Raw genomic sequence first — 139500 nt, forward strand, 5'->3', positions numbered from 1 at the left:
GCTATTGAACCTGGGTTTTGGCCTCACAAGAAAAGGAAAAATAATAAGAGTTCTTTCTTCTACTTCTTACCAGCACAGAAGGTAGGGTACCATTTCAAACTTGAGTAACCTGAATCTTATATGGGGTAACAAAACCACTCATAAGTAATGGAAGAATACAGACTTCCTTACTTCAGTTATTGCCAACCTTTGAGAAAGAAAGAAAGAAAAAAAATGGACAGTTCATCTTGTTTAGCAGTCTACTCTATATACTCTATTAAAAATCTCACTGTTTCTATCCTTTGAAGGGAATCACCTTGTTAGTGCAAAAAGAGTAAATTAAGGTGGAATTTGAAAGATCACTTACTAAACAAGTGAAAAGAAATACAGCAAATAAGATTATACTCAACTACATATAACACTGATATATAATTGAAGATAGTCACTAAACAAAACACCATCATAAAGAATAACAACAATGAAAAAAACCCCTGCTATGTGAGTGTTATTTCTCATGCTCGAGATCCATATAGTTTTTGATATTGTGTTTAGTGGCTTAAAATTTAAACATAAAAGTATATTTAAAATGAGCAATTGCTTCTTCTTTGTAAAATTTTAAGAAATTGAATGAAACTAAGTTAGCTAAAGAATCAAATGTGAAGACGATCTCAGAAAATAATTATTCATCTTCTAAATAAAGTTACTTATAGCATTGTTACTTTAATATATTCTGCTAAATATTATTTCAAAACTGATCAATGCAAAAGGTTCAGTAACACATCATTATCTATCTTCGAAGAATGGGCCTTGTCTTAGGGTTAGCTACATCAAGTAAATTATCTAGTCACTCAGTTATCATAATTCTACAGGAAAGAGAATAAAGAACATATAATATATTGAATAAGAAAACTTCATGAATTTCACACAAATTGGATCTGAGGTTTTCATGAAAAAAACTTAAAATTGCAAATATAAATGCATAACATTAAAGAAAGGAAATGATGAGCCATTTCTAACTGTCTATCAAATAAAAGATAGATTAAATTTATTCATATATATTTCTATATATTAATATATATATATATCACATAAAATAAGAAAAATACTTGCTAAAATCTATGATGGCATGAAGTGGGAGAAATAACTCTAAAATTTTTTCCACATGTCATACTTTGCAAGAAAGAATAGTTAATCAGTAAACAGTAACAACATATAGTTAGCTTAACACCCTGGTTAGCCAGATCATTTTCTTCCAAGGTTCTAAAAAACTATTAAGTGTGCCCTACTCAGTGTGAGTAGAAGATTAATTCTTCTAACTTTACCATTTTTTTAACATTCAATCCCCTTATTAGGTAATTATACCAAATTTATTTTTATTATTCTTAAATTGAATTGCATAATGTGCATGCAGACAAGTCCAAACAATTTTTAATTTACAAATCAGTTACTCAACAATTTTGACTTGAAAAATCAAAAAAGTTTTCCTTAGTAAATAAAGTTTCATTTATCTCTGCTTAAGTCTTCAAAAATTAACCAAATAAAAAATATTTTCAGCGGTTAATATAATGGAGCTAAGGAAAAAATTATCACAAAAACACCCCTCTAAGAACCAACAAAAAGATATGGTATTCAAATCACATAACTGTCACCTTCACTTCAATCATAGCGTTAGAAAAAATTCTCACATTATTTAATTGAATTAAAAATATTTTTGAAGAATTATGAGTAAAGTATTTATCCATCCATAATCACAACCAGTACCTTAAATCAAAAGAATTTCAATGATTTGTAAAATATATTCTTATAAAAATATTTGAAATGAGTTTCAAAAATATTTTCAAAAATATTTGAAAAAAGTTAATTTTTTTAAGCGAGGCAACCCTTGGTTGACCTCACAGATTTCAAGGACCTTGTCATCTTACAATCCCTTATCTTTTTTTATTTTTTATACCTATAGCACCTGGTCTTCCTAGGTGGTCAGCCATCCAAGTACTAACCAGGCCTGACCCTGTTCAGCTTCTGGAGTTCAGACGGGATCAGGCTTGTTCAGGGTAGCATGGCCGTAGACTATTAACAGTTTTAACGTCCTTAAATAACAATTTACTTTTTACCGAATAATAATATTAAATTTAAAATCACATAAAGTAGAATTATTTTTATATTGATTGACTTTTTATTTAAAATTGAAGTTTAAATAAGCAAGTCATAGTATATTAAAAATTACCTCTGTCCAACTAACAAAGCATTGTGACCACCTTGTGCACAAAAATGAGCTGACTGAGAAATAAAATAACTATTATATTAAGAACAACCTAGGAAAACTCAATTTTGACCAACAATGAAAAATTAACTGAAATTCCAAATTGAGGCCAAATTGTATTTATAATTAAAAAGTAGAGTTAAGGAATAAATGGAGAAATATGTGTAGTGAAACTTTTATTTCAGAAGACCAAAGTATCAAGAGCCATTTTTAAATTAAAACGTACAATTACAGAAAAAATTTAACCACCAAAAAAACTAGACATGAGAATTCTTTCTGTGGGGAGCCATGGTTACAGGTAATTCAGAGCCTTACAGACTGGCTCGGTTATTGCTTAACCTGTTTCTGCTCCTAAGGCATTGTCTTTGCCTGCACCTGGAGGGTGCTTATAAGTTGCTGAGGTATGTGGTGAGAACGGCCAGTTCCCGGACACAGAAGATTGATGGCTATTGGGGTAATTGATAGATTCTGTCATGGGACAATTACTTTTGGGAGTTTCAGTGATTTTGTAGTTTCTATGTACAAGTTAAAGATTTACTTTCACTGAAGTAATGCATATTTTTCATTGTTAAACTGCAAGTACTCAAACTGCATATATTGGTGATGAGAAATAAACTCGGGGCTTCAGCATCACTGAAGACCGGCTGCATCAGCAGTCGTGAGAGTGTCTCTTTATTCATTCCCACTCCCCCCTTCAGGTACTGATCGACTTGTGGCGGCTGGCCCATCATATCTTTCCAATGATTAATCTAATTAGAAATGAATGCATAACAGTATCTCTGCTTAAGAATGAAGCAAATATATACCATATGCATTATTTATTCTAAAATACATTAACTGGTAATAAAGCTTTATTAATTACATGTGATTTTCCATCTAATAATTATATTTTAAGTATGTTTTAGAAGTGAAAATTAAAAATTTAACAAAGTACTTTTAATAGGTCATAAGGTATAAAGTACTTCTGCTTTGTACATACTTCAAAACCAAAGATCCTCACTGGTATGAGTGGCAATGTAATGGAAAGTGAGAAGAAGAAAACAAATATTAGAATAAAACTGTAGCTGTTAAAGTATGTGATGTTTCCTTAAAAGTATTATTTTGAAGGTAATTGTTTTTGCTCTTTTGAAAGTTGTCTTTTTCTCATTTATTAATATGAACAAGTAAGCCTTAAAATGATTCAAATTTCTCATTTACATCTCTGCATTTTATACTAGTCCTCAATCTCCTCATTTTTACCCTTATTATAGGTTCCTCATCCCAACCCTTACTCCAATCCATCCTTCATCTTATTCCCACCTCCCACCTCTACCCCATCCTTGACCTCTTCTCAGTGCTTTCCATGCCTCATCCCCACTTCATTCTTCCCTTGCCCTTCCTCCACCCTACTTCATTCTGGAGATCTTTTCCATCTCTTTCCCTCACCCTATTCCTCACTTATTTTCTCTTCCCATCCCATCCTAAACTCATACCCTGTCCCTAATCTCCACCACATCTGTACCCCACCCAATGTTTTTTTGTCATCACCCTTTACCTCAGCCTATTCCTGAGCCTCATTCCAACACCCACTCCATCTTTTTACCTCAACCATCCCAGGCATAACCCCATCTTTGACTCTTCAACTCCACCCCAACACTAATCTTAAACTTGCCGTCAATCTTGACCTTCAAAGAGAAAGATAGAATAAAGACTAATGTGAGGACCGTGAATGCAGCAAAGATATCTATTTTACACTTTTATTAATTAATTAAAATAAAACTCCAAAGTTGTATTTTTTCCAGAATATGTCAAGATATCCCAAATTAGAACATGTATGATATTGGAGCAGATAAGTCAAAATGATTATGTCAAAATGTGGGTGCTTAATTACCATGTATCCCCAAAAGAAATCTTTAGTAGGGAAAACAGACTGGTTTATGCCAGTCTTTCAAATATTATAAAAACATACAAGTGTGATTTCAAGACATTTTCTGTTTTCCTTTTTTAAATTAAATTTATTATGGTGACATTGGTTAATAAAATTATATAGGTTTCAAATTTTAATTTTCAAGCAACATTCAAAAAACTCGCAGATTTTTTTCTTTTTTATATATTATAAAATACCTCTTACCTAAAGGAGTGCTCATGTAAGGCTCTTTGAGTAAATGAATGGATATATATTACCAATTTCTTAATCTGAATGTAAAATATATTGATAAAAAAGATAAAATACGAACTTTGTGAATTTACCTGGAGCATATTTTTGTGATTAAAAAGTAATATTTTAGGAATTTATTTTTAAAGCTGACTCACCTCTAGTAAATTTCATTATCTTATGAAAATAGTATCCATCTAGAAAACAAGTTCTTTATTCTTATACATATATTGGAATAAAATAAAAAATTATCTTTAAAATAAAACTCAATTTAAAAATGCAGTGCCATTTAAAATTATAGTTAATCTAGTACTAAACAGTGTTAGAAATATCAAGTTAATATTGCTGGTTTATCCCCAAAAACCCAACAATTCTGAAGATACTAAAAATTCTTCATAGTTCCTCCAGAAGTATATCTATCTAATCATTCAAAAATAAATACACATAAATTTGGTGATTTTAAAGTTGTAGAATTATAATGACCAAAGTTCATCCTTTAAACCTAACATTTCAGTACTATGTAATAAGAGTTAATGCTAATACATGTGCAGTACTTGGAGGGATTCAAAAGTCTATGAAGAAGAAAAATTAATAAAAACATTATTGACTTGGAAATATTCATTATTGTAAAAATTTGGTATAACAGCTCTACACATGACACCTTCTCAATCCTTTAAAACCATCAAGCTCTTAAACTGTTACAGTTTATTGTAAATATGTCCATTATGTTCTTTTAAGCAGCTTCGTATTTCTCTTTTGCTATATATCTCACCAGTGATTAAAGTAGAAATCCGTCTTTACTTGGAAAATAAAAACAGCTCTTTCCTCCCTGCTCCAAAAAAAATCAGTGAGAGCTGATGCAATGTTTATGGTTTTAGCGTTCAATATGGACTTAAAATTTCCACCTTTCATAAATGAAGCATTTGATTTGGTTTTATTTTCAAAGAAAAGGAAGACAATAAAGTATACTGGTATTGTGAAATACTTAACCATTTTACACTCATGCTGCATTACATTTTTTAAATATTTATTGTCATTAATGATGGCTGTTGTTGAATTCTGTCTCATTTATTATCTACTGTAATATGTTTAAATAGTGTACCATAAAGATGAAATTTTAATGTATATGTGATATGTGTATCTTGGCCCATATTGTATCTTTATTAAAGTGTATTGTGGATTGATGTGATGCATTTATTTATTCAAGGGTTGAATTATCACAACACTAGACTATAAAACTGCTGGTGCTCAGTCTATGAGATTATCCTAAGCTTGAAAAGTTCACAACAGGTATATTGATATATTACGAACTTAAAATTATAACAAAGAGTATTACAGAGGGATATGACCATGTAAAAGCTAAATCACTAAATTAACCTTATTTTTGTAGTAAAATGCACCAAACGTTCATTAGAACTGTTTTCAAAAACAGACAAAAACAAAATTACTTCTACAAATGCTGCTACTTCTATTCCATGGTCATTTGTCCAAGAGTAGTGCCATGATGTGGATATTTTTCAATTTTTGGATCTGTGTGTGTGTGAGTGCTCATAGACTGAGCACCAGCAGTTTTATAGTCTAGTGTTGTGATAAATAAACCCCTGAATAAATAAATTCATCACATCAATCCACAATACACTTTATTTAAAGATACAATATGGGCCAAGATACACATATCACATATACATTAAAATTTCATCTTTATGGTACACTATTTAAACATATTACAGTAGATAATAAATGTGTGTGTGTGTGTGTGTGTGTACGCACACATGTATGAGTCACAGAAACAAGGGAATTTAGGGAGAACTGTATACACTATTAGTAGCACTTGTGTTTAAGCATTGATAGTTTTGACAACAGAATGTATTTTTCTTAACCACCCTAAAAGTATTATTTTATATTTTGCTAGAGAATAATTGCCCCCAAAATTAATTATTCAACTTCCAATATCATTTCATCCGCACCTGTAATATAAACTTGTGATTCTTAACCTTTGCCCCCCCTACTAAGTTGGCAAGCACAGGAATAGAGATTTCAAATGTTGACTTTTGAGTCCCAATCCATTATAAATAAAGATAAAAAGGAGAGCTAATCTCCAGACTTATATGTTGAAAATCTTGACTAGTTATATGTGTTTCATGTGTTTAACTTATATACAACATTTCATCAATAGTTCATTTTTTTCAGAAAGTCAACTCTTTTCTCAAATGCAAACTAAAACACAATAGATATTTGCTACTACAGAATAGAAGTTAATTAGCTCCTCTCTTGTATCTTTAAAACTAAATCTCAACTTCTGGATAATATTGTTTACCTATGTATTTTCAATTTTGTATTTAGACCATATTGAGACTTATATTCTTAGTTATGTAAGTTGAAGTATTAATTGTTATCTTCTTTTTCTTCAAGTAAATTGTGATATTGACTATAACTGATACCATTTTCCTATCATATTTCTGCCACATTACCTTGCTAATATTTTCTGTCTGGTAAAATTAATTGATGGTAAATATCACTGTGTGGTCCTCATTTGGCATATATATTCTAATCCATTGCATTGATGTATAGGGTACACTTAAAAATGTTAATTTTTTCTAACACATTAATTTGCTAAAAAATGTATATATGGCACAATAGTAAAAGGAATATATTTTCTCTTAAGTTCAAGTTTGTCTTTTGCTTTATGTACTTCATTTGTAAATTTAGATTTCAATAAATGGTGTCATCTGCATTCAAATACTGGGTTTTCTTTTTTTTTCTTTGAGAAACACTTTGCTTAGTGTTATAAACATCCTTAATTCAGATATCTTTAATGTATGGCAAATAATAATAAAGTTAATGATTTTAGTGCTTGAAAGTTTAAGCCATAACCCAGAAAAAATAGTCCAGTTATTTAAAAAGACTATCAAGCAAGTTTCATAATACTACTTGAATATTGAGTACTTGATTGTCCAATTTAATTGTATGAAAATAAATCTTATTAAACAATTTTAGGATTTCTGAGAAACACAAATTTCTATTACATACCAGGATTCTTTCATACAAGAGTGTCCAGCTATAACTATTTTTTTTATTTCAGTATACTTTTTTTTTTTACTTTAAAGTGTAACTTAAGTATACTTTAAATAAAAATTTAAATTAAAATTTAATTTAAGTATCAGTTTCAGGTGCACAATATAATAACTTGACATTTATAGAACTTAAAATGTGATCACCATATTAACTCTAGTAGTCATCTGTTACCATGTAAACAGCACAATATAATTGACTATATTTCCCTTCACCTTTTTCACTCATCCCTTACCTCTCTCCCCTCTGGCACCATCAGTTTGATCTCTGTTTCTATGAGTCTGTTTTTATTTTGTTTTGTTTCACTTTACTTTTAGATTCCAAAAGTAAACAAAACCATAAAGATTTCACTTTTCTCCGTCTTACTTATTTCAATTAGCATAATACCTTCTATTTCCATCCATGTTGTCTCAAATGTCAAGATTTTATTCTTTTCATAGTTAAGTAATATGCCATTGATACATAAACCACAATTTCTTTTCTTATTTTTATATTTTATTTTATTTTATTTTCAATTAATTAATTTTTATGGAGACATTGCTTAACGAAATCCAGGAAGTTTCACGTGTACAATTTAACAATAAGGCATATATATTTTTACCCTGTGTGTTCGCCTCCCATAATTAGATTTCTTTTTGTCACCACATATTTGACCCCCTTTATCTCGTCTACCTCCCCCCTCTCCCACAACCCCTACCCTCTGGTAACCACTAGTCTATAGACAATGTCCATGAGTCTCTGTTTGTTTGTCCTGTTCATTCATTACTTTTAGGCTTATATCCCACATATAAGTGATATGTGATTTTCAACTTTTTCTGTCTGGCTTATTTTACTTAGTGTGACTATCGCGCTGTTCATCCATGTTGTCTCAAATGGCAGTATTTCATCTCTTTTTATGGCTGAGTAATATTCCTTTGTATATATGTACCACAGCTTCTTTAGCCAAGCATCTATCATAGGACAGTTTGGTTGCTTCCACGTTCTGGCCACTGTGAATAATGCTGCTATGAACATCGGTGTGCAAATATCTTTTTGAATATGAGTTTTCAAGTCTTTGGGGTAAATACACAGGAGACGGATTGCTGGATCATATGGTAGATCAATTCTTAGCTTTGTGAGGAACCTCCATACTGTTTTCCATTGTGGCTGTACCAATTTGAAGTTCCACCAGCAGTGTATGAGGGTTCCTTTTTCTTCACATCCTTTCCAACATTTCTTATTATTTGTCCTGTTGATTATAGCTATTCTAACAAGTATGAGATGGCATCTCATTGTGGTTTTAATTTGCATTTCCCTAATAGCTAAAGATGTTAAGCATCTGTTCAAAAATTTGTTAGACATTCGTATGTCCTGTAGGGAAAAGTGCCTGTTCAGGTCCTCTGCCCATTTTTTGATTGGATCATTTTTTGTTGTTGTTGTTATTGAGTTGTATGAGTTCTTTGTATATTTTGGATATTAGACCCTTATTGGAGGTGCTGCTTGCAAATATATTTTCCCATTTGGATGGTTGTCTCCTTACCTTGTTGATGGTTTCTTATGCTGAGTAGAAGCTTTTTAATTTGATGATGTCTCATTCATTTATTTCAGCTTTTATTTCCCTTGCCTTTGTGGTCAAATTCATAAAATCTTTGAGTCCAAGTTCCATGAGTTTAGTTTTTATGTTTTCAACTGTGCTTTTTATTGTTTCAGGTCTTACATTCAGGTCCTAAATCCATTCTGAGTTAATTTTTGTGTGTGCTGATAGACAACAGTCTAGTTTCATTTTTTGGCAGGTGGCTTTCCAGTATTCACAGTACCATTTATTGAAGAGGCATTTCTTTCTCCACTGTATGTTTTTGGCTTTTTTTATTGTCAAAAATTATTTTCCCATGTAAGTATAAGTTTACTTCTGCACTTTCAATTCTGTTCCACTGGTCCGTGTGTCTGGTTTACTGCCAATACCATGCCACTTTGATTACTGTCACTTTAAAGTATCATTTGAAGTTAAGCAGAGTGATGCCTTTAGCCTCACTCTTTTTTCTCAGGATGGCTTTGGCAATTCGGGGTCTTTCGTGCTTCCATACAAATCTGATGATTTGTTTGATCTATTTCTTTAAGAAATGCCGATGCAATGTTAATGGGGATTACATTAAATCTGTTTAATGCTTAGGTAATATGGTCATTTTAACTATGTTGATTCTTCCAATCCAAGAATTTAGCATATCTTTTCATTTCTTTGTATCTTCTTTGATTTATTTTAATAGGGTCTACTAGTTTTCATTATATAGGTCCTTCACTTGTTTTGTTAGATTAATTCCAAGGTATTTTATTCTTTTTGTTGCAATTGCAAAAGAAATTGTTTTTGCCACTTCTTTTTCTGACATTTCATTATTAGAATATAGGAATACTAAGGATTTTTGAACATTTATTTTGTATGCAGAAACTTTATTGTATTTGCTTATTGTTTCTAGCAGTGTTCTTGTGGAGTGGTTAGGATTTTCTATATAGAGAATCATGTCATCCATAAATAGTGACAGTTCAACTTTTTTCGTTTCCTATTTGGATGCCTTTTCTGTCTTTCTCTTTTCTGATTGCACTCGCTAGGACCTTCAATGTTATATTGAATAACAGTGGTGATAGTGGACAGCCTTTCCTTGTTCCTGATCTTAGAGAAAAGGTTTTGAGGTTTTCACCATTAAGTATAATGTTGGCTGAGGGTTTGTCATAAATGGCCTTTATTATGTTAAGGTAATTTCTTAGCAATTTTGTTAAGTGTTATGATCATAATTGGATGCTGTATCTTGTCAAAGGCTTTTTCTGCATCTATTGATATGATCATATGATTCTTATTTTTAGTTTGTTTATGTGGTGTATCACATTAATCGATTTCTGTATGTCGAACTATCCCTGTACACCTGGGATGTAGCCCACTCGATCATGGTGTATAATCTTTTTAATATGTTGCTATATTCGGTTTGCTAGTATAGTATTTAGGATTTTTGCACCTGTGGTCATGAGAGATATCTGTCTGTAGTTTTCCTTTTTTGTGTTTTCTTTACCAGGTTTTGGTATCAGAGTAATATTGGCCTCATAAAATGAGTTGGGAAGTATTGCCTTCTTTTCGATCTTTTTTGAAACATTTGAGGAGAATAGGTATTAAACCTTCTTTGAATGTTTGTTAGAATTCACTGGTGAAGCCATCTGGTCCTTGACTTTTACTTTTTGGTATGTTTTTGATGACCGTTTCAATTTCCATACTGCTGATTGGTCTATTTAGATTTTCCAGATCTTCTTGATTCAGCCTATAAAGGTAGTATCATTTTACCTAGTGGTCCATCTCTTCTAGGTTATTAAACTTGATGTTATGTAATTTTTCATATTAATTTTGTATGATCTTTTGTATTTCTGCGGTGTCTGTTGTTATTCCCCTCCTTCATCCCTGATTTATATTTGTCCTTTCTCTTTTTTCTTTAGTGAGTCTAGCCAGGAGTTTGTGAATTTTAATAACTTTTTCAAAGAACCAGCTCTTCATTGCCTTCATTTTTATAATGCTTTTTTGTTTGTTTTCAATTTCTGCTCTAATTTTGATTATGTCTTTCCTTTTGTTCATTCAAGGCTTCATTTGCTCTTTTTTTTCTAGTTTTTAAAGATGAAGTGTTAAGTTGTCTATTTGGGCTCATTCTTGATTTTTTAGAAATAGGACTGTAATGATATGAACATTCCTCTTATGACTGCTTCTGCCATATCTGAAAAGTTTTAATACATTGTACTATCATTATCATTTGTTCTATGTATCTCTTGATCTCTGTTTTGATTTATTTCCTGACCCAGTTATTCTCCAGTAGCATGTTGTTTAATCTCCATGTATTTGTGGTTCTTCCTGCTTTCCTTTTGCAGGTGATTTCTAGTTTCAAAGCATTATGATGAGAGAATATGGTTGGTATCATTTCATCCCTTTTATATTTGTTGAGGCTATCTCTGAGTCCCAGTATGTGGTCAGTCCTTGAGAATGTTCCATGTGCAATAGAGAAGAATGTATAAGCAGCTGTTTTGGAATGGAAGGCTCTGTAAATGTCAATTATGTCCAGTTGGTCTAATATAGCATTTAAGGGTGTTACTTCCTTATTGATTTTCTCTTTGGATGACCTGCCCATATTCAACAATAGGGTATTTAGGTCCTCTACTATGATAGCATTTTGGTCTGTTTCTTCCATTAGTTCTTTTAGTAATGACTTTACATTATTTCGGGGCTCCCTAATTGGGAGCTTAGATATTAATAAGTGTTATGTCTTCTCGGTACATGATTTCCTTTATCATTATGAATTGTCCCTCAGTATCTCTCTCTACCTCTTTTTTTTTTGAAGTCTATTTTGTCTGATATTAGTACTGCTACTCCTGCTTTTGTCTGAATGCCTTTTGCTTGAAATATCATTTTGCACTCTTTCACTTGGAGTCTACATTTGTCTTTGGAGCTGATATGTGTCTCCTAGAGACACATATGGTTGGATTTTGTTTTTTGATCCATTCTGTAATTCTGTGCCTTTTTATTTGTGGGTTCAGTCCATTTATATTTACCATGATTATTGAAATATGAATTTTTCTTATAACATTCTATCTTTTGCTTTCTGGTAGTTCCATGTTGCCATTGAGTCCTTGTCCTTGTGTTTCTGTTCTCTTTATTTTGGTTGGCTCTTGTGGCTTTTCCCTTTGGTTCTTCTTGTTTTATGTTGTATATTTCAGTTCTAAATCTTTGGTGTATAGTTACCATTACAAATACGTAAAGGATAGTTATATATATAATCATTCATTTTCTTCTGCTTGTGCTTTATCTCCATTCCACTTTTCAGATTTGGATCTTTGAATTCCCCCCTTTTCAGTCACTGTTGCCTCAATTTGTCCCTATGTATGCTGAACGTTCATGACTACCTTGCTATAGCAATTCTCTTATTCATGTTTAAGCTTATAATGCCCTGTTCTTAGTAAGGGTTGCACTCCTCTGCTTCTATTTGCCTACTAGTCACTGTACTCCTAATTATGTTTTTTTTTTGGTCATTTTGTTTTAGTTGAGCTGACCACTTTCAGTATTTCCTGTACTTCAGATCTCCTAGTGGAGAATTCCCGCAAGTTTTTTCAGTCTGGAAAGGTCTTAATTTCTCCTTCATATCTAAAGGAGAGCTTAGCTGGATACATTATTCTAGGCTAGTAGTTTCTTTCACCTAATAGTTTGAATATTTGATTCTGCTCCTTTCTGGCTTGTAGGATTTGTGCTGAGAAGTTCAATGATAATCTAATGGGTTTTCCTCTATAAGTTACCGTCTTCTGCTTCTAGGATGCCTTTAGAATTCTGTCTTTGATTTTTGATAGTTTTAATACAATGTGTCTTTGAGAAGGCCTTTTGGGGTTGAGATAATTGAGTGTTCAGGTGACTTCTTGAATTCTGAGCCCCAGCTCATTCCGTAGATTTGGGAAATTCTCATCGACTATTTGTCTGACAATGCTTTCTAGTCCCTGCTCCTTTTCTGTGCCTTTGATAATGGCCATTATTTTTATCTTTCCTCTCCTGATGCTATCAGCTTATTCTTATATTTCTCTTTCAGTATTTTTCATTCTTTGGTTTCTATCTTCTTCCTTCTGATTAATTTCTAGATTTCTGTCTTCGATATCACTTACCCTTTCCTCCATTTGGTTGACTCCATTTCCCAAGCTTGCTATTTCATTTTTCAACTCTTGCACTGTTTTTTTTTTATCTCCAGAAGTTCTATTCTATTCTTTTTGAGGGTTTCAATCTCCTTGTTCCGCTCATATAGGTGTTTTTTCAGTTCCTGAGATTGTGAATATGCCTCATTTCAGAACTCAGTGAGCTTTTTCAGAAGTACCATTCTGAATTCTCTGTCATTTAAGTTGCATATTTCTAAGTCTGAAAGCTTATTTTCTGTAGTTTTTCTCTTTCTTTCTGAGATACCTTGTCACCTTGGTTGCTCATGGTGTTTAATGGACTATTTCTCTGCCTGGGCAGTAATGGAAGTGTATTTTGCTTTTTTTCCAGAAAGTAGATTTATTATATAAATGTCTCTCTTCAATCTGCTACAAAGTAGGTGCTTTGCTTTTGGTTTCCAGTAGGTGGCGTCTAAGCTTCTTGGATCTCTGGTTTATATAAAGTGTTAATAATGCCTTTTTTTTTTCTTGTAGATGTTTAATCACTTTCGCTAACCTCAGTCCCTGTTAGTGTTAGCGACAGTTTCAGTAGCGTTTGCTCAGATTCCCCTGGGGCTGCATGGTGTTCAGTCTCGGATGATGTGGGGGGAGGGGTGTTGTGGTTTGGGTGTTGGGGACTGCAGCTCAGCCTTGGTTTTGTAACCACAGCCAGTAAAATTCAACTCTTGTTTCTCTGCTGTCCTGCTTCTCTGCTCTCTGCCCTGATGACTGAGCCCTGCTGCTGGCTATGTGAAGCTTGGAGCACTCCAAGGCAGGACTGTTCAGGGATGTTGCTGCACCTTCTCTCTTTCCCCTCCTTCTACAGGTAGTTCCGGAAGATGTGAGAGGCAGCTTCTTTATTTCTCCCAATCCACTGCCCAACATTCAGGGTTTTAACCTGTGGTAGCTCTTATGCGCAGATCCCAAGCTCAGACTTGCTGGGTGTTTTTCGTTGAGTTTTAGATGTTCAGCTTATTGTTGTTTCAAGGGGAGAGATCTGGGAACATCTCTCACTCCACCATGTTTCTCCGGACTCCCATACTACAAATTCTTTATCCATTCTTCTATCAATGGACATATAGGTTGCTTCCTAATCCTAGCTATTATAATTAATGTTGCAATGATCATAGATATGCAGATATATTTTTGAATTAGTGTTTTTGTTTTCTTTGGATGAATGACCAGAAGTGGAGTCCGGGTCCTATGGCAGTTCTATTTTTGTTTTTTTGTTTTGTTTTGTTTGTTTGTTTGTTTGTTTGTTTTTGATGAATCTTTATAATGTTTTCCATAGCGGCTGGACCAATTTGCACTTCCACTTGCAATGCTCGAGTGTTTCTTTTCCTCCACATCCTCAGCAACACTTGTTCTTTGTTGACTTTTTTTTTAGGCTAGGCAACCCCTTGTTGACCTCGCAGAGTTCAAGGACCTTGTCAGCTTACAATCTCTTATTTTATTTTATTTTATTTTATTTTATTTTATTTTATTTTATTTTATTTTATTTTTTATACCTACAGCACCTGGTCTTCCTAGGTGGTCTCCCATCCAAGTACTAACCAGGCCTGACCCTGCTTAACTTCCGAGATCAGACGGGATAGGGCTTGTTCAGGATAGCATGTCCATAGATGTTATTTGTTGACTTTTTGATAATAGCCATACTGACTGGTGTGAAGTGGTTTTGATATGCATTTTCCTGATTATTAGTGATTTTAAGCAATTTTTCATATATCTGAGGACCATCTGTATGTGTTCTTTATAAAAATGTCTTTTCATATCCTCTGCCCATTTTTTGTTTGGATTGTTTATTTTTTGTTATTGAGTTATATTGAGTTACAACACATGTAACTGGAAAAAGTGCTTGTATATGGTCTTATAAAGAACATCCATAGCTGAGAAAAATGGACAACGCAATGGAAAAAGTGGGCAAAAACTTTAACAACTCTTCATGAAAAATGATATCCAAATGACCAAATAAAATATGAAATGGTGAACGATTTTATTAGGCATCAGGGGACTGTAAATTAAAACTTGATTGAGATAACACTACACAGAATGGCTAAAATGAGAAAGACGATACCAATTGTTGAAGTTGTTGAGCAACAAGAACCTTCAAACACTACTGGTGAAAGTGTAATTTGGTATATTCACTTTGGAAACTTTTGAAGGCATATCTAGTAAAGTTGAACAAAGGCATGCATTATGATCCAGTAATTCCACTTCTGCCTTCTGGCCAATTTTTATGTGCGTGCTGCAAAAGCAAATGACAGCTATACATGATCTCCCATTGAATTTATTCAGAGGCAATCTGATGGTGTCCTGCTTCATACTCACTAATGCTATACTCCTTTCCTTGCACCCCAGAACCCCCCCTGCTGACATAGAGGCATATGATGCTGTATACATGTACAGCCTAGGATTTCAGGGCAAATAACCTTCCATGGCATGAATCTTTAGTGAATGGGTGCTAGGAACCAATAGATAAACTCTTTTCCCTTTCTTCCCACTGCCAGACTGCCCTGAGACAGTCCATGTAGCCTCTCAAAGATGAGACTTATTTTGAGGTTGAGCAACACAACCAAAATATATAAGGAAACAAAAAAAAGAAAGAAAACTGGTGTTGGCAAAAATATGGAAAAATTGAAACCCTGTACACTGTGGATGAGAATGCAAAATGCTGATTTCACTATGGAAAAACAGTATAAGAGCTTCTCAAAAAATTAAAAATAGAATTACCATATGATCCAAAAATCTCAATCCTGGGCATTTCAACCCAAAAGAATTAAAATCAGGATCTCAAAAAGATATCTACACTCCCATGTTTATTGAAGCATTATTCACAATGACCAAGACATTAAAACAGCCCAAATTGTTCATTGATAGATGGATAAAGAAAACGTGGCATAAACGTGCAATGAAATATCATTCAGCCTTAAAAAAGAAAGAAATATTATTATTCGAAACAACATGGTTGGTCATGGAAGCCATTATGTTGGGGGAAATGTCAGTCACAGAAGGACAAATGCAGCATGATTGCACTTACATGATGTATCTAAAATGGTAAAACTCATAGAAGCAGAGAATAAAATGGTTTTTCTAGGGGATTAATGGGGAGGGAAATTGGGAGTTGTTCATTGGTTATAAAGTTAGTTATACAAGGCACATAAGTTCTAGAGATCTGTTGTACAACATAGTGCCTACAGTTAACAAAACAGTGTTGTGCGCTTAAAAACTTATTAAGAGGACAGATTTTATATTAAGTACTCTTACCACAAATATAAAAAAGCAAGAAATATTTTGAGGTGATGGATACATTTATTACTTTGATTATGTTGATAGTATCATGTATATATACATATGTCCAAACTCATCAACATGTATAAATTAAATATGTGTAATTTTTGTATCTTAAGTATACCTAAATAAAGCTTTAAAAAAACTTAAATGAAAAAGTAGGCCATAAGAAGGAGAGGGTAGTGTGAAAGGATAAGAATTTCTATAACAAATCTCTGGTTAGTTATTTTCTTATTCTTTTTTTTTTTTCTCAGTGGTATCCAATCCTTTTCCACTGGGTATAATCCCAGGGAAGTTTTTCCAAGAAAGGAACAGGCCCACTACCTATTTAAAAAAAAAAAACTGCGTATGTATAGGAAAGGAACACAATGAGAGATATTTTTGGAGTTCCCAGGACATGGGAGTTATTGCTCATAGATTTTTCAGCCTTCAACTAAGTAAGAGCTGCTTACCAATCATTTACAACTAGGGACTACATTACCTGATCCTCCCAGTGACGTCTAGCAAGGATTGAACTTCATCAACATCTAATGATTACCCATCAGGAATCACACAAATCTATGACCCAAGACTTCTTTGCTTCCTGTATGATTTGCTCCATGTGAACATTTCTCCCTCAAAATGTCCCAAAACACCCAGAAACTCAAAGAGAAGAGGGAAGGAGCTATAGATGCCCCCTAAACACATGTACTTTGGATGGATAAAAACCCTCTAAGTTTGTAGACTGGTTAATGACATCTTAGTTACTCATTGTTTAAGAATTCTTTAAAATGGTCTGACAAATAATTGATTCTGACAGTGATCTTTCCAGAATCTTTCATAGTGATTGGGAGTCATGTGATTATTTTTTATGTTATTCCCTTATTAAATGTCCAATGTTTCATTCATAGAGGAAGAATGCCTTTATGGCAAACACATTTGTAAAATAGCCCCAAATAATTTTGCCTCCTAGTATCCACACCCTTGTCTAATCCCTTTCCTTTGAATTGTGTTCAACCTAATGACTTGCTTTTAGTGAATAGAATATGACAGTATGTCACTTCTATGATTAGGTTACACACATCTCTCTAGTACTCTCTGTCTCTCTCTGACACACACTTGTCCTCCTATTTGCTTTGATGATGCAGGTTTTGAGATCCTCTATGAAGAGACATATAGGTCAAGTGACCTAGGGAGGCCTCTGGCCAACAGCCAATGAGGAAGTGAGACTCTCATTCAGACAATCCGCAAGCCACTGAATCTTTCTGACAACCACATAAGTGAGCTTGGAAGTGGACCCTTTTTCAGTAAAGCCTTCAGGTATGACCACAACTCTGGCTGATATTTTCATTGTAGCTTTGTGAGAGACCCTGAAGCAGAGGTCTCAGCTAAGCTGTGCTCAAATTCGTGACCCATGGAAACTGTAAAACAACGAGAGAGAGAGAGAGAGAGAGAGAGAGAGAGAGAGAGAGAGAGAGAGAGTGTTAAGCCACTAAATTTTGAGGTAATTTGTTACACAATACTTAATGCAGTCTTATTCCTGACTTTAGCTTTCCTTTAACAGTTTCTTCCATTTCTTAGAGGCTGAAAATAACCATTCAAACCATTCAATCTGAGCAGTCTGAACTCAGTTATGGAGGCTTCTTTCTTGAAATATTTATCATCTAAGATTAATTTAAAACATCCCACTTTCACCAACCTCCTTTGATCTGGTGGAGTTGTGGATATTTATTATTTTGGTTTGCCAAGTCTGTGCCTTCCTCTTTTAGTAAAAGCACGTCTAGGAATTTAGTTCACCTCTATCAGATGTTGTCAATGATTTTAGAATTGTCAATTAAAAAGGTCTAACATCCCTAGATAATGGATGAATACACAATCCAAGATGGGTGAGTCAGGCACTCTTTCCATGGAATTTTAATTTTGAACAGTGTAAGGGAAATTGTCATTTTTAAAAAAATATTTGTTTGGTTAGTTATTTTCTTATTCTTTTTTTTTCTCAGTGGGATCCAATCCTTTTCCACTGGGTATAATCCTCAGTTCTGTGAGTTTTTATAGGAGGCATGCTCCACCTTCTGCCCCATAAGAGAAAAGATCATCTACTCCCTCTTTCCACACTTTAGCATGAGGATCTATTTAGGCTTGATCAAATAAGAGGCTTCCATATGGGACTTTGAATCTTGAGAGAATGACTGAAAGTCGCATACTTATCATGTGGAGCAATCTTAGCTGTGCTGCTTACCTCTTAGCCTTCACTGGTTCCTGTTCAAATTTCTGATCCTATGTCTCTGGCTTTTCACTTCATTTGGTTAATTGCCTAATATCTTTCAAAATTATGTTATGTTTAAGTTAGCTAAAGTTGATCACAACCATTGCTTACAAAAAAGACTCATAATGGATATCAGCAGATTGCACAAAAATTGAAAATTGCTGGAACACATGCTTTCAGACTGTGGGGCTGGAATCTATTTTGCATTAGTTCCTCCTATTTAGGTTCTTGTTGCTATCTTGGTTCCTGTTTTTGTAAAAGTCTAAGTATTTAGCTTTTCTTTGATTCTATTGTTTGTCTCTGTAGGTTTCCTTTTTGTTTATACTATCCAGAGCTGGGCTTTGGATGGTATAAACAGCCATATTAGTGACTCCAAGAGAGATCAAAGACCAAGAGAGAAGTTGGAATCAGAAAGGAAGAGTAGTTCAGAGAGAGAGGAATGTAGAGATTTTTAAGACTCTTAGCCCTCCAGATACTTCCAGACAGGCCCATTCAAATATCAGGCTATCATTCTTTCCTGCTCAAAGTTGTAGATTTTTACATAAATTACCTAGCAAGGGGAGGTATAAGTTCAACTGAAATAATTTTAGCAACCCAAAGAATCAGTCTCAGTTTGGCTTTTGAAAAGGGTTTTTTTTTGTTTTTCTTTATTTCAGTATGACCATCAAAATACATGAGATTTATTATATGCCCGGTGGTAAATTTGGAAGATTGCACATGTTTGTCCTCTCATATTAAAGTAGTCAGGGTCATCAGAAACCATTTGTAAAGGCTCTTTCCTGGCCATGAATTCTTCTCATACCTGTATACACATCCCTTTGCAATATGATTTTTCCATTCCTTTTATCAAGAGACAGAGACTATTCTCTCATCTTTTGAATCTGATCAGGCCTCATGACTTGTTTTGATGAATAGATTGTGAGGACATGATATATTATATTCAAGCCTGATGTATTATATCCAAGGTCTTGTATCTTCTATTCTCACTTTCTTAGATCCCTGGCACTTCCATGTGAAGGCTTGGGCTAGTAGCTTTAAAGATGGGAAAACATGTAGAAAAAGATACCAGCACCAACTTGTAGATATTAATGAGTCCATCTTAGATCATTCAGCTCCACTCAAGCTGCCAAACAACGGCAGCCATATTAGTGACTCCAAGAGAAGCCAGCAGAAGAATTGCCCAGCTGAATTCCGCCCAAATAGTGACACACAGTTCATGATCAAATAAGATGGTTGCTGTCTAAGCCATTAATTTTTGAGGTTAGGGTGTTACATAATAGGTAGTTGATACACAATACTACCAAATCATCAAATAAGTCTTTATCCTATTAAATTACTATACTGTGATCACAATTATCTTGTCTCCCAGTGCTGTCAGAGGCAATAAAATTAAGTCTGTGTTTTGAGGAGGGATGTGTTCAGATAAAAATTATGAGTTCTATTATTACAGAAGAAGAGAAGAATGGATATTGAAGTTTCTTCAATAGCACTTCAATGTTTTCACTTTATATACTCCGGATAACTCACCCTTCTCATGGCTCAAATTACTAACTATAAGGAGTTGACTCCCAAATGTATACCTATCTCTGAGCTTCAGACTTGTATAATCATTTATTCATGTATTCATTGCATAAATACATACATTATTTAAATATATATATATTTAAATACACACACACACACAAGTTTTTCTTGCTATTGAAAGTAGAGCATTCCTCTGGAACCTTTCATAAGTCGAAATGATAAAAAGAAAAGCAATTACCATTAATTCCTATGGAAAAAAATTTGAGCTTCCCAAACACAAAATCCAATGCACACACAGTATCTTTATTTTATTCATCACATTCAAAATGTTTAATTATATCTAGTTTTATGCTAGCATAACACCCTTACAAGTTCTCTTAGGCTTTTCTGTACCACAATATAAATTGAGATAAAGCACAGATGCTCACAGACACAGTTCAACCCTATGATGGCTTGATGCTGAGATGCTGAGTGTAGTTCCCAGGGAAGGAACCTGGTGATACCATTCTCGCTCCTGGGGTACCTACTGCCTCTATAATGGGTTCCTGCAAAACAAAGGTATAACACTGTTTTTCTTTTTGCCTTTTCTCATGAAAGTGAATATACTCTTCAGATTTTGGGGTTTTTTTTGTGCGTGTGTGTGTGGTTAGTGAAAACAAGTACTAATGTAGGTTTTTCATAAAAGTGAAATGGCATAACACAAACTTTTGAAAAGTGGAGAATCCCTGTACATATATTTTTCCAGGTATATATCCCTGTTGAGGAGCTTGGACTTTATCTTTACAGCAAGAGAAAGTATTTGAAATGTTTCAGGAAAATTAGTAGATATGATCAGAAGATCACCTTGTTTACACTGTGGAGAATGGAATGAAAGTATTGAGGTGTGAGGTAAAGCCAGTAATTGAATTATTCAAACTGGAACACTTTTAATAAGTACTCTGGAGCATTATATAAGAACTTCAACTGTTCTGTAAAATGTGAGATATGGTTACCCTACCCAACTAAGGCCCTGTATGATTCTGCTCCTCCCTGCTTCCTTTGCTGTTATTTATGGTCATGTGACTAGGTTCTGACCAAATGAAAATAAACACAAGCAGTCTGTCTTGTACTTTTGAGAAGTATTCTCAATGTAAAGGCATATACTCTTCTTGTTCCCTTTCTCCTTTCTGCTGATTGGAATGCAGGTATAATGGCTGGAACTGAAGAAGCCATTTTGAACCAGGAAGTGAAAGTACCTGTTGAAAGTGCTGGCACGACCAGTTATAAAGAGACTCAGTTCCTGAAAATCATGGAGTACTATGTCAGCCTAGGCTAATGACATTTACATGAGAAGGAAATGAGTAATAAATCATTACTGATATATAAGATTTTTTGTTACTTATACCTGAAAATAATCAAGACAATAAATGGGAGAAGGAGAAGGCCCCAAAGGATAATGCAATAGCGACCAGTTTGAATTCACAGAAAAAAGGTTTAAAATAGCTATCGTTTTAGTCAGGGTTTTCCAGAGAAACAAACTAGTAGGAAATACACAGGTCAATAGAAAGATATTTATTAAGAAGGATTGGCCCACATGATTATGGAGACTGAAAAATCCCATGATTTACCACTTGCAAGCAGGAAGACCAGAAAAGCTAGTGGTATAGTTCCAGTCCAAACCCTCAGGGGTGAGAACCAGGGTATATATGTCCCAGTCTGAGGTACAAGACCCAATAACCAGGAGCACTGATATCTGAGGGCAAAAGAAGATGGATGTCCCAACTCAAACAGAAAGCAAATTTGCCCTTTCTCTGATTTTTTGTTCTATCCATGCCCTCGATGGATTGGATGACACCCATCTGAGTTGGTGAAACTGATCATCTTTACTCAGTCTACTGAAACAAATGCTGATCTCTTCCAGAAATACCTTCAAAGACATACTCAGAAATAATGTTTTACCAGCTACTTTGGCGTTCCTTAGCCTAGTCAAATTGATATATAAAATTAACTATCACAGTAACTGCAGCAAAGAGGAAGATGAACTGCCTAAGTTCACCTAGATTGATTCAGAATGGAGGCTTTTTTCCCCCAGGGGATAAAATGAAACTATTCGAATGAGGTTAAGTAGTTGAGTTTATTGGCAACAAAGTCATTGAAGAGATGAACCATGAGATCTAGGTTGGTTATAAAAGAAAATGAGACCAGAAGAGGCTAAGAGATAAAAAAAGGAGAGATGTGGTAGCTCTAAAATATGAATATAAAGTCTTTTATATTTTTTCCTTCAAAATTAGAGTCTGCTTCTTCTCATCTTGAGTATGGGCTTTACTTAGTGAATCACTTCTAATGAATAAAATGCATTTGAAGTGACAATTTGTGACATCCAAGATTGAGACCTAAAGGACATTATGGCTTTCTCCTTGCTCTTTCTCATGGATCACTCATTCTGGAGAAAGCTAACTGTCATGCCATGAGAATAATTATGCAACCCTATGGAGAGACTCATGCGGCAAAAAACTGAGGCCTCATACTAATAAGTATATAAATGAGTGAGCCACTCAGAAGTGGATCTGTTGCAGGAAGTTACATCCGAAGGAGGAAATTGGATGCTCAGACAACTTTGTTAGAGGAAGGAGAATTTATTGCCAGCGGAGAGCATGGGGCATTCAACAGACCCAAAGCATGATCTCCACATGGTTAGATTTATTACAGCTTATATACCTCCGTGTTGTCAGCGCAAGGAGTATATAATTCCTTTGTCTGAGGTTTCATATGTGCCTCATGACTCAGGATGGGATGGGGAGCTTCGGGTTGGGGGCTTTTAGGGGGGAGGAATTTCCAGACCACTGGTCTTATAGGTTGTTTGTCTTGCGGCCTTGACGTTATCGGCACTGATATAAGATTCTCAAACAGCAAGATGGGTCATTGAAGCTATAAGTAGGAAGTGACACTTATTAATGCCAGCACCTGCTCAGCGGATTCCTGTCCAAAGATTGAGCCCCAATCATAACATAGCAAGCAGTTTTATACAGTCTTGTTATTCCTACTCAGATACAGAGATAAAGAAAGACATTAGTTGTTTGGCAATCCATGAATCAATAGATGTGAGTTGGAGAGTCCTGGAGGTAGGGGAGGTAGCTATGGGAAAACATGATAGCTGGAGAGTCTTGGAAGGGAGAAAGAGGGCAGTTAGGAATGGGCTTTAACTGGCTGAGTTGGTCATTTTTGCAAGCCCTTTTCTTTGCATTTTTTAGATGCCTCCTCTCTTCTGTTAGATCCTCCAGCCTTTTGATAACTGTACCTCTGGCTTATATATTAACAAGAACCTCGTTAGAGACTTGGTGGGAGAACCACACAGATAAGTTACTTCTGACTTCCTGATCCACAGAAATAATGAGATAATGATTTGTTTTTGGACTACTAAATTTGGGGTAAATTTTTATGTAGCCATAGACAGATAATAGAGACATCAAGGCCTAGAGATCTTTATTAAACCAAAGAAAAGGTGTGGGTTAAAGAATAATAGGAAAAAGAATGTTTGAATTTAAAATTTCAGAGATGAAGTAGTTCTCTTAGTGATAACAAAGTCAAGAGTATGATTATTGTGAGTGGCTGAAGTAGAGTGGGAATAAAAGTTACTAGATATGAGGATATCATGTGTCCACAAGAACACTAAAGTTACTCAGAGTCACAAAATACCATTAGATAAAAGCCCCTATAGAATCCTAGAGTGTCAGTGCTAGAAATGCTTTAGTCTTATAAGTCAACTAATCCAGTTGGACTTGATTAGTTCTCAAAGTGTGGACCAAAGGAAAACTCACAAGAAACAGCTGAGAAACTCGTGTAAAATTCCCTTACATCAGAACTAACAAATAGTAATATGCAGTGCTAGTATCCAGGAATCTTCATTTTATCAAATTGTCCAGGTGACTTTTATGCATGTTAATTTTCAGCACCTCTGGTCTAGTTCAACTCCTTTATTTTATAAGACTTTTCTTTCGAAGGCCAAGAATTATTTTGATTCTAATACTTTGCATTATACAAAACAGCCTTTGTGCCCAAAGCAATCAGTAGCAACCGGTAAATCTATAAAAATAAACAACATTTAAATAATATTTAAATTAAATATTTTCTAAAAAAGAAAATCAAAATTCTATAGATATGATCTGGCTGTGGCCTGACTCTTCTACCAATTTCTGCCCCACTCCTGACTTCCAGTAAGTTTGTTCCCACATTAGGATTTTTGCATTTGTTGTTTCCTCTCCCTGGACCCTTATGTCACTCGAGTCTCAGCTGAAGTGTCTTCCTCTTGCAGAAGTAGTCTCTATTCTCCCAAACTAAAATAAGTCATACCCCAACACACTCACCCTCTGTAGTATTTATCATTATTCAGAATAATATTTTTTCTTATTTTGTTTTCATAATCAAAAATTTATAGTTAAGCTCTACCAGACCAGGGATTGTGTGTTTTGTTCAGTGCTTCATTTCTAACATGTAGAACAATGATATGCTGTGGTGCCCAATGGCAGGAGTCAGAGTAGTCAGACGTGAGTGCAGACAATAAGGGATGGATTATTATTTTTAGAGAATTTAAGATCAATTTTAAAATGAAATAAAATCATTCTGCTTTCTATTATCACCACACACTCTCAATTCTAAGCACTGTCAGTGATAAAATACTCCTCCCCCAGAAAACCTTTTTTTTTTTTTTGGTCTAAGTTCTAAATAAAATTTATGGTACTATTGAGTTTTAATAATATACATGTAACTTTTCAAATAAATGCATTTTAATAACTTATCTTTTAGCAAACATCGTGTGCTTCATGAAAGTTAATTTGGAGAATTCTCAGGTATATAGTAGATCTCCATAAAAAAAAAGGTTGACTAAACTACACACATTCCTTTAGAAGATAAGTTCATAAAGTTTCTAAATTGTTGGAGCTCAGCTTTGATGCAGTTTGTGTCTCCATCTCCCATGGTGCTACATATACCTGCATTTAAAAAGTAGATTAGAAATGAACAATCACAGCACCGTGATTATAAAGAGAAACAGAACCTGGATTACTTCAATTTTGCTATCTTATGTGATCACTTTGTGTTTTTATTTGTGTTTAAAATTTAAAACACAGAAACAGTGCAAAATTCGAGGTGTAATTTTTTTGTTTGGAAGATGTAACTTTTAATTCATACATAAAACATTTTACAGAAGTTGATTTTTTTATGGTGTGAAACTTTAGATGAGGTTATTAATCAGACAGAAAAATATGTACGAACAGCCAGAATTAGCCTTGAGCAATGCAAAGTAAAATTGTTCCTTAAAGATTAAGTCACAGAAATTGTGGATAGAGATTTACTAAACAACAACCACACAGGTAAGGAAATGGATACTTACATGGGCAAAACATTGAAATGTAAAAAAAAAAAAACAGGAGAAAAGACAAAAGATGCTTGGCTGACATCACCAAAAGAGACCAAAAGGGCACTAACTGAATGCCTTGGTCATTTGCACCAAGCAATGGACACTTTTCTAAAGCAGTGGATCGAATAATGTCAAAATTTCCTCTCATTCAGATGTTTTCAGTGATTTTTACAGAAAAACTTCTGAAGTTTTTACCAACTATTATAGAAATCTATGATTAACTTTCTGGTGGAGATATTTTAGTTTAAATTTTCAACTGTGAAAAAACTTGAATGCCTTTGGAGCTGATTCTAAAGAAACAAAGACATAGAAGGTACTGTAACTCATGAAACTTGTGAAATAAGATTTTCGTGATTCTCTTCCAAACTTATTCACAATTTTAAGTTCTTTCCTATATCTGTTGCTTAATATAAAATCAACTTTACTAATATAAAAATTAATAAAGTGTTAATCTATCAACTGTGAACAAAGGAAGATTGACAAATCTACCTATACTATCTATTGAATATATAGAAATACTAGCTTTTCATGAAGTCAATGACAAAGACACAGGTGTTAAAGCTCAAAGCAGAAACTATAATAATATTATTCATTACCACGGTAAAACAATATGTAGACATAAGTTCTATCTCCTTTAAAAATGTATTAATACAACTAGAAAACATCGATCAATTACTTTTTTGTACTGTAGTATTTATTTTCTATTTTAATTTTATATTGGCATGATAGGTAAAGGAGTTCAATAAAAGAAAAAAAAAACTCCATTTCTTTATGGTCTTTATTAGTAAATAATTTCATCATTATTTCTTAAAAAATTTTTATAGAGGAGGAGGCTGTTAAAAATTATCTGCTTTTGGTGTCAAAATACTAGGGATGTTACTGATGCTTTGTATATAGTTCATACTTAAATGTTTATTTAATGAATAAATGAATTACTATTGGGCGCGTTGATGAGCAGATTATGAGCATCTTCTTTCCTTAGAATCATTCACTGGAGGCCTAGGGGAGATTTTGCTGCTTTGAGAATATTGCACCTATCCACAATGTATTTTCTTTACAGCATTAAAATGATCCCTTTAAAAATCTAATGTAGATCATGCCACATCTTTGCTTAAAACCCTCCACTGACTTCCCATTTTATTCAGACTCAAATTCAAAAACTGGTTGTACAAAAAGCCCCTACACAATGTGTTATTTTAGTCCCTCTTAGTTCATCACTCCAGGCACAGTGGCCTTTTTCACTGCTGTTCCTTCTGCATGGAACACTCTTCCCTAAATTCCTCCAGGACTTTTCTCAAATGTCACCTTACCAGAAAACATTTCCCTAACCTATCTAAATCCATATTGTTTTATTCTCCTTCGTAGCATTTGGCACTTTGTAACATTTATTTGTCTCTCTTTTCCTTCTGGAACCGTAAACTCCATGAGGGGAGGCACAATGTTTTGTTCTCTACCTTGAACAAGTGCCTGGCATATAGTAAGCGTTTAGTCACCTAGTCTTAAAATGTATGAACTTGCCTATGTATCGCAGAGGTAACGTTTCCTTTGTGACTATTTATTAAGGCAGCTGGACTTGAGTTTTAAAACCTTATGGGGACAAACTACATATTCTTGAAACAACGAAAATAATGAATACTTCTGCACCTAGCAAAATAGCTATCAACTAGACTATGAAGGCTTTATTAGGGATAGGAACAGTAAACCATAAGGATAAATCATTTTCTTCGGAAGACAGCTGACCAATTGTAGCAGCTTCCTAAAGAAGCTCTGGGAGGGCGGAGAAAGGGCGGGAGCCGGAAGATAAGAGGCGTACCTAGGCGGGGCCGCAGTGAGGGGGAGCCGTGTTGAACTGACTTGTCCTTCTTCACGCTCCGTAGGAAAACTTGGGCGGACAGGGTCGCAGACATGGCGGCCATTAGGGTAAGTAAGAAAAAATTTTAGTTTCTCTGGGTGCAGACAGCATTCTAGTATCTATAGAAGGGAGCCCCAAAGCAAGAGGCGGGGTGGAAGTGGGGTTGTGAGGTAATTGTCAAGGTCAGGGAATCTTAACGTTCAAAGCCTGAAGATATCCGCCTATCCCCTTTAGAGTTTTCTCAGCGTGGGACAGCAGTCTCTCCTAAATCCCCTGGGGTTGACAGTTTATGCAGCAGCATAGTGAAAACTGGAAAACGGCTGGGTGAAAACGGCCGGCTGGCCGATAAGCAGCAGCAGACCTTTGGGTCTTGAGCTGAAACAAAGGAAAGAATCCTGGGCATTTGTTTGGGTTCACTGGGCGGGGCCTCGTGACCCTTTGAAGGACTTGCTTCAAATGTTATTTGGAGTGAAATGACCAGGAAAGAGACATCTCAGTCTCTCTGAAGTGCACAAATTTCTATTAATATTGTTAATCTCCGGGTTTGAATAACAAGCCTAAATTTCTTTTGAATTCTGTATGGGAAAAGGTGCCACGTAAGAGTCTGTGTACGGGAAGTGACTCAGCTGGCTGATAGCAGCAGTTCCCTAGTACGTTTCAATAACAGTAGTAGAGAAATTATATATATATGTATGTATGTATGTAGCGGGGTTTTAAGTATTAAATGCATTGCTTTCAGGAGATACAAACATGAACAAATAAGTTTAGTCAGTGTTTAAGCTGGCTCAGTATCTGTCTTGAGTCGCCATTCTCCATTTCTGCAATTCTGGCTCTCAATTTATTTGAGTTATCACGACACCCTTCTAACTGAACTCTAACCGGCTCTCATGGAATCTGTTTTTCCTTGCACTGCCGGAGTAGTACTTCTCCTAAAATGCAAATCTGACTATGACTCTCCCCTGCTTAAGAATCGTTATTGGCACTCCATTCTTTATCTATCTGTCCTTTGGGGTCAGGTCAGAGTTCTATGTCTAAAACACCTGACCCTGCCTTGGCTTTCCAGCTTTATCTCCTGTCTCTCAGGAACTCTCCTAACATTTGTACTCCAAGCCTTTTACTCTCCTCTTTGGGCCTGAAGTGCCCTTTCAGATCCTCATCTAGGTAGTTCCTATTCATTCATTCATTCATTCATTCATTTAACATTATTGTGTACTGCTTCTTCATATGCTAAGCACAAAATGCATTTCCAAGATAGTTCTCCCAGAAAACCTTGGGCATATTCTTACCATAGCACTTATCACATTGTAAATGATAGACTTTTTACTTGTATATTCTACTCTTCTAAATGACAAGCTAATTGAGGACAGTAATTATGACATTAATTTTTGTATCCTTAGTATCTAGCACAGATATGACATATTAGGAACTCAACAAATTCTACATGAATAAGTAAGTGCCAGACAATGAATATAAAAGAGATTAAATTAAGGAGTGGAGATGCAACATATAACACAAAACGATTGTGCTTCAGAGTGAGGGAAGTGCCTTCTCTCAGGAGCGCACCATAATGTGTTGTCACTAAAGCATAGAGGAGAGAGATTTGAACAATCTTTTGATTTGGCCATTAATTAATCACTGGCAGCTACCATGTATTAAGTGCTTACTACAAGGCCAGCCACTATGCTAAAATATATATGTTATTTCACTTAGTTCTCAAGACAACTTTATGTTGTAGATATTATTATTGCCATTTTACAAATGAAAAACTAAGGTTTGGAGAAGTCAGGTAAATTGTCAAAAGTCATAATGCTAATGAGAGCTGAAGTGATATAAAGAGGTATTAGTGAAGTGGTAGAGGGAAAGCCTAGATTGTAAGGGGTTAAAGAATGGATGAGGGGTGGGAAACTGACATTCATTTAGCACTTACTTTGACCAGCTGCTTTACACATGTTAATTCAGTTTAAATCTCTTGATGACCCTAGGAAATTGGTAGTATCCCCATTTTACATATGAAAAAAACAGGCTTAGAAAAAGTGCTTGCTCTAGGTCTTAAAACAGCTGCTAAGTGGAGAAGCCATATTGGAAACACTGGTATATTTGGCCCTGAAGTCCATGATCTTTCTACCAATCCTTGCTTCCTCTGAAAGGATGGTGTACATTACTCTTTAGAGAAGTGTTGGGGTGAAAGGAAAGAAAGAAATCTTGGGATGGGGGTAGCAAATTCCAGAAAAGGTGTCTTTTCATATAAAAAAAAATCATAAGACTATATGTCAGTTGTATCCCAATGAAACTGGGGAAAAAGGATACCAGAGCAGGTTTGGAAACGAGGAAATATGCCAAAAACTAGTATAGAGGAAAGATAATAATAGTAATCAGAGTTACTATGTTATTGAACATTTACTGTGCTAAGCATTTTGCTAAGCACTTTGTGTGAATTTTCTAATAATGCTTCACAGTGGTCTTATGAGTAGGTACTGTTATTATCAGCATTTTACAGGTAAGGTAATTGAGGCTTAGGAAGGTTGAGTATCTTGCCCATCACACAGTCTGCGGTAGAGCAGGATCTGAAATCACATTATCTGAGTACAGATCAAGGAACTTAAGCTTGAAGAAGCATCTGGGAGGCCAAGGTTCCAAAAAGGTGATATGTGTTAATTTTGAAGCTCCAGGGTTTAATTAAAAGGAGTAAGGTAGAGGGGAGTCCTGAAGGTTGGTAGATAACTCTGAAAAAAGTTTACATACAGCTTGAAATATAGGATCTTGTTGAGCAAATGTGCTGGTGGAGCATTGATATGCAATTAGCCTTGAGGAACAAGAATTGTGCTGCTCTCGCCTACTAACTTTTTTCATCATTGTCCTACTAGGTTTTAGTTAATTTTTACTTTTATTAAATTTTTGGGGGGGTTAACATTGGTTAATAACATAGATTTCAGGTGTACAACTCTGTAATATGATATCTGCATACTCTATTGTGTGTTCACCACCAGAAGTCTAGTCTCCTTCAGTCACCGTGTATTTGACCCCTTTTACCCTCTTCATCTTCCACCCACCTTCCACTTTAGTAACCACCATTCTGTTGTCTGTATCTATGAGTTTGTTTTTTGTTGATTTGTATGTTTGTTTAGTTTGTTCATTTGTTTCTTTTTGTTTCTTCACGTGAGTGAAGTCATACAGTTCTTGTCCTTTTCTGACTTATTTCACTTAGCTTAATAGTCACAAGATCTATCCATGTTGTTGCAAATAGCAATGTTTAATATTTTTTATGGCTGCATAGTATTTCATTTTGTGTGTGAGTGTGTGTGTGTGTATACATATTCTTTATCCAGTCGTCCATTGAAGAGCATTTGTGTTGTTTCCATGTCTTGGCTATTGTGAATAATGCTGCAGCGAACATAGGGGTACCTATACCTTTATGAATAAGTGTTTAAAATTCTGGGGGTAGATACCCAGAAGAGGGATTGCTGGGTCACACTTCACACCTTTTAGAATGGCTATTACCAATAAGATAAGAAATAACAAATGTTGGAGAGAATATGAAGAAAGGGGAGCCCTCACACACTGCTGTTGGAAATGTAAATTGGTGCAGCCAATACAGAAAACAGTTGGTGTTTCCTCAAAAAATTAATACTAGAACTACCATATGATCTTGATGATTTCTTAAATCAGAATGGCTGGAGGACTGGCCTTCATTTAAAAGAATTTGAAAGGATGTACTAGTGTCCAATAAAAACCATATGTCATTAATGCCAGAGGTTGAATGAATTTGAAGGAAATTCGGGTCCTGAAAAAGAATTTGTTTATGATAGAATACTTAATATTGGAATGTGGCTACCATTTGTTGAGCATTTCCTGTGTGTCAGACATTGTACTTAGTTATTGATGTACATTATTCTCGAAAACATTTTTCTAAGGTAGTTTTAGTAGCTCAATGATCAGGAGTAGAATAGTAAGGAAATCAAAGCTGCAATTGGAGGTTGTAGTCAGAGAAAAGCTTGTTGAGTTTATGATTTTAGTTATAACAAGTTCTGGGTAATGGTAAATTCAGGGTGTTCTCATGGAATAGTTAGCCACAGTGGAGTGAATATAAAGGTCTATGTAAGTGAGGTCAAAGAATGGTGAGGCAAGGCTTTGCCCACATGGACATTAAAGTCACTCAGAATTATTGCAGGATTTAGAGTATAGAAAACTTTAACCAGGATCCTTAATCTCTGTGATGAAATAACCAGGAGACAGGTAGATGATAATACTAAAGATGAATAAATGGACGATATGAGCCTCAAAAGAGCAGGATTACTTTTCTTTTTTGTGTCTGTAAACTTATTTTTAATTGAAGTATAGCATAGATACAGTAAAGTGCACAAATTATAAATAGCTTGGTTAATTTTCACAAAATGATCATACTTATTCAAGCACCTAAACTAAAAATAAAAAAAAAAAAACAGGAATATAACCAGCATCCCCAAAACTCTCCCCTTTGTTCATCCATATAGTTATCCTCTACCATAGACTAATGTTTTCTTATTTTTGAATGTTATATAATATAAATAGACTTATGCAGTATTCGTTATGTTTGGCTTCTTTCACCCAATGTTATGTTTCTGACATTCAGCCATTATGCATGCAACATTAGTTCATTCATTCTTATTGCTGAATGATGTTCCAGAAGGTGAATATATCCAATTTTTTTATCCATTCTTTTGATGGCATTTTAATTATTTTCAGTTTTGAGCTATTACAAATAATGCTTCTAAGAACATTCTTGTATATTTCTTTGTGGTACATGTAAGTGCACGTTTCTTTTGAGTATATACCTAGGGGTGGGAACACCAGGTCATAGGACATGCAGCTTTGGTATATACTATCAAGTAGTTTTATAAATTGGTTGTGCCAATTTACATTTCCATTTATGAGGGTTCCAGTTGTTCCACTTTCTCACTAAAAACAAACAAACAAACAAACAAACAGAGGTTTTTACCTAAGGGTGGAGAAGTAGTGGCTTAGAAGCAGCATTGGGAATCTGGAAGAAGACAAAGTCTACCTCTTATACCTGAGACACATTGAATAGCCCCCACTTGAGAGTTACAGGGAAGCAGTGACCTCAGGGGACAGTCGTGTTTCATTTCAGGCAAGGAGAGGGGCGGGTGCATACATGGAATGACTTTTGGAGTTTTGAGGGGTAGCAGGAAGTTTGGTCAGTAGAGAGAAAATACAGAGTACTCTAAGAAATAGAATACAGGAGATGATACGTGGCTGTGGGATGATGTGTTGGGGCTTAGGCCAAGGATGGTGTGGATGGGAAGAAACATGGGCATCATAGGTCTTATAGTTTCAAAATCTTTGTTAATACCAGCTGTGTATTCCTTTGTGTCTACTTTAGTTCTTTACTCTTTCCTCTTCTTTGTTTCATGTGACTGATCCCAGAAAAGAGTTGGAACATAGCAAAGTGAAGTTTGTACTTGGAAAGACTTGTGGTTATCCCCAACAATGCTGTTTTCTCTCAGCATTGTTGAACATCTTTATTTTCGGTGTAACTTTGAAAGTCATCCTTTGAAACCCTTAGCCTATTTAACCATGTTTGGTATAGATTCCAGATTCACTTTAACCCATAAAGTGAAAATGATCTGTGCATTGCCTCCTTCTACAACCATATGACTGAACTGTTCCCCATGATACCATCCTCACAGATGGCTATTAGATGTTTGGTGAACCTCATTGGCTATGAAAATAAAGGATTGCTTGTCACGGATCCTAAAGTTCCCTAATATTGTTTCACATTGGGCTCATGTAAATCGGTGTTTCCTAATCCTAGCTGTTCATTAAAATCATCTAGGGGCTTAAAAAGTACCAATGCCTGAGCCCCACCCCAGATGGTGTATTTTAATGTTTTTCAAACTCACCAGGTGATTCTGAGGTGTTGCTAGGTTTGGAAACCACTAATTTAGGCGGGCTATGTGTGGCTTTTATATGTTATAGAGAACAGAGTATTAGACTTTTCCAGATTATGAGGAACAGAGAATTGTTCAAGTTATCTTAATACTTGAATAATTTAATGGAAGGAAACAGCATTAGGAAGAAAACATAGGAAACTGTCTCACCAGCTAAATAGATCTCAAGAAGAACCATTCAGGATACTATAGTGACTCTGGCAGTTACTATTCTCATGACAACTGTTTCTGCTAACCCATGTGCTTCACATCCAGACTTTTCCTGCAGAGAGAATCTGATTTGTTGCTAGTCACTGATTATTACAGAGTACCCCTCTTGGGCATAAATTGCACATCAAGCCCCTTTATAAGATATCCTGTAGTTGTCCGCCTTTAGCTTAGGTACCAATCCCTAGTCCAGTCAGTTTTGGCCAGTGCATCAGTCCCATACTTCAAAGTATAATGGCTTATATTAAGAATTACAGAAGGGGGCAATATGATTTTCAGGTGCTCTGAGGCTTCCTGGAAGGGGCAGGGCAATAGATGGATACTTCTGAGCTTCATGATCTGTCTGGTACAATTTACTTTTGAGTACTTTTTAGAAGTAATAAAGTTGTTGAAAATATTGTGGACTATTTTTAGAGTTGCTATTAAAAGTTAACTTATTTAGATCTTGTAATTTAAGTTAGGAAATTTGTTCCTCAGATTAAAAAAAAAACACTTTAAGACAACTAGTGTAAGCAGCAATCTGTGAGAGATAGTGAAAGTTGCTGAAGTTGAACATGTTGGGGGAAAAGTGTAACCCATTCGTGTAATCTCCTGAATGAGACCATCTGTTGTATAGACTTAATGGATATTAGTTCTCTAGGCGAAGGCATGAGTTACATATTTAATGTAGATTTGGCCCGATTGTTTTTAGATCTTTATGCTCAGTCATTCTGAAAACTTACCAGGAGCTTCTCATATCACCAAGGTAACTGCTGCTATGTCCCCTACTCAGCCTGGCTCTATAGTTCATCTCATTCATTCATATTCCCAGATTCCTACTTGATATTTTTAGATGCATCAAATCAACATGTTTCAAATTTCTTCATCTTTACCAAATTTAATTTTTTCTGCTGGTTCCTTATTTCACTTAAGAACACTAGCATCTGATCTTGGGATCATCTTAAAGTACCCCCCACATCCAACTTAACAAACTTTGTGGATACCTTATTCTTTCATACATTCTTATTATTTTATACATTTATTCAAAAATCATTTAAATGCCTGTGGTATGCAGGAGATGGTGATAAACATTGGGGATACAAAGATCAACAATATGAACAAGAGGTATATAGAAGAGAAAACACTCAAACTAACAAGCACATGAAGAGATGCTCAAAATAATGATCAGGTAACCACATTTTCAAACAATGAGATAATACTTTATTAAGATAGAAAAAGAATGCTGATTAAGTACACACGTTGATAGGGATATGGGAATATAAGCACTCCCACGCATTACTGGTAGGAGTGTTGACTGGTACAGCCATTATGGAGATCAATCTCATATTATTTAGTGAAATTAAGTATATATACTTGTCCTATGGCCCAGCAATTCTGTTCCTGAGAGTATTTCACAAAGATATACAAGTTGATGAGGGCACTAGTACAAGGATGTTAATTCCAGTGTTATTTATGGTGATGGGGAGTTGGAGGCCATATAGGTGTCCATCACTGACAGTGCATAGGTGAAATGTGAATATACATCATGTAGCCCTATATAGCAGCTAGAAGAAATGGGTTATGTGTGTACTTAGGAACACAGATGGATATAAAAGAATATGTTTTATGAAAAAACGTAAGAAAAAATGATAATTTTAATACACCATTTACTTTTTGAAGAAAGTAATAAAAATGAGATATGTAACAAAATTAAAATTACATGTATACATTACTACAATATGCATTTTGTTAAAACTCAAAAAGACAATCCTTAAATACATTAAAATGGCTACCTATGGACAGAGAATAAAAATGAAATTTGGTGGTTAAAGGAAATCAATTAATGAATCTATTTTTACAAAAGAAGGACAAAGAACAAGACCAAAGTATTGTCCATAAGGAATGAACTCTAGTGGGTGAAACTGACAAGTAAACTGAGTTATATTCAAAATAAAAGATATCTAAAAGTTACTATGGGGAAAAAGAAGCAGTTTAAATGTCTATAGAACATAAGGTTGCTTCATAATTGTTTATTCATTTAATTTGTTCATTTAATTCTTCAACAAGTTTATATTAAGCACCTACCATGGGTTAAAAACGGCTAGTTGCCAAGTGGTGGTAGATTGCATTTTTTGGTTTTAAATATTTGCTCTCTCTTCCTGTAAGACAGGAACTCCCAACCCCCAAGCCACGGACCAATACTGGTCCATGGCCTGTTAAGAATTGGGCTACACAGCAGGAGGTGAGTGGCCGGCGAGTGAGCGAAGCTTTATCTGTATTTGCAGCTGCTTCTCAGCGCTAGCATCGCCACCTCACCTCCACCTCAGATCATCAGGCATTAGATTCTCATAGGAGCACTGATCCCTGCTGCCAAAAGGGTTGGGACTGCTGCCGTAAGAGGATTATATAACCTTGCCTAGATTTCCTGTTCTTTCCCTCTACCACAAAAATGATATATCACAAATAAGGGTTGCTTCTTTAGCCTGAATTCTGGAGTGAGAAGATATGTGTGGAGCAGAGGAGCAGCCAACAATCCATAGCCAACATGTAATGTGAGGTAAAAATAAACTTTGTTGTAAGCTCTTAAAATTTTGGAGGTCATTTGTAACTGCAGCAAAGTTGATTAATACAGAAATATACTAAATATACTAAAATTAATAAAGCAGAGGCCTTTGAGGGGCCCAATGCCTATTTTAGAGAGACATATAAATGTAATTATAATTAGTTCCTTGTAACAGATGCATAATGGTATGCAACAGGAGTTATGGAAGCCTGGGGAAGTCTGGGAACACCTTAGGACATATAAGACCAGTTTGGAAGTATAGGCAGGCATTTAGTCTAAGGTCTGCTATCCCATAGATCTACCCACTGTCTACCATAGGCAGTAGGCAGTGATTCTGTATTTTTGGGGGACTAAACTGAATCTCACAAATAAAGATGGTGAGTTTCAAAATAATGGTATACAAACATAAAACTGCTGTTTGCAAAACAGGTAAATCTGTAATTTATATTTGGCATATTTTGGTACTGATCAGAATATATTTAAAGTGAAGTATTTACCTTAGTCTAATGAAACACAAATCCTTGTGTTTATCATGAAAGAACCAGTAGATGTTAAACAGAACTTAATAATGTAAGCAGAAAAAATACTTTATATCCATTCACTCATCTGAACTAAAATGGAGGGCAAGAAACAGCATAAATAATTGAAAACCAATATTTGCATTTAACTTTGGAAGTATTTTTATATTTATATTTCCGCCTACAGCAAAGCTGAAATTTTGAACCTCAAAATTTTGAGAAAAATTCACAATAGATTTTTACCCTTGCTCTGCTTATTCTCTTTGTTTGGATCTTGCTTATTCTTCATGATCTTCTGTATTTCTTCATATAAATGAAAATAATTTATACTTAATACATTGAATAATTATATTTTACACCTTACCTAGGTTAAAGATGTTAATGTAGTTTTGTTGGTTTAAAAGACCACACCTCACCTAGATATATTTTAACCTCTGAAAACCAAGTTATATGAAGAAGTTGTCTTCTTTATTAAAAGAAAAAGATAATTATATAAGATAACTTTGTGGCTTATATTTTTCAGCTGTATCAGTAAAAATATAAAACAAGAGTTTCTATATTATTCTCAATATAATTGCCATAGGATTGACTATATAAATATAGGATTTTATTAAAGGAATGAAAACTTATGGAAGGTCTGTTTGTAACCCCTTAAATTATTTAATGATGAATAACTATAAAACTGGATTATTTAGCTATTGCTGGTTTATGTCATGGTTAAACAAACAAAATGGAATTATTTATTCTTACCTTTTATTTATTTTTCAAGATTTAGCCATAATAATCTTCCTCTGGGAATAGTTTTCTGGTTATCTCTACCCACTCATTCCAAGTATAATTTATATGTCCTTCAATACTTCTGTCATATTCTTTTAAAAATTCAATATAATTTAATTTTTTAAATTGTTTTTAGTTTTTACTTTTTATTAAATTTATTGAGGTGACATTGGTTAATAAAATCATAGATTTCAAGGGCACAATTCAATAATACATCATATGTATATTGCATTGTGTGTTCACCACCTAGAGTTAAATTCCCTTCTGTCACCATATATTTGACCCCTTTTACCCTTATCTACCTCCCTTCCTACCCCTTTCCTCTGGTAACTACTGAACCATTGTCCATGTTCATGAGTCTGTTTGTCATGTTCATTTGTAATATCCTTTTTTAAGTTTTTATTCTGAGGTAATTATAGATTCACAAGAAGCTGCAGAGGTGCCCTGGACTCTTCACTCAGTTTCTACCAATTGTTACATCTTAAATTATTATAGTACAGTATGGCACTTTGTATGTGTACAGTTCCATGGGACTTTATCCAGCATGTAGATTCCCGTGTCACCACAATCAAGATACAGAACTATTCCATCACTGTTAAGATTTTCCTCATGCTCCCCCTTTATAATCACACCTATCCATTCCTCCACTGTCACGAATACTTGGCAACCACTAATTTATTCTCTATCTCTATATTTTGTCATTTCAAGAATGTTATAGAAATGTTTTAATAATACAGTAGATGGATGACATTTTGAGATGGCTTTTTTTCACTCAACATAATACCGTTGAGATCCATCTGAGTTGTTGCATGTATCAATAATTTCTTTTTTATTCCTGAGTAGTATTCCATGATATGGATATACCATGGTTTGTGTAACCTTATTCACCTGTTGTAGGACATTTTGGTTGTTTCCAACTTACTTAAGCTTTAACATAAAATTTATATAAAATAAAGGTCACCCATTAAAGTGTATAATTCAAAGGATTTTAGTATATTTACACAACTGCGCAACCATCACCATAATCGAATTTTAGACAATTTTTATCCTTCCTAAAAGAAACCTCGTACCCATTAACTGGACTTCCTATCCCCCTCCACCCTCCCTCTACCAGCCTTAGGCAACCAGTTATCTGCTTTCTGTCTCTATTTGCCTGTTATGGACACTTCATGTAGATGGAATCTTGGATTATGTGGCCTTTGTGCCTGGCTTCTTTTATTTAGCACAGTGTTTTCAAGGATCATCCATGGTGTAGTATCTATCATATTTCATTCATTTTCATTGATAAATAATATTCCGTTGTATGGATATACCATATTTTCTTAACCTGTTTGCCATTTGAGGGCCATTAGGATTCTTTCCACTTTTTGAAAATTATCAGTAATGCTTCTATGAAGATTTGTGTACACATTTTTGCGTTTTCATCTCTCAGGTAGAGGTCTGGAGGTGGAATTTCTGGATCATGTGACAAGTCTATTTTTACCTTTTTGAGGAACTGCCAGATTATTTTTCAAAGTGGCTGCAAAATTTCATATTTTTGCCAGCAATGTTTGAGGCACCTAATTTCCCCACATCCTTCCAACACATTTTATTATCTGTCATTTCGTATAGCCAGTCTGTGTGAATAGGTAAATGGTTTGTCATTTTGATTTCGATTCCCATTTCCCTAATGTTGAGCACTCTTTCATGTGCTTATTGGACATTTGTTTATCTTTTTTGGAGAAATACATATTCACATCATTAGCCCATTAAAAAAAACAGGTTATTTGCCTTTTTATTAAGTTGTGTGAGTTTTTAAAATATATCCTTGATACTAGACCTTCATCAGATATATGATTTTCAAATATTTCTGTGGGTTGTCATTTTTACTTTCTTGATAGTGCCCTTTGAAGCAGAAAAGTTTTTCATTTTGATGAAGTTGAATTTATCTGTTCTTTTGTTGCTTGTGGTTTTAGGTGTCACATATAAGAAACTATTGCCTTATCCAGAGTCACAAAGATCTATACCTCTGTGGTCTTTTTTCTCTAAGAGTTTTATAAATTTTGGTCTATGTTTAGGTCCATGATAAATTGTGTGTATATATATGTATTACATATTATTTATATATGTAATATATATATATATATTATGAAGTAGAGAACAGTTTTATTTTCTAGCCTGTGGATATTTGCCAAAAGGACTCTTCATCCCCCCCCCCCCCATTGAATTGTCTTGGCACTTTTATCAAAAACTATCACACTGTCTTCGTTATCGTAGCTTTTTAGTAAGTTTAAAATGGGAAAGTGTGAGTCCTTTAACTTTGCACTTCTTTTTCAGGATTTGACTTTTCTGGATTATATGCATATTTCTGTATGCATATTAGAATCAGCTTTACAATTTTTACCAAAAAGGGCATCTGAGATTTTTATAATGATTGCCTCGAATCTGTAGGTCAATTTGAGGAGTATTGCTATCTTGGCAGTACTAAGTCTTACAATCCACGAATCTTTCCATGTATTTAGGTCTTTAATTTTTTCCACAATATTTTGCAGTTTTCAGTCTAAAAAACTTGCTCTTTTTTAAAAAATTTATTGCTAAGTAATTGATTATTTTTAATGTTATTGTAGATGGAGTCATTTTTGTAATTTCATTTTCAAGTTATTCATTGCCGGCATATAGGAATAAAACATAGTTTTTATATTGATCTGAATTCTTATAACCATGCCGAATTCGTTTATTAGCCCTAATAGTTGAGTGCATACACATACACATGCGTGTACCTTAGAATTCTCTACGTACAAGATCATGTCATGCATAAATAATCTACATGCATTTTATTTCTTTTTATTGTCTAATTTCCCTTACTAGAACCTTCAGTACAATGTTAAGAAGTAGTGACAAGAGATATTCTTTCTGTTCTTGTTCCTGATCATAGGGGAAAGCTTTCAGCCTTTCAGCCTTTCAACTTGAAGTGTGTTATCTGTGGGATTTTTGTGGTTCCCCTTTACCTAGTTAAGACAGTTCTTTTCTATTTCTAGTTTATTGAGTTGTTGTTTTTTTTTTAATCATGGAAGAGTACTGGCATTTGCCAAGTGTGTTTTTTTGTGTGTCCTGATAGTGTTTTTTGTTCATTATTTTATTAATATGGTATATTACATTGATTAATTTTCATATAGTGGACTAACCTTGCATTCTTGCTATATATCCCACTTGGTCAGATGTATAGTACTTTTTATATGTCTATATTCAGTTTCTGTATTCATAAGCAATATTGGTTTGTAGTTTTCTAGTGATATCTTTGTCTGATTTTGGTGCCAGAGAAATACTGGCCCCAGAGAATAAGTGGGGAAATATTGCCTCCTCTGTTACTTTTTGGAATACTTTTTCAAAGATTGGTGTTAATTCTTCTTTAAAGGTAGGTAGAATTTACCCATGGAGCAGTCTATACCTGGCTTTCCTTGTGGGAAGATTTTATTACTAATTCAGTCTCTATACTGGTTATATGTTCAGATTTTCCATGTCTTCTTGAGTTCCTTTTATAATTTGTCCCTTTCTAGGAATTTGTCTATTTCATCTGAGTTTTCTAATTGTTGTTGTACCATAGTTCATATTATTATTTCTATAAAGTCAGGATGTGATGTCCTCACTTTCATTTGAGCCTTTTTTCTCTCTCTCTCTCTCTCTTGGTCATTTATCTAAAGGTTTGTTTTGATGATCATTTCAAAGAAATGGCTTTTGGGTGTGTTGATTTTATGGATTAATTTTCTTTTCTCCATTTCATTTATTTTCATTCTATGTTTACTATTTCCTCCCTTCTGCTTGCTGTGGGGATGTTTGTTTTCCTGTTTTCCTAAGGTAAAAAATTATATATATATATTAGATTATTAATTTCGAGATACTGTTTTTTAGTATAACATGTACGGCTATATGCAAATTTCTTTCTCAGCACTGCTTTCATTTCATCCTTAAGTTCTGGTGTCTTTGTTTTCATTTTCAGTCAACTCAAAGTATTTTCTAATTTTCCTTGTGATTTTTTTTCTTGACCTATCGCCATTTAGGGGTATTCTTTTTATTTTTCAAATATTTCTGTATTTTGAACAACTTTTTGTTGTTCATTTCTAATTTGTACCTGGTGTGGTCAGATAATGTGTAATGTTCCATATACCTTTGATGAGAAGGTGCATTCTGCTATTGTTGAGTGTAGTGTGCTGCGAAAGTTTGTTAAGGTCTATTGTAAGTCTGTTAGATCTACTTGAAAGTCTGTTAGGTCAAATGGGTCCCCAAGGGCTGACCTTTGGATAGGCTGGCAGTGCTCTACCTCGAGTGGGTCCTGGTCCTACAACAGCTACTCTAAACAAGGAACCGAGGACTGGATTGGTCCTCCATTTGAGGCCTCATCCAGGGTGCAGTCAGTTGCCTGTCAGGTAGGCAGGGGATGGAATCTTCTCCGGTTTAAGCTGCTGCCAGAGGACCACCAACATTGTATTACGCTGCTTATCAGTTCTTTTAGGATTAACTCCAGTCATTATCAGATCAGTCCACAGGCTTTACCCTGCACTTGTACACTGATAGTGGACCTTCTCTCTTTCCCCTGGACTTGTCCAGCTCCTTGTTTATGTCTGGTCAGTTCAATTTCCTCAAAATCAGCAGCAGCCTGTGCTTCTGCCTGGATTGTTCTCCCCACTGGGGTGGATAGGAAAGGCACTAGAGTTCCATAATAAGCCAGTGGGGCCCTTTGGATGATGCAGCCCCACATCCTGGGAGTAAATGACACCACCTTAGGTCCCCCAAACCACACGATGTAAATAGCATGCCTCATTAACATCTCCCTGAGGAACATTTACAGCTCCAGCAAAGATGTCCAGCATGTTTGGGCCATTGGTAGGTCCCCCTCATTTGGCCAAGCCACACAGCAACCCACTGTGAGTCAATTCAGTAGTGATGTGTTTTTTGCATATTGGATTGTCCCATGTATGCCTTGGCATAAGGAAGGGTGTGTGATAGAGGACATCTGGGCCAATTCACCCCCAGACAGTATTGTGCTGTCTGCCTCAGTGTCCCAGATATGAAGTAGCTACCCCACAATGGACTTTGATACTTTCTGGTGGAACTTGGCAGCCAGTCCTACCAACTCCACCGATGTATATGGCTAGGCGGAGGTGTGTAGATATTTCAAAGGAGGAGGCAGTTTCGTTGGGTCCTACCCCTCTGGCTGTTCCTGTTGAGTCTTTAATTTTTGGACTATAACTGGACAAGCCTAAGACATACCTGTGAACTCCCCTGGGAGGGACACCTCAATTTCTTCAACTGACTCTGACTCGTTCTGCTGTGGGGTCCCACTTACTAGGGTTCCATTCCTATTGTGCAATTACTTCATGTATGCGAACCCTCATCAGCTTTCTCCTCCACACTCTCGAGAAGCAGCAGGCTAGGTCCTGCAGCTGCTCACTAGTCTATTCTGACACCACAGAATATCCTTATCATTAGCCTGTGTGACTTGCATCTCTCTTTCTAACTTTACTTCTTCCAGAGTTTTCACTCTCTTTTCAACCTGCAACTGTTTAGTAATAGCCTCATGCAGCACCTGTAGGAGAGGCCAACCCACTGTGGCAGCCACAGCCTGAAGCTCCTTCTTTTTTAAAGAACAATACTTCCCTAATTCAGTAGAATCTGTAAGAGGCCCATAGGTGTATTGGGGATGTCCCTCCATTCCATGAGTGGGCCCCAAGAATCTACAAGCCTTGCTACCTCAAATAATACGGACCCAGAGGCCCACGATAGGATTCCCCCCAGCCAATTCCCACCCGGAATTCCCCCCAGCATCAGGATTCCCCTGGTGAATTTGGAATTCCCCTCAGCAAATTCAGGATTTCCCCTGGCAGACTTGGAAGCATCCTTAGCAGAGTTCCCACAGGCATGTTCATACTTGAGGAGGTCACTTCGACTAGGGTATTTTCTGGAACATCCTGCTGACTACGCCAATTGTAATGCAGGAGCTCCAGGCCAGGAACCTGGCCTGGGCCTTGGATATTTAAAAAACAAACAAACAAACAAACAGACGCAAAACAAAACAAAACAAAAAAACACCAGGAGGACCAATGTAGTGAGACATGGTCTTTATTACTCACAATACAGCGAGGCTTCAGCACTTGGTTGGTTGGAGTTGCAGGAAGAGACATCCGGCCAAGAGCAGGCACTGTTATATATGCAAGCAGGAGGTAGGGGGGATTACTTCATCCAGGGGACCAGGAGTCTTCCTCTGTGGATGAGAACAGGATGTGCTGATTAGCTAGCATTCGGGAAGACTGGTAGCATTCCGGAAGACCGGGCCAACCATGTCTTCAAGCAGAGCGGGCAGATAATGTCCCTGAGAATGGCTGAAGGGGCAGATAGTGCCCATGGGAGCTGTGGGAAGTGCCCTTGAGAGCAAGCACAGCCCGGGGAATGCTTTATTCATTGTCCTCCTTGGGACTGCTGACCAAGCAGTCCTCTTTGTCTTCTGTGTATGTGGAGGGGCTATATTTTAATTAGCCTCACATCTACATAGTTTATATTGTTGTTCAAGTGTTCTATTTTCTTGTTGATTTTCTACCTTGTATCTTTGAAAGTAAGATGTTGAACTTTCTATTACCGAATAGTCTGTTTTTCCTCTTTGATTCTGTCGGTTTTTGTTTCATATATTTTGCGGCTCTGTTATTAGGTGCATATATGTTTATCATTGTTTTATATTCCTGATAGATTTTACCCTTTTATCGTTATAATATACCTAATAACGATTTTTATATCAAAGTCAAATTATGGTGGTTATTTGCATGGTGTTACTCTGTCCATGTTTTTACTTCTAACCTAGCTGTATCTTTGAATCTAAAATGTGTTTCCTTTGGATAGCGTATAGTTGGATTTTTTAAAAATAAAAGCTGACAAGCTGCTTTTTCGTTGAATTGTTTAATCCACTCAGATTTAATGTAATTATTGGTACGATTGTATTTATGTTTGCTATTTTGCTTTCGTTTTCTATATCTCCTATCTTTTATATTCTCTTCCTTTATTGCTTCTTCTTGTATTCAGTGGATATTGTATGGTGTGCTACTTTAATTCTTTGATGGTTTATCAATACTTTTAAGTTCTATGTGTTTGCTTTAGGGCATACAACATACATCTTAAGTGACCAGAAACTACTTTGTATTTATACTAATGTAATGCCTGTAAAATGTAGGAACTTTACTATTTTAGAGTTATGTTCCTTACCCTTCTTTTTCTGCTATTTTATTATGTATATCTTTTTATGTTATAACCCCCAAAATACATTATTATGATTATTTACTTTATAATCTAATGTCTTTTAAAGAAGCTAAGAGAGCACAAATGTTTTACAGACAGTATGTGTGATTGGCTGTGTCTGTATACACACATGTATACACAAACATGTACCTCTGCAGATGCACACATATAAATAAAGCACATACTCATATCTTCTTATTTAAACATTTTTGAAATTAAAATTGTTAAAGTGACAATGGTTAATAAAATTAAATAGGTTTCTAGTGTATAGTTCAATAATATCTCATATGTATATTGCATCATTTGTTCATGACCTAAAGTTAAATTTCCTTCCATCACCAAATATTTGACTTCTTTTTACTTCTACTTACCTCCCCGCACTTCCCTCTGATACCAATAATCCACTTTCCATGTCTACGAGTCTGTTTGTTTGTTGCTTTCAGTTTTATATCCCACATAGTGAAATCATATGATTCTCAACTTTTTCTGACTTATTTCACTTAGCACGATAATCTCAAGATCCATCCATGTTGTCGCAAATGGATGTATTTAATCTTTTTTTATGGCTGAGTAATGTTTTGCTGTATATGTGTACATCTTTATCTGATCATCTGTAAAAGAGCACTTCAGTTGTTTCCATGTCTTGGCGACTGTGAATAATGGTGCAATGAACATCGGGATGTATATAACTTTAAGGATAAATATTTACAAATTGTGGGCTTAGATACAGGAACAGGGATTGCTGGGTCATATGGTAATTATATTCTTAATTTTCTGAGAAATCTCTTGTACTGTTTTCCATAGCGGATGTACACATTTTCATTTCTAACAGCAGTGTATGAGGGTTCCTTTTTCCCCACAACCTCTCTAACACTTGTTATTAGTTGTCCTGTTGATCATGGCCATTCAAACAGGTGTGAGGTCCTATCTCATTGTGGATTTGATTTGCATTTCCCTAATGACTTGTGAAGATGAGCATCTTTTCACATGTCTGTTGGCCGTTTGTTTTCTTGGGAGAAGTGTCTGTTCAGGTCCTCTACCCATTTTTTAACTGGATTTTTTTTTTATTGTTGAGTTATGCGAGGTCTTTCTTTATATATTTTAGATAGTAGGCCCTTCTTGGAGGTATCGTTCGCAGATATCTTTTCCCATTCTGTTGGTTGCCTCTTTGTCTTGTGGATGGTTTCTTTTGCTGTGCAGAAGCTTTTTAGTTTGAGGTAGTCCTATTCATTTATTTTTGCTTTTACTTCCCTTGCTTTCGAGGTCAAATTCATAAAATTCTAAGTCCAAGGTCCATAAGTTTTTGTTTTGTTTTGTTTTGTTTTTGCAATTTATTGTTTCAGGTCTTATATTCAGGTCTTTGATCCCCTTTGAGTTAATTTTGGTGTTTGGTGACAGATAGCAGTCTAGTTTCTTTCTACCGTATGTTGCTTTTCAATTTTCCCAGCACCATTTTTTGAAGAAGCATTCCTTTCATCATTGTATGTTTTTGGATCCTTTGTCAAAAGTTATTTGCCCATATATATAGGAGTTTATTTCTGGACTCTAAATTCTGTTCCACTGGTCTTTGTGTCTCTTTTTCTGCCAATACTGTGCTGTTTTGATTATTGACACTTTGTAGTATAATTTGATGTTAGTCAGAGTGATACCTCCTGCTTTGTTCTTTTTCCTTAGGATTGCTTTGTCTATTTAGGGTTTTCTGTGCTTACATACAAATCTGATCATTTTTTTGTTCTGTTTCTTTAAAAAATGGCATTAGGTTTCTGATGGGGATTGCGTTAAATCTGTATAATGCTTTGAGTAATATGGCTATTTTTCATTTGGATAATCTATTTATAGCTGACAGTGGAGTATTTAGGTCTCCTACTATAATTGTGTTTTTGTCAGTTTCTCCCTTTAGTACTGTTAGTAGTTAATTTATATATTTTGTTACTCCCTGATTTAGAGCATAAACATTGATAAGTATTATGTCTCCTTGATGTAATGTCCCCTTTATCATTATGAATTGTCCACATTGTTTTTTCATTACTTTTTTTAATCTCGAAGTCTATTTTGTCAGATAAAAGTATGACTACATCCGCTTTTCTCTGGATGCCATTTGCTTGGAGTATCATTTTCTACCCTTTCATTTTGAGGCTCTGTTTGTCCTTGCAGCTGAAATATGTCTTTTGAAGGGAGCCTATGGTTGGATTTCATTTTTCGATCCAGTCTGTTACTCTATGCCTTTTTATTGGTTAGTCCATTTACATTTAGGGTGATTATTGAAATATGAGGTTTTCCTATAATCATTTTATCTTTTGTTTTCCAGTAACTTAGTGTCTCCTTTGTTTCTTTGTCCTTGCGTTTCTCTGTTATTCTAATTTGGTGGGTTTATTTATTTATTTATTTTTTCTTGTGTTCCTTCCTGTTTTATGTTGTGTCTTCAGTTTTGGATATTTCATGTATGGCTGCCATTAAGTTTATATTAAGAAAAATAATATATACAGTAGCCCTTTTTCTTCTGCATGCACCTTATCTTCATTCCCCTTTGCAGTTTTGGATCTTTGCATTTTTGTTGTCTCAAATTATCCCTATTTATGCTTTACATTCATTTCTAAGTTGTAGTAGCTGTTATCTTTTCTTTTTTAAAGTTTTTTTTTACCTTTAACAATTATGTAATATTTAAACTTATAATACCCTGTTCTTAATAAGAGTTTCACTTTCCTGCTCTGTCTGCCTGTTTGTCATCTTACTTATAGTTATGCTTTTTTTTTGTCTTTTTGTTTCAGGTAGAATGACCTCCTTTAGTATTTTCTGTAGTGCAGGCCTTTATGGTGGAAAATTACCTGAGCTTTTGTATGTCTGAAAAGGTCATTATTTCTCCTTCATATCAAAAAGAGAACTTTGCTGGATATATTATTCTTGGCTGGTGATTTCTTTCAATAGTTTGAATGTTTGGTTCTACTCCCTGCTAGCTTGTAAGGTTTGTGCTGAGAAGTTCGATGATAATCTAATGGGTTTTCCTTTATAGGTTATTGTCTTCTTTTCCCTGGCTGCCTTGAGAATTCTTTCTTTGTCATTAATTTTTGTTAATTTTAATGTAATGTTTCCTGGAGAAGGCCTTCTTAGATTGAGATAATTAGGTCTTCTCTTTGCTTCTTGGATTCTAGGATTTAGTTCTTTTTATAGGTTTTGGAAATTCTCATCAAATAGTTGTTTGGATAGGCTCTGTTTCCTTCACACTCTCTTATCCTTCTGGTATGCCCATTATTCTTATATTGCTTTTCTTGGTGGTGTCAGGTAGTTCTTGCAAAGTTCTTTTATTTTTTTTCCTCTCTCAAATCTCTCTCTTCTTTCTTTTACATCATTTCCAGATTTCTGTCTTTAATATCATTAATTTTTTCCTCCATCTGGTCAGATCTATTTTCTCAGCTTGTTATTTCATTCTTCATCTCTTTTAATGAATTCTTCATCTTCAAAAGTTCTAGTTAGTTCTTTTTTAGTGTTTCAGTCTCCTTGACAAAGTATTCCTGTTTGTCATCGATTTTGTTTCTGAATTCATTGAACTGTCAATTAGAATTTTCTTGCATCTCATTGAATATTTTCAGATGTACAATCTTGAATTCTCTTCATTTAAATCACATATTTGTATATCTTTATTTTTTAGAGATTTTTCATTTTCTTTCTAAGCTGCTTTTTCACCTTGATTGTTCATGGTGTTTGATGAACTGTTTATTCACCTGAGCATTAAAAGAAATGTACTCTGCTTTTTTCTTTAAGAAAATTTATTATGTAGTCATCTCTCTTTAGCGGATTGATAAGATTTTTTTATTATTATTATTTCCAATAGGTGGCACCCAATCCTCCTGTACTACTTAAGCCTGCTGGATCTCAGCTTTGAGGTTAAGGATGCCCTATATTCCTTGGAGATGTACCTATCTCCTCTGTGATCAGGTTGCCTTGTTCCCAGGGCTCCACTCACATGAGAGAATGTAAATGGAATGGGGGTCTGAGCCTCTGAAAATGCCCTGAAGTCCCAGTACTGCCCCCCAACATTCAAATGCGATGCTCTACTGTTTTCTTTGAATCAGCCTGACTGGTGTAGTTTGGGTGAATTAGGAGAGGCCAATGGTGTCAATGGCTTTTTTTCCCAGTAGTACCAGCCCTCAAGCTTTCACTGCCTTGCTTCTGAATTTCCACCCCTGTTACTGGGACCGGTTGTAGTGTGTGTTTCACTTCTGGTTGCTGCAGATAGCCCTGAGGCTCAGTGCTAGCACTTGGAGAGTATGGCGGGAGTTGTCATGCTCTGGGGTGGGAGGCAATTGGCCAGGCTCTGTGACTCAGCTTTTTGCTTGGCATTGGTGTTTGCTGAGGCACAGCTGTCACCACTCTGCATTGGTCTCTGTTGTGCTCACTGCTCTGATCACTGGGCTCTGCCTCATGAAATATGCTGATCACTCATGCAGGACTGTTCAGGTCTTCAGAGTGTGAAAACCACCTCCTAACTTCCCTTTCCTGTGTCTTGCAAGGGGCTTCAGACTGCATTTGCACCACTGATCTCCAGCACCTCCCCACACCCCTCCCTTTCCTCCTCCCTTTCTCACTGGATTCGACCACCTTCGGATACTCTGATGCACAGATCTCTCAGACCTGTCTTGTGAACCAGGCTGGGAGTTATCTGTTGTCTATTGCATTATGATTGGTCAGTTTGTTGTAATTTCAAGCGGACAGATCAGGGGAGATCCCTCAGGCTGCCATGCTTTTGACCTCACTCTGATGCTTCTATTTAAAATGGCTCCCATGTGTAGTATAGAAGTTCTAGCCAGTGTTTTTAAGTGAAAGAAAGCTGTGATATGCCTTAAGAAGGAAATATGTATCCTCAATAAACTTTGTCCATCCATGATTTCTAGTGCTGCTGGCCTTGAGTTCAATGTTGATGAATCAACATATATTAAGTAAGGTATCCTTAAAGAGAAACACATATAAAACAAAGATATGTACTTATCAGTTGATAAAAATGTAACCAGAGGTGTGTAAGAAGTTAACTTTATATTTTCCCTAGGAGCAATGGCTTAGTATTCCTTAAATCAGTGTTCATGGCTATTTTGTGAGATATGACTACTGCAAATAATGAAACTAACTATATTTTGATTACAGAAGCACTTAGAAGGGTTGAGTCTTATGGGTGGTTACCTCATGTTCATCTTTAATCCTATTATTTATAAATTTCTATATAATAGAATTCTGTTCTAGAACATGTTATATTTTGGAGGAAGCCAGTTTTTATCTCTCATTGATTTTAAACAAGTCAATTATAATTTTAAATTGGCAAGCTATTATTTTGAAATTACGAATTATTTTAACTCAAGGTTTTACCTTCTTTGTAAAAACTATAATCATCCCTGCTTAAATTTAATGCTATTTAACTATCAGTCTTATGAGCCTATGAGTTTATAATACCCATTCCCCCCTAATCTGATACTTTTTAAATATCTTATTTGATTTTCTCAGTCATGGGTTGGCAATTTTTTTTTTTCTGTAAAGGCCCAGATAGTAAATATGTCAGACTTTGCAGGACACATGAGGTCACTTATTCTTTGTTCATTTATTTTTATTTTGAAAAGTCTTTAAATAATTTAAAAAATATATTTTTAGCTCAGAGTCTAGGACAGATTTAGCCCAGAGCTATGGTTTGGCAATCCCTATTCTAAATTTTTCAGTGTAGTATACATTCAGCTGCCTTTCTTTAGTTAGGGATGCCTTCTTCATCAGTATAATCTGTGGTTTGAAAAGGCATGAGTGTGCCAAACTGCCTGTTTTCTTTTGATCACATTTTGGCCTTTGTGTTTAGAGGCACTAAGTATGATATTTTTTATTGTCATAGTTCTCACTAGAGTGCTATTGACATCAAATGTATGTGAGAAGAAAAATGAGGAGTAAGCACAGCTGCTTAATATCTTTATTCAGTGATCAGAAGAAATGGGGAGCTAAAATTAATTGCCCATTTACCAATTATAAGCCATTTTCATTAAATCTTTACATGTTCTACATGATAATCATAAAAGGAAGGCTTTCCCATTTTTTTTCAGTTGTATAACTTGTATTGTCCAATGGAACTTTCTTTAATGATGGAAGTATTATATATTTGTGTTCTACAATATGCTGTTGAGCACTTGAAATGGGGCCGGTGTGACTAAAGAACTAAATTAAAATTTTTATTTAAATTTAAATAACCACATGTAGCTAGTAGTTACCATATTGGGCAGCATAATTCTTAAGAGCCCAGATTTAGACAGTATATTCCACAACTGGAATTTAAAAACAAATCAGTATGACTCCTAAACTCATTTTTTTCCCATTATGCCACACTGCCTCATCAATAAAAGTCAAAGAGATGGACTCTGCCTGACTGAATAGAAAATGTAGTGAAGATACTTAGGCATATTTCAAGGTATTTTAACTTTTTAGGCCACAGTTCAGTTAATCAATCTGGACTCTGGAGCACTACATCATAATTAGCAAGCAGTACCTATGAATTTATTCTGTAATCTATATTTATTATTGCACTGTACTCAGAGACCATTAGGGTGATGAAATTTTTTTAGATATTAGCGTAATTTAAAAGTGTTTTAACAGTGAAGTTCAGCCTAGGGAATATAGTCAATAATATTGTAATAACCATGTATAGTGCCAGGTGGGTACTAGACTATGTGGAGGGATCACTTTGTACATTATATAAGTGTCTAACCACTATGCTATACACTTAAAACTAATATAAAATAATATTGAATGTCAACTCTAATTGAAAAATAAAATTAAAAAAATAAAAATTTAAAAATACATACAAATTTCCTCAAGATGGGGCTTAAGTTAATTGATTGATAGCCATTTATTAAGCAGCTTCTAAATTCTAGACATTGGCATAAAAAGACTCCATCCTAAATACCGTGTATTCTACCACCTCTGTGTGTTTGCCTTTTTCAATCTGCCTAGCAGATGATGTGAGTGCAAAAGCATTCAACCATAGTCAGAAGACCTGGACTTTACGTCCCATTGCAATCTCTCACTTAGCTTAAATGACTCTAGCTCACAGAGCCTCAGTTTCCATATCTGTAAAATAAAGGTAGTTTTGTCTTCCTTGGTCACCTCACAGTGGCTTTTGAAATAAATGCACGTGTATATAAAAGGGTTTTATTAATGTGAGAAAATTATATTACCATTATTTTTGCATTTCTCTGCCAGTTGACTTACTTAAGACAGAGCTCAGCTCCAAGTTATCCATGCACAACAATATAATAATCCTTTACATTTTTAGTTTTCTCTTGGTGCTCTATCTAAAAGTGATTTCTTCTTTCCCTGAACTCGTATTACATTGTTTAATTCATTTGTTATGAAGCATGTGTTGCATCATAAATTTCTAGTATTGATTTTTTTCTGTGTAATAAAAGATTACTAGTGCTGATAAAAAAGAAAGAAAAAAAACATTTCTCAGAAACCTACTGACATCTTGCCCAAAGCCTGTTAACCACTACTCATGGCTCCCATTGCATTGTGCATATACCATTCCAACATGCTTCTTTCTTTCCCTGGAATTTAGCACTTGCCCTTTTACCTCAGGGCCTTTGCACAAGCTTCTACACTATTTTTTCTTTCTATCTTTCCCTAGTTACTGCCTATCCCCACTTCAGAAAAAAAGTATAAAAAAATAACAGGTGTTCTCTTAAACCTAGAGAGTAAGGTATAATCTTGTGTTTTATAAATAACTTTTAAATGTTATAACACTTGACATCCTTCAGATAACCACTTCAGAGCTTTATTAACAAAATTTCTCAGATACATGGGAGAACGTCCTTGCTGGCATCAGTTTTAATATGTTTTTCTTATTGATATCTGACAGGTATACAGTGGAAATTTCATTATTCCATTAGTGAATACCAACTTAGTATAAGAAATCAAAAGTGATGTCTGTTGGGAATGCAGGCCTAGATAAATCGTTCTGTGGTGCTAACATGTGCTAGAGGAAGGCTTGAAGGGGGGAAATCGTGAACAAATTTTCTCTGATTAGTATTGAGTCTTCATTTTACCCCATATTTCTGGAACCTTAATCTAAATCAGAGTCATGCTGTTTAGACAGGAAATTGCTCAATTAGGTCCTGTAGCTTTAACGTAAAAAAATATTGAAAAATGTTTTAGAAATGAAATATGGACACTATTAGAGAACACGTAGAATTCTTTGCCCAGCGTTTCTTCCAGTTCTTGCACAATTACATTTAAATGTAAGTCAAAGAGACCACTTTCCTCTGAATGGCCTTTGTTGGTTTCAACAAGCCTCCTTTTCCCTTCTAAAGAATCAAGCTCTTAAAATATTTGTTCCCTGAAAAGCTTTTCATTTTGCCTGTTGAATGGATAATTTGGGGGGAATTATTTTGGAATCTGAGTAAAACTGGAACATTTCTTTCTTAGAACCAGTGATTTTCCTGCATTTTTAATTCAAATCAAGTTATATCTAAAACAAAGTTCACTTTTGGCTTTAGGCTAAGCATGAAACAGGCAATAAAAGAATGCATTGGGAAGGAAAGTTAGAGGCGAAGAATTTGTAGTGGAAGGAAATTGTTTTTGTAAGTAATGTAAATAAAATTTTATTTCAAGATGCAACCTGATTCACCCAGTACTTCAAATCATCCTATACTTTTCTCATAGTATTTATCAGTTTGTGATATACAATATAATTTATTGTGTTGATTGTCTGTCTCTGCTTCACTAGAATGTCAGCTACATGAGAGTAAGAATCTTTGTTTTGCTCACTGATGTATCCTGAACACTGAGACCAGGGTCTGTCACATATTAGTTGCTCAGTCAATATTTGTGAACTGAGTAAATAAATACCGTGATCTATCCCACTTCATCCCTCAAATTTTGTATTCACTTCTTCCTGGTAATTATTATATTGTTATATTTCATATGAAGTATGTAGTTAACTAATTGGTAAAAATAACCATCTAGTAGGAGAAGAGAATTTTAGGAATTATATCCTAGAAATGTTCGAAGAAGTAATTTGGAATGTTTGAGTTTTTAATAAATTTAAGTGAAACCCATAGTGTTCCTGAGATGCCTCCCGAATTTATCAGGAAATGGAGGATGGAGAGCTTTTCAATTAGAAATATATTTTCAATAATCTTTCTCAGATGGGAAAGCTGACAACCATGCCTGCAAGTCTGATGTGTGCATTGATAAGTGTGCATGCAGCCAAAGAAGAGGAATCCAAAAAGCAGCTAGTGAAACCAGAGCAGGTAAGTTGCCTACAAATGTTTGTGAATTTTTTATATAACATAAATATGATGCAAAAGCTATGAGTTTTCTGTTGTTGTTGTTGTTGTTACCACCTCTGTTTATCAAATAAAACTCATGTATACAGACAACAGTTTAGTGGTTATCAGAGGGAAGAAGGGGATTGGGGAGGGTAGTTAAGGATAAAGTAGGTCAAATATATGGTGACAGAAGGAAATTTAACTCTGGGTGGTGAATACACAATGCAATATACATATTCAATATTATTGAATCATATACTTGAAGCCTATGTAATTTTATTAGCCACTGTCACCCCAATAAATTTAATAAAAAAGTCTTTGAAGTATTTGTTAGGCACATTTTATAAGTTGAGAGAAATAGTTATAAGGTGTCTCCAACAGTGTATTATATTTAGTTCAAACATCTAAAATCCTAATTCCAATGAAAAACAATTGTTGATTTTTCTTAATGAATAATTAATGACTAGTATAGGGTCTTAGTACTTCTAAGCAGTCTGATTTTCTTTCTTGAAAGATTTATACAATACACCTGATATTTGGAAGGCTTCGTTTAAGAAATTCATTAAGATCTCAATTTTGAAAGCGATCTTATATATTTTCTAGTTCAGCCTTCTGTATGTTAGTTACTGTAATGCCCTTTACAGTAGGCACACTAAGTGGCCATTTAACTTCTACATGAGTAAAACTGAATAAAGGAACCCAGGGTAGCCCATTCCATTTTCTGTTAGCTCTCTTTTAGTTTGAGGTCCTTCCTTAGGTTAGGTACAAACTTGCGTCATAGTAATTTCTACCCATTAGCCCTGTATCTCTTGCTTCGGTGCCATACAGTAAAATTCTCATTTCTCTTCCACAAAACAACTCTTCAGATATCAGTTATACTTTAGGTAGTTTTGCTTCCTGGATAAGTATATTAGTAGCTTTATCCATTATTTATATGTCATAGCTTTGAGTTCCTTCAATATCATGATCAGTCTCTGACAGACATTCAGGAACTGGTTAACATTTTCTTTAGGTGTAAGTTTTTTGACCTTTGCTCGATAGTCAGATTCTTACTTCTCTTGTTATGTATTTCTAGTGAAGCTGCCTAAGATCGCATTCATTTTTTTAATATATTTTTGTTTTGGGTCTTCACAATCAGCCTTTCTTATAACCTTTGTCCATGACATAATGAATTTTCAGTTCTCTAAAATTCATTAAACATTTTTACATGGGCATCTGCTAAGCTGTGTCTTTTCCCAAACCATACCTGTGTGCATGGACATTTTTTGGACTCAGTTAGAGGTACACTTATGCCTATTTAACTTTCATCTTGTTGATCATGCCAGCCTGTTAATATCTAACTGTGGTTCCAGATTCTGTTTACCATTGTACTTTTTGTCCTTTCTAGCCTTAAATCATCCTTAAAGTTTATCTGCATACTTAGAAATGCATCTTGAGTCAGACAGGTCTGAATCTGAACCTTGACTCCACCACTGATAGTTGGATGACACTGGGCACAATTCTTATTGATGGCATAACTATTCTGTTGTATGAATGTACCATTGTCAAAGATATAATTTCCATATTCTTAATTTAGCATATTTCCAATAATTTTGTTATTATAATAGTGCTTATACATAGATCTGCATGTACATCTATAACTATTTCCATAGAAAAAAATCTCAAGAAATGGAATTATAGGTCAGAATGTATGAAAAATATCAATACGTTGCCAAGCTGACATGCATAAAATTTAACAAAAAATGTTTTCTGAGCTCCTCTTGCATGTGTGTGAGGCACTGTTCTAAGCACCGGGTAAAGTTTTATTAATTTTTATTAGCAGTTTGGGATAAATTCACTTTCCTACGTACTTGCCATCTCTCATTATTTTTCCTCTTTTATTAGTCTTAGAGAGATGATGCTTTTAAGCCTACCTTGATACTCCCATCAAAATCTAGGTAGGAAGTTCAAAATCTAGGTAGGAATATAAACACCATTTGTCCTTAATTTGCAGTTTTTCTGAACTTTAAAATAAATTTGTGCTCCTTATTATATTATGATATACATAGGATTCCTTAATTTTAGTGTTTTCTACAGTAAATTTTAAATAGAATTTAATTGAATTACTTGTTAAAGTTTGTTGCTTGCTTAGTGCTAGGGATTATTCACAAAGTTAAGATCCAATCCTTGAGGAACTTAGAATTTCTGAAGGAATGAAAATGTGATTTGCATGCAGCATTTCCAGGTACTTTTATTTTGTAAAGTGAGTTATGCCTCTGTTTAAATCTATTTTCCATAAAGCCTCTGTTAAACCAAAACACTGTATGAATAAGGTGTTCTGATTAATTAAATCTTCTAGTAAACTTGTAGCTAACCAGAAAGTCGTTTTTAGTTCTACTCTTCTTAAACATCGTTTTAAAAAGTATTAGTATACCCTGCCTTATTAAGTATCATCTAGTGAATATAATTTTATCTCTCCTTATTATAAAACTCTGGAGAGCTGTGGGGTGATTATTTTTTAAACCATGAAATTTGCAGTATTCAGATCTGTAAAGTGACTGGCAATTGGGCTTTGTGTATATATGATTGGCCATGGACATCACTGGATGTTTCTTTAAGTCTTCTATAATGTGAATTTGTGTCATTTTCTTGTTATTTGCTTGTTTTCAGCAAAAAGTAACAGAAAAGAATATCGATCTGAGAGTTCTAGTTACTTTAGTTCAATTTAATATAAATATGGTATTATAGCTTACTGAATCTAATCATAATTTCTAATTGGGTACAAGTTATATTTATACAATAAATGGCATTTAAACTCAGGGCCTCAAATTCACAGTAGAGTTGAAATCTTTTTTTTTCAGCTTTACAGAGATGTATTTGACAAATAAGAATGGTATATATTTATAGTATATAACTTGATGTTTTGACATGAATATACATTATGAAATGATCACCATAATCAAGCTAATAAATATATTTGTCACTTCACATAGTTACCATTTTCTTGTGTGTGTATGAGCACGCGCACGCGTGTGTTACACTTAAGAGCTATCCTCTTAGCAAATTTCAGGTATATAATACAGTATTGTTAACTATGATCACCATGCTGTACATTAGATCTCCAAAACTATTCTTTTTGCATACTCTTTGACCTCCCTATTTCCCCCCAACTCCACCCCACCTGTGGTAACCACTATTCCACTTTCTTCTTCTGAGTCTACTTTAGATTCTGTATATAAGTGAGATTATACAGTATTTCCCTTTCTGTGTCTGTCTCATTTCACTTAGCATAATGTCCTCCAGGCTCATCCATGTTGTCAAAAATGTGAGGATATCCTTTTTAATGGTGAATAATATTTCATTATATGTGCGTTTTTATGTATGTATATATATATATATATATATATACACACACACACACACACATATATGCATACATTTTTTACAGGAAGTCAAGGTTTTATTTCAAATAAACAGATACTATAGCTACAGCTATCACAGAAAACTGAAGGCAGCTAGGATGGAATGCGATCAACTCTCTTTTTACTATGTTGAATTTAAGATGTTTGCCACATCCAAGTAAAAATATCCAGGAGGCAACTGAATAACCTAAATGTGCTCAAACCATACAAAGTAGCTTTAAAATATTCCCATTAATATGAGACAATATAACACCAATGACTGAAACCTGATTTTGGAACCAGACTGCCTGGGCTTGAATGTTTGTGCACCTGTAATCTTGGGCAAGTTAATTATGCCTCAGCTTCTTTATGTGAAATGCACAAAACACTACTTACTGCAAGGTTTTTGAGTAGATTATGTAAAGTGCTTAGAATGCCATACAGCATATTAACTGCTGTGGAAATGTCTACCCTTGGTTGAAACAAAAAAGGTATTCTAGTTCCAAATGATTACAAACACTTATTTTCTGAGTTGTGTTCCATGAAAGGTGGAAGCAAATGTAACTCGCAAACAGGGTGCTTTAAACAATCTGCTTTTAAGTAGCAGGCTCCAAAGGCAAGTTCCTGATCCTTAAAACATAGCTATTTATGATGCAATTATGAGTAATCAGCTTTCCCTGAGCTTAACTTTAATGCAACAGATTCAGTTTCCTAACCAATGACCTATGCTCTTTGTTGCACCGTAAACCACCTCACATCTTTCAGCAAGGAAAAAAAAACACTAAATCTGAATAGTAAAGACATCACACAATGAATTAGGACAGTTAGTTTTCTTTAAATATTTCTTTAAGGGAGGGGACACCTACTCAATTAGAAGCCTTTTATTTCTTTACACCTATCATGACATGAATTCATAGGGAATGGGTTCCAGCAGCTTGGGCCCCTTTCCATTGGTTCTCACACAGTGTTCATCTCTGGGAGGCCCAGGCTGGTGCTTCATTTAAACCCAGATACCTTTCTCTTTGGCTTCCTTCTTTTTTTGATTAGTTTCCTTCACACATTTCAGGAAGCTTTCTCTGCTTTTAAAGTGCTTAATATGCTCAATATGTATGTTAATTATCTTGGCAAGAATCTTGCCCTTAACTTGTTTGTTTACAGCAATTTTAATCACATGCTGAGTAACATTGTAGACTCTTTCAGTTTTGCCATGGTAAGGAACATTTGTGGGGCATTCCTTTTTGAACAGTGCCCATTCCCTTGATGTCTACAACATCACCTTTCTTGTAGATTCATATGTATGTGGTCAAAGGAACAACTCCATGTTTTCTAAAAGGCCTAGAGAACATACAGAGGGTGCCTCTCTTTCCCTTTGTGTTTGTCATTTTGGCAAATTACTGGAAGATGGTGGTTCCAGCCAAAAGGTCATATATACATTTTTAAGCTATGACATTTGCAATATTCACTATTACACACACACACACACACACACACACACACACACACACACACGTTTTCTTTATCCATTCACCCGCTGATGGACATTTAGCTTATTTTTATAATGATGTAATGAACATAGAAATGCAGATATCTCTTTGAGGTTCAGATTTCATTTCCTTTGGATATATTTCCAGAAGTGGTATTGCTGAATCATATAGTAGTTCTATTATTAATTTTTTGAGTAACCTTCATACTGTTTTCCGTAATGGCTATACCAATTTACTTTTTTAGCAATAGTGTGTAAGGGTTTTCTTTTCACCACATCCTTGCCAACACTTGTTATCACTTGTCTTTTTGGTGATAGCCATCCTAACAGGCATGAGGTGATATATCATTGTGGTTTTCATTTGCATTTCCCTGATGATTAATGATGTTGAGCACTTTTTCATATACCTGTTGGCCATTTGTATGTCTTCCTTTGAGAAATGTCTGTTTAGGTCCTTTGACATTTTTTAGTCTAGTTATTTTGTTTGTTGTTGTTGTTGTTGTTGTTGTTGAGTTTTATAAGTTTCTTAAATATTTTAGATGTTAGCTCCTTATCAGTTATGTGGTTTGCAAATGTTTTCTACCATTCCACAGGTTACCTTTTCATTTAGTTGATAGTTTTCTTTGCTGTGCAGAAGCTTTTCAGTTTAATTTAGTCCCAGTTGTTTATTTTTGCTTTTGTTGCTTGTGCTTTTGGGGTCATAGTAAAAAAAAAAAAATTCTAAGACCGATTTCAAGAAGCCTTTGCCCTATGCTTTCTTCTAGTAGTTGTACATTTCAGTTTTTACATTTAAATTTTTAAGCCATTTTGAGCTGATATTTGCATATATGTAAGATGAAGGTTCATTTTCATTCTTCTGCATATGGTTATCCAGTTTTTCAGCACCATTTATCAAAGAGACTATTCTTTCCCCACTATATGTTTTCGGCACCCTTGTCAAAGGTCATTTGACCATAATTGTGTAGATTTATTTCTGTGCAATCTGTTCTGTTCCATTGTTTATACGTCTGTTTTTATGCTGATACCATACTTTTTTGATTACTGTAGCTTTGTAATTTATTTTGAATCAGTAATTGTGGTACCTCCAGCTTTACTCTTCTTGCTCAAGACTTGCTTTGGCTTTTTGAGGTCTTTCATGTTTCCATATGAAGTTTAGGATTTGTTTTCTGTTTTTCTGAAGAATGCTATTAGAATTGTGATACGGATTGCATTGAATCTGTGCATCACTTTGGGTAGTATGACAGTTTAACATATTAATTTTTCAAACCCATGAACATGGGACGTCTCTCCACTTATGTGTCTTTAATTTTCTTCATCATTCACTGTCTTATAATTTTCAGGGTACAAGTCTTTCATTTATTTGATTTTGTTACTATTTTATTCTTTTTATTACAGTTATAAATGAAATCGTTTTTTAATTACTTTTTCAGATGGTTTGTTGTTAGTGTATAGAAATGCTACTGACTTTTTATATCAACTTTGAATCCTACAAACTGATTCATTTATTAGTTCTAACAGTTTTTTTTTTTAAGTCTTTGAATTTTCTACATATAAGATTGTTTCATCTGCAAACAGATAATTTAACTACATCTTTTCTGATTTGGATGCCTTTTATTTCTTTTTCTTCTCTAATTGCTCTGTCTAGGACTTCTAATGCTATAGTGAATAAAAGTTTCAAATGTGAGTATCTTTCCCTTGTACTCTATTTAGAGAAAATGTTTTCAGTTTTTTCCCCCATTAATTATGATGTTAGTTCTAGGATTTTCATATATGTTTGTTTTCTCCTATACCCATTTTATTACAAGCTTTTTTTTCTCATGAATGGATTTTGAATTTTGTCAGATACTTTTTCTGCATCTATTAAAATGATCATGTGGTTTTTCATTCTGTCAATGTGGTATATCACATTGACATATGTATGTTTAACCCTCCTTGCATCCCAAACATAAAGCCCACTTGTTCAAGTTGTATAATCCTTTAAATGCACTGTGGGATTCATTTGCTAGTATTTTATTGAAGATTTTTGCATTTATTTTCATTAGGGATATTAACTTGTGCTTTTCTTTTCCTGTGGTGTCTTGTCCAGCTTTGGTATCAGAATGATACCATCATGAAATGAGTTTGAAAGCATTCCTTCTTCTTCAGTTTTTGGAAGAGTTGAAGAAGGACTGGTACTAATTCTTTTTTGAATGTTTGGTTCACCCATGAAGCCATCTGGTCCTGGTTTCTTTTTGTGTGTGTGCAGGCAGGGGGAGGATAAGGAATGTTGATTACTAATTCATTCTCCTTATTTGTTATTGATCTATTCAGGCTTTCTATTTCTTCCTGATTCGGTCTTGGTAGGTTATATGTTTCTAGGAATCTATCTGTTCTAAGTTATCTAATTTGTTGTCACATTCATGCTCCTAATAGTTTCTTATGATGTTTTTGTTTCTGAAGCATCCATTGTAATGTCTCATCTTTCTTTTCTATTTCATTTAATTTGTCTTCTGTTTTTTATTAATTAGTCAGTCTATCTAAGATTTTGTCGATTTTATCATTTCAGTAAATATTTTTATCATAAACCTTTCAAGTATGCTTTAATACCCATATCTAAGAAGGAAAATACTTAAACGCACTGGTCCTTAACCATTTTGACCTCTTAGAGACTTTGATGAAAACATTGGGTGCTCTTCCTAGAGAAGTACATATACGAAATTTTGTTTGCAATAGACAACAGATAATGTACCTGTTCTTTAAACTGTTAATCTGATTTATGCTGGGGTATAAATGAAGAATCAGTAGATTTTGATATGGGTAGAGGAGAGAATAAGAACACTTCATGATTCATAAAGTGTGGGATTGGGGAGCATAAAGAATAGAGAGGCTGGCAACAAATGGGCAAACATATAAGTAAATAATTTTGTCCATGCTAACACCCACGTATCCACATAGGGAACTCCCTACGTGCTGTGTGCCTGCTTTTTATACATGAAATAAACCTTTAATGTAAAATATGCACCTTCGTCTCTCCTAATTATACATCATTACCAACATGATAAATTTAAAATTCAAGCATTAGTCTGAGGGAAACAATAACTCTTTAAACTGGTATGGACAACAAAGTGTCATCTAATGGTAAAACGGGACCTTTGTGACCATTACTGGTAATTTTTTACTAAACTTACAGTGTCTCATATTTGTTTCTGGTACAAGATCAAATCCAAACACATTAATAATTTTGTTCCCTTTCCGTTGATTTAAACTTGATTCTCCTCAATTATGTCTATACTAAACATAGAAAGGTGCTACACCCTCAAAATAAAAGCAATATGTCTGTGTGTGTGTGTATATATATATATTTTTTGAAGAAAATAAGTGCTTACCTCATATTTTATAGCATTTTTATGCTTTATATTTGTTTTTATTAAATGTTGATTAGAATCAGAATGCTGTTTAATCAATTTATTAAAAATACAAAAATAATAATATGAACAACTATGTACCTGCTATCCAGTTTAAAGAAAAAACAAAATTAAATATGTTTTGTTCTCATCCCATTCCCTATTTATTCAGAGATAACCACTACCCCAAATTTTGATTATTACCCCCTTTTTCAATTTTACCTTATATGTCTATATTGCTAAACAATGTTTTTTTTATTTTGCAAGTGTTTGAGTTATATACATTGATGAAAACATACCTGCATATGATTTTCTACATCTTACCCTTTTTGCTCTGCAAAAACCTTTTTATGTTCAACATTCCTGAAATCTATCCAGATTTACCCATGTAGCTGTAACTTACATATTTTACCTATTTTATAATATGTTATTGTGTGGATATACCCTAATTTAATTATCCATCCTACTGTTAATAGACATTTGAGTTGTTTCCAGATTTTTCCATTAAATTATTGCTATGAACTTTATTGTACATATCTCCAGATGTATAATTATAGTAGTTTCTCTAAATATACTTTGGAATAGAAGTAGGTCATACAGTATTCAGCCTCTTCAAATTTACTATAGTATGCCAAGTTGTTTTTCAGAGTGTATGTACTAATTTACATTTTCACAAGCAGTGTATAAATGTTTAGGTTGCTCCACATTCTTGTCAACACTTGATATTGTCACACTTTAATTTGCCAAACAGGTGGAATTGAAATGCTATCTCATTGTGGTTTTCATTTACATTTTCGTATTATTAATGAAGTTGAACATCATTTTATGTATTTGCCGTTCTGGTGGTTTGTAGAAGTATAACAGTATGCATTTAATTTACAATTTTCTAGTTACTAATTATGTTGAGCATTTTTTTTCACATGATTATTTGCCATTCATGCATCTACTTTGGTGAAGTCTGTTAAAATCTTTGGCTCACCTATTAGGTCATTTTGTTTTATAATTGAACTTTGAGAGTTCTTAATATTTTCTGTATTTTTAACACTATATCAGCTATGTGTTTTGCACTTATTCTCCCAAACTGTGGTTTATTGTTTCCTACTGTATTACTTTTCCATTGATTCTGTAACAACCATGAACTTAGTGACTTTAAAAAACACAAGTTTATAATATTTCAGTTTCTGTAAGTTAGAATTCTGACACTGGTATCACTGGGCTAAAATCAAGATGTTGTCAGGGCTGCATTGCTTTCTGGAGTCTCTCGTGAGAATCTTTTTCCTTCCCTTTTTCAGCTTATAGAGGCTGGACCACATTCCTTGGTTTGTGGCCCACTACCTCCATTTTCAAAGCCAAGAAAAGTAGTGTAAGCCATTCTCACATCACATTACTCTGAGCATTCTTCTGTAGTCACATTTACTCCTGACTCTACCCTTCCACCTCCCTCTTCTACTTTTAATGTCTTATGATTACTCTAATCCAGGAAAATCTACCTATTTTGAGCTCACCTGATTAAGGTTAATTACATATGCAAACTTAATTCCTCTTTGCCATGTAACAACATATTCATGGGTTCCAGTGATTAGGACATGAATGTCTTTGGACGGGGGTCATTATTCTGCATACACCACATTCTCTTAACAGTGTCTGTGAGGAATAGAATATTTTAATTTTGATAAAGTCCAATTTATCAATTTTTGAATTTATGATCACAACTCTGGTGTCATATCTAAGAAATTTTGCCTAACTGAAAGTCACAAATATTTATTCATGTTTTAGTAGGTTTTTTTTTCTTATAGTTAATTGGTTTTTAGTATAGGTACAGAGTTGTGCAACCATTACTACTAAGTTTAGAAAAATGTCATCAGCACAAAAAGAAAGTCCATACTTATTATCACTCACTCTCAATTCCACTCTTCCCAACCCCTGGTAACCACTGATGTATTTTCTTTCTCTACGGATATGCCTATCCTGCACATTTCATATAAGTAGAATCATACAATATGTGGCCTTTCGTGACTGGCTTCTTTCAATTGCCATAATGTTTTCAAGTTTCATCCATGTTATAGAATGTATCAGTACATCATTACCTTTTATTACTGAATAATACTCCATTCTATGGATATAGCAAATTTCTTTATCCCTATATCAGTTGATGGATATTTGGATTTTTTTCACTCTTCAGTTGTTATGACTGATGCTGCTGTGACTTTGGCGTACAGAGTTTTGTTTTGAGATGTGTTTTCATTTCTCTTCAAAGTAGACCTAGGAGTAGAATTTTTAGTCCATATGATAAATCTATCTACAACCTTTTGAGGAACTGCTAGGCTGTTTTCCAAAACAACTGAACCATTTTTCATTCTTACTGGCAATGTATGAAGGTTCCAGTTTCTCCACATCCTTACTAACCATTGTTATCTGTCCTTTTAAAAAATTATATCCAATTTTTGTGGGTATGAAATGATACCTCATTGGAGTTTTGATTTGGATTTCCCTAATAAGTAATGATATCAAGTATATTTTCATATACTTACTGGTAATTTATACATTTTCTTTGGAGAAATGTATATTCAAATTATTTGCCCATTTTTAAATTGGGTAATTAGCCTTTTTTTGTTGAATTGTAGGAGTTCTTACCATATGACCCACAATCCTTGTTCTGATATTTACCCAAAAAACTTGAAAACACCTATCCGCAAAGATATATGCACCCCAATTTTCATTATAGCATTATTCATGGTAGCCAGGTCATTGAAGCAACGGAAGTGTCCAATGATAGAAGATTGAATAAAGAAGATATGGTATGTGTGTGTGTGTGTGTGTGTGTGTGCGCGCACGCGCACGCCAAGTGACATGTCAGAAAGAAAAAGTTGAGAGCCATATGATTTCATTCATATATGGTATATAAAAATGAAAGCAACACATGAACAAGACAAAATCTCATAGACACAGAAAACAGTTTAGTGGTTACCAGAAGAAAAGGGGGAAGAGGATATAGATTAGGATGTAAAGAGGGTCAAATATCTGGTGACAAAAGGAAATTTAACTTTGGGTGTTGAACAAACAAGGCAGTACACATATGGCATATTATTGAATTGTTCATTTGAAACCTCTATGATTTTATTAACCAATGTCTCCCCAATAATTGTAATAAAATAAAATAAAGAGTTCTTTATGTATTCTGTATACAAGTCCTTTATGAGATATATGATTTGCTAGTAATGTCCATGGGTTGTGCTTTTATTAGTGTTGGTGATATCATTTGCAGCAGTTTTTGATTTTGATAAAATCTGATTTATTTATTTTTCTTTTGTTGCTAGTGCTTCCGATGTTCTATATAAGAAACCATTGCTTAACACAAGGTCATGAAAGTTTTATCTTTTCTTCTGAGAGTGTTTTATAGTTTTAGCTGTTACGTTTAGGTCCATGATCCATTTTGAGTTAATTTTTGTCTATGGCATGGGGTAGTGGTTCAGCCTTATTTTTTGGGGTGTGAATATCCAACTGTCCAGTTACCATTTGTAGGAAAAAATGCTATTTCTCAATTGAATTTTATTTATTTTGTTGAGAATGAATTGACCATAAATGTATGGGTTTATGTCTAGACTTACAATTCTATTCCATTTGTCTATATATTTGTCCTTATAACAATACCACAGTATTTTTTGTAATACACTTTGAAATGGCCAAGTATGCGTCCTCCAACTTTGCTCTTCTTTTTGAAGACTGTTTTGACTATTCTGGATCCCTTTACATCCATATGAATTTTAGCATCAAATTATTTTATGAAAAAAAGGCATAGGGTTTGCCCTGAATCTGTGGATCAATTAGGAGAGTATTGCCATTTTAACAATATTTAGCCTTCCAATTCAAGAACATGGGATGTCTTTCCATTTATTTACATCTTCTCTAATTTCATTTAACATTTTTTGTAGTTTTCAGTGTATAAATCTTAATCTTTGTTGAATTTTTCCTAAGTAGTTTTTGATGCTATTGTAAATGGAATTGTTTTCTTAATTTTATTTTCGTATTGTTCATTGCTAGTGTATAATATAATTGATTTTTTATATTGATCCTTTACCCTGAAACCTTGGCAGAACTCATATATTTGTTATAATAGGTTTTTCGTGGATTCCTTAAGATTTTCTATATACAAGATCATCTGTGCATAAAGATAGCTTTACTTATTCTTTTCCAATTTGCTACCTTCTATTTCCATTTCTTGCCTGAATAGACTGACTAGAACCTTCAGAAAAATATTGAGAAAAAAAGTGGAGCGGGTATCCTTTTGTACATTTCCTTATGTAAGGGAGAAAATATTCATTCTTTCACCAATAAATATGATTTGTGTGATGAGAACATGTTCCTTTATCAGTCCCTTGAAATTTCCTAAGACTTTCAGTTCCTGAAATGGCCCAGAGTGCAGTCCATTTTTTATACATTTCCATCTGTGCTAAAGATGTATTTTGCAGTTGTTCAATGCAGTGTCCTATATATATCCATTAGATCAGAGTTGTTGATTACATCATTCTGTACCAGGAGTCAACAGGTTTTCTCTTAAAAAGCCAGGTAGTAAATATTTTAAATGTATGCAACTCTGTCATATCTTCTCAACTGCTATTATAGCACAAAAGCAACTATAGACAGTATATCAGTGAGTGAGCATAGCTGTGAAACTATAAAACGTTTTTTACATAAACAGGCAACTAGCCCATGGGCAGTAGTTTGCCCATCTCTGCTCATTATTGTTAGTTTTTTGTTTTGTTTTGTTTTAATCTGTTTTTGGCCAACCAGTTGCTGAGGAAATAAGTTAAAATTCCCTATATGGTGGTGAATTTGACTATTTCTCTTTGTTTCATATATTTTGAGGATATGTTAATAGATGCATACAAGTTTAAGACTGTAATACCTTTCTAGTTAATTAAACTTTTTTGTCTTTATATAGTAACTTTATCTCTAGTACTGGTTTTTGTCTTAAAATCTATTTTGTCTAATATTATTATAGCTTATAGTAGCTTTATTTTAGTTGATATTTCCCTAATATGCATTTTTCATTTTTTTCCAACCTTTCTAAAGAGTTTAGGAGTTTTTTTATAAATGGCATGTGACAGTATTTTATAAATGCAATCTGATCATCTTTAGCTTTAATCCATTACTCATTTGCATTTATTATAATTATTAATATTTCTGGAATTCTTCCAAGTTGTGTGTTTTTTTTTTAATTTTGTTTTTTTACCTTCATCTGTTGTTCTTTTATTTCCTTTTTATCTTTTTTTTGGATTATTTTTCTCTCTTTATTTTTTCCTACAACAAAGTTCATTTATTATGCTTTTTAGTCATTTTATTTTATTGGTAACTCTAGAAATTTTAACCTGCATTTGTTTCAGCTTTCATCAGTATATTTATCCTTCATCCAAACAATATTGAGAATTTAGAAAATTTTAATTTCTGTCATTTCTTTCAAACTTATACAATATTGATGTGCAGGGATTGAATTCTCTCTCTCTTTTTTTTACTTATTTATTTAAATTAGTTTCAAGTATATAGTACATTGGTTAGTTCCTCCCTTCCCTGGCCCTCCTCCTAACCATCACTTTAATGCTAACTGCATTTGCCATGCCCTGCTCCCCATCCCCATGACTATCAACAACTAATTTGTACTTCTTTAACCCTTCACCCCATTCTCCCAGCCCCCCAACCTCCTTCACCTCTGTCCATCACCAAATTGTCTGCTATATTTGTGAGTCCATTTTTGATTAGTTTGTTCTTTTTGATCTTTAGATTCCACATATAAGTGAAATAATATGGTATTTATCTTTCTCTGTCTGACTTATTTCACTCAGCATCATAACCTCTAGGTCCATCCATGTTGTTGCAAATGGTAGGATTTCATTTTTTTAATGGCTGAATAATATTCCACTGTATATAGGAACCATATTTTTTTATCCAATTATCTATTGATCTGCATTTAGGTTGCTTCCATATCTTGGCTGTTGTAAACTGTGCTGCCATGAATATTGGGGTGCATAGATCTTTATGAATTATTGTTTTGGTTTTCTTTAGATAAATACCCAGAAGTGCAATTGCTGGGTCAAAAGGTATATCCATCTTTAATTTTTTGAGAAACTTCCAGACTGTTTTCCATAGCAGCTGTACCAATTTGCAATCCCACTAGCAATGTATGAGGGTTCCCTTTTCTCCGTATCCTCGCTAACACTTGTTGTTTTTCTGATTTATTGATGATAACTATTCTGACAGGTGTGAGGTGATATCTTATTGTGGTTTTAATTTGCATTTCTCTGATGATTAGCGACCTTCAGCATCTTTTTATATGGCTATTAGCTATCTGTATTTCATCTTTGGAGAAGTATCTGTTCAGGTCTTCTGCCCATTTTTGAAATTGAATTATTTGTTTTTTCTGTTGTTGAGTTGCATAAGTTCCTTATATATTTTGGATATTAACCCTTTATCAAATGTATCATTAGTGAATATCTTCTCCAAAAAAGTTGGACGTCTTTATGTTTTGTTGATGGTTTCCTTTGCTGTATAAAACTTTTTAGTTTGATGTAGTCCCATTTGTTTTTTTTTTTATGTCGTTTCTCTTGCCCGAGGAGATATATCTGAAAAGAAATTCCTGTTATTAATATCAGAGAGTTTACTGCTTAAGTGTTCTTCTAGAAGTTTTATGGTTTCGGGTCTTTCATGTAAGTGTTTAATCCATTTTGAGTCTATTCTTGTATATGGTATAAGAAGGTGATCCAGCTTCTTTTTTTATATTCTTTTTTTTCTTTTTTTTGCATGGATCTGTCCAATTTTCCCAACACCATTTATTGAAGAGAGTGTCTTTACCCCATTGTATATTTTTGCCTCCTTTGTCTTATATTAAGTGAGCATATAGGCGTGAATTTATTTCTGGGATCTCTTTCTGTTCTTTTGATCCATATATCTGTTTTTATGCCAGTACCATGCTGTTTTGATTACTGTATCCCTGTAGTATAGTTTGATATCAGGTAGTGTGATACCTCCAACTTTGTTCTTCATTCTCAAGATTGCCTTGGCTATTTGGCTATTTTTATGGCTCCATATAAATTTTAGGATTATTTATTCTAGTTCTCTGAAAAATGACTGCCTTTGGTATTTTGATAGGGATTGCATTGAATCAATTAATTGCTTTGGGTAGTATGGCCATTTTAACGATGTTGATGCTTCCTACTTATGAACATAGTATATGCTCCCATTGATTCGCAGGTATTTTATACTTTTCGATGCAATCGTAAGTGGGATTGTTCTCTTAATTTCTCTTTCTGAAAGTTCATCATTGGTATATAAAAATGCCACTGATTTCTGAATGTTTATTTTGTAACCTCCTGCATTACTGACTTCATTGATCAATTCTAACCAATTGTGTGTGTGTGTGTGTGTGTGTGTGTGTGTGTGTGTGTAATCTTTAGGATTCTCTATAATATCATGTCTTTGGCAAATAATAAGAGTTTTACTTCTTCCTTTCCCATTTGGATGCTTTTTATTTCTCTTTCTTGTCTTATTGCTGTAGCTAAGACTTCCAATACAGTGTTAAAGAGGAGTGGTGAAAGTGGGCATTTTGTCCTTAAGGAAAATGCTTTTAGCCTTTCCTCATTGAGTATGATGTTAACTGTACGTTTGTCATATGTGGCCTTTATTATGTTGAGATATGTTCTTTCTATTCCCACTTTGCTGAGAGTGTTTATCATAAATGGATGCTGGATATTGTCGAATGCTTTTTCTGCGTCTGTTGATATGATCATATGATTTTTTATCTTTTGATTTGTTAATGTAGTGTATCATTATTTGATTTGCAAATATTGTACCAACCTTGCATCCTAGGAATAAATCCAACTTGATCATGGAGTATGATATATTTAATGTATTGCTGAATTTTGTTTGCTAATATTTTGTTGAGGATTTTTGCATCAATGTTCATAAGAGATATCAACCTTTACTTTTCTTTTTTTTTTAATGTCTTTGGTTTTGGAATCAAGATAATGGTGGCCTCATAAAAGTAGTTAGGGATCCCTCCCTCTTTTTGAAATTTTTGAATAGTTTGAGAAGAATAGGTTTTAATTCTTCTTTGAATGTTTGATGAAATTCACCGATGAAGCCATCTAGTCCAGAACTTTTGTTCTTTTGGAAGGTTTTTGATTACTGATTCTATTTCATTGGTGGTAATGAGTTAGTTCAGATTTTCTGTTTCTACTTGACTCAGGCTTGGGAGATTTAATGTTTCTAGGAACGTGACCATTTCTTCCAGATTTTCCAATTTGTTGGCATATAATTGCTTGTAATATTTTCTTATGATCCATTGTATTTCTGTGGAGTCCGTGGTTATATCTCCTGTTTCATTTCTGATTTTATTTATTTGAGTCCTCTCAATATTTTCCTTGAAGAGTGTGGCTAAAGGTCTGTCAACTTTGTTTATCCTTTCAAAGAACCATCTCTTGGTTTCATTAATCTTTTTTATTGTTTTTCTAGACTCTATTTCATTTGTTTCTGATCCAATCTTTATTATTTCTTTCCTTCTATTCACTTTGAGCTTTGTTTGCTGTTCTTTTTCTCGTTCTTTTAATTGTAAGGTTAGATTGTTTAGTTGAGCTTTCTCTTGTTTCTTGGATAGGCCTGTATAAATGGATTTTCCTCTTAGGACTGCTTTCACTGTGTCGCATAGATTTTGAGTCATTATGTTTTCATTTTCATTTGTCTCTAGGTATCTTTTGATTTCTTCCTTGATCTCATCAATAACCCATTCATTGTTTGGTAGCCTGTTATTTAGCCTCCATGTGCTTGTGTATTTTCCAGTTTTTTTCTTGTATTTGATATCTAGTTTCATACCATTGTGATCAGAGAAGACGATTGATATGATTTCAGTCTTAAATTTATTGAGATTTGATTTGTATCCTAACAAGTAGTCTATCCTTGAAAATGATCCATGTGCATTTGAGAAAAATGTATATTTTGCTGCTTTGGGGTAAAATGCTCTGAAAATATCTATTAAATCCATGTGTTCTAGTGTGTCTTCTAGGCCCATTGTTTCATTGTTGATTCTTTGCCTGGAAGATCTGTCCATAGGTGTCAATGGGGTGTTAACGTCTCCTACTATGAGTGTATTACTATTGATCTCTCCTTTTATGTCAATAATTGCTTTATGTATGTAGGTGCTCCTATGTTGGGTGCATATATGTTTACTAGGCTTATGTCCTCTTGATTTATTGCTCTCTTTATCATTATGTAATGCCTTTTTTGTCTCTTATTATAGACTTTGCTTTAAAGTCTATTTTATTTGATATTAGTAGTGCTACCCTGGCTTTTTTTTTTTTCATTTCCACTTGTATGAAATATCTTTTTCCACTCCTTTTGCTTCAGTCTGTGAGTGTCATTTGATCTGAAGTGGGTCTCTTATAGGCAGCATATGCATGGGTCTTATTTTCTTATCCATTCCACTACCCTATGTCTTTTGACTGGAACATTTAATACATTTACATTTAAAGTGATTACTGATAGGTACGTTATTACTGCCATTTTATTATTCATATTTGTTATTGCTATTTTCTTGTATACCCCTTCTCTTTTTACAGAAGACCCTTTAACATTTCTTGTAATACTGGCTCGTTGGTGATGAATTCCTTAACCTTTTTCCTGTTTAGGAAGCTCTTTTTCTCACCTTCCATTTTAATAGAAAGCCTTTCTGCCTTTCTGGGTAGAGTATTTATGATTGTAGATTCTTTTTTCTTCTTCTTTTTTTTCTTTTTTTTTTCATAACTTTGAATATTTCTTGCCATTCCTTTCTGGCCTGCAAAGTTTCCATTGAAAAGTCAGTAGACATTCTTATGGGGGTACCCTCGTAAATAACTAGCTTCCTTTTTCTTTGCTATTTTTAAGGTTCTCCCTTTGTCTTTGACCTTTGGCGTTTTAATTATGGTATGTCTTGGTATAGGTCTGTTTGAATTCCTCTTGTTTGAGACTCTTTGTGCTTCCTGAATTTGTATGTCTAATTCCTTTGGCAGGTTAGGGAAATTTTCTGTCATTATTTCTCCAAATAGATTCCCAATCCCTTGCTCTCTCTCTTCCTCTTCAGGTATTCCTATGATCCAGATATTTTTAAGCTTCATGTTGTCCCAGAGGTCTCTTCAACTCTCCTTATTTTTTTAATCTTTTTTTTTTCTTTTTATTGTTCCAATTTGGTATATTTTGTTACCTTATCTCCCAATTTGCTGATTTGATCTTCTGCTTCATCCAATCTCTTTTTGAATCCTTCTAGTGTATTCTTGATTTCAGGTATTGTATTCCTCATTTCTGTCTGGTTCTTTTTTTATGATTTGTACGTCCTTTTTTATGCTTGCTATCTCTCTTTTGAGGTTCACATTGTGCTCCTCTGATCTCCCCTTATAACCATTATTTTGAACTCTGTCTCTGGTAGGTTGCTTGCCTCCATTTCATTTAGCTTATTTTCTGGAGTTTTCTCCTCTTCTTTCATTTGTGGCATGTTTCTTTGTTTTTCTCATTTCGTTAGCCTCTCTGTGTTCGTTTCTATGTGTCAGGAATATTTGTTTTGTCTCTCACCCTTGGCCAGATGGCTTAAGAAGAAAGGTGGCCCAGTGGCGCACTCTCCCTGATCACTTATGTCGGAGGCTCTGGATGTGATCTTTGTGTGGGTTGTGTGTGATCTGTTGTCGTCAAGCCTTTATTGTTGTTAGTAGATCAGTGGATGGGATTAATGCTCAGGCTGACTAATTGTGGAAACTGGCTACACCCACAGGGTAAGAGTTTTTGTGTGAGGGTTGATCCCACTGAGTGATTTGCTCTAGCAGGCTTATGTACTTGTTGCAACCACACTTTGTGTGTATCACTAATGGGACTAGTCAGGAGTTGCTCTATTGCGGTCTGGTGCCAGCCTCCAGATGAGTTGCTTTTGTGGCACTTTGGAAGGGCCTCCCCCATAGGCCAAGGTCGGCTGCTGCTTTTAATTGCTCGGGGCTATCCGATGAGAACTACAAGCAATCCGCAGATGCTTGTCGCCTATGCTGGATCTATAGGTAAGTCGGCAAGACAACGCTGTAGGCAGTGGTCAGTTATCCTCACTGTCTCTGACCTATGGCAGTTTAACAGAGGGACCAATATTCCTCAAGGCACTGCCTGTCAGTTGACTGCAAGTCTGTGAAACTGGAAGAGCCTCTGGATGATACGCGTGTTGAGTGGCGCAGGGACCCCGGGGGTCTCCTGGGTCTATTGAGTAAATTTCCCCCCGCCACTGCAATGTCAGTTTACATGCCAACGTTGTCTCTGTGGCTCGCTGTACAAGTTTCCACTTGTAGCAAGGTCATCTGCTGCCCACCTTGAGTCTAAATGCGCAACCCCAGGGCAGGGGCAACTGCCTATCAAAGTTCAGTGGGCACTTTGTGTATTGGATGGGGCAGGAGCTCAAGGAGTCAAGGGCCTTCAGGCCAATACTGACTCCTACAATCCCCTCAAGATATATTGTAACTCGTATAGGTAGCAGCGGTCTGTCTACAACTGTTGTCCTTGAAATTCACTACTGCCTTAGTTAAGGTCTGTTGCCTGTGCTGACTGCAGAACCCCAGAGCCAAGCAGGGCACAAGAGGCTGCTTATCAATGGGCTGCAGGCACTTTGTGGCTTGGGTGAAGTGGGATCTCAAGGAGACAGGGTCCATCTGGCCAACATAGCCTCAGTTTTGCTGCAACTTCTGTGCCTGGGTGTTCCTGCTGTAGTCACAGATCACCGTACAACCAGCTGCCATCTAGGACAGTCCCACAGACCCCTGCTCTCCCTGGACACAATATTGCAACTCTTGCAGGCAGAAAAGGCCTGCCTGCAGCTGATTTCCTTGCAGTGTCTGCCCTGTGCTAGCTAAAGCTTGTTGCCTGTGTAGATTAAGAGTTCAGGGGAGGGAGCAGGCTGTGGCAGTTCACTGACAATGGGCCTCCTGGAGCAGTTTGGGGGTAGAGTGGGGCAGGGTCTCAGAGAGACTTTGACAGTCAGATCAATACAGCCTCAGTCTTGCCACAACTTTCATAACTGTTCATTCCTGCAGAAGATCCAGATCACAGCAAGACCAGCTGCTGTCTGGGACTGGTCCGCAGATCCTCAATATTCACCCAAGTTTGTGTTAGCAACAGTGATCTGCCTGACCCTATCTCGGAAATGCAGCTCACAGAGCTGGCCACCTGCTGGGAATCACAGCAGGGTTTGGCAGCTATCCAGCAACGAAGGCTCCAGGCAATCTGCAGATTGTGTTGGGCAGGCTGATTCTCTCTGACCAGGGCTTCCTAATGGCTCTGTGGGAAGGGTTTGTAGATTTCCCAGTAGGGGGAGCAAACTAAGGCACAATGGTGGCTGACCTTCCAGACCTCGTTCTGGAACCAGGTAATGCAGACTTTCTCAGAATGAATCCCACGCAAGCCTCTGACCCACTGCCAGTGTCCTGAGTATGTCCGCACGTCAGAAAGCCTGTGTGTGGGTCCTTCAAAGGGAGTCTAGGAATTCAGTCTCCTTCCGTCTCACCCAGACGACTAGAATCCCATCTGGTTTCTATAGTCAGGTATTGGAATTTCCTCTTCCCTGTGCGGGAGAGCCCCTACATGAGACAAGGACCCCCCACTTCTTCAGGAGAGCCTCTGCAGCCTCACTCTCCTCAGGGATCCTCCACCACCCGCGGGTGCGGGTTCAGCTAGATTTGTGACTTTGCCCCTCCTACTGGCTTCATTTTAGATGTAGCTCCTTTATATTTTCAGTGTAGGTGTTGTTATCACCGGGACTTCAGGCGATTCTTAATGCTGATTATTTTATAATTTGGTTGTAATTTCCATGCAGACTTTGGAGGAGACAAACCCCGATTTTACCTAGTCCACTATCTTACCCCCTCTCTCCGAATTGATTTCTCTTTTAAAAACACACACACAACATTATTTAATATATTCATTGGTTTAGATTTACCCACATATTTACCACATTTTTTTTTGTTTTGTTTTGTCATTTATTTGTCATTACCGTTAGTAAGTAAGGGGCAGATCCTTTATTTTTTGTTAAATTTATTGAGGTAACATTAGTTAATAAAATTATGTAGGTTTCAAGTGTACAGTTCAATAATACATCATATGTATATTGCATTGTGTGTTCACCACCGAAAGTTAAATTTCCTTGTCACCATACATCTGTTTTATTCAGGTAAATTAGTATATAACATCACATAAGTTTCCGATGTACAATATTATAATTCGAAATCTGCATACACTACAAAATGACCACCAGCAAAAGTCTATTTACTGTCTTTCACCATACACTTGACCCCCCTTTACTCATTTTTCCCATCCCCCTAATCCCTTTTTCTCTGGTAATCACCATTCTGTTGTCCGTATCTATGAATTTTTTGTTGTCATTGTTTTGTTTGTTCATTTGTCCGTTTTAGATTCAACATGAGTGATGTCATATAATATTTGTCTTTCTCCACCTGACATATTTCACTTAGCATAATAGTGTCAAGATCCATCCATGTCGTCAAAAATTGCAAGCTTTTATTCTTTCTTTTTTTTTTTAAATTTATTGCGGTGACATTGGTTAATAAAATTAATATAGATTTTCAAGTGTACAATTCAATAGCACATCATCTGCCTATTGTGTGTTCACCACTCAAAGTCAAATCTTCTGTCACTGTATATTTGACCTCCTTTACCTTTACCTATTTCCCCCTTCCCACCTTTCTCTCTGATAACCACTAAGCTGTAGTCTGTGTCTATGGGTTTTTGTTTGTTGTCTTGTTCAATTGCTGCTTTTAGTTTTATATAGCACATATGAGCGAAATCATTGGTTCTCAACCCTTTCCGTCTGACTTATTTCACTTAGCATGATAATCCCAAGTTCCATCCATGCTGTTGCAAATGGCAGTACTTCATCTTTTCTTTTGGCTGAGTAATATTCCTTTATATGTGTATACATCTTCTTTATCCAATCATCTATCAAAGGGCACTTCAGTTTCCATGTCTTGACCACTGCAAATAATGCTGCAGTGAACATTGGGGTACATGTATGATGTTAATTGTTGATTTGTCATGTACGGCCTTTATTATGTTGATGAACATTCCCTTTCTACCCACTTTGTTGGGAGTTTTTGTCAGAAATGGATATTTTATTTTGTTACATGCTTTTTCTTGTTATTAATGACATTTCTCTTCAGTTTAAATAAGTCCCTTTAACATTTCTTGTAAACCTCTTTTAGTGGTGATGAAAATTTTAGACTTTTGCTAATCTTGAAAACTGAATCTCTCCTTCAATTCTGAATGATAACCTTGCCAAGTAAAGTATTCTTAGGTTGGAGTTTTTCCTTTCAGCACTTTCTGTATGTCATGCCATTCTCTTCTGGCCTGCAAAGTTTCCACTGAAAAATCTGCTGATACCCTTATGTGGTTTTCCTTGTATATAGCAATTTATTTTTCTCTTGCTGCTTTTAACATTCTTTCTTTGTCTTTAATATTTGCCATTTTAACTATAATGTTTCTTAATGTGGATCTCTATGGGTTCATCTTCTTTGGAAATCTTCTGGTTTCCTGGACCCAGACATTTGTTTCATTCCCCAGACTAGGAAAGTTTGCAGCCATTATTTCTTCAAATAACTCCTCTGTGTCTTTCTTGCTCTCTCCTCCTTCCGGGACCCCTGTAATACAAATGTTATTCTTCTTGATGTTGCCCCAAGGGTTGTTTAAGATAGCTTCATGTTTTTAAGTTCTTTTATCTTTCACATGTTCTTTCTGGGTTAGTTTCACTGCTTTGTCTTCCAACTTGCTGATTTGTTCTGTTGCTTCATCCAGTCTGCTATAGAACCCCTCCTGTGTATTTTTTTCAGTTTATTGATTGTAATTTCAGCTCTGTAACTTCTGTTTGGAACTTTCTTATATTTTCTAACTGTCAAAGATCTTTGTTTTTCCATTCTACCACATTCAGTGAACATTTGTATGACCATTATTTTGAGCTCTCTGTTAGGTAGATTGCTTATCTCCATTCCATTAATGTCTTTTTCTGATGTTTTGTCTTGATCTTTGGTTTGGCACCTATCTTTTGTATCCTTATTTTGGCTAACTCTTTGTGTTTGTTCTATGTATCAGGCAAATCAACTATATTTCCTAGTATTGAAGGAGCAGCCTTGCATACAAGATATCACATGGGGCCCAGAAGCATTATCCCCCTGGCCACCAGAGCTAGTCATTCAAGGGTCAACCCCTGTGTAGCTACACTCACCTGCCTATTGTGGCAGGGCTGCAGCTGTGGTTGTGCCATGAGAGTTGCCAGGCCACTCACCTATACTGACTGACACACAGCTGCCGGGATGTGGGGGTCAGTGGGGCTCTCAGCAGGGCACTACTACCAGCACAAGCAGATTAGAAGGAGCGTTCCAAAATGGCATCCACCAGCACTGGCATTAGCATGGTAGTATGAGATCACAAAAATGGTGCCTACCAGTGCCTCCTTCCTTGGAGAAAGAACCAACAGTTTCTTGTCTCTCCAGCATATGCTTTAAGTTTAGTAAGTGAGTTTCTTTCACATATGATCTAGGCAGTTTTTAAAATGATATTTTTGCACTTGGTTCCTGGGTGAGTCTGTGCAAGCCTGTTATGAGTGGGTTTTCTGTTCTCTACAGTTACATGGTTTTCTGGGACATACTCCTCATTGGTTTTCATAGCCAAGGATTTGGGGGATTCATCTCTCCTGTGCAGAATCTAAGGGTCGAGGTACCTGATCTGAAGCACAAACCCCTTGTTCCTTAAGGAAAAGGTCTGTATTTTGAGATCCCTCCCAAGTTCAGATCTCTAGACCTGGAGTGGGAGGTTTTTCATTTTTGTTGTTGTTTGTTTGTTTGTTTTGATGAGACCATGTCTCTGCTTCTCTTATCCATCTCAGTATTGACCTTTTACCCTTTGTGTAGGGGCTCAGTTTCTGGCTTCCGAATAGTCTTTATAAACACCTTACCAGATCATTCCTGCACTTAAGATGATTTAAAAAAATATATATTAGTATTTTTAGTTGTTTTTAACAGGAGGATTGATGAGGATTCTTATTTCTGCCATACTGCTGGAAAAGTAATTCAGCTATTTTTTTGAAGTTGTTTTTTTTTGTTGTTTTTGTTGTTTATTTTGTTTGTTTTTGCCTCTAGCTCCCCATATATACTGCACCACCTCTCCAGTCTAAATACATTGAAGAGCGGCCAGGTAATTTACAAATGGGCTTTGCCTCCATCCGTACTACAACTGGTCATTATATTGGCTTGTGCAAGGTAAGTCAATTCTAATAATTATTTGGTATTAGAGGTTTCTAGTTTGTATTACATACCAATTGTGCCAGTTACCCATTGGCATGTAACAAACTACCCCCAAACTTAGTGGTTTAAACAGTAACCATTTTATTTATATGTCATGATTTTTGTGAATCAGGAATTTAATCAGAGTTTAGACAGGTGATTCTTCTGTTGCATGTGGTGTTGTTGACAGAGGTCACTCAGTGGTATTTATCAGGTGAATGGGCTAATCTAGAGGGTCCAAGATAGCTTCATTTTCATCCCTGGCAACATGTCACAGATGCTAGAAGGTTGAGCTCACCTGGGAATGTTGACCAAAGTACCTCCACATGTCCTCTCAGGGAAGGTGGCTAAATAACTTACATGGGCAGTTCAGGGCTCCTAAAGAAAATGTTATAAGAGGCCTTAGGCAGAACTTCCCAAGCTTCTTACCTATCTTCAAGCGTCCAAGAAAGTCACTTCTTTGGTTAAACCAAGTCATTAAGGCCAACCCCATTTTAAAAGGAGGGAAAATAGATGCCACTTCATAATACGAGTAGCTGCAAAAAAAATTGTGGACATGTTTAATTTACTATACTCCTACTGCATAGATTAAAGTAGTTTAGCAAGCATGTATGTTACTTAGCATGTACAAAACATTGTTTGGCCTTTTATATGAAGGTCTAGAATTACGAATTGTTCCTTATTTGACCAAGCAAAATGTTCACTTTTTTTGTTTACCTCATGAGACCATTTTGAACATAGTCAGCTATTGGGCAACATAGCATTCACCTTATTTTAATACTTAGTCTTCAGTCAGCATTATCCAGCAGCAAAGGGGTAGAATAAGCTGATAGTAATATTGCTGTTTCATTATATCACATCAACAAAGGTTGCCATCAACATCTCCAATGTCAGTGTAATAATGGTAATGCTGGTACCATTGTTTTCATCATTCTGACCTAATAACTACACAGATTTTCTTCAAGTCTAGCTTATCCAGTTGTGAACCTTTATGCTTTTTTTTCTAATTCATTCTTTAATAAAAAATTCTAATGATATGAATTACCAAATCTGTGAACTTCGATCATTCCAGATATATCAAACATCTAATGAACATACGGTGTTATTTTTTTTTAATTTTGCCTGTCAGATAATTCTAATTGTACTAGTTGCACTACATACACGCTCTTAATAGTTTGATCTCTGAGGAAAATATTTTAACTAATTAGGGTCTGAATCATGTCCCTCAGGCTATATGCCAACAGCTGGATGATTCACACTTATGTCTCCTGAGACATAATTTTCCTAGTGTTCTCAAAGTTGTTTTCAATTAGGTAAGTTGTTTCCAAGAGATCCCTAAATTGCTGTTGTTACCGTCACCCAGTTTAAGACTGAAAGAACTTTATGTTCTGTTAATATGATAAAATGAATAGGTTGAAAAAGGGCACTTTCAGATGCATTTTATCTTCAATGTAAACAATGTTTCCTCTCTAATTTTCCTCTAAAAACCTAATATATTCTTTAAAAATCACTTTTGACTCAAATAACATTCTACATTAACCTTAGAATCATGTAGGGTGGATTCAGTTTCTACTCCTACTTCTTAATGATGTGAAATTTTGGTAGCAGTGACCTCTAGTAAAAGTAAATTTCTAAACACAGGTAAGGAAAATTTCCCTAAAGAAGTGACTGGTTTTCTTCCTCAAAAGTTGCATTATTCCCAATCAACTGGTCAATAGGTATTTTATGAAGGTAAAATTTTCTCAAGAGACAATCCCTAAAGAGAAGTAGCTCAGTTGCTATGCTTGCTTGTACACTTGAAACCTTGATGACCAGGATGAACCTCTACATGTCTGATCACCATTAACATATCTGAGACAAAGTTACTAATACCAGGATCTCAATGGCAAAAACTTATTTCTTTCCTTTCTAATATACTCATTTTTATTTTCTTTGCTTTGCTTTGAAAATCTCTTTTGATATTTTTGTCCCATGATTTGCTAGCAGCTAGTTCAGAGAAGCAGACCATATATTTGGATTGTGTTTTCTGGTTCCTTCAATAGGGTACAACATGTCTGTGGGCTATTACTATGGATAAATCATTTCATGCCTTCATTTTTCTTCTGGTGTAATTGAGATAGAACCGATCACTCAATAAATATGTGTAACAATACTTCTTGCATTAAAATAAATTAGTTAGAAACAGGTAAAAGGGAAAAAAATTGGTTTAAAGCTTTATTCCCTCCAATGGGTTCATTTAATCTTGATTTGTAGGGAATTTATGTTCCTATTTAAAAACAAGATGAACATTAGCCTGTGTAAGATGATTTCTATCCTGAGATAAATGTCTCTTTTAAATTATTTTCTCATTTTAATGAACATTTTTTTTTTTAAAAAAAAAGGGAGATGATAAAGAATTTTTCTTTAGGCTTCTTGTTATTGTTTTCTCCACAAATCATTTTGTTGTTGCTGCTGCATCTTTATTGATCAGATGTTGCTTCTTCTAAGCTGAAATGTACCTCTCTTCATGCTTTATTTAAATTCTGTTGATTTTCTAGGCCATTGTAAAATAAGATGATAAATTTTTGTATTCCTGAAATAACTTTTACATGAGCTACTTTGATTATTTTATAGGCATTACCCAGTTTTATGAGGAAAATAGTAAACAAGTATTATCTATGTTGAATAGAATAAAAAGCAAGAAATAAAAAGAAGCTAAGTTCCGCAAGTATCCTCATAGTGAATAAATAGGAAAGCTAGATTTAGTTTTGGGTGTAATGCTAAGTCAACGTTTTAATATAATCTCAGAGATGTGGATGATTAATCTAATTATCAACATCTTCAACAATGCAGATGTCCTTTTTTGCCCCTTTTTGCTTAGGGTGTTTATATCTTTGTGAAAAATGGGATAATGGATACAGTACAATTTGGAAAAGGTAAGTGAGTAAAAACCACTCATTATTAGGAATGTTCTATTGTCTTTTTTACTTGAAAGGTTTAAATGTGAGAAAAATAAACATGGTATGTTAGCTATTATCCTGTTTTATTAAATGAGAAGATATTCTGTGTAGCAACTTATGATAATAACAAAGCAATAGTATATTATTTATTTAGCTATTATTATATGCTAAGGCACTATGATAAGCATTTTAAATAATTTAATTTTATAGCAATTTTTGTTACTGTTGGTATTATAATTATTCTCATTTTACAGATGAAGAAACTGGGATTTAGAAAGATTAAATAGGTTGCCAGGGTCACTTAATAAGCGACAAGCACCTGGATCAAATCGAGATCTGTTTTATATTATATACTCACAAAGCATAAATTAGAAATAAGTTTCCATTGTTCTCAATTAGATTAAATAAGTTTTACTTACTGTTAAAATATATAGTTTTTTTCCTATTGATTGCTGGGAAACACTATACCAATCAGCTACCCTAGAATATTTAAGTTAATGTTGGAAAGCAATTGTATTTAAGTCTTTAGTTTGGTAATGATGTTTGGCAGCAGATATAACTTCCTAATATTAATGGCCTGAGCCAGTAGTCAAAATAAATGTGTATATAGAGGACACAAAGATCAGGTAAAATTTTAAATGTCTCCATGATGTTGATGACCTGTATATGTATTATCATTATTTAATGTATGTAAGAATTAATCCAAATTATATTCCTCATCAATCTTTAGGGATATTTGTCATCAATCTTTAGGGATATTAAATAAGCGATTGCCATTAAATAATTAACTATAATAGAGGAGTGTATTTGTGGACTGCATGGAAACAGAAACGATTTAAATATATTTAAAAAACAAAAACAAAAAACAAAAACAAGAAATCTGTACTCTGCCCACTCTCCATCTACTTTTTGTCTAGGCTCACTTCTCATCCTGATCATTGGTTTTAACCAAGACCAATGGCTACTCTGAGGTTACAAACAGGGTCTAGTGGCTGTATGTATCCCTAACTATTATTTAGAGTTCCCTAAAAAAATATCTATTTCAATTCTTACCAGATCCTACCATTGTTTGAGCAGTTAAGTCCAGAAGCATTTCCATTATAGGAATATAATGCATACGTAATCAAGAATTTACCTTATAGTAATCCATATTAAAGTGTGCACTCTAGCATCATATTTCATTGAAAAGTAGTAACTGCTTGTATTATTAAGAAAACAGATATCAGGAAATCAGCTATGGAAGGAAGATTTTATTTTGGAACCAGTAACTATTTTAACTAGCTTTTTAAGTTGCTGCTCAAGCCATTATTTTGAACAGTGTTTAAATCATCTGCTATTTTCTTAACAAATCTCTAATTTTTTTGCATCATAACTATATAGAATGTCCAGTTGTAGTAAATCATTTATGTTATATTAATTTTTAACTGATTTCTTGAGATGCATATGTTTATCTGAAGAATCCACCACGAGATTTTCTTCCGAAAATTGGAGTGATTACAGTTTCAGGATTGGCAGGCTTGGTTTCAGCAAGAAAAGGTAGAGTTTAAAAAAAATAAATTCTCTCTTTTAATTCCATTGTATTAATGAATTTTACTGTCACGGGAAATCCTTATATCCTTTATTGAATATTATTAGGATAGGTTATGGTAAAATATTTAGATTCTATAGTACAGCATGCTTACTTTTATTAACAACTTTTCGTGTTTTCAAAAATATAGTTATTCCAAAAGATGTTCAACATTATTAGTTATTAGAAATGCAAATGAAAACCACAATGAGATACCATTACACAACTATTAAAATGTCTAAAATTTAAAAGAGTAAACATACCAGGTGTAGTTGAGAATGTAGAGAACTGAAACTTTCGTACACTGCTGGTGGAGATACAAAATGGTAGTTATTATGGAAAATAGTTGGACAACAGTTTGTTTTAAAGTTAAAAATATATTTACCATGAGACCCAGTAATCCTACTTCTGGGTATTTACCCTGGAGAAATGAAAAACCTATACACAAATGTTAATAGCAACTCTATTCATAATAGCCAAAAGCTGGAAATGACCTTAATGTCTTTAACAATAAACTAAAACTGTGGCACATCTGTACAAAGGAATACTACTCAGCAATAAAAGGAGTGAACCATTGACATACGCAATGATCTTGATGAATCTATGTTAAAGAAACCAGTCTTTAAAAGTTACATATTGTATGATTTTGTTTATATGACTTTCTCAAAAAGGCAAAACTATTGTGACAAAGAACAGGTCAGTGGTTCCCAAGAGTTGGGAGTAGGAAGATGTGACTACAAAAGGATAACATGAGATGTTTCTAGGAGCAATAGAACTGTACCATATTCTGATTGTAGTGGTGGTTACATGATTCTATACATATATTAAAATTGGTAGAGTTGTTTACCAAAATGGTTGAATTTCTTGTATGATCATTTAAAAATAAAATTTTAAAAATATATAGCTGGTCCTATTAAAATTGGAATTTATCATTTTGTTTCTCATTTTCTAGATAACTTTTTAAAGGATCTTAAGAGTTTCTAGCTATCAAAAAAAAGATCTTGAGAATTTTACATTAACGTTAAAATGTGTACTAACCACTCAAGCTACTTTTCCCCACTTAGTCATGACAACCCATATTCTAGGGGCTATATTAAGGATTTGAGACACAGATACTGACATCTCAGAAAAATCTGTATTCCTTCTTGGTCTCATCCTGAACAAAATTGCTGGAACTGATATCAACCAACTCAGAATGGAGTTTAGAAAAAAAGACAACTCACTCACTGCTCTCATTTAGCACATGAGAGTCAATATATTAACTTCTTTTCTCCCTCTTTTCACTCTGTATCTCTACCAACTTTGTCCTTCCTTCCCACTATAACACTTGTGTAGAGGGTCCCCAAGACCACCTCCAAGTTTGACAGTTAACTAAGAAGACTCAGGAACTCAGCCTATAGTCATATTCTTGGCTAAAGTTTATATCAGTGAAAGGATGCAAAGTAAAATCAGCAAAGGGAAAAGGCACAAGAGACAAAGCTTAGGGGAAACCAGGCGCCAGCTTCTACGAGTCCTCTCCCAGTAGAGTCATATAAAATGCACTTAAGTCCTCCACTAATGATTTGTGACAATATGGATGAGATATCAACCAAGGAGGCTCATTTGAGACTCAAGTTACCAAGGTTATTTCTGGGGACTGGTCATGTAAGCGCTGTTTGTCTAACATCTACCAAATTTCCATACTTCCAGAAGTAAAGTAATTGTTGAGCATAAACCACATTACTTGCACAAACAGTTTAGGCACAGAGCACCACTCTTATCAATCAGGGAATGTTTTCTATCAGTGTAGGGAACTGCTTACCAGTCAAATTCCCAGATAGCTAAGGGCCAGCTTTGCAAGCAGGCCTTTCTACCAATGGCAGTCTCAGGCATACTATGTTAACTCTTTCTGCACACCATTAAATAACTCTTTTATAAGCATGTAATGAATTGTATATTTTTGCCCATCATCCACCTCTGGTTATGGAAATCTTTGATGCTTAGTTAAGACATTTTTCGAAAGGAATTATCTCACTTTACCTGTAATTATTCAGTTATTATTTCAGCAGGCATTATTACTTCCTCTCCTCAGCCAAGCCCTTGCTAAGCTGATACAGTTTTCTCATAAGTAGCCATTTTGGTTACATTCAACAACTCAGTTCCTAGTCATTGTTCCCAAACTAAATTACATGAGGTTGGAAGTCACAGCTCTGAACCGGTCTGGAATCTGATATCAGATAACTTTGTGGTTGGTTTGCCCAGTCCTTAAAGTAGCTTCAACTCTAGTACACCTAATCAGATACGAAACCTCTGTATATTATAAGAACATTCCAATATTCTAACTCTAGCATATGTATCTCATTTCAATAGACCTTAAACTTCCTATAGCTAACTAATAGCTCCTTATATCCCATTTTTTTTCTAACACCATGAACAACTTATACATTATAAATTTTTTATTAGGAAAAAAATTAAAAACTAAGATTACCATATGTAACAATAAGACTTCAAAGAATCTTGAAGGAAATTGGCCAAAACATATTACTTAATTCTCAGTGAGAAACTCACAATCCACTTATAAGAGAAAATGTTCTTTAGGTCATTCACAGTATCTCCAAATATCAGAGCTAGAATAATGTCGCCCAGTGTTTTTCAAACTGAGGATCTTAACCTATTAGTAGATAGTGAAATAAACATAGTAGATCTCAGGAAGCATTTTATTAAAAATAAAATAGAGAATAGTAAATATGCTGTTTTGTATTCAGTATGGATAAATATCATGAAACATTTCAATGGGGGGAGGGACAGCGGGAGGGAGGGAGGATGAGTGTGTGTGATAGGTCATAGCTCAATGTAAATTTTGTTCTTTAATGTTAATCATAGAAAAGTTTGAAAGTTCTTGGCTTAGTCTAACCCTGTTATGCTACGGATAGAGGTCCAGAGAAAGGAAATCACTCAGTGATATATATATAGTAAATATAGTATATAGTACATAGTAAATATGGCTGTATCTAGAGCCCTTTCCTGGTTATTAGATTAGGGTTATTGAACCCAAATGAAATATAATTTACCGTAAACTGGCCTTTCATGTCAAGTAAGGAAGGGCGAATATAAGTCTTTTTAATATTTAAAATGATACATCAAGGAAAAACCGCCACCTTCCCATTTTAGGAATAGCACAATTAGGGGAGTTTGGCTGAGTCAAGGAAATCTATATCAAGAGATTTCATGTCAGTACAGTCAAGAGCCAAACTATAGATACTAAAGTAATAGTGATCAGGACTAGAGTAAAGGAGCAACCTAGAATATGTTTTAATATACCTATATCTTCTTTCCCAGTACCACAAAATCTAGTCTCTAGCTGAAGAAAAACTAAACTAGAGATTGAAACAGTGTACCTACCACCTCACACAAACTCAGTCTATTGTAGACGAGACTGTAGAAGGCCTCTTTACCAATAAGTTAAACCAGACAGAGAAATTTCTTTCTCTCTCTCTCATTATTTTAACCTTCCCTAAATTGTAAAGTTGCCTGCAAGCATCGCCAGGTTTTTTTCACATTAATCTTTATTGATATATCAGATAGGTACTTCATATTTAAGGATTATAAGGGCTGTTCCAGAGAATAAAAGTACTTATCCCAATTAAAAATTCCATCATCTAATTGCTCAAATCATATTTACAGAGTCTAGGTACCCAGACAAGACTTTAAAGTACATATGGTTTTGAACCAACAGTCTGTTGGAACTAGGCTGTGTTTTTAGAGTGATGGGTTTCAAACTATTCTGCACAACCTAGGGTTCCATTAAATCGTGTAGGGGGGTATGGGGAAAAGGGAAAAACCATACAGGCCGGGCTCAATACTGGGCTTCCTTCCCACAAGCTAACCAGAGTAGCTTCAGATTTATAGGTTTTACATGAAATTCCTAGCGAGACTCTATTTGTAAGATTTTTTTGAAGAGCATTTTGTGTCAAAAAAAGTTTGAAAGTGACCCTTCGTGCTTAGTTAAGACACTTTTAAAAGCAAATTAACTCACATTACTTGAAATTATTAAATTATTTTATATTCTAAATCAATAACATGAAGGAGTACCTTTTAAGTCTTTAGCCGTTTACTCAGTTGGATCTTTTATCTTCCTTAACACTTAATCAAAAAAGGATATATAAAGAAAGTCCATTTCAGTTTAACATGGTTTAGGACATGAAAAAGTGCCTAGTTTTAAAAAAGAAGAAATTATCAATCCCCTTTGTATCGGTAATTATCCTATTAGATTGAGAATACTTTTCTTAAATTGGATGTTACAACTCAGAGGTATTAATTGTATTGTGACCCTTAAGGACATTTTAGCTACCATCTTGATTGGTAGTATTATCCGAAAAGTAATTTAGCATAAGGTGAAGGCTTAAAGGGGAACAAAGAGAGTATTAAAATTATAAAAGCATCAAGTTTCTGGTAGCATCAGTTAAGAGTTTAATTGTTTAAATTTTATAGGTTCTAGACTTAAGAAAATTACTTATCCACTGGGACTGGCCACTTTAGGAGCAACTGTTTGTTACCCAGTTCAGTCAGTAATAATTGCAAAGGTAAGTTCTTTTTAAACAATAGTTAAATTTCATTATTTGTTTAAATTCTCAGTGTAATAATGTTGAAATGTTATACAGCACCTGCAAAATTTAATTTTCTGAGAAATATAGTTAGTAACAACTCATACGTGGGCAAAATCACATTAGCATCTCAGCATGCTAAATGCCATTCCTATCTATATGATCATCACAAAAATAGGATGAATTTGTTTAAATATAATTCAACAATATAAATGCCACATTGACGATTAAGATTAGAGAGACTTAATTAGAATTTATGGGACTAAATATCGCTGTATTGTAGAACTACATAAAATTCAATTTTTTTCCCCATTTTTTTAATGAAGTTTATTGGGGTAACATTGGTTAATACAATTATATAATTTTCAGGTGTACATTATAATTTGACATCTGTATATTATATAGTGTGTTTATCACCCTAAGTCCAGTTTCCTTCAGCTACCATATATTTGATCCCCTTTAACCATTTTACCCTCGCCCTCCCCCCCCCTATATTTAACTCCTTTAACTGTCTACCTACCCACTCCTCCCCCATCCCCTACACTCAGATAACCACTAGTCTATAGTCCAGATCCATGAGTCTCTGATTGTCCTGTTCATTTGTTGCTTTTAGGTTTCTATCCCATGTATAAATGATAGCACGTGATTTTCACCTTTTTCAATCTGGCTTATTTCACTTAGCATGATTATCTTGAGGTCCCTTCATGTTTTCACAAATGGCAGTATTTCATCTCTTCTTATAACTGAGTAATATTCCATTGGGTATATGTGCCACAGCTTCTTTAGCCAATCATCTATCGTTGGACACTTCAGTTGCTTGCATGTCTTTGCCACTGTGAATAGTGCTGTTATGAACATTGGTGTGCAAATATCTTTTCGGATATGGGTTTTCAAGTCTTTGGGGTAAATACCCAGTAGAGGGATTGCTGGATCATATGGTAGATCAATTCTTAGCTTTTGTTTATTTGTTTGTTTTTGAGGAAACTGCTTTCCATAGTGACTGTACCAATTTGCAGTCCCACCACCAGTGTATGAGGGTTCCTTTTTCTCTGCATCCTCTCCAACATTTGTTATTACTTGTCCTAGTAATTATAGCTATTCTAACTAGTGTGAGATGGTATCTCATTGTGGTTTTGATTTGCATTTCCCTAATAGCTAGCAATGTTGAGCATCTTTTCAAATATTTGTTGGCCATTTGTATGTCCTCTAGGGAGAAGTGTCCAGGTCCTCTGCCCATTTTTTTCATTAGAGCATTTGGTGGTGGTGGTGGTGGTGGTGGTGGTGGTTGTTGTTGAGTTGTATGAGTTCTTTATATATTTTAGACACTAGGCCCTTATAGAGATGTTACTTGCAAATATATTTTCCCATTTGGATGATTGTCTCTTTACCTTGTTGACAATTTCTTTCGCTGAGCAGAAGCTTTTTAGTTTGAGGTAGTTCCATTCATTTATTTTAGCTTTTACTTCCTTTGCTTTTGAGGTCAAATTCATAAAATCATCTTTAAGTCCAAGGTCCTTTAGTTTAGTTCCTATGTTTTTTTATATGCTTTTTGATGTTTCAGATCTTATATTCAGGTCCTTAATCTATTTTGACTTAATTTTGGTGTGTGGTGATAGACAATAGTGTAGTTTCATTTTGCAGGTGACTTTCCAGTTTTTCTAGCACCATTTATTGAAGAAGCTTTCCTTTCTCCACTGTACATTTTTGGCTTTTTTGTCAAAAATTATTTTCCCGTATAATAATGGGTTTACTTCTGGACTCTCGATTCTATTCCACTGGTCCGTGTGTCTCTTTTGTTGCTATTACCATGCCATTTGATTATTGTCGCTTTGTAGTTTAATGTGAAGTCAGGGAGAGTGATGCCTCCAGCTTTGTTCTTTTTTCTCAGAATGACTTTGGCAATTCAGGGTCTTTTGTGCTTCCATACAAATCTGATGATTTTTTGTTCTATTTCTTTAAAAATAGCCTATGGGATTTTGATGGGGATTGCATTAAATCTGTATAATGCTTTAGGTAATATGGTCATTTTAACTATGTTGATTCTTCCAATCTAAGAACACAGAATATTTTTCCATGTCTTTGTATCTTCTTCGATTTCTTTTAATAGGGTCTTCTGGTTTTCATTATATAGGTCCTTCACATATTTCGTTAAATTTATTCCTAGGTATTTTATTCTTTTTGTTGCAAATATAAAAGGAATTATTTTTTTCCACTTCTTTTTCTGACTCTTTATTATTAGAGTATAGGAGTGCTATGGATTTTCGAATGTTGATTTTGTATCCAGAGACTTTACTGTATTTGCTTATTGTTTCTAGTAGTGTTCTTGTGGAGTGTTTAGGCTTTTCTATAGAGAGAATCATATCATCCAAATATAGTGACAGTTTGACTTCTTTGTTTCCTATTTGGATGCCTTTTATATCTTTCTATTGTCTGATTGCACTTGCTAGAACCTCCAATGTTATCTTGAATAACAGTGGCGATAGCGGACAGCCTTGCCTTGTTCCTGATCTTAGAAGAAAGATTTTTAGTGTTTCACCATTAAGTATAATGTTGGCTGAGAGTTTGTCATTCATGGCCTTTATTATCTTGAGGTACTTCTATACCGATTTTGTGAAGTGTTTTGATCATAAATGGATGGCTGTATCTTGTCGGAGGCTTTTTCAGCCTCTATTGATATGATCTAATGATTCTTATTTTTTAATTTATTTATGTGATGTATCACATGAATTGATTTGCATATGTTGAACCATTCCTGTGCCCCTGGAATGAATCCCACTTGATTGTGATGTATAGTCTTCTTAATATGTTGCCATATTCAATGTGCTAGTGTCTTATTTAAGATTTTTGCATCTGTGTACTCGAGAGATATTGGTCTACAGTTTTCTTATTTTGATATCAGAATAATATTGGCCTTATAAAATGAGTTGGGAAGTATTGCCTCCTCTTAGATTTTTTGGAAGAGTTTAAAGAGATTAGGTATTAAATCTTCTTTGAACGTTTGGTAGAATGCACTGGTGAAGCCATCTGGTCCTGGACTTTTAGTTTTTGCTATGTTTTTGATGATTGTTTCAATTTTATACTGCTGATCAGCCTATTTAGGTTTTCCAGTTCTTCTTGATTCAGTCTAGGATGGTTGTATTTTTTTAAGTATTAGTCCATTTCTTCTAGGCTATTACATTTGGTGTTATAGACTTTTTCATAGTGTTCTTGTATGATCCTTTGTGTTTCCGCGATATCAGTTATAATTTCCCCTCTTTCATCCCTGCTTTTGTTTATTTGTCTTTTCTCTTTTTTCTTTATTGAGTCTAGCCAGGAGTTTGTCAATTTTGCTAACCTTCTCAAAGAACCAGCTCTTTGTTGCATTTATTTTTTATATTGTTTTTTTTGTTTGTTTTCAATTTCATTTATTTCTACTCTAATTTTGATTATTTATTTCCTTCTGCTGACTTAGGCTTCATTTGTTCTTCCTTTTTTGTTTTTGTTTTTGTTTTGTTTTTAAGATGAAGAGTTAAGTTGTTTATTTGGGCTCATTCCTGTTTTTGGAGATAGGCCTATAATGATATAAACTTTCCTCTTATGACCACTTTTGCCATGTCCCAAAAGTTTTGATATGTTATACTATCATTATCATTCATTTATAGGTCATCTCTTGATCTCTTTTTTTATTTCTTCTCTGACCCAGTTATTCTTCAGTAGCATATTGTTAAATCTCCATGTATTTGTGGTTCTTCCTGATTTCTTTTTGTAGTTGATCTCTAGTTTTAAAGCATAATGATCAGAGAATATGATTGGTATGATTTCAACCCTCTTATATTTATTGAGCCTATTTCTGTGTTCCTGTATGTGGTCATTCCTTGAGAATGTTCCATGGGCACTAGAGAAGAATGTATAAGCAGCTGTCTTGGGATGGAAAGCTCTGTAAATGTCTATTATGTCCAGTTGGTCTAATGTGGCATTTAAGGATGTTATTTCCTTATTGATTTTCTGTTCGGATGAACTGTCCATATCCGACAGTGGCTTATTTAGGTCCCCTACTATGATAGTGTTTTCATCTGTTTCTCCCTTTGGTTCTGTTAGTAATTGCTTTACATATTTCGGGGCTCCATGATTCAGAGTATAGGTATTAATAAGTGTTATGTCTTCTTGGTGCAAGATTCTCTTTATTATTATGAAGTGTCCCTCAGAATCTTTCTTTACCTTTTTTATTTTGAAGTCTATTTCGTCCAATAGTAGTACAGGTGCTCCCACTTTTCTCTGAATGCCATTTGCTTGACATATCATTTTCCACCCTTTCACTTTGAGTCTATATTTGTCTTTGGAGCTGAGTTGTGTCTCCTGGAGGCAGCATATGCTTGGGTTATTTTTTAATCCATTCTGCAACTCTTTGCCTTTTTATTGGTGAGTTCAGTCCATTTACATTTAGGGTGATTATTGAAATATAATCACCCTAAATGTAGTGAGGTCTTCTTACAGCCATTTTATCTTTTGCTTTCTGGTAGCTCATTGTTTCCATTGCTTCCAATCCTTGTGTTTCTGGGTCTTTTTGTTTGTTTGCTTGTTTGTTTTTTGTGTGTGGGTTTTTTTTCCTGGTGCTTGTTTTATGTTATGTTCTTCAGTTCTGAATCTTTGGTGTGTGGTTACTGTTATGAATATGTAAAGGATACATATATATATATACACATATATGTGTGTGTGTATACATATATGTGTATATATATCTATATCTATATATATATATATATATATATATATATATAGATATATATACAGACACACACACACATACATACAGTTGTCCATTTTCTTCTGTGTGTGCCATATCTCCATTCTCCTTTGCAAATTTGGATCTTCGAATCCTCTTTTCATTCAATGTTATCTCAGTTTGTCTCTATATATACTGAACGTTCATTACTATCTTGTTATAATGATTCCCTTCTTATTATTTAAGCTTATAATGCCCTGTTCTTAGTAAGGGTTGCACTCCTCTGCTTCTGTTTGCCTGAAAGTCACTTTACTCCTAATTATGTATTTTTTTTGTCATTTTGTTTTAGGTGAACTGACCCCTTTCAGTATTTCCTGTAGTGCAGGCCTCGTAGTGGAGAATTTCCTCAATTTTTGGAAGTTTGGAAAGATCTTAATTTCTCCTTAATATCTAAAGGAGAGGTTAGCTGGATACATTATTCTAAGCTGTTAGTTCCTTTCACTTAATAGTTTAAACATTTGATTTGATTACTCTCTCTATCCTCAGTCTCAGTCGCTGTCAATGTTAGTGACGTTTTCGGTAGCGTTCACTCAGATTTCCCTGGTGCTCCGCGGTATTCTGTCTCAGAGGGTATGGGGAGAGGGCCCCTCTAGGTTGGGGTTTGGGGGCTGCAGCTCAACCTCAGTATTGCAACCATGGCTGGTAAAAATTAACTGTTGTTTTTCTCCCATCTCACTTCTCTGCCTCTGCCCTGATAACTGGGCCCAATTGCAGGCTGGCCACGGGGAGCTCACAGCTTTCCCAGGCAGGACCATTCAGGGAACTTGCCGCTCCTTATTCCCTCCCCCTCCTCCTATAGGTAGCTGTGGTGGCTGCGAGAGGCAGCTTCTTCATTTCTCCCAGTCCATCTCCTGACACCCAGGGTTCTGATCTGTACTATCTCTTATGCGCAAATCCCACGCTCAGATTTGCTGGTGTGTAGTTTGAGTGCTTTTTGTTGAGTGTTAAATGTTCAGCTTATTGTTGTTTCAAGGGGAGAGACCTGGGGACATCTCTCACTCCACCATGTTTCCAAAGATCATCCTCAATTTTTAATTAATGGAAAATTACACCTGCGGTAGCTATCAGAAGATTAACATAATGCAAGAAATGGTCATTTTAGTTTAGTTTAGTTTAGTTTAGTTTTAGTCTCAAGTATACAGTACATTGGTTAGACATTTATATAGCTTATGAAATGATCTTCGTAATTGCTCTTTCTTTCCTCTGGCTCTCTACCTCACCATTACATTACTGCTGACTTCATTCCCTATTCTGTGCTACCCATCCCCGTTACCATCTATCAACTCCTAATTTGTATTTCTTTAACCCTTTTCCCCTTTCTCCCAGACCCCTAACTTCCTTCCCCTCTGGCTGTCACCAGATTGTTCTCTATATTTGTGTGTCTGTTTTTGATTAGTTCTTTTTGTTTCTTAAATTCCACACATAAGTGAGATCATATGATGTTTACCTTTCTCTGTCTGACTTATTTCATCAGCATAACCTCCAGGTCCATCCATGTTATTGTAAATGGTAGGAAGGAAAGAGCCATTTGATAGGTACTGAGATAAGATAATGGAGGCTTCTGAAAGTTAAAAAAATACAGACACATACACAAACTCAGTTTTGAAACCATCTGGAACTAAGTAATACTTCTCATGAAAATCTGTATTATAGTTGTTTCATGATATTCTTGTGAGCTTACCTACAAATCCAGATATTCTCCTAATAATTTGAATAGCTTGTGTCAGTATTTTATTTCGAACACATGTTTGGATTGAGAAGCAGAGCTTTGAGATATGCAGTTTTTTCTTTCTTTCCTTTTTCCCTTAATTACCAACATTTAACATTTTCTCCTCACTCTTGAAGCAGTGTGCAGTGTTACCAGAAGGACTTTCTGTACTTGTATTATCATTACTGCATCTCTTCAATTATGGATGCAGACAAAACTGCCTATTTAGTATTTTGAGAATGTTAAGGATATAGCGTCCTATGTAGTTTGTAATGTAATCAAATTATAAAAAGCTTATACCAAAGGAAAAGGGCATTATTCGTTAAATGTATTTATACTTGAGGTAATTGGTGGATAAAATGATTCATTTATTTTTAAGTCTTTCTTAAAATGTATGTAGGAATTAGACACTTAAATTCATATAATGTTAGTGCTGAAAGAAACCTTCGAGGTCATTACATTCAACTTCCTCATCTTCTCATTAGGAAACTGTAACCCAGAGAAGCTTCACAGTAACTGATTCGTCTAGGATTCTGTTTAGTTCAGGTTTCGTACTTCCTGTCCATTTCTCTTCCCAGTGCCTGATGCTACCTTTGATTCTTTTTGTTTGTTTAAAGTAATGACTTCATGTTTTCTATAAAATTAATAACTACCCATCCTTAAATAATCTACAGATTACAGAAAGTGTAGGGAAAAAAAAAACAACTAACCACCTGAAATTTTTCCTTTCAGGAGAACATCAGTGTTAACATTTGATAGAATGTTATTCTAGACATTTCTCCATGCCTGCATAGAGGGAAAAATAGATGGGTGAATGGGCAGATACAATTTCATAAGAACAGGATCATAGTATAGTATGGATCTTATTTTTAATTAAAAAAAGTATTTAATTTTACTTTGATAGAAGGAAGATTTAAAAATTATTGATATTTAAATAAGACTTTCTGTGATAAAAGAGATATTAATATGAGCTCCTAAAAGTCCTTCTATGGTTAATTCATGATTGCTACTTAAATTTTTAGAGTTGAGACCCTTGCTTTTCCTTTAACTGTTTTATAACATTGTCATCTGTAACATTTGGTAGATTCCAATGTATATGATATATTAGATATATGTTATATATTAAATATAGATATTAGTATATATTACATATAAATGTGTGTGTGTTTATATATGTACACACATATATATGTATATCATGGGTTCTTAACCTAAGATCTATAATGTACTTCAGAGAATTTGTGACTCCCCTGTCCGAAACTATATGAAAAATTATATGTATATAATAGAAGGCTTTTAATTTGATATTATCAGGACCAATTAATCAAAAATGTTACAGTAGGAAGTTCTTTAAAAATCATAAATATATGCCCTAAATATTTTATTTCAAATTAAAACAATGTATGTTCATTGTTCTCTTTTTCAAAGTAGGACTTCTATGAGTATGGGTCTCCTCGCTGAAAGTCCATAGCATCTTTTTTATACTTAGCTATTTTTGTAATATGTCTTCTACTCTTTCCAGTTTAGGTTTTTTTTTTTAAATAGAATGAGCACTTAAAAACATTTTCTGAATAATATGAGTGGAATCCTTTTAGATTTTTATTATTTTTCCTAGCCTTTTATGGTTGTCTTGCCCAAGTTTAATTTGACAGCAGTTGTTTTTAGTAATTCACTTTTGAGTCTTTACAAAGTATTTAATTTAATTTCTTAGACATAACAATTATCTTCATACTTATATTCCATGCTATTATGTTGCATTTAAATTGTTTATAGTAAAACTAATGTAGAGACTTGGAGACAAATACAACTTATTCTTGGTAAGCACAGAAATCACTTAAGGAAAGAGTACTTAGGCATATTGGAAAGTATCTACTAGCAATGAATATTCAGCATTCTAGAAACATCATTCATTATAATTTTTAAAAATATCCTTAGTTAATCAGACAAGTCTCTTAAAAGGATGTCAGGTGAAATTTCCCATATACACCCTTCCCCCACACATGCATCATCTCCTCCATTATCAGCATCCCCTACGAGAGTGGTACATTTTGTTACAATTGATGAACCTACATTGACATATCATTATCACCGTAAGCCCACAGATTACATTAAGATTAACTCTTGATGTTGTACTAACTATACATTTTTTAGCCTTTTATGTGAAGCAAATAATTTTTTGTATAAGATTTAGAAAATGTGTTATACTATCTAGAAATTTATATCATTACTATTGATTCTGACCCGGATGTTAATATAAAATACCTGAGCTAAATTTTTTAAGTATTTGTTATTTTAACTTTTAAAAATAGGTCATTTGACTCACTTTTTGTTTCAATTAGGTAACGGGGAAAAAAGCATATGCTACAAGCCAGCAAATTTATGAAACTGTTAAATCACTGTGGACAAAAAACAACAAAAAAGAGTCACTTCCTGAACCTAAAGAAAAAACTAAGGTAGAATTTAAATGGGCCAAAAAGGTAGACATTGAGTTTTGTTTGGGTGAGTGTTGGCTTATAATGGGAGTCCTAGATAGAGGTTTAGGATAGAACGAAAAAAAGATAAAGGGACATAATACCTTTGCATGCTATAATTTTATGAGATATTTTATCATTTTAGTAAAATAATTTACTTATGAGGGAAAAATTCTTTTTGTAAACAGCTAGGAAGCTCTGCTGAAATAGAAATACCTGCAAAAACAACTTACAATCTGAAACAATCAGTGGCTTTGCCAACAGAACTCAACTCTGAAACAAAAACCAAATCAGACTCCACCTCAGGTTTGTTTGGATAATTCAATTTTTGTTTTCATTATTTTCTTAGATAATTCTATACTATTATAGTTATTAGTGTGAACTTATGAGTTTTCTTCATAAATGTTTTGTCTTTTTTATATTCGTAGTCTGTATATCTTTTTAGATTATGAGGTACTCAGGTACTTGGGACTTTCTCTAATTGTGACATAGCTCATAATATAGATCTTTGCTTATAGGGGTATAGAGTAGCACTCAGGTTAGGTGAGTGAAGCATTTAATATCACTTTATAAATGTAAGCTTTTTATTCAGGTGGAGAAAGATGTGCCTTTCTGGATTCTGTCAATTTACAGGCTATGAATCACATCTACATAGATGAAATATCAGCTTTTCATTTCTTGTGCTGCCTACCCCTATCAGTCTTAGTTTCCACTATCCATTTTATTTAATTTAAATACTGGGAGAACGTTCAACATCAAACAGTGAAAACAGCACCAATTATAATACTAATAACTTTACTAGTAATTAGATATTGTCAATTAATACTAGTAATTAGATATTGTCAATTAATACTTCGGGGGACCAAATGGTAACAATTATACTTTCTAGGTAAATACTACAGTGTTTTCCTGTGATCAAAAAGAAGGTATCAGAGTGTTTAATATCATTTCAGTATGTATTCACATAAACTCATCAGTCACTGGCTTACATAGGTTTGTCTATTTGCGCCATATGCATGGTACTATCCATTAAGTTGTCTTACTGCAAAAGAAATAGGGCCAAATCAGAGGTAAAGAATTAGGAAATTATGATAATATTTCATTAGCAGGTGTCCTTTATTGAGCATCTCCTCTGTGGTGCAAAGAGCTGTTAATATGTTATTCAATCCTCACCCAAAAAGAAAAAAAAAACCTGGTGTGTATGTAATTATAATCATTTCATGATGAAGAGACTGAGACTCAGGGAACTTAAGTAATTTGCCAAAAATCATACAGCTTGTGAGTAGCAGAGTTATGTTTATAGATTAGAGCTTCCTGACACCAAAGTCCAAGCTCTTCCCGTTGTATATAGATTATCTAATTTCAAACCAGAGTTCAGTATCTAATATCAGCCTCCTCCTCTCTCAATCTTTTAAAAGCTGTTACTGAGTAACAAAACTGATTTGAGTTTTACTCCTTTCCTCTGTCACCTCTCTTTTTTTAATTAAGATAAATTATACAGTGTTTACACTTTCTCTGAGTAATCCACAGTTGACCACATTTCCACAATTCTATAATATACCCATTTTTATAAATGCCTGTCAATTCCAGAGGATCTTTGTGGAGATCGAACATGTCAGAGCTTAACAATGGGACCAAACCATCCCTAGCCAATGTCTTTTCTTCATATACTGGATTCTGGAATGCTTTACCTGCCTGACATGGGTAATGTGGTATATGAAAAGCATTCTGAGGAGACATAGAGAGGAGAGAGATATGCCAGCAACTATTTATCTTTATCACATATCATTCAGATTTGATTACACAGTAAACTCTTAGGATTCACCATTTCTATCATTCTGCATTTCACATGTAGTCCCAAAGGTCCAAGATATGAGAACAGTAGTGCTTTTGAACACAGATTTTATATCTGAATCTGAGATTCAACATTTACTAATTCTGTTACTTGGAACAAGTTATCTAATACCTCAAGTCTCCTCATCTATAACATGGGGACCATAATAGTATTCTTCTCACAGTGTTGTTGTGAGGATGAAATGCAATATTGCCTGTAAAGCACAAAGTACAATGTCAAATACATACTTCTCAAGTGTTAGAAGATATCATTATCATTTGCCTAGAGAAATTAGCCATTTTGCCAATAAGCAAATTTATTTTCATCGAGTACACATTAGAAACGTGTTACTTAGCTAGGGATCCTAGCCATGGCCACCATTTATCACTATACAGAATATACTGGGCAAACTATCAAACTGTATACCATGGCTCTGAATATGAGTTTAATTGTTCTTTATCATCCATATGCATTTATGATGAAAATTATTACTTTGGAAATCACAAACTTAGAAATTTGGTGACATGGACTGCTTCAAAATCTGATGACAGTAGAATGAAATCTCTCACAGTCTCGCAGGATTAATGTCCCTCTAAATCAGAGGTTGGCAAACTCTAGCCCTTGTGCCAGATCTGGCTCACCATCTACTTTTTTGGAAGACAATGATACACATTCATTTATGTATTATCTGACTGCTTTTGCACTACAATGGCAGAATTGAGTGCTGTGATGGAGACCTTTTGGTTCACAAAGTTGAAAATATTTACTCCCTGACCCTTTGCAGAAAAAGTTTGCTGATTCCTGTTTTAGAGGAGTGAGATGTGCCATACATACATGACTTATCTTCCCCTCATGATATTTGCCAGGTTTTTTTATGGATCAGGAGACTAAGTAGCCAGTCTCAAAACCCTTGAAGGGCAACACCGAATTTCCTACAATCTTTTAGTGCAAGGATGACAGAAACTCACCAGACTCAATCAGAAACTTGGGAATGCCATTCCTGAAGAAAAAGTAGGAACCAGAAGTTGGCTGACATATACTAAAACTGCAACTCAGCTCAGTGCCTGATTGGATTGAGATGATAAGCACTTCGCCCTTCCTAAAAGAGGAAAAGGTCCATCTGTGGTAGAAGATATTATGTGGAGCTTCTTCAGTTCTTTTATACAGTGTCCACCATACAAGCAAACAAAATACTAGCCATGTGAAGAGGCAGGAAAATGTGACTAACAATCAAAAAAAGAAAATAATGACAGACCCACAGGTGATCTAAATATTGAAGTTAAGCAAAAAAGGACTTTAAAGTAACTGTGATTAATATCTTAAATAGAAAACATGATGAACAAAATGGGTGAAAAAATGGAAAATTTCACAGAAAATTGGATTCTTAAAAAATCAAGTGGATATTCTAGATGTGAAAAAAATATAGTATCTGAAATTAAGAACTCATCTGTTGGTTTTAACAGCAGACTGTGTATATAAGAGGGGACAGAAGTAATGAACTCAAATACAGGTAAACAGAAAATAGCCAAACTAAAGCACAGAAAGAAAAAAAAATAGAAAGGATAGAACAAAATATGAGACTATACTTGACAGTGACTAGTACCTTTAAGTGTTTCAATTACTGAGAAGCTTAATGCTGGATATCACCCCAATCTTATACAAAATAAACAAAAATAGAATTTCTAACAATTTTAACTTCACTCAGCAACTTATTACTGATCTGTCCCATTTTTTCTGATAACTAACATGCTTGAAATATGAAAGATAATGTGCAAAGTAAATTATCATTGAAAAGATATCACCTAATGTCTATTTGAGACAATAATTCATTGCCGTTTTTGTAATTTTAAACATCTTTATTCCTTTCCTGTTATAACACCAGCCTTTTAAAAAGTCTGCTAAAAAATTAAACATAAAATGTTTTTTTTTATTAGAGATTAAAATTTTGATAAAGTACAAAGATAAGCATTTTAATGATTAGGGAGGGGATTGAGATTCAAGAGGAGTTTTATGGCAGCTTATCCTTTAGGAGAATAGAATCCTTAATGAGCTCAAAGGATGAGAAAATTTCGAAGAGGAAAGATATAATCTTTAATTACTTGGGAAAGTATGAGATGAATTTTTTTTAAGAAGGCAGATGTCAAATGACCTAGGCTAAGTGGTTCTAAATCAGAGAGATACACATCACAATTCTTGAGGGTTTTTTTTTCCTTCTAAAACTCATTCTACTTAAGAATTATAAATCAGAATCTCCAGAGATGAGGCCTCTAAGCAGGTAATTATAGGAAAAGATCCATTGGAAATTCTAAATGCATATTCCTCTATTTAATAATTTCTTGCATAAGCTGTGGGTAAATTCAAAATTTGAAGCCTTTCAACAAATTCTGAGAGGTGAAGATCTAACGAGTTAAAGGGGGCGTTTCAAATTGCAGTGAACTGAATCTTTGACCAGTCTTTGGACAAGAATTTAAATTAAAGAAGTGAGTAGAAATGTTACAAAACTTAGTTGTGGACATTGTTAAACAAATTTGACACATTTAGACTTATATAAAATAATTATTTGTCACATGCTAACTATATAGTATGTCTGATAAAGAACACTATTTAATAGTACCAGTTTCACTTGTACTGAGCAAAGGCTGCCACCAGGTAGCAATAAAGATATATTTGAGAAAGGAGCAGTTAGAATCACTGTTTCTTAACCTTTTTATATATATGAACCCCTTCTCAGAATGTTTTTAAATGCATAAAATAAAGCACATAGTAACATATGAGCTTCCTTAAATGTATTGAACAATAATATCTAACACGATCTAATAAGTCCATAGTTTTGAAATATTAGTAAGTATAAATATTTCAAGATAACTAAAACTATTTTGAGATATGAATATATCTGTGACTTTTATTAGTGACAAAGTCTAAGGTACCGTTAATACAATTGTGGTTTATTGCCTACATTTATTATTGAGGAAAATGCTCATTTTCAGTCAGAGGTTAATGAAAATAAAAACAAATCTACCCCATCCAAGTTTATAGATCACGTAAATTTTATCCACAGACCTACTAAGGTTAAGAATCTGTGTCCCATGGAAAACCATATTAGTGTCATGGGTAGTGATTACTGATGGTCTGGTTGTTTTAAATATATTTGGTGGTGAGGATACATAAAGGTATTTCACACTTTATAAATAGGAAATATTTCTGGAAAGATAGATATAAAATAAATTATTGTATGTGAATCTATTTCTCTTCTTTGTTTTCATCATAAAACTGGAAATTAAATTCCTCTATGAAAAAAAGATGCATCTCCCAAATATAATAAGACCATTTTAAAATGAATCAGAGTTTGAAAAACATATTTAAAATAAAAACAAATTTCTGAAAAATGTTTTGTCTTATGTCACATGGTAAATATAAAAATAATTGTTTATTGCCTACTTAACATGCACAGGTATTACATGCAGAATTTTGTGCACATTATTATATTGAATACTAAAAATAATTACATGACATTGTTAGCACTCTAATTCCCCATTTTACAGAAGAGCTAGTGTTATTGTGTTGGGGTCAGATAAACCTGAATTCAGTCCCGGGTCCACCACTTATAAGCTGAGTGCCATTGGTCAACATGTTTAATCTCTCTAAATTAAAATGTCCTTATCTGTAAGCAAAGATAATATAAAAATATCATCTATCTAATGGTGGTTTTGTGAGATAGCACATGAAAATAATATAGCATCTTCCCTGGCACACGGTCGGCTTATCAAGATCACTATTGATCCACATATTGCCAAATCCAGGAATCCATTCTCGATCTTCATCTTATGTAGTCCATCAGTAACTTTTAACACAGGTGATTACTCCCTCCTCCTTGAAACAATCTCTTCACTTGGCCTGTGGGATACTACTTGCTCTTGGTTTTATTACTACACTAACTGGCTATTACTTCTCAGTCTTCTCTGCTAATCTTCTAATGTTTCTCCTAATCTTCTTAACTTCAAAAAGTTGGAGTATCCAAAGGGTTCATTCCTTAGACCTCTTCTCTCTTACCCTAGATTATCTCATATAGTCCCATAGTTTTAAATGCCATATATAGGTTAGGAATGCAAAATTTAGAAACCAGCCCAGACCTCTCCTGAACTCTATAGATTCACATTTCTAGCTGATTACTCAAAATTTTTGTACTCAGATGTTTATTGAGTAATTCAAATTTAATACAGCCAAAACTTAACACTTCATTTGTTTTTTCCCAAACATGCTTATGCTTCCCTGTCTCAGTAAATGTCAACTCCATTCTTGAAGTTTCTCAAGTTAAAGAGAAACTAAAGCTAACATAAAGTTCTCATAGAACATGTTCAATCCATTTAAGAAATCCTGTCTATTCTAACTTCAAAAATTATGCATAATCCAGTCCCTTTTCACTGCCTTTATTGCTACTGCCCTAATTAAAGCCATCAGCATCTTTCTCCTGGAGTACTGCAATAGCTTTCTAACTGGTCTCCCTACTTTCAGCCTTGTTCCTCTATAGTCTCTTCTTTCCATAGCCAAGAGTGATCTTTTAAAAACATATTATGTCACTCCTCTGTTCAAAACTGCCCAGTAGCTCCTCATCTCACTTAAAATTAAAACAAACAAACAAAACATTACTATGTTCCTTCATGGCCTAGCATTCCATTGTTTTCTGATCATGTCTCATCACTCTCACTGCACCCAACATCCCCATATCTTGCCTACTCTTTCCAGCCATATTGGCCATTTTATGATTCCTTAAACATGCCTCAGGTCCATTACACTTGTTTTCTTCTCTTCCTATAAGGCATTTCCCTCAGATATCTACAGGGCTCACCCCCTTACCTCTTTCAGTTTTTTTGTTCAAATATCACTTTTCTAGAAGGCTTACCCTGGTCACCCTATTTAAATTTGCAAACTACCCAAACACTCCATATGCTTCTCCCTGTTCTATTTTCCTGCATTGCGCTTACCACCATCTGATATATCTTTTACTTAATTTATTGTCTTTCTCATCCAACTTGAATGTTAGGCCCATGTTGGCAGAGATTTCTGTCTTTTCTTTTCCACCGCCGTAGTCCAAATACCAACAATAAATTTGTTGAATGAATGACTAATTTTTTTTCATTTTAATACTTTATCAGGTGCTTCACTGTTTGTGCCTGACCTCAAGTTCATGGATCACGGGCAGTCCCATCCAGAAGATATAGATATGTACAGCACTAGAAGCTGAAAGAGTCTACATAGAGAACTACAAGATATGTGAAGTTGCAAATGATGACAAAAAAATCATGTGATTAACTGCAATGCATAGAGTATAACTTAAAGCAGGTTTTTCCCTTACATCTTCTCATGTGTACTTTGACCAATCACATAAGTGATTAAAACACAAACAGAGAATATAATTCAAAAATATTAAATTGTTGGTGAAGAGATAGAGATAGTAGTATGAAGGTACAGCTAAATTAGAATGATGTATGAAAGGATTTGTTCCCTATCCCCATACCTGCCCTTTTTCATTTCCTAGAATTGGAATAAAATATCCATATTTTATGATACTTGGGCTTGGCTTTGTCTCTGTTTCATTAATGTTAACTCCTCTTAAATGTCCCAGAACACCTCTAACTATTAAATAGAGGACCACGTGCTCCATGGGACCTTTAATGCTGCTTGGCAGACCTTATACTGGTTCCTAGGTGATTTCCTATCCTGTTCCCCAGGAGAGGTATTACAGACCTTTTATTCTCAAGCCTCCTATACCTGCCAAAGATGACTGTGTCTTCTATTACATAGAGGGGGAAAAATAAGTTATTAAACACGACCATTTACAACTTCTTCCCATCTGCCTTCTAGACTTACCTCTTTTCAGCCATGCCATCCCCTTTTTCTAAGACCAATGCTTCTACTCAGGTTCCTGATCTCATTCATTCCCATCTTTTCCAATATCATATCATATCTGGTTTAATCTTCCTCTTTTCATCTTTTTACTCATTTCTTTTCCTCAACCTCTAAATGGCTTCTAATTTTTTTTATCCCAAAACAATAGTAACAAAAATCTTTTCCTAATCCTTCCTCTTCCTCTCAAACTATCTTTCCTTTCTCCTTCCTATGATTGTCATACTTTATAAAAAGTAATTAACATCACTGTCTTTTTTTCTCTCTTTCAGTTCCTGACTTATGATACCCTGGCCTTTATACCTACTTGAATTTTATATAATTATTGACTCTTGACCACTCCCTTCTTTAAACTCAGTCCTTGCTTTGCTCTGTTATTCCTGCTTCTCTTGTTATTCTTCATTCTTCCCTTGCTCCGACTCCCTTAAGTGCTGAGGCTCCTAAGGTTGTATTCCTTCCTCAGATTTTATTCCTAGTCTTTTCTCATTCTGTATGCTCTCTCATTTTCAATCAACAACTTCACTGTCTTTGGCCACCATTTATATCTTTATTACTTATATGCCCAGCTCCCATGTTTCTCTAGAGCTATAAACCTATCTATTAATTATTTATTAGTCGTAGCCATCTTACATCCCATAGATATCCGCAATGTCAGTATTTCAAAAACTAAATTAATATCTACCTATCTCCTTATTTCTGTTTCTCAGATCTATCCTACCTTCTCTAATCTTTGTTCTCATTGGAGTCTTTATCATCACTTTCCCGGATTATTACAGTAGCCTTCTGGTTAATCTGCCTACCATCAGTCTTGCTTTCTGTTACTTTAGAATGTGTTCTGCTTGCAAGTAACAGTAGATCAGTTAACAGTAGCTTAAATAAGAGTCTGTTTAAAGTTTGAATAGGCACTATAGGGTTGGTAGTGTAGCTCATTGGTGCCATCAGGGACCTAGACTTTTTCTGTTTCTACTCTGGTCTTTCACGTGTTGATTGTCACTTCATGCTCACAGAATGGTTGCTGTACCTCCGGGTAATATATACACATTCAAAACAGGAAGAGGGATTAGGACAAACTATATACCAGCTGTTTATGACCCTCATTTTTCAGAAAAATAAATGCCTTTTTAGAACGTCTTTCAGAAAATTTCTGTCTATAGTTTTATTTTTTTTAGGCAAGGCTATCCTTGGTTGACCTCACAGATTGCAAGGACCTTGTCCCTTGTCAACTTGCAATCCCTTATTTTTTTACGCCTGCAGCACCTGGTCTTCCTAGGTGATCTCCCATCCAAGTACTAACCAGGCCTGACCCTGCTTAGCTTCTGAGATCAGACAGGATTGGGCTTGTTCAGGGAAGCATGGCCGTAGACTGTATCATGATTAGAGTTTGTCATATAGCCACACTTAGCTCAAGGAAGATTGGAAAGCAAAGGGTAAAGAGTTTGGAATGGGTGTCGAGTCTGAGCTAATTTACAGTGTCTGCTACTCTATTCTTCCAACTTATGTCTCATATTATTATGACATAGTTGTCTTTCTAACAACTATTATGGATAGTTGTCTTTCTGAATCTTCATTGGTTCATCATTGCCTACAAGAATCAAATCAAGACTCTTTAGTATGACATACAAGGCCCTTCATATATGATACCCACTCAACTTTATTCCTATCTTCCCTCTCCCCACAATCATACCGTCAATGTATGTTATATTTTATAACATACCACATGCTTCTTGAACATGCTGGGCTCTTTTCTGCCTTTTTTCTCTGCCTATAATGGCATCTCCTCTTGGAATTTTTTTTGTTTTATCCTGTTTCATATACCAACATCCTCATCCTTCAAACCCAATTCCAGTGTCGCCATTCTCAATTCTCCAAGGTAGGATTTAGATGTCTCTCTTCTACATTCCCATACATTTGATGGCCCATACAATTTATTATAAAACTAAAACTAGTATTTTTTTTGACAGACAAGGCACCTTTTGGGTTTGACTGAATCATCTTTGTATTGCTTTCATGCCCAAGAATACCTGGTACATAGGAATTCACATGTTCTACAATGCTGGTTGTAAAACAAGATACAAAAATAATTATAATTCTCACAGAAAGGATATAATCACAAATATAGTGGTATACTATATTTGTCAAGAAGGCAGTGGTACTTGAGCTGCTCAAGTTGGGGAAGCAGTCACATACCAGTTTTTCATAAATGAGCTCTTCAAAGTTTAGCTTCAGTATTTTAAATGATTTTTTGTGCCTCAGATCTGTTTATAACCAACACATCCATATTTCATCAAGTATAAGACACATTATTTACCTCTAAGAAAAAAGTACTGCCAGATTATTTATCCCAATTTCAGATATGAAGTTTAAAATGTGAAAATATAAACATCTTAAATTTAGTGAGATATGGTAGATAAAAAATAAATATCCTAAAGCCAAGTATAAGTGAGTTTTGAATTAAGGGCTCTGCTACAATCTATTATATTACTTTGGATAATGGAAGTTGACTGTCTGCAAAATATATTTCAAAATAAAAGATATGCTTAAACCAGAATTTGATCACTAGCTCTATTGTACAACACAATGTCAAACTGCTGTTGGACTCAGGTGACACGGAAATGTTGGAGTCTATGTTAAGACAAGTTGTGATGAGTTCTCTTTCACTCTTCCCTTGCCATGTCCATGAGTTCTTCTCTGTTAAACCTGAACAGATGCCAGCCCTCCTCAGAGGAAAGGTCTAAAGGCCCTCGATGAGTGTAGTAGTCAACAGAAGCCTGGTTCCAAATGACAACAAGAAAATGCATGCATTTACATTGGCTTCTGATGGCTATCTGTTTAAAAATAGAGATTACTTTTACTTGAAAGTATAGTCTTCATTAGCACATTTATTTCATTGGAGTTCTATATGCAAAGTACTGTAAAGCTGTAAAAAGGAAAAAATCCTACTGTTTAGTTATCAAACTCCCTTTCTTTAAAAGTCCAAAACTGGTTTGTAAAGTCCACTCATTGGTTTTTCTATAATTACAATTCACTTTTTTTTCTTTATTCTACAGAAAAAGTTTACCTAAAATTTTCCTATGTGTTTCCAAAAGACAAAAGGATTTTGTTTTTGTACTATGCCCATATTCATATGATTGACCTATTTTATGAGTAAAATCACCTTCTAATTTCCTTCTTGATTATTTCTGCTATATAGCAAAAAGCTGTATAGTATGGTTATGGATTATATAGAAATCAATGTTTAAATATATCTCAAATATAACCAATATTAATATCTGATTTGAAAATTCAGTTTGATTAGAATACAAAATTTAAATATATTTTGAGATTATGTTCAGATAGTGAGTAAATCATCTAATTTATGCCCTGTTAAATAATACTTGATTAAGAAAGGATAACACATAGAATACTAATGCTAAAAAAAAAAGAATGCCAATACCAATTGTAATACATACCTGACTGAGTGCCTTCAACATTTCAGCTCCAATACCTAGACTTTTTAAATAGATAATGTAAAATGAAAAAAGTACAAGTTGAAAAATTCCACTCAACAAGTTATTTGCTTTAGTTTTAAAAAAATGAAATGTAAAACCCTATGTCTAGTTATACAGTCTTTTTAAAATGTATTTTTATTTTAATAATTTATTCATTTTTCAATTACAGTTGACATATAATATGTATTCTTAATACCCTTGTGTTGACATTAAACTCATGAATGTTTTTCCTATCTCTTTTTCCCAATTGGAATGTGGTTCCAAAGGCGTTGGAAAATATTTTATATTTAGCTTAAATATTAAGGAAGAAGAAACAAGTCTCCGTCACTATCATCTTATCACAGGATATATTTCTTATTCATTTCTAGATAAACGAACCCAAAATGTAAAAGCATTGTTTAAAGGTAGAAGTATAACTATGATAGCTAGGCTTATTCAAGCTTGGTGGGAACTAATAAAATCTTTTTTTAAATCTGTAATTGAGTCTTTACTATATGCAAGGATAATTAGGACAGTGATCAGGCTCATTAAATAGAAACGATTTACATATACTAACTTATACACCACATTTATACTAAAACAGTATCTCCTCTCCTTAATTTATAAAGAATAACACTATAAGTGTAGCTTGACCTTGGTAAGCTTATGTGACATAAAAGTCCTTTAAGTAAAGTAACTTGTCAATCCAGGAGTCATATGTAAAGTAATACATGACAAATCCAATGGTCACTTTGCCTAGGAAGAGAGAAGAGAGGGTTAGTGCTTTGAATCTTAGAATATTTTTTCCTCTGAAATGGAATATCTTTGGTGTTTTTTTAACTATTAAAGTAGTAAAAGCTCAGTGGACAAAATCGTAAGCAATACAGAAATGTTTACATGGATGAACCTCGAGATAATCATGCTAAGCAAAATAAGCCAGACAGAAAAAGTTGAAAATCACATGATATCACTTATATGTGGAATCTAAACCTAAAAACAAACGTGTCTACGGCCGTACTCCCCTGAATAAGCCTGATCCCATCTGATCTCGGAAGCTAAGCAGGGTCAGGCCTCTTAGTACTTGGATGGGAGACCACCTAGGAAGATCAGGTGCTGTAGGCATAAAAAATTAAAAAGAAAAATAAGAGATTGTAAGCTGACAAGGTCCTTAGAATCTGTGGGATCAACCAAGGGTTGCGTCGCCTAAAAAATAAAAATAAAAATGGACAGTGCAAATATACAGAGACTCGTGGACATGGACAATAGACTAGTGGTTACTAGAGGATGTGGGGGAGAGGAGAAGGGAGAGGTAGACAGGATAAAAGAGGTCAAATATGTGATGACAAATCTAACTATGAGAGGTGAACACACAATGTAAATATGTATATGCCTTACATTAAAATGTATAATTGGAACACAATTTCATCAACCAATGTCACCATAAAAACATAATTAATTTAAAAAAATGCTGTAGAAGGCTTAAGTCCCATGTAATACAACCTTTAAGAATAAGCCATCTTTTAACAGTGTGAAATATATTCTTTCAAAATTTATTCTATGCATATACAAACATAAATACCACACATTCTTTTTCAACAAACAAAATGGTATTTATTAACACTCCTCTGCGTAATAATAATTATATCCTATAAAACTATTTTGTTTTCAGAGTAGAGAAAGCATACTCCAGATTAAATTGGAGGAAGGGGATTTATTTTATCTGTTTTTTGTTGATTGTGTACTTGTGTAATCAGGCAGTAGAAAAGAGGATCATCCCCAAAGCCATCCCTGAGTAAATCTGAAATATTAGTTCACATGCAATATGTTAGAAAGTTTACAGTAGAGAGAAGGAAGGTGATTGAGTAGGTAGAAGCAGGAATTCATCTTTTCATGTGTACCAGAATTGTACTGGTAAAAACCATCTGAAGTGAATATTTTGGAGCTCTAGAGTTGATTTGAACACTTGCAACTTCCAGAGTACAGGTTGGCTGATAAATTGCAGTTTATTTTAGTAAAATTCAGCCATCAGCCCAGTAACACCTTCCAAAGCTTCCACTCCCTACCTCAAGGCAGGCAGCTGTGGAGACCAACCTGATTTTCTAGAGTGGTTTGCTAGAACCAGGGTAGGCAATAAGAAACTCACACTAGAAATATTGAAGTTTTGTTCTCTGATTATGGATCGCTGCTCTCAACACTGACATGAGAACTTGGAGGTCGGCTACCATTTTTCCAACCTCTACCAACTAAAGCAGTTTCCAAGAGATCTAAAGGAGTTGCACCTGTTTTGTTAGACCTTCAAAAACAACCATGTGTACAGGAGAATCTAGAAAGCCATCTTGCTTGACCAGGGAGAGACACAGACTTAGACTAGGCCTCAGAACATATTAAACATTCAACTCAGGCTGATCTTTGACACAAAGACACCCTATAGCAATAAAAAAAGCCACCTCTGGAGAAAAGAGAATTCGATTTCCAGAGTTAACATATTGTAAGTTTCAAATGTCCAGTTTTTAACAAAATTATGAGAGATACAGAGAAATTGGAAAGTATGGCCCATTCAAAGGAACGAAGTAACAGAACGCACCTGAGGAAGTCCATGTCAGATTTACTACACAAAGACTTTAAAACGACTGTCTTAAAGGTGCTCAAAGAGCTAATGGAAGACAAGCATAAAAACAGGAAAAATATGTATGAACAAAATAAGAATATCGGTACATAAATAGAAATTATAAAATGAACCCTTACCAAAATATTCTAAAGCTGAAAAGTATAATAACAAATGAAAAATGCAATATAGAGGTTCAAAAATAGAATTTAGCAAATAGAATAAAGAATCAGTGAACTTAAAAGATAAGACACTGGAAATTATCAATTGAGGAACAAAAAGAAAAAGATGAAAAGTAAACAGCCTCAGGGATCTGTGGAACACCATCAAGTGGACCAACATACACATGGGACTCTCAGAAGGAAAGAGAGAAAAAGGGGGAAAATATTTTTTAAAAAATAATGGCTTCCCAAATTTGATGCAATACATGCATCTAGAAATCCAAGAAGCTCAAAAAATACCAAGTAGAATAAGCCCAAAAAGATAAAAACCAAGACACATTATAATCAAACTGCTGAAACCCAAAGACAAAGCAAAAATCTTGAAAGCAGCAAGAAAGACGTAACTCATCACGTGCAATGGATCCTCGATAGGATTATCGTCCAATTTCTCATCAGAAACCTTGGAGGCCAGAAGGTAGTGGGTTGATATATTCAAAGTGCTGAGGGGAGGGAGAACCTGTCAACTAAGAATTCTGTATACACCAAAACTGTCCTTCAAAAATGAGGATGAAATTAAGACATCCTCATATGCCTCCTCTCTTAAAAAACCTAAGGGAGTTCATTTTCACTAGACCTGCCCTGCATAAAAATACTAAAAGGAGGCCTTCAGGTTGAGATTAAAAGATGCTAGATAGTAACTCGAAGTCACATAAAGAAATAAAAGTAAAGGTACCCAGTTAGAGCTTAATGCGTGGACAACTATAATAACTAATTTTAATTTTTATTTTATTAATGTAGGTTATTGGACACACAATATATAAAGATGTAATCTGACATCAATAATTCAAAAGGGGAGAAATGGGGATGTGTAGTTTTTTGTATGCTATTGAAGTTATGCTGATATAAATTGAAATTAGATTGGTACAACTTTAGAATGTTAAATGTAATCCCCATGATAACCACAAATAAAATGTCTATAAAATATATACATAAGGGAATGAGAAGGGAATCAAAATATTTCACTATAAAAATCAACACAAAATAAGTTAGCAATGGAGGAAATAGACAAAAAAAGCTGTATGGCACATAGAAAACGAATAGCAAAATGGCATAAGTCCCTCATCAATAATTACTTAAAGTGTAAATGGATTAAATGCTCTAAGTAAAGGCAGAGATTAGCAGAATGGATTAAAAAACACATGATCCAACTTATGCTATATAAGAGACTCACGTTAAATTAAAAAGAAAAAAAGTCAAATGATGGAAAAAATATTTCATGCAAATAGTAACCAAAAGAGAGCTCAAGTGGCTATATCAATATCAGACAAAATATACTTTAAGTAAAATACTGTTATAAGAGACAAAGGACATTATGTAAAGAAAAGGTTCTGTTCACCAAGATGAAACATTTACAAACATTAATACACCAAACAACAGCTCCAAAATATATGAAGCATATATACATATATTTGAATTTGACAGGATGAAGATAGAGTCACCTCTACAATAAAAGTAGGAAACTTCAATACTGCAATTTGAATAATATATTGAACAGCTGGACAGAAGAAAAACAATAGGTTGTTTAACAACTCTATAGATCAATTGGGCCTACCAGAAATATACAACTCTGCCTAACAACATAATACACATATTTTCAAATGCACATGGAACATTCTCTGGGATAGATCATATCTTAAGCCAGAAAGAAAGTTTTAATAAATTTTAAAAGACTGAAATACAAAGTATCTTTTCCAATCACAATAGAATGAAACTAGAAATCAACACCAGAAGAAAACTAAGAAATTCACAAATATAATTCACTCTTAAACAACCAATGGGTCAAAGAAGAATTCATAAGAGAAATTAGAAAACACAAGATGCATGAAAATGAAAACATAACCTATAAAATTTATGAAATGCAGTGAAAGCTATTCTCAGGTGGAAGCTTATAGCTGCAAAAGTCTACATTAAAAAAAAGTAAAAAAAAAAACTCAAGAAATAACCTAATCTTACCCCTTAAGGAACTAGAAAAAGGAGCAAACAGCCCAAAGCTAGCAGAAGGAAGGTAATAGTAAAGATAGAATATAAACAAAATAGAGGATAGAAATACAATAGAGAAAAAAAATCAATGAAACCAAATGTTGATTCTTTGAAAAGATCAACAAATTGACAGACTGGGAAAGATGTAAAAGAGAAGATGCAAATAATTAAAATTAAAAAAATGAAACAACACTACTACTGACCTTATAGACATAAAAAGGATTATAAGTAAATACTATAAATTGTACACTAACAAATTAGATAACCTAGAAGAAATAAACAAATTCTTTGGAACTTATAAATTACCTAAACTAATTCAATTAGAAATAAAATCTGAGCAGACCTGTAACAAGTAAAGAGTTTGAATGAGTAATCAAAAATCTTCCAACAAAGAAAAGTCAGAGACCACCAAATGATTTTACTGGGGAAGTCTAACAAACATTTAAAGAAGAATAACAGCAATCCTCAAATTCTTCCCCCAAAAAATTGAAGAGAAGGTAACATTTCCTAACTAATTCTATGAAGTCAGAGTTCTAACACCAAGGACAAAGACACTGTAAGGATCAAATTACAGAACAATACTCCTTATTAATATAGAGGCAAAAATCCTCAACAAAGTATTAGTAAATTGAACCTAATATCACATTAAAAGGATCATTCACCATGATTAAGAGTGATTTATCCTAGGAATAAAAGGATGGTTCAACATAAGAAAATCAATCAATATAATACATCTGATTAACAGAACAAAGGGAGAAAAATCTTGTGACCAACTCAGTTAATGCAGAAAAGCCATCTGACAAAACACCTTGCCATGATAAAAGTCCTCAGAAACCTAGGTATAGAGGGAAATTCCTTAACATGATAATGTGTTCATAGAAAAAAAAACAGTTAACTTCATACAAGACAAGGATGTCTGCTTTCACCACTGATTTTCAACATTGAACTAAAAGTTATAGCTAAAGCTATTAGACAAGAAAAAGAAATACAAGCCGTCCAAATTAGAAAGAGAGGGGAAAAAAAGATGTCTATTCATGCATGACATGATCCTATAGAGAAAATCCCAAAGAATCCAAAAGAAAGCTACTAGAGCTAATAAGTGAATTCAGCAAAGAGTAGGCTACAAGATCAACAAACAAAAATCAAGTTTATTTTCCATACAACAGCACAGAACAAACCAAAAAGTAAATTAAGAAAACAATTCCATTCACGATAGCCCCTAAAATAATTAAATACCTAGCAATAAATCTAACCAGGGAAGTGAAACACTTGCATACTTAAAACAATAAAACATTGCTAAAATAAATTAAAGAAAACTTAAATCAAAAGACCTCTTGTGTTCATAGGCAAGATTTAATATTGTTAAGACGTCAGTACTACCTAGAGTGATCTGAAGATTCAGTGCAATGCCTAGCAAAATTCCAACATCCCTTTTTAAAGAAGTAGTAAAGCTGATCCTCAAATTCATTTGGAATTCCAAGTGTATAATTTTATATGTTTTAATCATCTTAGTTTTCATATTTCCTGCCTAAAACATTGTAGTTTATTATAAAACGCTAGCTTATTCTATTAATATTTCTGGCTATCAAAAATGTAATAAATATCTTGAAAATAGCTTGTCATTTTTTCTTTTCTTCATTTTATCCTATCAAGGTACTATCAACATATTGAGAATTAAAATTTTACTTTCTTTGACCAATTACACTTCCCATTCTACATTGTGAAATTAGTTAAAGTCTACTGCAGTTGTAAAGATTTAAGTTCTTAAATGAAAATTTCATACTAAAAATGGGAAAATACAATATAGTGGAGCACTGACAAAGCTATCAAACTTATGTCCTGTACATGTAGATATTATTAATGGTGTTATCTTTGTGTGCCAAGGACAGCAACTTCCACATATCTAGGTTTAATAGTACTATGTGCATACATTATGCGAGTTTCTTTTCTAAGTCTGAAAATACCATAAAACATCTTACCCATTGCTGTTAACTTCACTGCATATAGCTTATTTTCACAGACAGCCAATTCCTGTCAAGTAGAAAATAAAAACTTTTAGTTTATGGTTTAGTAATGAATTCTTAAGATAATAATCATGAATTTTTATTGAGTATTTATTAACATATGATGTCCTGGGCAGTATTAAGGGTGAGTCAGACTTAACCTTAGTCTTCTAGAAACTTAAAATCCAAAATAGCAGATGGAACAAAAGACTATATAGAGAGATAAGATTAATGTTGATAACTCACTCATATTAAAGTCAGTTATCCAGGTAACTAGCCTTCAATGCAACCAGAAATGAGAAAGCAAAGCCAAAGAGGTTTCTGAGCATTCAAGGTAGTTGTCACAAAGTCTATGTATTACAAATCTCATAGACTTCACAAAAAAGTCTGTCATGTTGCCTGTAAGATGTTTTTCCTAGTTTGTACTTTATTTGACTTTTTACCATATTATTTTTTACACATTCAAATTAATTATGCTTTGTATCTCATGCTTTGAAAAACATCTATTTCAGATTATCAAAATAGTCACTATCGCTCTCTTCTAATTTTTTTAATTTTATTTTTCCAGTTTTATTGAGATATAATTGACATATAACATGGTATTAATCCAAGGTGTACAATATGATGATTCGATATATGTATATATTGGGAAATGATTGCAATAAGTTTAGTTAACAGCAATCATCTCATATAGTTGTAATTTTTTTCTCGCAATGAGAACTTTTAAGGTCTCTCAGCAACTTCCCAACATACAATACAGTGTCATTAACTATAGTCACACTGTACATTAGATCCCCAGAACTGGAATTTTTTATCTTTTGACCACCTTTACCCATCTCCCCCGCCGACACCTGCGACTTTGGGCAAACACCAGTCTATCTTAAGATAAATTAATAATTTATTAATTACATTTTTTGGCATAAGAAGTGAGGTAAGATTTCACTTTTATCTTTTTCTCTCAATTACACCAACACCATTTATTGAATAACACATCTTTTATTAACTGTTGACATGAAATGTCTCCTTTATTATATACATCATCTTACGTAAAATAACTTTTGAACTCTCCATTCTGTTCCATTGATCTATCTCTACATCTATGGTCATAAATTACCATAGTATTTTAATTACAGTTCTATAATATCTGGTAGGGATTATCTCCCCTCACCACTTTTCTTTGCAGAATTTTTCTAGAAATCATGTTTATTCTTCCATGAAAAATTTGGGGATATTGACTAGAATTTCATTATGTTCATAATGGATAAAAAACTTTTACAGTATATAAAGAAGATGGTAAGGGCCAGGCATTTAGAAGATTGGTAAGAAATTTGGATTTTATATCTCAATGCAACCAGAGCCCAATGGAGTTTTGAGCATTTGGGCTGCTAGGTAGAAGATCATCTTCCCTAAGACACTGTAAATTTCTTGAGGGGAGCAACTATAATAATCCTTGTATCCTCTATAGTAGTTAGTACATGGGCTTCCCCTAATATGTACTCAATGTTTGTATAATGAACAAAAATCAGATATTAATAATACACAGCACTTACCTGTGGATCATCAATGGTCCAAAACCACACTTTGAGAACCACCAAAATAAAAGACTTTAAATGGAAAGTCTGGTAAGCAAGAAGTTATGGCTGTCTAGCTATGAAATGACGAGATCCCCAAATAATGTTGTGGTGTGGAGATTATGAATGGGATAAAACGGGTGCATACAGAGGGTACTTGGAAGAATTTTAGTGGTAGGACAGTAAATAAAACCTGCAAAATACTCAGCTAAGAAGTGAATTATTATGATGGTAAACTCTCATAAATTCCCTTGCGTCAACATCACTAGCTATTAGGGAAATGCAAAGCAAAACCACAATGAGATGTCTCACACCTGTTAGAATAGCTATAATCAACAGGGCAAGTAATGACAAATAATGTAGAGGATATAGAGAAAAAGGAACCCTCATACATTGCTGGTGGGACTGCAAATTGGTATGGCCACTATGAAAAACAGTGTGGAGGTTCCTCAAAAAAAACTGAGAATTGATCTACCATATAATCCAGCAATCCTTCTACCAGATAGTCACCCCAAAGACTTGAAAACCCATATCCGAAAAGATATTTGCACACCGATGTTCATAGCAGCACTATTCACAGTGGCAAGGACGTGCAAGCAACTGAAGTTTCCTATGATAGATGATTAGCTAAAGAAGCTGTGGCACATATATACAATGGAATATTACTCGTTCATAAGAAAAGATTAAATACTTCCATTTGTGGCAACCTGGATGGACTTCAAGATAATCACGCTAAGTGAAATCAGCCAGACAGAAAAAGTTGAAAATCACATCATACAGTGACACATGGACATGGACTATAGACTAGCGGATACCAGAAGGTAGGAGGTATAAGAGGAGGAGGGAGGTAGATGGAAGTAGATGGGATAAAGGGGGTCAAATATGTGGTGACAGAAAGAAATCTAACTATGGGAAGTGAACACACAGTGTAAATATATATATATATATATATATATATATATATATATGCCTTACTGTTAAAGTGTACAGCTAAAACTTATTGAATTTAGTTAACCAATGTCACCATAATAAATAAATAAATAGATAGATAAATAAATAGATAGATAGATAGATAGATAGATAAGTTGAAAAAATTCCCTTGCAGAGAGAACATTTTGCAAACTTAGCAATGAACATTAATTAGAATAAATGGACATATATGTATTAGAGAACATAAAGCTCAAAGTTGATTAATCATTACATTCATGTCTATTATGCAAAATAATAAATTTAGCTTTTCTACTATTTTTTATTGTAAATATTCATTAAAATTATTCCAAGAAATGTATGGTGTTAATTCAGGAACTTGAGGCATATTCAAAAGTAAGTGTGGTCAGGAACTTCACAGATATAGGTTCAATTAAAGTGAGAGGGTCTAATAATGTATTTTTCCCTTGGTAATAGCAATGGGCACAGTTTGGAAAGAGAAGAAAGTAAGTTTTCTGGATAGAGAGATTCACTATCATTCAATAAATTTATTAATTACCACTCAGATATCAGATACTAAGCTACAAAAACTCTTTAAAATTATTTTCTACTTGGAAAATGTACTTCTGGAATAATTAACATGTTGGTCATAGGATTTTTTTTTATAGAAAGCAGCAACTGGGGTGTATTTATTTATTTCTGGGCCTGGCAGGCTGGGAGCAGAAAACAGACAAAGGTACTGGGACATGTAAGCCTGTTATGGCCTGGAGTTTGGCTGCCTGGGTAGTAACTGTGAACAGGTGTACCAGGATACATAGAGACTGGAGTGATCCTCCCAGAACTTAAAGATGTGCACTTGAGGCATGGAAGTAACACAAGTGTTGGACTTGGCACACATGTAGTAGAAGGGTTATAGAGGGAGTGTGAGATGGATGTCCCGGTGGTGGGGTGACCCATGGAGCAGGGTGTGTTAAAATACCTTAGAGCCAGGAGTAATTTGGGTTGTGGCATGTTAAGACATGTTAGGCCCTGGTTGTTTGTTAACTGAGAAGCTAAATGCCAATGACTGGGAGAACAGAAAGGCCAGAGGGTCAGAAGGATCCATGAAGACAAGATTACAGACAGGATCAGCCCTGGGAGAGACTGAAGAGTACGAGGTGACTCTTACAGCGAGGAGATGCAGGGAGAGGTCTGGTGTTCTTATTCAGGCGTACATAGTCAGCTGCAGCCACTCCTGGATGTTCAACTGAATTTGTCCACTGCCATCTTTGCCAAGAGATTTGAAGACATGGAACATGGTGTCCATCCTGACCAGGCAGCTGATGAATCTATATTCTATCCCTCATCAAAGTAATGTTGGATGATCATGTTGTAGAGTCACTAATTTACATGGAACTCTGCTGCCTCAAATGTCCCTGGGAGTTCATTACTACCAATGATCTCTGAACAGTTAACATCAAACTGTTTATATAAGGCCTGCCACTTGTTCATGTTGTTCTACAAATACTTGAATTCCTCAAAACGCAGCTTGCCTTTCCTGTCACTATCCATCATGGCCACCATGCTGCGACATGTGCCAGTGCCAAAACCATCAATCTTCAGATCAGGGTGTCTGGTCATGACCTTGTTGAGAATGTTGTTGAATTATGCACATGGACCTCCATGTCGTCTCCAGCCAGCTGGGCAAAGAGCCTCTGGAACTGCTGGACCCCCTTACCCCCATTCGCCTCAATGTTGGAGTAATGGGTGTTGTGGGGACAGTTCCACCATCACCACCGCCACCTCCAGCTCAATTGATCAGGCCTCTGATCATGTTTCCCAGGCCCCCGCCTCCTCTGCCCCCGCCACTGCTGCCCTTCAAGAACACGTTAATTAAGAACATATTTCCGACTCCAGATTCTGTCTTTCACACGTCTGCCTGCTGGTCTGCTTACATACGCTGCTGCCAGTGGGCATAGTATTTTGATTGATAATCCAATCATGCAGATTAATGCCAGTTGGAAAAATGATGTGAGAACTTGCAGGGATAGAATAGAATGGAAGGCATAGAAGGATAAATAACTCAGTAATAACAGATCTATAATGGCACCTAGCATTGTTTCAACAAAATGAATTGCACTGGAAAACTTTTTATTTTGTCTTTGTCTATTAAAACACACTCTCTGATAAAAGATACAGAAACCTTGTCTGATTTTAATATATAACATACATTATATACTTCATATATGTAAATATTTTCAGCCATATATTTTCTCCATCAAAAATCTAAGCTACTGCTTTTATATGGAATTATTTGGGTTGTGCATCACATAAATGATTGTCTTGAGTGCTGCAGAACTTAAACTCAGTGATTGTGGCTATTAGGTTTTCCCCTTTACTGGACTGGAATGATTTTAGGAAAACCATTAAAATAAACTCTTAAATGAGAAATTTTTAACCCACCTCCTTGGACTCCTAGAGTCTGTCTATAGATGGGCTTCAGGAGTCAAAGAACTGTCTGAAATTGTATGAAAAATTTGTTGTGAATTAATATTGTTTTCTGGGCAGTCAGTCATTAACTTCTACAAGTAGGTGTGGTCTTAAAACAACAGGATTCCCTACCTTAAAATCTTAACCATTAATACCTGAAATTTTATCACTGACAGGCCAATAATTTGAGTTAAGCTTTCCTGTTCTCTAAGATCTTCTTTTAAAGTTAAAATTTCCAGGGAGGCGGGAGGAGAGACAATACATTAGGCCCCCCTGAAATGTGCTCGAATTGGTTCCCCATGACTTTTTGAAATTCCTAGTATGTCATACAATTTATATAATCATTTTGTGTGATTGGATCATTATGGTAATCTTTTTATATAGATAGTACTATGTTCTTGATTTTAGATGTGGGAATTGAAGCTTAGAAAGGTCAAGTAAGTTCCAGAAAGTTGTTTACACAGGTCATAATTAGCAGAGCTAGGATTCAAACCTACCCTATGTGTTCTTTACCCTAAGCCCTAAACTAATGCCATGAAGCTCCATGGAATAAGGAAAAAGAAGCTTACTTTAATTAGGCGCAGGATTTCTGAGCGGTCTTCAGCTTCTGCAGGTATTATTCAGATAAACATCATGCTTGGTAGCCGACTGCCTGATTGCTTCTCGCCTAGTTGGCTCAGGCCTGAATGACTTGTGTCTGACTGGGTTGGGCCTGATTGACTTGTACCTGATTGGTTTGGGTCTGGTTGCCTCATGACTACTTCACTCATGCCTGGTTGGCTTGGGCCTGGTTGCTTCATACTTGGTTGAGTCATGCTGATTGGCTCATGACCGATCACCTCATACCTGGCTAGATTGGACCCAGTTGCCATGTGTCAGGTTGCCACATGACTGTTTGGCTTGGGCCTGGTTGGTTCAGGCCTATTTGGCTTATGTCCAGTTGTCTCATGCCTGACTGGCTTGGGCTTGGTTGCCATGTGCCTGATTGGTTTGTGTCAGGTAGATTTGTGCTTGATTGAATCATGTTTAGTTCCTTTATACCAAGTAAGCCCGTGCCTATCTGGCTCATGTCTGGTTGGTTCATTTCTGATAAGCTTGATTGGTTCATGCTTGATTGGCTCATGCCTGGTTGGTTCATACCCAGTTGTTTTATGCCTGGTTTACTGAAGATTGGTTGGCCAAGGACTGGTTGGCAGATGACTGATTGGCTGATGACTAAGTGTCTTGATGAAACAGGAACCATTAACTACAGTGCTGTGGTAGGAGGCTGTAGCATGTTTCTGTTTTTTCTCAACTAGATTTGTACTTTGAGAAACCCCTCTGTCAAGATGAGAATGGGAATAATAAAGAAGGGATACCTAAAGATTATTGATGCTTCCAATTTGCTGGAATTGACTACATCAGCAATCACAGCTATAGGCTTGGCCAGATTTCAGGTTGTCATCAGGCCTCCCACTGCCAACAGCCTGGAAGTGAGTTCAAGAAGAAAATGACCCTGGGGGAGTATGACTGCCTCACCTCCTTGCATAGTCACTGTGTCATAGTGGTAAAGTCACAATGCTCGTATCTACATGCTTAAATGTTCCCCTGTGTGGTGAGGGAGGGGCAAAGCAGGGCCCGCATGACTACTACTTTATTTCCACCTCTTCAAGAGCTTAAAGAGAGTGAAGCAAAAAGTTAGAAGGAGTCTCAGAGTTTATGCTTGGCACTCACTCTAAGTTCCAGCTTTCTTAAACAACCAATTCTAAGATACTTGCCCTAATTCTTTTTACTTTCCCACATCCCAGTGCTGAAATAATTCACTTCCTATTTATGCCCTGACTTCCACTTATGACCTCTTTCTCATAATAATAAAAATTAGAATTCTTAAAATGGTTGTCCTAATGAGGTACTCAAGTCCCTAATAGAACAAGATATTTTTTATACATAATTAAGAATAACTGTGGTTACTATTTATTGAGTTCTTTTATGACCTAGGCTCAGTGAGAAGCACTTTATATTTTCTTATTCAATCCCATAGCAACCAGACTGCCCCTAATTCTGAGAAAACTGGTTCAAAAGTCCCCTAACAAAGGAATATTTATAAGAAAAAAAAAGCATCATTAAGACTTTATATGAAGCAGGGATACAAGAGGCTTACTACCTACTGGAAACCAAAAGAAAAATGCTTTCTTAGTGATAGGCTAAAGAGAGACCTTTATATAATCAATCTTCTTTCTGGAAAAAATGCATAATGCACTTCCATTAATACCCAGGCAGAGAAGTAGTCCATTAAACACCATGAACAACCAAGGTGCCAAGGCATCTCAGAAAGAAAGAGAAAAATCTCCAGAAAATAAGTTTAAAGACATAGAAATATGCGACTTAAATGATAGAGAATTCAGGATGGTACTTCTGAAAAAACTCAGTGAGATTCAAAATAATTCATATCAATAATTCCAGGAATTGAGAAATCAACTAGATCAGCAGAATGAGTTTTTTTTTAGTAAGGAGATTGAAACCCTCAGAAGACAAAGAAAGAATTTTCAGGGCAGCCAGAGAAAATAAGACAGTAACCTATAAAGGAAAACACATCAGATTATCATCAGATTTCTCAGCATAAACCTTATAAGCGAGAAAGGAATGGAATCAAATATTCAAACTATTAAATGAAAGGAACTACCAGCCAAGAATAATGTATTCAGCAAAATTCTCTTTTAGATATGAAGAAAAAATAAAAACCTTTCCAGACATACAAAAATTGAAGGAATTCTCCAATACAATGCCTGCATTACAAGAAATACTGAAAAGGGTCAGCTTACCTAAAACAAAATGACAAAAAAAAAATACATAACTAGAAGTAAGGTGACTAGCAGGCAGATAGAAGCAGAAGAGCACAACCCTTATTAAGAACAGGGCATCGTAAGCTTAAACAAGAAGAAGAGATTTGCTATTACAAGATAGTAATGAATGTTCAGCATACATAAGGACAAATTGAGACAACAATAACAGAAAAGGAGAGGATTCAAAGATCCAAATTCATAAAAGGGAATGAAGATAAGGCACACGCAGAAGAAAAGGCGCTACTATATACATAAATATTCCCTACATGTTCGTAATGATAACCTACATGCCAAAAATTGAGAACTAAAGTATACAACATAAAACTAGGACCAGAGGGAAAATTCACAAAACCCAACCGAATTAAAAACAAACAAACAAACAAAATGCAAGGACAAGAAAACAATGTAAACACCTATCAACCAGAATACAAAAGATAAAATGGCTATAGGAAAAACTCATTTTAATAATCACCCTAAATGTAAACAGACTGAACTCACCAATTAAAAGTCACAGAGTTGCAGATTAGATCAACAAACACAACTCAATCATATGCTGCCTTCAAGAGATACATCTCAGCTGCAAGGACAACTATCAACTCAAAGTGAAAGGGTGGAAAATGATAATCTGAGCAAACCGCATCCAGAGAAAAGCTGGTGTAGCCATACTTATATCTGATGAAAGAGACATCAACATAAAAAGGATAAAGAGACAATGATGGAAACTTCATAATGATAAAAGAGACCATACATCAAAAATACCTAACACTTATTAATATCTATGCTCCCAACCAGAGAGTACCAAAATATATAAAGCAACTACTAACAGAACTAAAAGGAGAAATTGACAAAGACACAATTATAGTAAGGGATCTACTATATCTCACTGTCAGCTATGGATCAATAATCCAAACAGAAAAACAATGAGAAAATATCATCCTTAAATGACACATTAGACCATTTGGACATAACTGGCATTCAAGGAGCCTTTCATCACAAAACGACAGCTTATACATTCTTCTCTAGTATATGTAGACCATTCTCAAGTTTAGGCCATATGTTGAGACACAAAACCTGCTAAAGATAACTCAAAAAAGGAAAACTACAGACCAATAGCTCTCATGAGTACAGATACAAAAATCCTAAATAAATACTAGCAAATCGAATACAACAATGCATTAAGAAGACTGCACTGTGATCAAGCAGCCTTCATCATCCTAGGGGCAGGAACTGTTTAACATATGCAAATTGATCAATGTGATACACCACATAAACGAAATAAAGAATAAGAATCATATGATCATATGATGCAGAAAAAGCCTTTGACGAGATACAGCACCCATTTATGACATATTAAAACACTTAATAAAATAGGTATAGAAGAAAAGTACCTCAACATAATAAAGTCTATATATGACAAACCCTTGGATAACACTATACTTAATGCTGAAAAACTAAAAACCTTTCCTCTAAGATTAGGAACAAGACAAGGCTGTCCACTATCACCACTCTTATTCAATATAATATTGGTAGTTCTAGTGAGTGCAATCAGGCAAGAGAAAGAAATAAAAGGCATTCAAATAGGAAATGAAGAAGTCAAACTGTTACTATTTGTGGATGATACGATTCTCTATATAGAAAATGCAAGGACTCCACTAAAAAAAATTATAAGAATAAACAAATACAGTACAATTTCAAGATACAAAATCAATGTTCAAAACACCATAGTGTTGCTGTACTTTAATAATCAATTTTCAGAAAAAAGGAAACGAATTAAAAAGAAAAAAACAATTCCTTTTGCAATTACAACAAAAATAATAAAATTCCTAGGAATAAACCTAATGAAACCTGTGAAGGATCTATACAATGAAAACTATAAGACCCTATTAAAAGAAATTGAAGAAGACACAAATAAATGGAAAGATATCACGTTTTCTTGTATTGAAAGAATCAACATAGTTAAAATGACCTTATTACTTAAAGCATTATACAGATTTTATGCAATTCCCATCAAAACTCCAATGGTGTTTTTTTTAAAAAAAAAAAAATAGAACAAAAAAAAATCACCAAATTTGTATAGAAAACAAAAGATCCTGAATAGCCAACGCCATCCTGAGAAAAAAGAATAAAGCTGAAAGTATCACTCTGTCTGACTTCAAATTATCCTATAAAGCAATAATAATCAAAATGGCATGGCATTGGCATAAAAAGATACATAGACCAGTGGAACAGAATTGAGAGTCCATAAGTAAACCCCTGTTTATATGGGCAAATAATTTTCAACAAAGGAGCCAAAAACATACAATGGAGAAAGGAAAGCCTCTTCGATGGTGCTGAGAAAACTGGAAATGGTGTTGAGAAAACTGGAAAGATACATGCAATAGAATGAAACTAGAGTATTGTCTATCACTGAACACCAAAACTAACTCCAAATGGATCAAGGACCTGAATAGAATACCTGAAACAATTAATTGCATAAAAGAAAACATAGGTACTAAACTCATGGACCTTGGACTTAGAGAGGATTTTATGAATTTGAACTCAAAGGCAAGGGAAGTAAAAGCAAAAATAAATGAATGGGAATATCAAACTAAAAAGCTTCTGCAATGCAAAAGAAATAATCCACAAGACAAAGAGGCAACCATCCAATTGGGAGAATATATTTGCAAACTATGCCTCTGATAAGGGCCTAATATCTAGAATGTATGAAGAACCCAGACAACTCAATAACAACAAAAAACAAACATTCCAATTCAAAAATGGGCAGGGAACTTGAACAGACACTTCTTCCAAGAAGACATACAAATGGCCAACAGATATTATGTTACCATAAGATCCAGCAATCTCTCTTCTGGATATTTAACCAAAAAACCTGAAAATAATTATCTGAAAAGATATATGCATTCCTATGTTGATAGCATCATTATCCATGGTGGCCAGGACATGGAAGCAACCAAAGTGTCTTATGATAGATGATTGGATAAAGAGGTGATACATATATGCAATGGAATATTACTCAGCTATAAGAAGAGATGAAATAGTGCCATTTGCAACAACATGAATGAATCTTAAGGTTAATCATGCTAAGCAAAATAAGTCAGACAGAAAAAGTTGAAAACCACATAATATCATTCATATGTGGGATATAAATCTAAAAGCAATAAACATGACAGAGACTCATGGACATGGACACTGGGTTAGTGGTTACCAGAGGGAAGGTGTAAGGGGGAGGTAGGTAGGAGTAAGGGAATCAAATATTTGGTGATGGAAGGAAACCTAACTATGGGTGGTAAACACACAATGCTATATGTATGTTTGTATGTATGTATGTGTGTCTTAAAGTGTCCATCTGTCTGCTTACATTACCTATCTATTCTTGCATGTTGTCCACTTCTTCCATTAGAAGCTGTAGCATATTAATCACAATTATTTGAAATTCTCAGTGTGATAATTCTAAAATCTCTGCTATATCCGAGTCTGGTTCTGATGCTTAGTTCGTCTTTCAGGTATTTTTTTCTCCTGCCTTCTTGCATGCCTTGTGATTTTTTTGTTGAAAACCAGAAATGATTTATCAGATAGAAGGAGCTAAAGTACATAGAGCCTTCATGTGAGGTATTATGTTTATCTGGAGTTAGGCTGTATTTACTATTTGCTGTGGTTGTGGTGTCGGTGGTTAAAATGTACTCAAGTGTCCTCATTTGTGCCTCCCCTATTGTCTTTGGATTTTCCTAGAGACTCTTTAAACAGAGTCTGTCTTGTAGCTCTCTTAGTTGCAATCCACTATTATTATACCACAGCCCTGTTGATGTCACAGTAAGTTATTGAAGAGGGGAAGAGTTCTTAATCTTGTGATTAGATCTCACTTTGTTAGTTGGCCTGAATCCTTGGGCTGTGACCTACATAGTCGTTTCTTAATGTTTTGCACCCCTTATAGCTGAAAAAAGGAAGACTAGAAGGGGATGGAGTTGTCTAATTGCTCTTCTCTAAGTTAGATAAGGCTGTGGTAAAGTAAGTAGTTTCCCTAGAAGGCAGCTTTTGTTACTGAGAACAGAATACTCTTGGCATTTCAAACTGTTTTTTTTTTTCTGGTCATAATTCAATATGGTTACTTTCCCCCTCCTCTGCCCAAAGAATGAGGGATTTTCCTCTAATTTTTGCCATGAGAACCTAATGGGGCTCCTGTAGGTAAAATTAACATAAGTGTGACCGCCCCCACACCCTGCAATACTTGGACCTAGGGTTTTTTAACTCTCAAGCTGATCCATGTTCAGCCTCCAGCAATTATTTAATCACCATTTAAGTGTCCCTACCAGTTACTGGCTCCACTAGCTTCTGTTCTAGGTAAGCTGATCTGGACTATCATTCTCCATGTTCACCTGCCTCTCCAGTTTTGGGGCAGTGACTTGCTCTGTGACCTAAGTTCTCTGATTAGTCTAAGAAAAATCACTGGTCTTCAGTTTGCTCAATATTTTCCCTGTTATAAGGATGACAGTGACAACTTCCAAGCTCTTCACATGTTAGATTTAAAACCAACAGGTGTTTCTGGTCAAGATGGTAGAGTAGGTGGACATTGTGCTTGCCTCCTTCCGTGACCACATTAAAATTACAGCTAAATAATAGAACATCAACCTGGAGAACCATCTGAAGTCTAGATGAACAAAAGTCTTATAACTAAGGATATAAAGGAGAAGTCACGTAGACACTGGCAGGAGGGACAGAGACCCAAATCAGCCCGGCCCCAGGTCAACATGCGGTGGTTGAGAATCAGGAGGGGTATCTTTGCTACAGAGGTTCCCCCTAAGGAGCAAGGGGTCCCAGCCCCAAACTGGGCTTCCCAGCTTGGAGCACCAGCGCTAGGAAGTAGAGCTCCCATACCAGCTGACTGTGAAAATCAGCAAGGATTCTATCCTTCTGGGTAAGACAGAAGGCTTCTAGAAACCAAAGCATCCTCTTAAAGGGCCTGCACACAGACTCACTTCCAGGCATTCATCTTGGGCTTGAGGCGCCAGAGATATACAGAGAAAGAGTGAGTTGTGTGGCTTTAGGGTGAGGGCTGGAGGGACAGCCACCATTGTCCTTGTGTTGAGCCCTCCTCCTATGCAGCCAGCAGGCAGGCACCACCTTTTCTGTGTTGAGTACTCTTCCTACACAACCAAATCTGAATCTGCACTGACCTGGTAAACTCCACTTGTTCCCTGATGACTCCCTGGGACCCCACTCCACCCAAATTACACACTACATAAGGCTCTTTCAGCAGTGGGGAGCTGAGTTGGCCTGAACTACAGTCTTTCTTGGACAACTCTCTAGGGTCTGCAGGCCTCAGGCACATAGCAGCTGGCTTTGGTGTACTCTGTGACTTTTGCTGAGCAGCACCAGGCTCACCATTTTTGTTAAATTTAAATCTGCATCAACTTGATGAATACCACTCGCCCTACTCTGGTAACTCCCTGAGACCTCCCTCACCCAACTTGAGTACTCCCTTTGGCTCTTTCAGCAACTGAGCCTTATAGGCAACTGGCAGGCAATGGCAGGCCTAAGGGTGATCTGGGCCTTTTGCTGAGCTTCCTCAGGCCAGGTATTGGTTGCAGCTTGCCTAGGTTCACAGCATGGCCTCTCCCATATGCCTCCAGGTGCAGCACAAACAGTGACCAAATGCTAATTGCTTTTTAGCCCCTACCAGGTAGCCCCTGGGCTGGTCACAGGCAGCAGCTGATCTTGGCCTGCTGGGGAGCCCCTTCCAAAAGGCACCAGAACCAGCACATCCAGTGGTCAGCTTTGGATCACAACAGAGCACCACCTGATTAGCCCCACAAGCAGCACACCCAAAGGGTGGTCTCAGCAGGAATCAGAGCCCACTGGGGTGAATCCCATTCCATGGGATCAGCCCCTACATAGCACTAGTACACTATGGTCATGTTAATCTTCATGACCAGTCAGCCTGAGGGCCAATCCTATCTCGTGATGTACAACCAGCAATGAAATCTCAACTATAACAGGAGGGTACACCCAACTCATGCAAGGGACATTCCTGGAGCACCTGGATCAGGTGATGAGGAAGACCATGCCACTGGCCCCCACAGGACACTTACTGCATAAAGCCACTCTACTAAGACTGTGAGACTTAGGAGTCCTACCTAATACATAGAAACAAACACAGGGAGGCATCCAAAATGAGCCATATGGAAGAACAGGAGAAAACTCCAGAAAAAGAACTAAAATGGAGACACACAATCTACCGGATAGAGAGTTCAAAACACTGGCTATAAGGATGCTCAAGAACTTAGCGAGAACTTCAACAAGGAGAAAGTAAGCATCAAAAAGGACACAGACACTGTAAAAAGGAACCAGACAGAAATGAAGACGACTACAATAACTGAAATGAAGAATACACTGAAAGGATTCAATAGCAGATTATATGCCCTTCAGCTAGAAAGCCTCATGACTCCTTCCCTCAATTCCTTTAATTCTATACTTAAATGTTATCTGCCTTATTGGTGCTTACTTCTTAATAGAGGGAACAAGAAATAATCAACAAATAAAAATAAAATTTTAAAAAATTGTATAGAATGTCAGACAGTTATAAATATTATACAGAAAAACGAAGAAGGGAAGGAGATTTGTGAAAGTAGGATTGTGAAGGTGATATAAATTTAAAATAGGGGGGCCTGGGAAGGCCTCACTTAAAAGTCGACATTTGAGCAGAAACTTGAAAGAGTGAGAGAATGATATTTGTATATCTGGAGTTGGAATATTCCAGGCTGAGGAAGCAACAAGTACATAGCACCAGAGAACAAGATTGCCTAACACTTTGAAATAACAATAAGGAGGCCAGTGTAGTGGTTTGAAACCCAGTAAGCAAGGAGGCAATTGGAAGGCAATATAGTTAGGTTATGTAGGATCTTTAGACTATAGAAAGACTGAGAGGAACTGATATAAGGGGAAAGGTCAAGAGGTGACTTTGGAAATAAGTTTGAAATACCTGTTACACAACCAAATGGAAATATCAGGTAGTTGGATATATTTCTGGAGTTTAGAGTGGTTTGGAATGGAGATAGAAATTTTGAAATTATTAGCCTAGGGTGAGATAATATCTCCTAAGAAATGAGACAGAGAAAAGGTTTAGGTCTAGACCAGGGAACCTCATGGTTTAGAATTTAACAAACCAACACAGATAACTCTGAAAGAGTGGTCAGTAAAATAAGAGTAAAAGAAAAAGAGGAATATCCTAGGACCCAAGTGAAGAAAGTGTTTCCAGAAATGCAAAGTGAGCAACTGTGTCAAATAGGTAATGTTGGGTAATCATGTAACTTGTCCAAAAACGGGACATTTTTGAGATGAAAGAGAATGTTATTAATAATCATATGGAGACAACAGGCAAAACTAAGACTTTCCTGGGAAAACTGAGACATATGGTCACCAACATAGGCCAGGTAAGATGAGGACCAATAATTGGCCATTGGATTTAGCATCATGGTGATCACTGATGAGCATGTCAGGAGCAGTTTTAATGGAATTGTGAGAAGAAAGTATGACCAAAGTGGATTCGAGACAGAATGTGGAAGAAGAATAGGAGGTAACATGTCTAGAAATCTCTTTTGAGGAGTTTTGCTGTTAATGACAGTAAAGAAAGAAGATAGAAGAAAATGTGGGGTCAAGGAATTTTTGTTTATTTTTGAGATGCATGACATGAGATCATGTTCATTGATGGGAATGATCCAATAGAGACCAAAATTTCTAATGCAGATGGGAAACAGAAGAAATGCCCAGTTGTTAAGTAGGCAAAAAGAGTTATGAACCAAAGTACAGGTTATCATCACCATTAAAAATGTTATTGTTACTCTTATTATTATTTTTATTATTTCCAGTATAAGTGTTCAAATGCCTGATTCACATTAATCTGTTTCTACTGTTCCATGTGGAATTTTCTAACCCTTTGCTAACCACCATTGTAACTAGCCTTTCACTTTGATAAATCATAGCTTGGACAACAGAATGGAGTCTTAATCCTACCAAAGAATGAGTCCCTAGTTTATGGGATGATGTTTTTAAAAGGAGGGGAACCTAGAATTGATGATAATAGCTAATACTTTAATAGCATCTACTACATTCCAAACACTGTTCTAAACATTTTGCATACATAGACTTATTTCATTATCACAATAACCCAATGAGGTTGACAGTACTGTTATTTTCATTTGACGGATAGGAAAACTGAGATACACAGTGAGTAAATGGGGGAGCCAAGTTATGAACACCAACTGTTGGGCTCTGGATTCTATTCACTTAACTCCACCACAATATTCTTCATGTCCACTAATCAAGAATTCATTTAAGGTCCAGGTGATGATCTCAAGGTTTACTGAGCTTAGTTTAGCCTTTGAATAAAAGAAAGCCAGCTAAGCTCCTTATTACAGTATTTTAGCTTATCCTCGTAAATCTCAGAAGGACCTCTCGGATTAATCTAACTTTCTTATGGCTCATTATGCATTTGACTTTGTCCACAGGCATGTAAAGGAAAGTCAAATATGTCTTTCTGAAAGTAAAGGATCTGACTTGAATTTATGTTAAATTGATTATACTCTTTCTATAATCAATTTAACTCCTCTTTTTAAAATAATTTGTTACTGAAGTATTACATTTATAAAAATATATAAATCATAAGTACACGGTTAGATAAATTTTCACAACGTAAGCATGCCCCTATAACTAGTACCCAAGCAAGAGCTAAAACATTATCGGCGTCCCGGGAGCCCCATCTTGCCAACTCTCAGTCACTACTCTCCCAAAGTTAGTTTTATATGTTTTTGAACTTAAATCTTACCTGCTTTTAAAATTCACCCCTTCTCCCATTAAAAATCCATATTTTTCTTACCTGATTTTGTTGTTCTTTCCAACTTATTCAAGGATGAAAGCTAAAGTTATATCATGCCATATCTATGTAAATGACCACTTTTTTATTCTTCTGAATTTTTATTTGAACTACATTTTTGTCATAAAATTATAAATAATAACAATAATAGCTCTCACTTATCAAGCACTTATTATGTGACAATAAGTGCTGTGTTACTTTTTTAAATATTGAAAACAAGGCTGTGAAGAAGATACTATTATCATTCCCTCTTTTCAAAAAAGGTAACTGAGATTCAGAGAGGTTAACTTTCCCAAGATCATACAATTACCAAGTGGGAGAAATGGGTTGAATTTTCTGTTCTTTTGAAATAGCATATTTGACCATATCTAGATCAAGCTGATATATTTCAATTCATATAGATGAGTGTGTTATTATACTACGTTTACTGAAGTAGTTAAGTATACTCTGTTCACATCTTATTATACTTTAATTGAAGGTCACACTGAATTTCCCATTATACAATTATTACAAAATTTAAGATCCATTGATAGCCTTCTTGGATTACATTCTGTTTCATGCATCAGATTAACAGTTTTTTAGCCATTACTTCCAATGTGTTATAATACAGAATATTTACCTTACATCCCTAAAATTCTTAAAAAGCCACTTTGGTCCACATTATTGTCTTTTAATTAATGTGGTATATCAGTTAGAATACTTTTGGCTGCAAGTAATAGAACACCCAACTAAACATAGTTTAAATAGTAGAGGTTTATTAATAAATCTCATATAACAAGAAGTCTGAGGTTAGGCTACCCAAGGTTTGATTCAGTAGTTCAATGAGATCATCAAGGATCTAGCTTTTTTTTTCCATCTTTCCACTCTGTAGCTTCTAGTGTATTAAGATGGCTCCACTCATGGTTGCAAGATGACTGATACAACTGTATGCAACACAGGAAGAAAGGGGACTGCAAGGGAAGGCATGGAGGAAACATTTGTGAGAAGCCCTGAAAGATTTCTCTTTGCATCTCATTGCTTAGAATTGTGCACCATGACCACACAGCAAGATAGGCTGAGAGAGCAATAACTGGCATTTCCAGCTTCTGTTGGGGGAAGAAAGGCTTTTACCTACAAAGCAGATGTTTTTTGGGCTGGGGAGGGAGAAATTTGTTATATCTTTGTGCCTCGTGTAGATAATTTACAGCTAGAAAGGGTAGAAATGAAGAAGGGAGATATTAATTACATCCATAATAAATCGGATATGTTAGCTAAAATGTTCCCTTCTCAAAGCTTGTCTATTACTGTGCTTCTTAAGTCTCACCATGTAGCAGGATTTTCTAAGTGAATCAGTGTAAATTTGCTCCATATTGGCTGGAAAGTCCAGAAGAGAAAACTTTAGTTTAATAGAAGAATATTTCTGACAGAGCTGGCTACTTCCAGAGGGTCTGAGTTACCTGTCACCAGAATGTGTAAGCAGAGCACTTTAGTGGCAAAAGTAATCTATAATTCTGAACCAAGAGAAACTGAGATTCATCTCAAAAACCAGTGTAATTTTGTAGAGGGGATTCAGGTAGAGGATATATAGAGAGTTGGTCTCTATCTGTGGTTTATATATAACCCATTGTATCTTATTTCTTACTAAACACTCAAATAAGGTCTTAGTTTTCGCAGTAATGGAAATTTAAAAAATCTGTTTTTAAAAAACAAGTGTATATATTCTCATAATGTTGTACTGATATCATTAAGTACATATTGTAACTACTGTAAGTATTGTAAAACAAGGAGATTGTTTTCAAATGAGATAAAATTATTGAAAACAAATTATATTGGGTTAAGTTGGGTCAAGTAGGTTAAAAATGATCTCCTTTAACAGGTGGCATGAAGATTCAACCTGGAACTCTCATGTAACTTCCACTTGTTGGCTGTCAAAAAGAAAGAGTGGATAATAAGGTACACAAATTGATAAATTCCAATTAGGAAATAGTACATAAAATATGTTATCAGTAGTTTGGAGAATTAGTAGATTTTGACCTAGATGGGAATATGTATGGATATGTATGGTAGGTAATATTAGCAGTATATGAACTGATATCCCGTCAAACATGAACTTGAACAGAAAAACGAGAGAGAGAGAGAGAGAGAGAGAGAGAGAGAGAGAGAGAGAGAGATTGAGAGATGGGGAAGAGTGGAGAAGAGGGAGAGATAATGAATATGAGGAAATATGAAGGAGAATCCTAATGAAAACCTGGTGTCCCAGCTGGATTACATCTGTGTCTGTTGCACTGCTTGATATTTCCTCTTCCATCTCCTCCTTTCTCTTCCTGGGAACTCTCCTCACTTCTGTTTCTCTTTATGCTCTCTTCCACTTCCTTTTTTTCCTTACTCTTTCTTCTCTTTACCAGTGATACCTAATGGTATCCTCAGATTATTGCTTAGTAGTCCTGTGGCTATAAGGTCAGAGATCTCTAGTTTTGAACAGGATTGAACACTGCATTCATATCATAAGGTGTGCTTTTTATGGAAAATAATAAAACATTATGAAACTTAATACAAAGATGAAGAAACAGTTCTTGTAAGTAACAAATAGCTGTGACTAAACACAAGCAGCATACAACTCACAGACAAATCATATACATTCTATATATAAAAACTGTAGATATGGGGAACCAAGAAGTGTACAACCAAAAAGTTAAATAGTAATTTACATAGGCTGGAAGGAAAAAGTTCAAAATCCATTCTCCTATATTTCTCCTAGATAAACCACTCACAATCTCTGTTTGATGATCACTTCTCATAATTGCAGTTTTTATGTACAGTTGGTGGTACTGCTTGTGTTTCTGCCTTACTCTCAGCGTCGCCATAGCAGAGATGTCATCAAACTGGATAACAGAGGTCGCTCTGCCCAGAGGATTCCCTGAAACTCCACCTCCCCTAACTCATAGCCCGACAAGCTACATTTAAGTGTATCTTCTACCACTCAGGTGCCCCTTGCTGAGCAGCACCAAGACTCTGACTGGTGACAGCTGGCTTCGGATTCTGGTGTGGTTTCTCGAGGCAACTATAAGCACAGCATCTGTAGACTGTTTGCTGAATCTTAACAGGTGGCCCCAGAGAGGCACAGTCTGGGGCTAAATTTTCCTGCAGCTAAACCCCTCTCAGGACTGTGCCACTGGACACCTACTACACAAAGCTGTGCTAATAAGACCAGGAGACTTAGGAGCTTTGCTTAGTACATAGAAACAGACACAGAAAGGCAACCAAAAGGGGAAGACAAAGAAGCAGAAACCATATGAGATCCAAATATAATAGAGAACAGAGATCCAGATATAATAGAGTCAAGTATCTAACAAATGCAGATTTCAAAACACTGGTTATAAAGATGCTCAATGAATTTAGAAGTATCGATGAATTCAGTAAGAACTTTAACAAAGAGGTGAAAAACATAAAAATGGAAATGAAAATTATAAAAGGGAACCAGTCAGAAATGAAGAACACATTATCTGAGATGAAGAGTGCATTAGAGGGAATAAATACAATAGATAAAGTAGAGGATTGAACCACCGATATAGAGGATGGGGAAGCCAAGGACACTCAATTAGAATGGCAAGAAAAAAAAGAAGTCAATACTATAATAATAACTTAAGGAGCCTATGGAACACAGTAAATTGTAAAAATATCCATGTCATAGGGTTACCTTATGGAAAACAAGAAGTTGGAGAGCTATTGGAAGAAATAATGATGGGAAACATCCCTTACCTGGTGAAGGAAATAGACATACAATCCCAGGAAGCTCAGAGAGTCCCCAAAAAAGATGAACCCAAGCAGGCCCATGTTAAGACACATCATCATTATAGTGCCAAAGCTTAAAGACAAAGAGAGAATCTGAAAATAAGCAAAAGAAAAGCAGTTACCTACAAAGGGAGCACACATGAGACTGGCAGCTGATTTCTGGAAAGGAACTATGCAGGACAGAAGGGCTTGGCACAAAATAGTCAACATAATGAAAACCCAGGATTTACAATCAAGAATACTTTATCTAGCAAAGCTATCATTTAGAGTCAAAGGACAGATAAAGAGCTTCCCAGACGAGAATAAGCTAAAAGAATTTATCAACACCAACCCTACGTTACAGGAAATGTTGGAAGATTTCCTTAAGAAGAAAAAAGTTATCAAAAACAGGAATAAAGAATGGTAACAACTACATTCCTATCAACAAGTACCTCAAATGGAAAAAAATAAATAAATAAGTGCTCCAACCAAAAGATAGAGTGGCTGAATGGATAAGAAAACCAGACTCCTACATATGCTGCCTACAGGAAACTCACTTCAGATTAAAAGATACACACAGACTAAAAGGAAGAGGATGAAAAAGATATTGCCTTGATGGACATAGAGGATATTGCATTGAATGAATAAGTCAGATAGAGAAAGAGATATATCACATGATTTCACATATATGTGCAATCTAAGGAACAGAATAATAACAAAAATGGAAATAAACTCATAGATACAGACAGTATTTTGAGGACTACCAATTGTGTGTAGGGGGTTGGTGCACGGCGAAGAAGGGCAAAGGGATTAAGAAGTACAAATGGATAGTTACAAAATAGACATGGAGATATAAAGTATCACATAAGAAAAATAGTTAACAATGTTGTAATAAATATGTAAGGGGGAAAAGAGGTATTAGATTTAGTGGAGTGACCACCTCTTGAGTTACAGAAATCTCTAATCACTATGCTGTGCAACTGAAACTAATATGTTATTGTATGCTAACTATAATTGAAAAAAAAATCAATGAATTGTACAATGCAAACATGAGCAACTAGTTGTCTATTATATTTCAATAAATCCAGAAAAAAAGTTTATATAAAAAAAAAACAGGGGTAGGCATAGAGACCACTATGGGCAAGGGCACTGGGGTTTGAGCAGCACCTAGTACAGTGTCCGATGTCATATAGAAGGTATTCTGCAATGATCTGTTGAATGATTCAGTCATTCATTGGGAGTGGCTGCTCAATAATGGAAAATATTGGAAGAATGTTGAAGAAGATGAAAAGTGATTTTAAAAAGCCATTGGATTTAGCATTTACTTGTTGGTGATAACCTTTGAGAATACTGTTTCAGAATTGAGATGAGAATACAAGCCAGATTGTAAAATTACACCCAAGGGGTGGAAGTAAATATAATACAACAATGAAGAAACATATGTAATTCATCTGACAATTTTAATGATATTTGTAAACTTACAGTTGGAGGAATCCTGGAGGCTTCTAATCAACATTTTGGCTGAAAGCTAATCTACCTTTATCTACTTTCCTAATCTTTATTATAATTATTTGCCTCATTTTTTTACAAATCTTTACAATTGTTAATTGCCATGCCACGTTGACAATATGCCTATTTTGAAAGTTTTCTCCAGCAAGTTGATTCAAACAAGTTACTTCAACTTATTTTACTGGTAGATCTGAATGTGGGACATAACTGTTCTGGAGTTAGTCTGTCTGTGCATGCATGCATGCATGTATATATAATCAGTTACTTTGATGTCTACTTGATGACAAATAATCATTTTTATTACTAAATATATTTAGCACCACACTGATTGGCTCAGTTATTTTGACACTGTTAATAAGAGTTAGGCACTAACAAATTAGAATTGAACATATCAAACTAAATGATATAATCAATATTTTTAAATTCTTAAAACATTTTAATGGCATTGCTGAAATTGTCTAAGGATACACATACCACCACCTACCACTCACGCCCCTACAGGCAGATATCACACACACACACACACACACACACACACACGCACACGCACCCGCCCACACATAGATGTACCAAATGTTTCATTCATATAAAAAAATGAACAAAAGCAAAAGCCAAATTTAAGATATGTTTAAAGACAGACAACTTAATAAAATTGGCCTAAGAGCACATGCCTGATTTTTTTTATTTCTATATTTTTCTTAAAATAGTCTTATTTATTATTTCTATAGTTTTGTAAGAACTATGTTTTACATTGTTACGAATAGAATAAAGATTTTTAAAAATATAAAGATCCTTTTAGATTTAAGAAAGAAATTCAGCTAACTCTGACCCCCTATCTCCCTCACCAGCATCAAAATTAAAATCTGTACTGCAATAGATCTAAACAGGATTTATTTTTTTCTTTATTAAGACATAATCATATACAAAAGTTGCACACATTAATGTATACATCTTGATGAGTGTATCCATCAACTCCAAAAATTTCCTTGAGTCCATTTAAAGTATCTTTCCTCCCTCCCCTCCCTTCCTTTCTTCTTTTTGGTAGAAACACCTAATATGAGATCTATCCTCTCACCATATTTTAAAGGGCACAATTCTGAACTGTTAATGTACTATGGTGTACAACTGATCTCTAGAATTTATTCACCCTGCATAACAGAAACTTTATACACATTAAAGAACAATTCTACATTTCCCCCTCCTCCAAGCTTCTGACAACCTCCTTTCTATTCTCTACTCCTATGAATTTGACTATTTTTATTTGGGACAGTTGCCGTATCTCTCAATCAATGTTCACATTTCTCATATACTTACTGGTTATTGAGAAAAAAATGTAGAATGCATTTTAAATGTATTTTATATAAAGGTTTTATTTCTTATTGGTGATGGAAAACATTTACATACCTCCCAAGATTGCTATGAGAATTAAATAAGATAAAATGTTTAAAATTCTTCATATAGTAACTGTCTCGGAGAAGTGCTCCAGAAAGTTAATTCATTCCTTTCCCCTAGCCTCTATGATGTTAAACCCAATGGTCAATTTTCAGTTTTCATCTTACTTAACCCATCAGCAGCTTTTAAAACAGTTGATCAGTCTCTATTCTTTGAATTTTCAATGGTTTCCGGGATTTCCCTCTCTCCTCTTTTTGTTTTTCTTCTGCTTCACTGTCCACTTCTCATGTATCTTTGCTAGTCTCTTTTCTTGCCTCCCACCCTCTTAATGTTGGAGTGTCCCAGGGCTTAGTCCTTTATCCTCTATCTATAATTCCTCCATTGATGATCTCATCTATTCTCACCTTTAAATACCATCCAAGCTGGGAAAATTCATTACTCTAGATTCAGAGATATAACTGCCTACTCAACATTTCTACTTGGATATCTAATATCAATTTCAAAACCAGCAAGTGCAAAACTAAACTCCTCCACTCCCATCACCACCACCCAAACATGTTCTTTTTATAGTCTTTCTCATCTCATTTGATAGCAGCTCCGTCCTTTAATTTCTAGGCCAAAAACCTTAGTTATCCTTCAGTGCTCTTTTTCTTGCACACTCTATCTACTTCCTGTCTTTCAGGAAATCCTGTTGGCTCTGCCTTAAAAAATAAAAGTTAAAATCAACCATTTCTTATCCTCATCACAATAATCATCCTGGTCTAAGCTATTCTGATTACCTCTTGCCTATATTACTAAACAGCTTTGTGACACTTCCCTCTGTTTCTACCTTTGTCTTCCTACAGTCTGTTTTCAATACAGTAGAAAACAGAGTGATCGTTTCAAAACAACCTAGATCATGCCACATTTCTTCTTAAAATCCTGAAATTTTTCCTCATTTCACTCATTGTAAAAGTGAAAGTCCTTACAATGACCTATAAGGTATTTTGTTATCTGGTCTCCTTCCTTCTTTGGTCTTATTTTCTAACTCACTATGCTCTAGCCACACTGATTTCCTTGTGTTCCTCAAACATTCAGGAACACCCCCTTTTGCTTTAGATCCTTTTGTACTTGTTGTTCCCATTTTGGAATGCTCTCTCCTCCCAAAATATCCTATGGCTCATTCCCTTACCTTCTCAATCTTCCTTCAAATATTACCTTCTTAATAAGAACTTCCCTTTACTACTCTTATCATATCACTGCAACCTGCCCCATTATCCTGCCCCCAACAATGCCAATCCCCCTTACCCTGCTCTATTTTTCTTTTTTCCTTAGCACTTGCCACTTGTAAACATTCTAGATAATATAGTTATTATGCTTATTTTTGTTGTCTGTCTTTCTCTGCTACATTTTAAACTATTTGATGACATGGATCTTGTTTTATTTACTGGTCTATCTCAAATGCCTAGGACAGTACTTGGCAATTAGTAAGTACCCAATAAATGTTGCTTAATAAATGAATGGTTATTGTTTAATAAATAATTCCTTTGTGATTCATTCCTAAGTTAAACAAGAAATATATTCTTGCAAAAGATTTTTCCAAGAAGAAATCCATGAATATGGAAGAAATTTT

The 139500-nt window shown here is 34.9% G+C and overlaps 2 protein-coding genes and 6 pseudogenes across 4 annotated transcripts; 2 read left to right on the plus strand and 6 right to left on the minus strand.

The window, feature by feature from the left end:
• Positions 1–1927: 1927 nt before the first annotated feature.
• LOC118608456 lies at positions 1928–2047 on the minus strand (annotated as a pseudogene).
• A 12576-nt stretch (positions 2048–14623) lies between these two features.
• Positions 14624–14742, minus strand: LOC118608099 (annotated as a pseudogene).
• Positions 14743–27394: 12652 nt separating this feature from the next.
• APOOL (apolipoprotein O like) lies at positions 27395–103969 on the plus strand. Of its 3 annotated transcripts, XM_016136010.2 has the most exons (9): positions 27395–27490; positions 53836–53940; positions 78395–78514; positions 81399–81453; positions 82915–83013; positions 87515–87606; positions 96437–96550; positions 96757–96874; positions 103556–103969. In XM_016136010.2, the coding sequence occupies exons 1-9, from the start codon at positions 27476–27478 to the stop codon at positions 103642–103644; spliced, it is 807 nt and encodes a 268-aa protein (XP_015991496.1). In that variant the 5' UTR covers positions 27395–27475; the 3' UTR covers positions 103645–103969. The 3 variants fall into 3 exon arrangements, with proteins under 3 accessions (XP_015991496.1, XP_015991498.1, XP_015991497.1); XM_016136012.2 differs by lacking the exon at positions 96437–96550; XM_016136011.2 differs by lacking the exon at positions 53836–53940 and having other exon boundaries at positions 27397–27490.
• LOC107505727 lies at positions 58237–58814 on the minus strand (annotated as a pseudogene).
• Positions 103970–105551: 1582 nt separating the features above from the next.
• LOC118608432 lies at positions 105552–105670 on the minus strand (annotated as a pseudogene).
• Positions 105671–106960: 1290 nt separating this feature from the next.
• On the minus strand, positions 106961–120657 carry SATL1 (spermidine/spermine N1-acetyl transferase like 1). Its single transcript, XM_036226543.1, is given in 7 exon segments — positions 106961–107074; positions 107756–107795; positions 108409–108531; positions 109493–109571; positions 114559–114610; positions 116133–116161; positions 120411–120657. Coding segments are annotated over 7 exon segments (684 nt in total).
• LOC118608223 lies at positions 108778–108895 on the plus strand (annotated as a pseudogene).
• LOC107505724 lies at positions 118285–118962 on the minus strand (annotated as a pseudogene).
• Positions 120658–139500: the final 18843 nt, after the last annotated feature.

This window comes from Rousettus aegyptiacus, unplaced genomic scaffold (genome assembly GCF_014176215.1).
Source record: "Rousettus aegyptiacus isolate mRouAeg1 unplaced genomic scaffold, mRouAeg1.p scaffold_m13_p_9, whole genome shotgun sequence".
NCBI classification, from domain to species: Eukaryota; Metazoa; Chordata; class Mammalia; order Chiroptera; family Pteropodidae; genus Rousettus; species Rousettus aegyptiacus.

What these genes read in the sequence shown, in the direction of transcription:
- APOOL (XM_016136010.2), top strand. An exon ending in TACAGTACAATTTGGAAAAG is followed by an intron (nt 81,454 to 82,914) that starts GTAAGTGAGTAA and finishes TGATTTCTTGAG; the next exon opens with ATGCATATGTTTATCTGAAG. An exon ending in AGTCAGTAATAATTGCAAAG is followed by an intron (nt 87,607 to 96,436) that starts GTAAGTTCTTTT and finishes TGTTTCAATTAG; the next exon opens with GTAACGGGGAAAAAAGCATA.